This window comes from Physcomitrium patens, chromosome 12 (genome assembly GCF_059467195.1).
Source record: "Physcomitrium patens ecotype Gransden chromosome 12, ASM5946719v1, whole genome shotgun sequence".
Taxonomy (NCBI): domain Eukaryota; kingdom Viridiplantae; phylum Streptophyta; class Bryopsida; order Funariales; family Funariaceae; genus Physcomitrium; species Physcomitrium patens.
Window position 1 is genome coordinate 12131601 of NC_143421.1, and position 142884 is coordinate 12274484.

Below are 142884 nucleotides of genomic sequence, written 5' to 3' on the forward strand. Positions count from 1 at the left end.
ATTTGATACGTACCGCATCAATTTGCATGTCTTCCACCTCTGAATGCGAATTCACATCGCTTGCCGACATAGTTGGAGCATGGCGAATTGTATGTTGTCTTGAGCGTTGGTCTTGGCGACGTTGGAATAGGCGATTATCGCACTTCACAGCTTGGCTAATGGCTTCATTGAGCGTTCGTGGATCAGAAAGAGTTAATAGCAAATCCTTCACATCATCTCTTAAACCCCAATAGAATTGACTCATCAACGCTTCTTCATCCCAATTGATGTCGCATACTAATTGCCTGAAATCCGAAGCATAGACTGATGTAGAACGCATCCCTTGTCGTAGCGACCGGATCTTTGTTGTAGCCCATCCAACCTTATCGTGTTCACCAAATGCTTCCGCAAATGCTTCCAAAAGGTTTTCGAAGTTGTTTAATATGGATGATCGTTTCTTAAACAAAGGAGCAAACCATGATAGAGCTTGTCCCGTAAGTAAGGTTCCAACAAGCCCAACACGTGACTCCTCCGTTGGATATCGTTCGGGCTGTAAAACTGTTATCAACCTGATTTGATTGACGAATCCTCGAAACTTGGAACGTGTTCCATCAAACTTATCTGGAAGGCTAACTCGAGGCTCCTTATGTTGTAGAACTAGTGGTTCTTGTCGAACCTGAGATAAAGTTGTTTCTCCAAGTGCCGAAATTTGAGGCTGGTGTAGTTTAGATTGTGCTATTCCAGATACTCCATCATTATGAAGCCTTGCCACCACTCCTTCAATCTTTGCAGTTCTTTGTGATAACGTAGCGAGGGCATTCATAATAGCATCTAACTTAGACTCCAAACTTTTTGTCATACTAATGTCTTGACCTCCGGCCATTCTAAAAGAAGGACAAAAATGACCCTATAAGAGGTAATATTGGTTTATAGGAGGGTAATCCACAACCTATAAAATGCCTTAAGAATTTCAAGAAGAGGGATAATCCACTCTCTCCAAGAAGAATAAGACTCCAATATTGTAACAAAAGAAGTATCAGTTTAGAGGAGGGTAATCCGCAACCTCTAAAAAATGCTAGTATACCTTCAAGTAGAGGGGTAATCCACACTCTACTAAGAAAGAACTAGCTCTGATATCTCAAGTTAGTGTAGTCTCGACAAACTGTCACGGACACAAAATACAGACTTGAAATCTAACAAGAAGTTCAAGAAGAAGTGGCAGAACTAGATTAAACAGATGAGTACAAGAACAACACCAAAAAGGTGAGCTAGAACTCCAAGAGATGTGTTGTCTAGACTGAAGAACTCTTCAGCCTCGATCCCTATATATACTCCTACTTAGGAAGCTTCTAGAAGGTTCCAGAGGCTTCCTTTCTAGAAGGTTCTAGAAACTTCTCGAGCTACTTCTATTAACTAGGAAGCTTCTAGAAAGTTCTAGAGGATTCCTTTCTAGAAGCTTCTAGAAACTTCTCTCTAAAAGGTTCCAGAGGCTTCTCTTCTAGAAGGTTCCAGAGGCTTGTTTTCTAGAAGGTTCTAGAAACTTCTCTCTAGAAAGTTCTAAAGAATATGTCCCTAACAATTGATTACATCTATTGAAGTCTATGAAGACCTATCATATATTTCATATATCTCTTCTTGAGCCATATAAGATAGTGAATATCTTGAAAAGAAGACAAATGCCACCTCCTTCTATAAAAGTGGATAATGATGAAGAGTTTGAGATGGAAGAAATCTTAGATTCAAGGCAGCGCCGAAATAGGTTGGAATATTTTGTTCATTGGCGGAAATATGATATTAGTGAATGTACATAAAAGTCAGCAAAGAGTTTTACAAATGCAACAAAGGAAGTTGAGGCCTTTCATCGACGACATCCATCAAAACCAAGATAAAGAATTGCAAGATCTTTAAAAGATGATGACTACTCCTCGTAAAAATTGTCCCTAGAAAGAGAGGTAATGTCATGGACATATACATTTATTCCAATAGTTACTTATATGATTAGGTAGAAGTAGGTAAATATAATTTAATTTCATAAAGTCTTTTAGAAAAGCTTCTTATAAGCTTTATAGACGTGGTTTTGACTTTAGATGTGTTTGTAGGTTAGAAACTTGGCCAACAAGTTAATCATGTATTGGTAGCTTATAGAACAACTTAACTCTATATAGAGCTTGTGAAAAAAATTAACTATGTGGCGCATACATAGATAAATTACCTTACAAGTTAAGACATGTGGCTAATAAAGTCAATACATATTGGAGGTCCTATAGAATATTGTCACATAGCTCTTAGTTAGAGAGTATATATAGAGGCAAGAGTGAAGCGTTCTTCACTCTTATCAATGCCTTTCTAGTCCTTAGTCTTGGTCCAAGACTTTTGAATCTTCTTGTTTTTATAATAGCCATTTTAATTCAATATTATATCATTTTTAAGTGACTTTTTAGTTCCTTTTAATGATAGAAGAGTATATTAAGGATTTATTTCCTTAACATTCATGTCCTTGACAATAAATCAATAAATTTATCATTAATAATTAGTTTCAAATTCATTAAAATTATTTTATTAATCAATAAAATAAATATTTTAAATCAAAAATTATAATTTTTTTAAAAATAAGTTTATAAATAAATAAAAATAAAAAATAAAATATTTTTTTATTGATATATAACAAAGAAGCTCATAATTAAATGTTTTAATAAGTCACTAAGAATATTTTAAGTTATATATGATGACTTTTAATTTGTTTAAGAATATTATTAAAAACTAAATTTTAAATTTTAAAAAATATATATTTAGATATAATCAAATATATAATTATAGATAAAACATAAAAATAAATAAAAATAATATAAAATAAAAATATTACCATGAATATACATATTTATCTAAATTTAGATGAGCTGAGTAGAAATAAATTAAAATAAATAATTTTATAATATATTACAGAGAAGGTTTTTAGAAGCATTATAGATGCACTTTTGAATTTATTTATAATTGATAGGTTGAAAACTTAGTCTACAAATTGGACATGTGTTATAAATATTGGCCACTCATAATAGAAGTTTTTCATGTGGCACATATGTGAAACTTGTCTTGCAAGATAGACACATATTGGAGATTCTGTAAAATATTGCAATATATCTTTTAGTTAGATAGAAATAAGAATAAAGCCTTTTTCATTGTTATCAAATCTTTTCTTATTTGAATTCTTGTTTCAAGAGTCTTTAGTCTTCTTGTTTTTAACAATAGTCATTCTATTTTTAATATTATACCATATTTGACTGACTATCTATTCTTTTCTAATAACTCAAGAATATATTGACTTTTTGGTTGTTTGTAATTTATGTTCTTGATTGAAACAGATTATACTAATTAATTTTACAACATCAATGATAAACTAAATAGTATACTTTATTATAGCAAAAAAAATTAAATATTATTATTTATTTTTAACTTAAAATTTTAACATTTAATTCCTTAGATATTTAGAGATATATATAAATACCAACAAAAATGATCAATCTTCTTTAGTCTTCTTTAATCTTCAAAAGTTTTAAAAAAACTTGACAAGCATTTATAAGAAATATAAAAATTAAAAGGCAATAACTACAAGATATGAAGTTATTTTATTTAAAAAATTACTTCTTAAATAAATATCAAACATACCATCACACAATATATGATGTCTAAAGTATAATAATAAAATAATAAAGTAACTTAATTATTTATATAATATTAAATTTATCATATTCTTTTCATAAATAACTCAAAATTATATGAAAAAAACATAAGACATTAGAAAATAAATAATAAATATAAATACAAAATAATAATAAAAAAAATTAATAACTACTAATATATTATAGATATAACTTGAAGGCATATTCAATTAATTAGAAGTAAAAATCATAAACAAATTAAAAATAAATTTTATTGATATCTTCATAAATTTAATCAGATATATAGTTTTAAATATTTAATTTATGAATAATTACTAATATATATATATATATATATATATATATATATATATATATATATATTAGCATAAAAAAATTAGATCTTAAAATATTTTTGAGAATAATATTTTATATGTATTAGATTATATTACATTATAAAATATTATAACTTATAGATTAGAATTTTTAAATAATTTAAATAAGTTATAAAAGATAATAGTTATATTCTTATATTTAAAAAATATTTACTTAAAATTTAATAAATCATATATTTAATCGTTTTTATTTATTTATTAAACAAGTAAATCTTATTTACAAAAAATTTGTATAAGATAAATTATAATAATTAAATTATTTTTTAATTCAAAATAAAATACTATAAAAGTTATAAATATAATAAAATAAAAACCTCAATATAGTCTTAATCCACTCAAAAAATTAGATATTCACTCAAAGATAGTATAATATTGAAACAAGAATGACAATTGTCAAAGATAAGGAGACTAAAGGCTCTTGAAATAAGACTTAAATGAATAAAGACATTGACAAGAGTAAATAAGGCTTCACTCTTCCTTCCATATATACTATCTAATTAGAAACTACACATCAACATTCTATAGGACCTTCAATACATGTCTAATTTACAAGATTAGTTTCTTACATGTGCACCACATGGCCAACTTGTACTATAAATTATCAACATATACAATATGTGGCCAAATATTTTATCAAATTTTTAACCTATGAATTAAATATTAATAAACATAAAATGAAATCCACATCTATAAAGCTTCTTAAAAACATTGTACAAGATTTGATCAAATCTACTCACTTTAATCTATCCTTCAAATATAAGTAAATATGTATGTTTGTGACATTATTCCTATTTTTAAAGAGAAGTTGTATAAGGAGCAATAATCACATGTTGAAGAAGTTCAAGGTACAAAAAATTATATTTGGCACATATTTTGATCTTTATTCTCTTTGAAGATATTTAATAGATCATGTCATCATTCAATAGTATTTTATACCAGAGTATGAAGAGACCTCTAATATTTAATCATTATTAAGGCCTTCATAATTTCATCAAAATAAAACATTTGAAATATTATTAGAGGTGGCTTCTACATTCAATAATATTATCAAATGTTTAGAATCTCTTCAAAGATAGTAATACCAAATATTTTATATTTCACTATATATTTTTAAAAAATATATCATTCTTGAGGGTCATCTCTATTAAGTCATTTTGAAGGTTGCAACAATCTTAGTACCTTGTTTGATAACTTAAAAAACTATAATTTCTAAGTTAAATTTGTTATTTTTTAATTTTTTATCTTTTTAGTGCCATAAATATAAAAAGAACCACAAATAAAAATAAAATGTAGAATTCTATGTTTAATAAATTTTATTATTTTTTATAATAAAAAATTATTTAAATATTTAGCTTAATTTTGATAAATACCATCAATAAAAAAATTAAAATATATATATATATATATATATATATATTTCTTTTCTTATTTAAAAGATTCTTAGCTAGCTTGTATATGCCTTCATCTATATCATATCTATGCTAATATGTAAGATATTTCAACATATTTTGGCATTGGCTTTAGTATAAGACAACTTTGATTTTAAATTCTTGATTATTATTAACTTCCATATAAAAACGTAATATTTGTCTTTTTTTCAATATATCTAATATCTTATATGGCTCAAGAAGAGACATGTGAAACATATGATGGAACTTCATAAATTTTGGTAGGTATAATTGATAAGCAACTAGATTGATTTGTTTACAAACAAGAAATAACTTAAATCTATTGTAATATAATTCATCACAAGAGCAATTAGTCTTAATATTAGAACAAAGTAGTCATATTTTGTTGTCCACATGGAATTAAGATTTTTCCTTATAATAGGCATCTACATTTATTTTTTTTCATTCTTGAGTTTTTTTAATAATACCTTCATTATTGAATGTAGCTTTGGTAAATATTTTGTCAAATCTTCTATTCAAGATTATCATCTTTTGAAAAGTTAAAAGAATCAAGTCATGAATACTAACCATAATTTGTATTAAAAAGATATTTGTTGAAAAGAAGAATGTATCATATTATTATAAGTAAACTTTATTAATAATAATAATAATAATAATAAAATGTCCAATCATCTTGATAGTAGTTGATGACACATCTCAAATATGGCTCTAAAACTTGATATATTCATTGTGTTTGTCTACCAATTTGAGGATGGAAACCTAAAGATAGTTTTAAAATCACTTTGATTATCTTAAAAAGGATTCTTCAAACATTTGATACAAATTGAGTCACACTATCTAATATAATAATTGTTGATAATTCATGATAGCAATAAATATTATTAAGAAAAAATTTGGTTATTTTTTTACTTACAATAGACTTTGTATTTAGTATAAAATGTGCCATCTTAATTAAACAATCTACTATCATAAATATATTATCACAAAAACTTAAAATTAAAAGATTTGTAAAATATCCATAAAAATAGAAGACTAAAATTAATGTTAATGACAAAGATTTTTTTACCTTAAACAAACATTACATCATTGTAGAAAGTTTTTAACTGCCTTCTATATTAGAGGTTATCAAAAATCTCTAGAAGTTAATTCTAAGATCTTATTCTATTCAAAATATCTTACAATTGGAAAATTATGAGAAGCTTAAAAAATACATAGTTATGCTTCATTTTTTGGAATATATAAGTATTCTTTAAAATAGAATAGATCGTTCTTGAACTCAAAATTAGATATATCACAAGATTTAGATAAATTATTCTTCATATCATGAATAAGAGAATCTATAGGAATTTTTAATTAATTTTTTTTAAAAAAAAATCAATAGTTAATTTTTATATCAGTGCCTAAAGATGAAATTTCTTTGACTTTAAAAGGATTTTTTGTTATTGATGATAGGCTACATTTTCTTCTTTTGGTACAAAATAAGAATATCTAGAAAATATGTCCGACAAACTTTGTTGTTTTTCTAATTGATAAGTAATCTTTAATTAAAATCTTGAAAAAAATATGCTCCAACAAGCTTGACAATAATTTAAAGCATGTATTACATAAAATGCTTAAGTTTCTTTTTATCCATATAAATAATTATTAGACTAAAAGCATCTCTTATATAATGGTGTTATTCTTAAAAATAATCCAAAATTACAACAAAAAAAAATTATTGTAGATCTCATAGTTGATCTTGGTTGCTAGAAATTCTCTTAAACAAAAATCTATTGAAAGAATTTTGTTATTTCCTTCCATTTGTAACAAAACTACCCTTAAGAAAAAATATGATGTATTTATTTCTGTAAAAAATACCTTCAAGAAGTTAATGCAATATAAGATTGGTGCAAAAATAAAAGTTGTCTTTAAAACTTCAAAAAATACTTCTATTTCTTTACTCTATTCAAGTTTGTCTTTACAAGTCAAATATATATTTATATGGAATTGCAACTTGAAAAATATTTATGATAAAAATCTAATAATAATTGGTATTATTTTTAAAAAAATTGAAAAATCTTATTGTTCTTTTAATCTTTCAATTTATAATAGTTTGAACTTTCTCAGGATCAATCTCAAGTCTATCATTTGAAATAATATATCATAAGAAGTTAACTTAAATTGTATGAAATACACACTTCTCTATCTTGCAATATAAACTTCCATCTTTAAAGTTTTGTAATACATGAAAAATATGAAATTTATACTCTTTTGTGTTCTTAGAATAGTTTAAAATTTCATCTAGTTATGAAACAATAAAATTATCTATAAAATTATTAAAAAAAAAAAAAAAAAAAAAAAAAAACATCATTCTTTAAATGTCAAAAAGAAATTGGTATATTTGTGAGTGTAAAAGGCATGACAATATATTGAAAATTCCTATATTTAGTTGATGAACAAGTCTAGATAGAGGATACTTTTTAAGATAAAATATGATTTTAAATCTATAAAATAAATACATCTATATTATAAAAATTCTATTATATTAATTAAATTATTATTTAAATAATTAAATATATACTTATACATACTAAACATGGTACAAAATAAGTATCAATATGATTTCTTTATGAATTTTTATCTTATGTTACAAATAGAATCAAATATATAAAAAAAAAAAAAAGACAAAGATTATTTAAAATTGAGATAAAATATAAAAACTATTTAATAAAGTTTTAAATATATTAATATAGTATAGTATAGAATTTTAAAAAATTGAATTGTAATTGGCTCTTAAAAAACATTAGAGCAAGAAAAATTTAGTCTATATTGAATCAAAGTTTGTTTAAATTTTTTATTGATTTTTTTAATTATCATTTGTACTCATTATTTATTTATTTATTTTTGGCATCATAATACAATTATATTTATTGATTTATGAAAAGAAAATTAACAACTTATTTTTAAAAAATGCTAATTTTTTATAATAATCAATTTTTATAAATAATATAATATGAATGAAGAAGACCTTAAAATGCTCTATAGTATCACAATTGGATTTTAATTTTATCCAAATAAATATGCATAATGATCTCTAGCACATCCATCCATTTCCTTATTCATCCATACTCCATGATTTCCTTGTTCTTATGTTCCTTAGATCATATGTTATTACTTTCCCTAGTTCTCATGTTCCTTCTCTTATTTCTATGTTCTCTAATTCTCATGTTCCTTCTCTTATTTCTATGTTCTCTAATTCTCATGTTCCTTTGTTCATCGATTCCCATGTTCCTTGCATTCCCCACATTCTCTTCTTTACAACCAATCTAAAGACTTCTTTGTTTCTTTGTGTTGTATCCAAGTTGTCTAATATTATGAATATATATATATATATATATATAATTTAAAGAAAGAGAGAGGTACAGAATTACAATTAAATTAAGATTACAGGGTCAGAGATTGAGCGACACAAACATGAGAATCCAACACTAGCTTGTTGTCATGTGTGTAGGGCAATTATTCTGGCATAATCCAGAAAAAAAAAATAAATAAATAAATGAGAAACAGTTATGGACAGAGTTTCAATCTGTGCTTTGTGGGAAATCCTTCACCATGTACAACAACGTTCGTTCAAGGAATGCTCAAAATGCACTGCAGTCCTCAAACTGTGCATTTGTCTACACATGTGGTCGGTCTGTCACATTAAACTTTTACCGGAACGCAGATTCCTCCGTCGCCCACCTTTCGTGCTACAACTCCTACATTGACTTATTCCGAAATAGATAAGAGCCGTTGCCACATTTTGTTGTGGATAGCCGTGGCCTGACCACAACCCACCCACCGACACAACGCCCCCATCGCTACATCCATTATGGGTTTAATCTTATTTTAGTATCCCTATCGTGTGTTTAGCACAGAATACCGCTCAATTCTAATGGTCCCACAGGTGACAATCATAATTCAAGAAGAGACTCTGTATTGTTGCAGAATTGCGCATAGGCACATTTGTCACAGACTAGCTACCTGCCAACAGACAGAAGAGTCCCTTTCTGATTTCGTAATGCCCTTCCGAACAAGCGTTTGGTGCTTGGGGATTGGGATCTTGCAACTCAAGTTGGGTACATCGGTGTGAGTCTCCTTGTGAACGCATGTTACATGAAACAGCGTAACGCGTCGATGTGTAGGGGCGAGGATTTGGTTCTACACGCACCTCAGTGCCCGCCGAAGGACGAGGATCTTGGATATTATATTCCCCGCAAGCCGGTTCAAGCCTCGGCGACAAAGTCAGCTCATCTATGGCGAAAAGCAGGATCCTGAGTACCTCGCAGGTCACAAGCCAGGCTGCGTGGATATAAAAGTGCCGTAAAGTTATCCATAATGGCAACTACAGCGGTGTGGGTTTCTTTATCCAGCTGTCTTGGCCCTATTCTGGCTGACGCTGTTCTGCCATAGTCGTTCCGCATCCAAGCAAACCGGAGTGTGGTGGTGCGTAAAATGGTGGCGGTGGATTTTCCGTCCACACAATATGCTGGCCAAACCCAGCATGACACAGACTGCTACATACTGACAGTATTTCTCAATGTTGCATGTACAAAGTACTGTGATTAGTGTAGGAATTCTCAAATTTGACACTAAAACATTGGCTGATTTTTATGCAATATATTGAAGATTCGTTGATGATCAGTCCTCACCCTACATTCGCAACTACCACTTTTGAGAAATCAATGCACCACGTAATTCACTATGGACTATTCCGTGTTACTGTGTCATGTTTTTTTCTCACCAAGTTTTTTTGCAGTAAAATACGACACTGGGTTGTTTTCTAAATCACATGTATTATTAATTTTAATTTTATCTAGTGAAATTGTGTTTAAACCATTCAACTTGTGAGACAATCTAGTTATAATTCTAATATGCAGGCAGTCTTCTAACTAATATTTGTCATCACTTTTCCTGAAAACAAGTAATTTTATGCCACCAAACATCCTATTTCATTAACTTTGATCTGGATGCTCAATATGCTTATGGTTTAATTGAAGTGCCTTAAACTCCAATTATTACAGAAAACCCATGGATAACAACAGAATCAGAATATGACACACAAAACACAACCCTTAGTATCAACATTTTATAATGTGAGAGGAAGAAGTAGTGTGTATCTTATATTATCTCACACCCTAAAGAAACAAAGATACCAAATCGGTCTCTCATCAAGAGAAGGTGAAGCTCAAAGGCCCTCAGGGTGCACACCCAGCTGGTAACAGAAACTGGGCATGCTTTGTATTGCCTTATGTAGGCCACATGCCATGTACATGTGACTGTCCTCGATCCCCAACCAACCTAATAACCCTAATCAGGACCTATCCCATGTTGAAAGAGTCCCTATCAAAGCCCCTTGATGGAGAAATACCAGTAAAAACAAGCATGTGATATGGAATCCATGCATTCAAGGCCAACGTGGAAATGATATATATATATATATAGATATTTGTTTGTGTGTGGTTAGAGAGAAATAAAGAATCTTTCTAAAAATGTAGTTTGTTGTTAAAATGGGAGATATGCCCCTCATGGATGCGCATTCATACACGAGCTGGACAGATCTGATCGCACGGATGAACAGACGATGAATAAACATCGACGGAGTGTAAATGTTTACTTTTTTGGGGGCTAAATGAAAAGCATGAGCGCAGTTTCTAAAGCGGGGATCCAGGGCCCCGGGACAGACGACCCCTCCGAATCGAATCCGTCGCGTACGCGGACGGAGCCTTCCGCTAGGCCCGGCTCCGTCCATCAGAGGCCCCTCCAATGGGGGGATCACAATTTAATTTCCGTCCAAATCGAGGCCGTCGTTGTCCACGCCATCCACGCCTCATTCGTTCGTCGTCTCACTATCCAACGAACAGAACCTACTTTTCGTAGATGAAAATGACCCTCTGCCTACGCCGTCCAAGCCTCACTCATTCGTTCCCTCATCACCCGATGAACAGAATCGACTCAAAGTGGATGAATACTCGGGTTCCTGCCGACTTCTTGAGGAGTCGTTCTTTTCGCAGGTCGGAATCCGCCGTCGACGAATGATATTCTACGTTCATCCTTATGCCGCCTTCCTCCTCCTCTATAAGTTGTACCGTGGCTGTCAATGTGGATCTCACCTGATGTTTTCTTTCGCAGTGATTCCGATTGCTTGTTTTCTGTGTTGCAGCCACTGAGTGAGTAGAATTGAACGAAGGGTGGACTACAGTAATGGCGGAAACATCACTTCGTAGAGGATCGTGATGTTAACGAACTTGGAGAAAACCTGTAGAATAAGACTGCAGTAAGATTTTTTTTTGCACTTCAGGATTCGGTCACATTGTTAACTTTTTTCTGGAGAAGTAGTGTGTTCGGGTGGAGGAGTAGGGAAGGGGAGAGAGGACGAAGACATGGTTGTGTGATGCGCTGTTGAGGAATGCGTTGGATTCTGGGTAGAGAAAACCTTGTTTCTGGGTTGGTCGAGTGTAGTTTTTATTTTCTGAGGTTGTACTGCGCGCCACAGGTTTCGTGGGAGCTATCGTTGAGTTTGGAAGGGTGCGTGTGTGTGTGTGTGTGTGTGTGTGTGTTGATAGGAGTTGAGGGAAGTGTTTTGAAGCCGTCGAAATGACGGCTACAGCAGCGTTCGTCACGTCCTTGGTCATATCCTTTGTCATATTTGTGGTTCTTTTTCTTCTCTTTTTGATTTTGTCGCGTAGACCGGGGAATTTTCACGTTTATCACCCTTTGCGTGCCTTACGCGGGGAAGGGCCATTTGGTAACAAGTACGGACCGTTTCAATGGGCGATAGATGCGTTTCGAGTTACAGACGAACAGCTCGTTGCGGCAGCTGGTCTCGATGCCGTTGTTTACGTGAACCTCTTCACGACAGGTATGGCTTGACCATCTCGGACACGATTCCTGTTTTGGCCTTAGAGCTCAGACGCTTGAGGTAGTAGTGTTGACAATGTTCCTCAAATTATTCGAATTCTGTGAATCAATTCGACTTAGAGTGGCACTTATTTCCCACAGGTTGTCCCATTACGTCGGTAGTACTGATTTGTAGCGCTGATTTCCGCCATGAAATACACCTGAGGTGCCTCTTATGGCCCCGAATAATGCGTCAACGGCTCACATTTTTAATACTTTAATCTGTCCTGAACCATCCTGCAGCGCTGGAGATTACAGTGCTGTCGGCAGTTTTTTGTATTATTGTTCTGATTCCCATCTGCGCGACGGAGAATAACAACTTCGAAATGGCGAAAAACAAAAGTAACGATTTCAATTACTCGGGTTTTGACAATTTGAGCATGAGCAACATTCCGGTAAGGACTCAACCAAACTTTTCGAAGCTTGTGACTTTGATCCCATGTTCCTGAGATGTAGACATTTCATCGTCTGACAGAAACTAACGCAGAGGTCTTTGATGATGACCTCACAGAGCGGGAGTCCCAAGATATGGGCATTCCTTATTGGGGTTTATTGGGTCTCCATTGTCACTTATTACTCACTGTGGAGAGCTTACAAGAAAGTTTTCTCCCTGCGCAACATGATGCACTCCTCCGAAGTGTCTCGTCCACAGCAGTATACAGTCCTTGTGCGGGACATTCCTGTCTCCCAGGAACACGAGAAACGCACTGAGCAAGTGGAGTCTTTTTTTAGAAGGGTGCATCCTCATTCTTATGAGCGCTGCATGATCATGCACGACTTCAGCGAGGTGCCGCCTCAGAATCCATTTTTTGTACCTAATTGGTAGGAAAGGTTTTAGAAACTTGTGATCATGACTTGTTCAATTTGGTGGCTGCTGACTCTCTGCATTCCTCTTGTTGTGATCAGTGTAATGGATGAATCTTTAAGATGCTAACAAATGACGGTGCTGAGTAGGCTGAAAGTCTGTACAACGAGCGTGAGGTTGCTTCGCGTAAACTAGAGCACGCCGAAGCAGTGTTTGAGTTGTCTAAAGGCAAACCAGGGAGTGATGGCGTCCGACCTATGCACAAGACTGGTTTCATGGGTTTGCTCGGACCGAAGGTCGACTCCATTGAATTCTGGACCAAAAAAATCCACGAGCTTACTCCTCAGCTAGAGGAGGCGCGTAAAAAATGCAAAGCAGAAGCCAACGAAGACGCTGCTCTTGTTTTTTTCAATGAGAGACTTGCTGCCGCCCAGGCTGCACAGGTAGTGACGGTGTTTGAATTTAACGATAATCACGTGCTTGTCTGGGAATGCAGCTGATGATTCTATGGTATTCCCAATTTCTTACCACGCAAGCTGATGAAGCGAATGTTCTTATTGCAGTCGGTTCACGCAGCCTACGCTCTCGAATGGCAAGTGGAGCCAGCCGCAGAGCCCAGGGAGTGTATCTGGAGGAATATGCATTTATCTGCCTGGCAACGCTCGATTCGGAAGCCCGTTGTATACGTCGTGACATTCTTCGTAGTCATTTTTTACATGATTCCCATTGCAGCGATTTCAGCGATCACAACCCTTGAGAACTTGGAAACGGTCCTTCCGTTCATCAAATCCATCACCCGCATCAAAGCTTTGAATGCCATATTGCAAGTAAGTCTCTTCAGTGCGGATTAGTTGTGAAAGCACCTGAATTTTCCTTGGTTTCTTTTTGAAGCTCCGTGTGCCCGACTTCCGTTGAGATATGTTGTAATCCGCACTAAAACGATTACGTGTTTGCCTGTAGGCGTACCTGCCACAACTTGCTCTCATTGTCTTCCTGGCGCTGCTACCGAAACTGCTTTTGACGTTGTCCAAAGCAGAAGGAATTCCGTCTAAGAGTCACATTTCACGAGCTGCATCTGGAAAATACTTCTATTTCATGATCTTCAATGTATTCTTAGGAGTCACAATTTTTGGTGCCGTTTTCTCAAGTTTTAAAGGTTTCAAAGTTTTGATCGACCAGCAGCAACTCTCTGTGAGTAAGGTCGTCGAATTATTTGGTACCAAGCTGCCTCCAGTTTCGACCTACTTCATCACATACGTTGCCCTGAAGTGAGTTTCAATCACATCTCTGTGCTTTCGTGATCCCTTCTGAAAGCCATGATCGAAAAGTATTCAGTTATATTACGAAGAATTAAAACGGGAGTCCGCTGTAGGCTTCCCAGTTTTGAGACCCCCATCATACATTCTGTCAAAGATAAAAGTGGTCCTTCGTTGTGCAAATTTTAAACGTGTTTTTTCTAATATCTTGTGCAGGTTCTTTGTTGGTTATGGGTTGGAAATTTCACGTATCATTCCACTCATAATTTATCACATCAAACGTAAGTTTCTCTGCAAGACAGAGCGGGAGCTGGAAGACGCCTGGGCCCCGGGATCATTCTCTTATCACACCAGTGTTCCATCGGACCTGCTAGTTGTGACATTGACTCTTAGCTACTCGGTCATTGCTCCCATGATCCTCGTCTTCGCCTTTCTTTACTTCGCCATTGGATGGTTGGTGATGCGCAATTCGGTAAGAACCAATAGACATGCCCCTCAGCTAGATGTCCCTTCATTTTCAGCACATCGCATGTGATTAACCTCTGGAAATTTAGAGTTCAGATGACATGCGTGAACCTGTGAACTCAATAAGTGTGCCTGGTTGTGGTGTAGGCTCTGAATGTATATGTCCCCGAATGGGAAAGCAACGGAAGGATGTGGCCACACATTCACAACCGTATCCTTGTGGCTCTTCTTGTGTCCCAAATTACGGCTCTGGGATTTTTCGCAGTGAAAAAGTTCCCTTACACAGTATTCCTGATCTTTCTACCACTAGCAACATTTGCGTTCTACCTCTATTGCAAGAGAAACTTCTACAAATCGTTTGCAGTTGTTTCTCTGTACGTAGCAAGCCAACCAGTGAAAGAGACGCCGTCCATGGACACGATTGTTCAAGCTTACACACCCACTTGCTTGTTGGAGGGCGATCAGTTCGAAGATGCAGATTTCCAGGATGCTAGATCCAACATGACGTCGAGGACTAACTCCGGCATTGCAACCCCAGCTGAGCGAAATGTTTGAATTGTAGGCACAACGATTAGTTAGTCGTAGAGATAATAAGTGTGCACCTGTTCGATTGATTGTTGCGCACTGAAAGTCTTCCATCTTGTAATTCTATCCCTTTCTTTGTCATTTAATTGCCTGTCACTGGCCTTCTCATCTTTCCATCCAGTTACTAGCCAAAAATATGTACGATAGTAGACAACATGCTCAAAATTACCGTCAGTAGGTGAGAACTCCTTATGGACTGTACAATGAGAGTATATAAAATGTGTTTCAACTGATCACGTCTCTAATACCCTGTTATGAAAACTTTGAAATTATCTGAGGAAGGAAATACACTTGCACAATGATGAAAGAAAGAGTATTTCAGTGTATCCAAAGCAGCTAAGTACTTGTGTGAACAGATGATACATTCTTTCATAAATTTGCTTTGATTGCAACGCATATGGCACGATGCTATTCTAGGCCATAGAGGTTCTTGATAATAAAATATAAAAGCCAGTATTACACGTGGTGACCAAAAGGAGGATGAAACTCACGATCGAGTACCACGTAGCAGTTATCTTGTGTATCTTTGAAGGTTTCTATAGCTGGAATCCTACCTGTGTTCCGATTATTGTTGAGCCCCTGACATTGTGACAAGTAAGTAGAACTAAATGAAGGAAAGAAACATACTAATAGTATCATGTGAACTATTTATCACATGAAATTTTATCGGTAGAAATATTGGGTGAAAAATAGTGTGTTACTTCATTACTCTGAATCTATAAGTTGCTCCCTTTATCGTTTTCAGTTCTTCATTTATCACTTCAACCAGTTGTATCATATACTTTAAATGTGAAGGTAAAATGTCTAAGTTAAAATCAAACCCTGACTTTCTTGCGTAGATTGCTGCATTGATTGCACCCCAAATGGGACTTGAAAGGTGCTCAAGGTATCATTTGGTGCTTAGTCTCCCGCTCACTAAGATTTGACACTCCCACCATTCTACTCTCACACATGCAGAATTGGTTATGCGGTAGGTGAGTTGCTATTACAAACTGATTATAATCTAACAAAACTAGATGTGCAACTTGGAATTCTAGAATATAACACTTGCCTTGCATACCAAACTTTCCTACCTTCCCCTGTCGAGACACGAAAAGCCAATTCGTGGAACACAGAAGAGTGGAAACCGAAACTACCGTCAACGCAGCAGCTCCATAACCATTCCATGAAATACCATGGCCACACACAAAATGCTAATCAAAGCGATGTGAAACGTGGAGAAAAAAAAAAAAAAACAAAAAACAAAAAACAAACAACAGCGCTGGCGTGTGCGTAAGAGATAATAAGCCCAACTTCCGAGAGACAACACACTAACCTTCAAAGAGACGGATGGAGGTAAGCCGCAAATTTTCATGCGCTCAGACAATTGCAAGCTACTCGCCTCCTCCGCCAGCCGATTGCCTGAAGTCGATGAGCACAGGGAGGATGGTTTTGTTCCAAAGGTATGATACCCTGGGTTGATCGCATCGAGTTCGACGACTTTGTCATGCATGACGTTGAAATTGTTGGAAGATTGGAAACGACATGGAGCAATCGTGAAAGGATCGTGGGAGAGATTTGACTTCAAAATTAACAAATGGACAAGTTAGATTTACAAGGGCATATCTATGTTGGCTCCTTGTTGAAGGTAAACATTTATCCATGCTGGTGAGTTTTCAGTGTCTATTGATTCTTTTCAAGATAGTAGCTCCACGAAACTCTTTCCACCTGATTAGAGATCATAACAGTCTATTCACCAGGAGAAGAATAGAAAGAAAATCAGCCTTGCGACACAAGTCATTGAAGGCCTGCAAAAAAAAGTTTCCACCAATGTCGAAATAATCACACAAAAAGGTGTCGGAGAATATATCGTGGGAATTGGTATAATGTATGAGCAGAATCTTTATGCTCAAAGCTAAACATCTGATTTCCTCCATAGGTGAAAAGAGAAACAAGAAACATTTACACACTCAGTCATCTACAAATTTCTCTTTGTGAGTATCCACATCTGTAACCACTTGACGACTAAATGCCGCAACAATTGAACTTTTTCAACACCGTGATTCACTTAGAGTATCAAACTGCATATTAATGGGCTAAACTTGTATCAATAACTACTTCAGGCAGCATATTCACGGCAAGTATCTGAATGGCACATGGCTACCATGATTCGATGTGCAAGCTTCTTCATGATTCTACCATGGCTCATTGAGAGAACAATGATTTGGTAATCTGCATCGCTTGCGATCCATTAGATAGAGTGTTATTATAGTGACATTGTCATGGACAAATCAACGAGCTGCAAATGTGTCACTGAACAGAAATGAAGATCCCTCATTATGTGAAGAAAAAAGAAGAAAAATAACAGACTCCTGAGAAATCTCGTAAGCAGATATATGCAAATGGTTTCCTAAAGCATAACAAAGAATGACCAAATCTACAAGCTTGAGACACTCTAAATTTCCAACAAATTAGAACCCTGCAATTAAGAAATTTGTTTAGTTGTGCATACGACCTTTTACGAGATTTTCCTTGCTTGCACCACAATTCTGTGAATGATTGAACATAATTTTTCATCGTGGGCAGTCGGCTGACTTTGTTTACTCTACAAGAAGAATATCATAACCGTGTTTAGTGTCCTGTGACAGTACCGGATGGAACCATTCTGATTCAATCTCAGAATCAGGCTTCCGTATTGCTAGAGGATGTACAATCCTTCTACTGTTGCATAGAATAATGATTCCTCTGCATTTTCGATAACCGAGTCGCAAACAGAATGTGAATCTGCCGGCTATTTGGTGTAAAGTTAAGATTTGCACCAAGTATCGCTGTACTTCTGTTTTGGATGTTAAGCTTCATCCAAGAATACGTTACGAGCAATTTTCGCTGTGTCAAGTCTTGGTCCCCTTGCGGAAGCAGCGTCACTTGACATATGGCAAACCAACTTGCTAAGTTCATGTGACACTTGGAAGAAATCTGCACCCAGGACGTGGAACAGAATCGCTCGATGTGAGATGAAAAAGCCTTCCACTACTCCAAGGTTATGCAAATCTATCAAATCATCTAAATGCGAACTGCATGGCTCATTGCAATCTGAAGGCAGCTCTGCCGCGAAGAATATCTTGCTACCTGTTCTCAGTACGCAGAGAAGCTTGGGAACAAGCGGAAGGGGGAATGGAATTCTTGCACTCCATCTGAAGTACAAAATCAGGTTAGAGTTTTTTCTCTACTCATTCACTAGGTCTGCAGAGTCGCTAAGAATGTCTTTAACTTTGAACAGCTTCCGCTCAATTTCTCCGAGGTCAAGGCAAACTGCAACAGTATTTTAGAGCTCAGAAGACGGAATTGGGATTGTTGCTGGAACCACAGCTAGGAATGATCACAAGCCTTGCACCGCTAGCTACGAGAGATGCATCCACTCGACAATACACACCAGCTATGGCCAGCACCGTGACCGCCCCAATCGTTCTAACCCTAGTCCTTGACCCCAAATCCCAGCACTTCTTCGACACATTGCGGGAGGAACACTTTCCCAAGGAACGTAGCTTCCTCAAGGCGCATCTCACCTTGTTCCATCACTTACCAAGCCATAACTACGACAACATCCGCTCGCAGATTGAAGAAACGGCAACAGCGGAAGCGCCTCTGCCGATTGCGGTCACAGGGGTGCGAAATCTCGGGCGCGGGGTGGCGTTCACGCTCGAGAGCCAGCGGCTGCGAGCGTTGCACAAGCGGCTGCAGAGGCAGTGGCACCCGGAGCTGACGCCGCAGGACCAGCAGCGGCTCTACCCCCACATCACGGTTCAGAACAAGGTTGACGCTGCCGCAGCGGCGGCATTGCACCGCGAGTTAGCCGCGCAGTTCCAGCCGTTCGAGGCTACGGGCACTGCGCTGCAGCTGTGGGCGTACCGCGGCGGGCCATGGGAGCCGCTCCACGTCTTCCCGTTTCTGAAGCAACCGGCGTCGCAGGCGAGTTCCTCTTGAACAAAGAAGGGTCTTCATAATGAGAAGAGGGACTTCAGATCAAGTCCCCTTTCAACTTCATCCGTGGATGAGCTGCTAGGGTTTATTGAATTCCTTGTGCCTTGCAGCCAAAGATGCATCATTTTTCCTTTTCTTTTTCTTTTCTTTTCTTTTCTTTTGCTTCTCTTTTATCTATTTATTATTTCCACTGTATTATAGAGTACTCGAAAACATTTGTGAGTGCGTTATTGAGCAAATGGAATTAGTTTTTGTAAAATTTGGTAGATTCTATTGCTTCTTTGGCGACACATGTTCTAGAGACCCTGCTTGCAAATTTCACGTGAACTTTAGTAATCACTTTCATGCTTTTAAAAACATTACATCTTTGAAGCATGAATGCAGGAATTTTTATTCCAAATAAATCTCATGTTTTTTACAAATCCAATTAATATTTTAAAAAGTAAGTGTATATGGGGTAATGTTTCTAATCCATTTTTATTCAAGGCTTTTTAAAAATATCACTAACTATATATATATATATATATATGAAAGGTATTTTTTTTATTTTGTGACAATTTTAAGTTTCAAATTGAGTTTCATAGTTTAATATACTGTTAATTTATTATTATAATTTATACAAGATGGATTTGATATGATTTTATTGTGATTGAATAGTTTATTTCACTACACATGTGAAAGTAACAATTTTTACACTAATAACTTTATGATTAAAACTTTTTGTGAAAAATGATACTTGGACATTGGGATGTAAAATAATTTTTTCTAAAAAAAAAATCTAAAAATATAGTTTGGTAGTTTTTGAGAATTTTAAAAAATATTTTGAAGTACTTTATGGTAATTTTAGCCATTACATTAATATTTTCTAAGTTTTTTGCTTATTTAATACATGGATTTTTGGTCCTTTTTTTTTGTTTATACTTACCAACATGATATGTGTATTAGTCTATGAAAAAATCACATAGAATCTTCAGCTTAAAGAGTAAAATGAAATATTTAAACATAAAATAAAAAGCACAATTCAATGTATGGTTGGTCTTGATTAATTGGGAACAAATTGAATAGAATTATAGTTCCTTGTCATAAAGCAACAAAGGTGTCTACTCCCTTATATTTTAAAAAAATAATAAATAATAAATCCCTCTAAGAACTAAAAAGTCTAATTGATAGTCATTGTTAGAGGCTTGTTTTCCATGGCACCAATGAAAATAGACTCATCAATGTACATGGTTTGATTTTTCTTTTGACAAAATCTTAGACAGAATGAAGGCAAGAAGAGATGTAATTTCTCTAATCATAGTAAAATAAGTCAACCTCCTTTTATGATTTCAAAGAATTGAATAAGTATTTAAATCTAATGGAATTCTAAATCTAGGTTGTAAGAGATTGCTACTAAGACATACCAAAGACTTTTTGTTAGAACAATATTTTAAATGACATATTGGGAGTTTTTTAAGCAGACATCATATAATGCTCTTAGATTGTATTATAAATAGAAGAAATATTACTCTATTCACCTACATATATCTATAAATTTTCCTTGTTAAATGAAAAGATCCAATAAATATAGTTAGTCCTTGCTATAATCAGCGTGTGTTATAGTCAACCTCTTCAAAGTTAATTTTGGATTATAGTCAATATATTTTTTTTTGTCACAGTCTACACTATCTACACTACCTACACTATATTATCTAATTAATATTATATAATCAATCATATTATATAATTAATAGTTTCTTCGGTCCCAAAAAATTAATTATAATGAAAGATAATTATATTTGTAATAAATTCAAGGGATGTGTATACAAACAACAAAATAGTAAAATTTAATATCTTTTATTAGAAGAAACTTTATAATGTAAAAACAAATAAACTGTGATTTGCAAAAATGACACATAGGCATTGAATCCATACCATGGAAGAAGCTTCATGTAGTGATATAGCTTGAAGTAGGTTAGGGAGGTGATTGTATAAATCATGCAGATATATTTATTGGTCTTGAATGCCAAGTTTACTATTAGACTTATACCAAATTATGTGGTCAATATTTATATTTAGACCTTAAAGCTACCATAATAAAAAATAATAAGATGAAGGTATTAATATATATTTAGAAAGAAGTTCATCAATTATATAATGATGCTCATGCTATTGTGATAGAAAGAATTAGTAGAAGCATAAGAAGGAATTACAATGATGCATAAAACAATTTACTTTATTATTGTGCCAACTTAATAAACAATGACTATGAGGTCTTTAAGACAGAGAAGAAACACTAGAGCAGTTTTACATATCAAAAGTACTCTCTATTAAGACATTTTGTATTTTACATGTCAAAAGTACTCTCTATTAAGACATTTTGTATTGATAATTATAAACATTGCATTCCATATTAACTAGCATAAATATTGAAAAAAGAATGTCAAGAAAATCATATTTCTAGTATCTCCAAATTTACTTTCATCAATATTTTGTATATATCTTCATTATTGATCAAACATTTGTTGAATTTATAGATTACACTATTAAAAATAAGTTTCTGTAAATTAATTTGGTGCTTAAATTATCATGATAGAATTAAGACCAATTACAACAGTTTTGATATTTAAATTAATTTATTAAAAAAGATGACATGTAAAATTGTTGCTATAAAAGTAATTAATTCTATAATATGTTATAGTAGAGAATGTCCTCACATACAAACTACCTTAGTTGTTGTTGACTATTTTCTTGGAATAAATACATCTATCTATTATAATCATTATATCATACTTCTCTCCATTTATTGTAAAGAATCTACTTAACAAGATAGAAAATTTCATGGCATCAAAGACATTATAATATATATACATATATTTATTTATTTATTTAAATAATTAATCACAAATGTTGCAACCATAGTAGCTATTACAAAGAGAGGGATTTGCAAAGGTAATGAAAGATGTGAAGTAACAGTGGATTGGATACAAGACAATCTTCATTTGCAACAAACATCATTTTCATAAAATATCTTTAAAAAATTAATGTCATTAATATTGATTAATGAACTTAAATAAATGTGAATCATAAAACCTAAACTTAGTTCGAACTTGTTTTTCATGTGGTGAAAGAAAATACCACTAAAAAACACTTCAATAAGATTTGATAACTAACACATAAAAATTGGTTTTATTGAATAATTTTGAAATGTACCAATTCGATTATAGCCAAACATCTTCTTTTCAATATTTTTAAAAGGTCAATTAGAGTGAAAACTTCTTCTTGTAGATAACCTTGATGTTGGTTACATTCTAAATTGTATTTATTCTATTAGCTCCAACATCAACAAAAATCATAATAAATACATGTCCTACCATTTAGAATGGTATAGAATTCATTATTCAATGCCAACTTGTGAAGAACACCTTGAATACTTGAATAGGTAGTAAGGTTGTTATAAAATCATTCAGAAAGAGATTCACAACTTATAGTGAGGTGAATGTGATGGATGGATATTGTTTTCTTTATAAGAAGAATTGGTTTAAGAATGACAATTTGATAAAGAAAAAATTGCCAAGAATCCACATCTAGTATGTATACACAAGTATTTGTAGATTGTCAATGGTGGACATTTCTAGTGCAATCTTCTAAACAAGAAAAGTCTTTCCTTGGACATATTCTATTAGTGTTAGAAATCAATATCTGCAATAATGATCAAAATACAAGTAAGATTACTATCATCAAACCTAACTCTATTTCCTAAAAAAATGGCTAAGTTGCCTCAATTCAACAGCATCCACTTGAAAGAAGTTATTTTATTTCTAATATAAAATTTACACCTTAAGTTCATTGTAACCAACAAAGTCTACAAAAACAGAGCATGTTGTGGCAATGGATAAAATTCTTTGAACAATAGAAAAGACAAAAGAGATAACCTCTAATGGCTATGGAGTAACTAAAATACAAGTTAAAAAATTACCTCAGAACCGTTCAAGACACAAAACATCTATATTTCTTCCCCAATTTAAAAACAATTTGATTTAGACTGGAGGGTCGTCACATTCCAAAATCTATTGAGAGACGCAATGCAGAGTAAGCTCTTCAACCTCTACGTCTCAGAGAATGTGGACCACTGAAACAAGACGCAAAACTCTAATCAGCTGCGCAGCACCGGGACAAAATTGTCCTCAATACTTGATATCCACATGATGCTTAAAATTTGACCAAACGACTTGTAGCTTTGTAATTGCAACTAATTCTATCAGCATTGCAGGCAGGCGGGCGACGTGCACAACCACATCAAAAAGTATCCGTAAATGATTTTTTCTCACAATTGTGGACTTGCAACAACATCAAACAAGCACAATTCAACACAAACGTAATCTAAATACTCATGCTCAATCGGAAAATATGTTCTCCGATCCGAAGAACAGCAATGTCGATAAGAGGGACGTTTATGAAATTAGTAACAAAAACAATGGAAAAAAGAATACAAGCTGAGATTCCTCGCATTAGACTTGTACTCACTGCCGTGATAATTGAATAAAAAAGGAATGTTAACATGCCTCTAGCGGCAAATTATCCAAACAACGAAAGGTCAAAGTCTTTGAACAATTAAGATAGACACTAAGTGTCTCAAATTGTCAAGATCAGCTTTTCACCACCTTACCTATTCTTTGACCTGGCCCATCTAAAGTTATCTCACTCAGCCTAGCAACTAGAAGCCCAGCGGCAGATCTTATGGCGTCGTCACGACCGACCCTACAGGGTTTTAGACAAATGAATTTCCACAGGTAACGAGTATGTCCGGCAGAGACATGACGGCGTCTTCAACATTATCGAATTCTTCAGGGTGACCCTTTACAGTTTCTGTTCTATTTTGGCGTTTTCGTCCCTTCATCATTGGAAACTTGACCACAGCATTCAAAACCTATCTATCAAAAGTGGTTCTTTCCTGAAATGCTCTGGCACTGTTTATTTATATAACATTTCTTCTAACTGAATCATTGACAAGCAGCGCTGCCAAGATTGATGGATCAGTTGAATTGTTCATTGTTCCCCTAATTTACTTTTTTGATTATATCGTCCAGTTCGCGTCTTTGTACTCCGAACATTTTGATAATGAAAATGACGCAATGAGAGTTTTTTTCCTAATACGCCACAGAATGCTGTAGTTTCCGGTACACAACGATTAGCTTTTACACGAGAATATTTTATATACGGTGATGCTTTGCTGCTTCCGTCTGCATCCACGTTCCTCAGACGCCGCTTCATTCTAAATGTATTGTGCAAGAGCTTCAGCAACCTGCATAGCAGACTACACAGAACTTTGTTGGCAGAAGAGTTCATCTGCTTTAGAGCAATGAAGGCCTATACCGAGAAATTAAACAGAATTTGAAGAAACTGTTGTCGAATGTGTCCAGTGACTCGCTATGATTGAAAACCGCTATTTGAATAGCTCTCAACATTCAATCATGCATGAAATCTTGTTAACTCGCGTCCGAAAAAACAACACGAATGTAAAAGGCAGCCATTATGATATAATCTCTCGGCACGACTCTTCCAATTTGCCATCGAGGCATGCTTGATCAGGTCATGCATTTGTCATCAGCAAAACAACTAAGATCCTGGGAACATGAAGCACGCCATCATAGATACTGAACTTCGCGTGTCGTTTCGTCGGACCTATCAAAGGCTTTGCTCTGAGTAATACGGAGAACTTGCCACAAGCACGAATACATTTAAAGCTCGAATTAAATGCAATGAGACGAAAAATTTCTGAGCAGGGGAGAATCTGCAGCAGAAAGTATGTCCAGCGAGCTCAGAGACCGTTAGAGAAGGGGAATGAGGACGGACTAACTTGCAAAGCTAATCTATCCTTCTGACGCATCCAATCATGCGGTCAGTGCTGCCAGTGCTGCCAACAAGGACGAGTCCCCCCCCCAATCGTAAATTCATCCTTCAACGAATGATGGAGGATGAAAAGTGCATGATAACGAACTCACATCAAAATTTCATGTTCACGAGGGTTAAATCCACAAAATAATGAATGAATGAATGAATGAAAAGAATATTACGTACAGAAATGTGTTTTTGGCTTTGTGGTGTTTATCTCACTGTGGTGTAAATAAGGTGATATTAAAAGTTGCAGAGAATGTAGTCTTGTTTTGTTAAACCGTGTAAATTACTTTGAGCATCAAGATTAGGTTTTGCTTACACAAACATGCAACAAAGAAAATTGTTTGTGTGCGTGTGAATCTATAATATAATGGAATTGTGTCCATTGAGAAAAAGTCTTCTCGTTGATCAAAAACATATGTCATTATTTTACAACGTGAAAATGGAGGTTGCTCTTTCACAATGTAAAAATATATGTTGCTTTTTTCACATAAGTTGCCCTTTCTCATTTTATGTTGTTTTATTTTATGTCACCCTTTTGTCTTAATTTCAAAAAATATTTCACCATGTTGGCCTTTCACAATGATATGTTATATTATTTTGTATTAAAATATTTTTTGTGTCCAATGGCATGGTTTGTGCAAGTAGATATATATATATATATATATATATATATATATGTAAATGTATATATTAGCAAAAATCCATGTTGTTGGGCATTGCAATCTGTGGCACATCCATCCATTTTCTCATTCTTCCATGTTCCTTTGTTCCAATGTTTGGCCAATAAGAAGCCTTCTTTGTACCATGTGTTATACCTATGTTGTTTTATTAGATAGATATATGTGTGTATTTAAATATATGGTAATTTTTTTCATACAAAAAACACATAGTAGAAGTACATAAGAGCAATGAGAATTTTGTCAGTCCTTTGTTCAAATACCACATACCCAAGCACATAACTAAGCATGCATTTTTTGTTATTCACAAACACATGGGAGATATGTGTAAAAAAATAATTATATATATATATAGTTGAAATATTTATACTAAATTAGGAATTTAAAAATATATAAAAAAACAACAACATATTGAAGAACCACAATTAGTAGTGAAATTTATAAATATTAATATTTTCAAATATAGCTTTTTTAAGCAATACCCAAACTATTGTAACCCTAAAGAATAACCACGTGTTGAAAAATATTTTAAAAAATTGCATACTTGTATATATATAATCAAATAATAGTACATATGTCACTTGGTTCACACTTCTCTGGAATATATGATTCTCATTATTCTTTTTACTTGAATGTCTATGTAACCCTTGAAATTTAACATCCTTTACTTAATTTATGAATTCAAATAACTTTATATTTCACCATAACACCAACAAAGGATATTACAAGAAGAAAATAGACCAGAGAAATAATTCTTAGAGAATGCACTTAGTCTAACTTGTTTTTTAACAGATTAGATCCATATTTACATCTTTCAATTATTCTCCGAATTATTTTAAAATCAGTAATTAAAAAGTAACCAATGTACATTTAACCAAATATCTTGATTAATAAAATTATTTCAAGTGTTCAAATATACTCTATTTTTTTTATTTGACAACAAGCTAAATATATTTCGAGATTCCTTTCAAGCAACAAATAATTCCAAATCTACAAATAGATTCAAGATTATGACCAAGATTATCCCCAAGACCATAATTACTTCCTAGTCCCAAGACAAAAACTATAATCAACTCTAGATCAAAATCAACCTCAAGAGACTTTTTATTTTTATTTTTTGTGTTTTTATGTTCTTGCTTTGTGCATGAGCTTTGTATAAATGAAGGATCATCGCATCTTAAACACAAGATCATATAGTAGAGAATTGACTCGTTGTAATTTCACCATAAATTAATAAATATTTCTCAAACAATCTACATGATTCATTTTTTTTTTCTTCTTTTTCTTTTTCTTTTACATAAAATACACACAAATTCACCAAATAACTACACAAAAAGTGAACAATGATGTGAAGAATTAACTTCCACCAGGAATGCCAAACGAGGGGGGGGGGTGAGGGGCGAAGGGCCCAACACACGGAATAAGCAGCTACGAAAGGAAATGCACGGTGAAGGGGTAAAACCGTGAGGGGGGGTGGTAAGCAATGGCGAAACCAAGCAACACAAAACCAAATCCAAAGTCGATGATGTGACGCATTGCAGACCAGTGCCGATGGTGTGACGCATCTGCACTTATGCGATGGCAGCGAGTAATGACGCGCAGGCAGGGGTTGCAGAATCGGAAAGGATCGGGAAGGGGGCGGAGGAAAAGGAAAGGAAAGCAAAGGCCAAAACGGGAAAGGGACGGGACGGGGATGGGGAAGAGGAAGAAGAAGAAGAAGAGAAAGGGTAGAGGACTTGCACAGGATTGGCGGCCATAGCCGGGATCTCGTCTCTTAATCTGAGTGCGTGGCGGTCTTGCGAAAATCCGGGGTTCAATCGACGACTTTTCGTCACGGCGTGACCTGGTAGTTGTAGATCGGCGGTGCCACTTTGGATCCGTGCGGGTGGACGCCGGTCATTGCTTGGACGCCCGCTCGTCTTTTCCCCTGTTTTTTTTCCGCCCAACTGTTGATCCTTCAGCTCCGTGTCATGATCGTCGGGGATTTTTGTTTTTTTTGTTTCTCCCCCTTTTTTCAGATCAGTTGTGGGTATACTGGGATGTAGGAGAAGATTATCAATCTCTTTGCTGAGTGGATTATTTCCGTTTTTCTGATGGGACTTCGGTAACTTTCCTATTAGATTTCGGCATTTGAGGGTGGGTACTGGGCTGTGACAAAGAGGAGGGTGGATTTCTTGGCAGATCTCGGGATCCTGCGTCCTTTGCGGTGTCAATTTTCCTGTTCGGTTTTTCTTCTTTCGAGCCGGTGGATCTTTTTTGTTGGGTTATAGGTGGGAAGGACATGCTGAGAGGGGCGTATAGGCCCTTTGTTTGATAGGGAGTTTTGGTGAGGAGATCGTGTTTTTTATTTTTATTTTGCATTTTCCCTTTTTTTTTCCAGTGAATTATTGCTGATGCGGTTCGGACAAGGAGGGGTCGCTCTGTTAGGCCGAAGCTTTCTTGAGTCTAATGGGTATGATTCAAGTTCGCCATTCTTCGTCTCGTAAGCTTTGTCAATTGTGCGTATTTTCCACGTAGCTTTCATCCCATGGTGTCCACTGTCAGTAATTGCGGCGATTTCACCTGCATCAGCTGAGGGATCGTAAAGGAAGTGGTGGATGCAGAGTTTGTTTGATCGAAATTTTTGAGAAAAGGATGCAGAGGCGTGCTATTACGGTACAGTTTTGTGAGCACTTTTACGCGGGAAGATTAGCACACATGAATGATAAGCTTGAGTTTTAAGCGAATCCATTACACGAGGTGCGCAACTGAGTGCCATGAAGCCTGTCACTTTGTGCGTTCAATTCAGTGCAGTGCTGGTGGTGCTCTTCCTTTCTTTCTATTTGGGGCGGCCTATCTACCTCGAATCTTTTGCAAATACGCAAGATGCTACTTCCCAGCCTACTTCAGGGTTGATTTCAGGTGCAATTCAGCGTCTTATTCGTGTGGCTGGTCGTTCATTGTCTCATGATATGTGATAATAGGTTTATACTCCTAAATATGAACTTTAATCGCACGATTTGGGGATTAGAAGGAAGTATGATTCCTCTGCCGTGTTTAATACCAGTACATTCATGTGTATGACTCAATTGCACATTCTATAATTTGGTAGTTCAATCTCAAAAGGTAGGGTTCGCAATGGCATTGTCATTGGCAAGATCCCTGGTCTTGTGTAATTGTGATCCTTTCCAGGAAGTTGCAGCTATTTTGCATCAGGTAAACAGAGCAGTCAAACGATACTAGAATAGCTGAAATATGTGTGACGTTGTTGACTAGTCATTTTAACTGCATCAGTAGAGAATAATTTTGGTTAAGATTTGAATTAATACCTTCGATTTCACTTCGATTTCAGATGTTGAACCAGCGTCTGGTATTTATTTTTGTCCTCTTGCAGGCTTCCGTGAGTGGCGAAATGGAGGTGGATCGACATCTGGGGAACAGAATGAAACGCGATCCCAGAAACCTGGACGTCGGTCAAAGCCTGGCAGAAATGATGAAACCAATTTTGGATTACATCCAGCGTTGAGACAGCCCATATGGGAGGTTCCTCCTGCTGGAAGTCAGTTGCCGCCACGAGATGCGTTTGCCTTGACGAAAGAGATGATTGAATTCCGGGCTAAAAAGAATGTAATAGCGGTGACGTTCGCGAATTTTGCTTTTATGGATTTCGTCCTTAATTGGGTTCGGCATTTAACCGACGTCGAGGTTACAAATATCCTCGTTGGTACGTCCTCCACTTTGTAGCATTTAAGTATCCATTTTGATGTAGTTCACCCCTTCATTTATAGCAAACTTTATATATGTTTCGAATTTAGAATGTCACACTATTGCATTCTTCTGATAGAGAGCGGTTTTATTTGTGTACAGGCGCGATGGACACAAAAATCCTTGAAGCTCTTTTCTGGAAAGGGGTTCCAGTCTTCGACATGCGCAGTGGCATGGAGACGGTTGATGTTGGGTGGGGTACTCCCAAGTTCCACAAAATGGGCAGGGAGAAAGTTATACTTATCAATGCTTTTCTTGCTGAAGGATATGAAATTCTGATGTGCGATACGGATGTTGTTTTCCTTCAGGTATGCATTTAAATGTCATTGTTTGCTTTAAAATTTTAATTGCTTTTCAAATGTTGTAGGTGTTTCCATCTTCGATGCAGTTGTTTGAAGTAAGGTGTTCATTGGATTTCATGCAAGCTCTCATTGAGTGAACAGAGATAGGATACGTTACAATCGAGGTGATTCCGAATAGGAAGAACATGCTGTTAATAAATAAATTGAAATATCTGATTAACTTGCGCTACTAGCATACTACTAAGGGAAGTTAACATATTGTAATTCATAATGAGTGCTGATCATAGGGTCAATCACTCTATTCTTGTTTAATATTCTTGTTTAATATGAGTTGATGGATCCAACACAGGATCCTTTCCCGTACTTCGAGCGCTTTCCTGATGCGGACATTTTGACCTCCAGTGACGAGGTTGTAAATTCTGTGGACGACGACAGACTTGAATTCTATGGACAATGTAAACTCATGACTTTGGTATTTAGTGGTGTTTGATTGATTTATTTTCAATATTAGAAGTAATATCAAAAACTAATTTCTGGAAGGATAACCTCCGATATTTAAAATCCAACGGACCTATCCTTTTCGGAATCAGTGCTTGTAGTGCAACGAGGTGTTAGTGCATTCCGTTGAGAGCTGTTTTGTATTCATCCTTTCATTGACAAATCACCGTTTTCTGTGTGGCTGGTCAGCATGGGGGGCTTACAACATCGGAATATTTTTCTGGCGTCCAACAACTATAGCAAAAGAGCTCGCAAAGGAGTGGTTACAACTCCTGCTCTCAGATGATAAAATATGGGATCAAAATGGATTCAACGATCTTGCGCGGAACGTAACAGGTCCCTCCGTTGGACACGATAGTCTTTTCTGGGCGTATCGGGGAAATCTAAAGATGGGCATTTTACCAGTCAGTCTATTTTGCAGTGGTCATACGTACTTTATACAGGTATTTTTGCTGCTGTGAAACTTACTCCTCACCTTGTATTGTCTGCTTTTTATTTGGTGAAATTCTTGACTGTAGACAACTATTTTAGATAGTTTCATTGACATGTAGTCGACGCGTTGAGTCTTCATAAAATAATGCTCTGGACACATAAGTGAGCAATTTTCTTCTCCATTTTCACTTTAATCGTACCGGTGGACTGTTCATTTTCTGGTTATTTGTTGCCTTTTACTCTTGATCGAATTTCCTCAAACCTAACATGTGGTCAAACACCCTTCATTTTGCAACATGCATCTTACCTGTTTTGTTTAAAATATATACAAGGTTTTCTGATTCCAATTTGGGACGATGTTTGGACATCTGGGAAATAGGAACTGTACAAGAAGCTAGACTTGGTGCCATATGCAGTACACACGACGTTCCAGTTTGGAGGCACTGAGGGGAAGCGGCATCGACTCCGCGAAGCAAAGTTGTTTCACGACCCCCCTGAGTATTTTGATACACCTGGTACGAACTATTTCATTGTAGAGATAACTTTATGATGCAACTACGGTTTTTCTTAGAATCATTTATGGGGGCATCTTATGTAAGTTTTTTAACGGCAGGATGCACCTCTACCAAAATATGGAGCTTCAAAGTGCAGCTTATCACAAACAGGTGTTAGTCAAGGTGACTGTTTGAAGCTTATGCTTCTAGTACTTCACGTGATATTACTTGGGACTTGATAGTTTAGGTACACATGTTACTAGTAGACATGGGTGATTAATCATAATGACTTCACTCTGTTCAGGTGGTTACATTTGGTTTAAAATCTCCATACCACAGTCTCTTCTATCCGGTGGCTTGCATACTGTTGAGAGCCACTTTGCTTTAGTAAATCATCAGGTATCGTACAGAGCTTCCATTTTTTTTTTTCGCACAGGACTATATAAGGTATTGGCGACGCTTTCATAGAATCTGGTTTGATGCGATTTAGCTATCAAAACGCACGGCATTGATATCGTCTGTATGTTGCAGTTAATCCAAATTCGGACGGCATTGGCAGTTGCATCAGTCTTAAATCGCACACTTGTGAGTTGAATTCCTTTTAGTTCTCATTCAGTTGAATTGCTCGAGATGGTACTTCAATTCACTCGTGTTGAGGTGCTCTGAATTTTTCAGCATTCTGCTTTAGTTCAGTGAAATAGTTGCAATCTTCTGACACTCTGATGCGAGTAGTATTCCGAACGACATGCAGATTATGCCCCCTATATGGGCCCGATTTGATCGAATCTGGTATGGACATCCTGGTATTCTTACAGGAACAAAAACTAGCCAACCGCTCAAAGTCCCTCTCGACCATGTATTTGAGGTCAGATGTTTTCAATTCTGCAACTTTCAAGAAGCTATGAGTTGGAAGTTAAGGCACTACATATTGTGACAGAGACTGACGACCTCAGTTTACTGATTTTAGGAGGTAGTTCAGAGCTTATTGTTTAAATTTTTGTTGTCTACTACTTAATTAGTTGACTTGTTTGTCTCGAAATTTTCTCCTTTTCTACATGAATGCTGAATTCTGAGAAAGGGATTTTACACCAATGACGCACCAACATATCATTTTAGTGGGGTTCGCTATTGATGTTATTTTTTCAGGTTAATCGTATGGTGGCTGACCTCAGTGAGATTGAATTTGGACCTCAAATTGGCATCAGGGAATACTCGTTTTTAGAGAATCCTCTATTGGAAAATAAGGTATGCATAGTGTTCTATAAGTGTTATCAGTGTAGGAACTTCAAGTTCCGGTCACGAGGAAGCCGATACTATGTTCGTTCCAGTGGAACTCCATTCTTTGTAAATTTTATTGATTGAGCTACTGAACGTAATGATAAGCGAGTATTTTAAAATTTGAATGCAAAGTTGACACGAAACTCACCATTCTACAGTTTTGCCAAATGATCATTTGGCATGTAGTACGTATGTGAAGTATTGCACTTATATTTCAAAACCTTTCCTCAAGTGGATCTAACTCGTCACTGGTTGCAGGTGAAAAAGTCAGTATTGAAGGTCAAGCTATGCGACCGAAAGTTAGCCGGCTGCTCCCACAAAAATAAGGTGTCCTCTGGAGTTTTGAAGCTCCCTAAAAATAGCACTGACGAGGAGGTCAGCTTTAAACCTTGTTATTGTGACATTTCGAATGTGATCATTCTTGTTTGACTTGAAGTAGATCTCAGTCTGGTGTTTCTCTTGAATTTAAATAATTCCAATCGGAAGTCCAATTCACTTCTGATGCTGCTTGTTAATTTCTTGAACCACTGGCTGAAACTTATGAGTGAATGCAGCTGTCTGCCAAGTTGGACATTTTCAACAAGTTTAAAATACTAGAGTTTACATCTGCTATTGACGTCTTCGGAGGATTTAGAAACATTGTAAGTAAACTTATTGACATCTATCCATAAATTTCACTGTATGAAGTTGCAATTTTGTACGTTAGTGATTTTCTGGGAAACATATCTAGGTCTCGTGTCTATTCGTCGATTGAGTTATCAGTGAATTCGGAATTTGGAGAGACAGTACAGCTTCGTTTCCTAGAATTGCTTAACACATAGGTATCTGTATATACAGGATCGAGGCATGAAATTTACTCGTAGGATCAAGAGCTACACAGGGATATGGTGTTGTGTGATGGACAAAACGCCTGGGCACATCTGGTATGACATTTACTGGGATGAGAAACCTAACTGGAAGCCCTTGCCCCCTGCTACACCAGCTGACGATCACCAACCCGAATAACTTTGGACGAATCAGTTCATAGCTCCTTACACCCTCTAACAGCTATGTAGAATTAGGTCAAATAACTAGAACATCTTTCATATGTTAACACAAAGTTAGCCGCGGCATCTACGGAACGCATTTCCATGCGATGCGCTTCATTGACAGACTTACTGTTGGCAATTGGGCACTGGATGTGTTTTTATGGCTGCTGCTGAGGTGTAGGAAGGGTTGATATGGCCTCAAGCACCAGAAGAGAAGACGTCTTGAATTTTGATGCAGTGGCATGATAACAGAAGACACCTGGAAATGTCGACATGTTTTCATCTAGATACACATCTAGCTTCAGAGCTGGATATGCGGATGCATCATCTTGTAGGTGGTAGGAATAGCCACGAATCCTGGTTATGGAATACCCAATTTTTAAAATTCCAACGTAGTGCAGAGACTGTAGACTAGACTGAGAGGTGTACATTACATCACAGTATCCACCACTAGGTTGGTGCAATTTTGCTAGTTTTAAGAGGATATTGACACCGTCAAAGATGGATTATCTCAGTTAGCAACCATTCATGTGCACACGCATGGAGCCGAATACATTCGACAGCTTTAATTGGGTGTGTGAGCGATGAACTGGCACTCATGCTTTGATCATGTTAATATGATAACTCTGAAAAGAAAGAAAAAGAGGCACCTTCTATTACAAGGGAAATAAATATTAATATTGACTCCTGAAATTCTCCAACGACTGAACCTTTGGACTATAATGTGGCCTAATATCTAAATAACAATACTTCCTTACCGTACAGAAAGCAGAAAATGAATCGTGTATAAAACTTTGTAGATTTAGGGCTATGCTTGTGGAATTGTATGCTGTGATGTCAGAACCATTCATTTAATAAATCAAGAAGGAAGGATTTCACTTCAGTAACAGCATCACAATGAAAAACCTTCAATAAAATGGCAAAGACGTTAAAAATATCCTTACGTTAGTCATAGTTTAAATTTAATTGTAATAAGTAGAATATTTCCAAGAATATTAATTGAAGTTCATTAGAGATATTTATGAAATGGGAGAATAAGCAAGGTTTGTAAGAAGCCTATAGGAATTCAAAAGATATGTTTATTACCTTGAATACATTTTAAAAACTAGATGTTTTTGATTTTTGATTTTTTTTTTAATACATTTTTTAATACGTAATATTTTATTCTTTTCATTTATTTTTTAATTTCTTCCTTTCTATCTTTTTTTGATGTAAATCATGTATTTACAACCTATACTAATATAAACGTGTAAAGAATGCTTCAATTCTCATGTTTTATTTTTATAATAATAATTCATGTATTTTGTTTGTTTGTTTTTGTTTTTTTGATTTTTATTATTCTTATTGTTTTAAATCAATGTTATTGTTTTATTTAATTATTTTTATTCTTTATGTATTAATATAATTCCACATAAATTAAAAAATAAAATTTAAACTAAATGTTTTTAATTTCTATACTTTATATTAAGATGTTTAATTTCTTCTTACTTAAAGATGAATATTTAATTGCAGAAGATTGTAAAGCTTTTTTTTTACAATAATAATATCTCTTATTTACTTATAATTATATCAAATATATATTTTATGTCAAACGTTTTTCAAAAAATTATTTTATTCTATATTACATATTGTTCAAATTTGATTTTAACCTATTAAACAAAGATTTTTAATTTTAATTTTAATTTTTTTTTATTTGCTTGTCAAAATAGTCTTGTTCAAGTTTGCTAGTTATCCTTTTCATACATAAAATATTATCAATTAACTTTCTCTAAGTTTTTTTATATTATTTTAAATTATTTATATAAACTTTTTGATTAATCTTTATTCACAAATTAACTATTATACCAAATATAATTACATTCAATAAATATCCAACTAGATATCAACCTAAAATATTAACAATCAAGTAATTGTTCCTTTGAATCATCTATTAAAAACCCACGTTTTGACATTAACTTCACAAAAAGTGTGCTTTTTAACGCACTATTTCTAAAAATAACCATTTTAATTATTAAACTATTAATTTGCTCTTACTTAATATGACGAAAATTTTAATCTTCAATTTGTACATTGCTACTATATTAAAGACTAGCAGAAACCCATGTCCTTGGGCACAAAAAAGTTGTAAATTTCTTTGGGAGCTGTCTCTTCCAAAAACCTTGAAAAGCACTTTCCCCTCTTCATTACCAATGAAGACTTCTTTGTCTCTTTGTCTTAAACCTAATCTGTTTTCATATAATAGATATCTACAGTGGAGTGGAGCTCATAAATTGAAGGTGGATTCTATTTTAACGTTTTTAGTGAGGCGATGTCGCTGAGAGTATTGCAATGACAAAATCTGCAGCAACACTATTTACAATAGGGTGTGAAACATACAACTTATGCTACCATGCTAACCAAAACTGTGGGAAATGGGCTTCATAATTAATACTAACGCCATTATTCTCCGTGAGAATTTCAGAAGTCATTGAGGGTGCCATTAAGGAATGAAACTCTCACAACCAAGATTGTCATACATCTCAACTAATACTGATATGTTCGAGATAAGTATCACGGAGGAACTTACATCGTGACTTGAAACAGACCATTTTCCAGATGACGAAGCCGAGATACCGAAATTCAGTCATCTGCCAGCATATGGACATGCTCCAATTAGAGAGTCAATATGAGCCAACTGCTCTTTGAAAAAGTCATACATGAGTGCTGTGGTGCTGGCAACTGCCCGAACCACTAAACCTTCATTTGCAGGCCCAATGCTACTACATGAAACGAATAATAAAGGATCTGAGGTGCTTGGGGACTCCGCGGAGAGACTGGAATCTCGTAAACGGGCCGTTAGATCACAGGATTTTCTTCTTGTGAATGCCTTTTGTGTGAGTTCTTGCACCTTCTTTTGAACTTTGACACGGAATGCCGCCAGTTTTGGTCCATAAATCACCATGTTGGCTACTACATGAAACCCTCGCATGCGCTCTGCAACGGAGGTCCCTACACCTTGCTCCAGACACAGGCAATCGAGAAAAAGAGGTGTGGATTTGCTACAATCAGCCTTCACATCCTCTAAATAGATGTGATTAATGCTTTTGTACAATTCGAATTCCCAGCTTTCGCCATTGTCAACTCGGCCACTTGTCATCCAATCTATGAGGACTAAATTAGCATCTGCTGCAAGATAGAACTCCTGTACCTATGAAACATCCGTGTATGTGGGTTAAGTTTTTCCTCGTTACTATGTAATAAACCTGCTGATTGACTAGATTACAAGGCACAGTAAAATAGCGCAACGAAAACACGGAACGAAATGGAATAATAGGTTTCATAGTAGCGATGCAGAATATGAGTGAACTGAAATGCCAAATAGCTGACATAAAATTTTAAGTTCTACCCATCTACTTCGAAGGTTATCAATGGGAGACGAATCCATCATCTCGACTTCTGTGTCAATGCAACATCGGACAATATTATAATCGCTTCATACTGCAAGTAAGGGGGTGGTTAAGCTCAAGATTATACCAGAACAGCTGTGGTGACGTTTTACCTGCGTATACTTGGAGTTCTTGAAACATGTGATCGGATCTGGCAATACAGCAAAAAATCCCTCTCGGCCAACGTAAGCTTGAAGGATCTGCTCACAGAATTTTCCCTCGACAGACTTGTAAATTTTTGTCGACGATTGCGTGGTAATGACGGCAGTGCAAGAAGGTCCAACCTCCACCCTCTGAGAGATCGAATCGTTCGACACAATGCCCCCGCCATAAGAGATGGCATAAATCCACACTGCATCAATACCACTCGGGACAATCTTATTCGGTAACAGAAATTTGAGGGGATACTTTGCAAATGTCCGTGTTACCGCGGATTTCCCTGCAACATTGTCCACCTTGATGACACCAGTAAGAGCCCTGTCTTTGAAGCTGGGACCTAACAGCTTCTCCCACCCGGATCGCCTGCCCGAATCCATGAATGCCATAGCTTTCACTCACATCAACGATCAAACAGAGGAAGCTCATGTCAAGACGCCATACGTCTCCTCAGAAGACCATCAAATAACGAACTCCTGCTTTATAATCCAATTAAAATTTATAACTAGAATCAATAAAAACATATACACACACACACACACATTCATGCATATGTTCCTGAAAAATAAAACAAACTCAAATTAAAAGAGAATCAACAAGCAGCAAGAGATCCTTGCACCGTTCAACGCGGAAACTACGCAAATCTCAACCTAACCCTTCAGGATGGAAAAGGGTCACACATATAGCTCAGAATGCACGAAAAATTAAACTCCAGGACAACAATCAACACCCAAGAGCAAAAATCTGCGGAGCTAAAGCTGATGCACTCACTAGTCGCATCTACTATGACCCAAAAAAACGGTTGACAAGGCAAAGAGAATGAGCGCAACAACAACAACAACAACAAGGGATCTCCTGCTCTCCTGCAAACAAGCAAGCAAGCAACGATGAATCTCACCGCCAAACTCAACTGGCCACAGTCCTGCGAAGAAGGCGAGAGAAATACCCGCCACGTCGGATGACAACTCAGCAGAATGAGTCCACGTGGAAACGCCCTGCTGGACTGTCTTCTAATTCACGTGGAACCAACCCTGTTTACACTGACTTGGGTTCCGAATTCCCATGCCTCGGGTGCTTAGCTTGCTTGCCTGCTTCTCATTGCAGACAATTCTTGTGTGGAATTTGAACTTCCTTTCACTGAGTTTTTCTGAATCGTTATAGCTTTCTATGTAAAGCGTTTTTATTTATTTATTTATTGTATTTGTGTGCTGATTTGGAGTTTTTTTCTTTTTCTTTTTCATTTTTCAAATATTGATGTGGATGATGTGGATGGTGACAAGTAATATATATATATATATATATATATATATTGTTTCTTTCTACAGATGTTTTTCTTATGGTTATTGTATCATTATTTTATTCAAATACATCAATTGAATATACATATATGTATATATAATAATAATAATAATAATAGAACCCGTGCTGTTGTCACAAAATTAACTTGAAGACTATGCAAATATAGATGTATGATCCAGTTATTTTTGATTATTTAAAAATTATAAATTGAAACTTTCTTCATGATAATGCTCTTTATAATAGCTTTTATTAAAAACAATTGAAGAGTTTTGCATTCATAAGTTTTGAATAAAGTTTGCTTAAAAATTGTTTTAAAGTAGTTTGATCTCACTTTTTTGGAAATATTTCATTATTATTACATACATGAATGTCTCAAAATTGTACATGGTAGTTTTGTTGACAAATTCACTTGTGCACAGTGTGCTACTTAGCAATTGTATTGTTGTTTGAAACCACAAATATGAAGGGAATGAACTCAGAGTTGTGTTAGATAAAAATAAAATAAAATAAAATAAAATTACATCACAATAACTATGTCAAGTGATATAACATTTGAACCTTTTTCTTACCTTTTTAGTTGTGATTTTTTCAGCAAATGTTTTGATGGTGGCACAGAATACATTTCAATAAAAACTTTCTATATCTGGGTAATTTTAATTCGTGTAGCATAGTATACTACGCTAATAGCAATATAGAGTTGGCTTGATGTAACAGTTTATTTATTTATTTATTTATTTATTACTGTTGCATTATTTTTAGAAAACATGGAGGCTTTTTTTTGTAATAAAATGAAAAAATAATCGATTTTTAGCTACAAAGTTTGTGTGTAAAAGTGATCTTCAAGCCACATTAAAAGTACCATTCTAAACCAAATAGTTATTGCATATATGTTTTGGATGAATTCCTTTATTGTGAGGATTTCTTAAATACCTTAGACTTTATTATATGTAAAATTATATAAAATATAATTATTTATCAAAGATAAAATTTAGAAATTTTCAAATAACAATGCTAATGTGGCATAGTATCCACATTTTTGTAAATATTTAGTAAGTAATATATAATATGTTTCAAAAAGGATTAACTTATAAATTTAAAATAGAATTAGGACTTCATCTTTGCAAGTAAAATAAGAAAAAAAATATTAATATATATATATTATTAATATATAAATATAAGAAATATATATATATATATATATATATTTAAAAAAATTGTGAAAATATCAACCTTCTTGTGAATCATCACATATAATCCCAAGTTTTTCATGAAAATCCAGTTAAGCATAATAGAATGCATGAGCCATAATGTGCCTAGTTCTTCTAATACCATCATCATTTCTTAATACCCAAACATACTTCACTTCTTTCGTCATCAGATGAATAAAATGAACTCCCACAGTTGAGTGGCCTTGTGCAAGTGGACAAAAACAATTCAATGAACTTGCAAACGAAAGCTCTTGTTCAACTCTTCCGGTTTTGAACAACCAGTGAAGAAAAAGGAAAAAAAGAAAAGAAAAGTGGGTGGTGACCACACAATGTTGCTCTTCAACAAATATTCAATAATGTTTTCTAACACCCTTTTCATATTACCATAAATTTTGAGTATGAGTAAGAATGCTAAATTTTGAGCGAAAAGCAAAGTGACCTTTTTTTTATAAAAAGTATACGTATATTTATTTATTTTTTAAACCCCACCCTAGACCACTTACTGCCATGACCGTGTTGGATATAAGTCATGAACTGCTTCTGAAATACTTCCTGTGCTGAATATCATGTCATCAATTTTGTGAAGATTACTAAAAATTTGCTTCATTAATTACAGCTGAACCTGCATACAGACTAGACCTCAAGTCTAAATTGATTCCACCAGTACACAGATAATGCATTTCAAGCCGTAATTGAATTGACTCAAAGGAAGGCTAGACGATGTAAATGATGCATCTAATGCGTTGAATTTAGCGGAGCAAAGATTTCATCAACAAATCGTTGTAAGTTTGATGCGGACGAACCACCAGGTGCTACAGCCTTCGCAGATAGAGTTTTCCACTGGTGAGCTTGAACTCGCACCATGTTGCCCTTCTCGCTCACAAAAAGCTCCTTCACTACTTTAGCAATCTCCTCTGCTTCCACAATACCATTCGGGCCCATCGTAAACTCAAGTGCAACCTTTGCCTCATCCACAACAAATCTGCTGAAGCAAAACAAACACCAACAATATGAAGTTACAAAGCTAATTAAGTCCTGCACATAAGTAAGATTCGGGGAACTGAATTGATAAAACACGTAGGATAACTACATCTGTTCACAATGGGCAATGTTTTACCTTTTATTCATTCGCTGTTCTCCATGAAGAGGCCATGCCAGTAAAGGCACACCCCTGCACAAACTTTCCAGAATAGAATTCCACCCACAATGAGTAAGGAATCCTCCCACTGCTGGATGTGACAGTACACCAAGCTGATGTATCCAGCCAGGCACAATAACTCCTTGACCCTTGATTCTCTCCTCGTAGTCTTCAGGTAGGTACTGTAATGGCTTCAGCGTGGAATCAATCGGTTTAGAACCATCGACTGCCGCCGGAGGCCTGCATACATACAAAAACGTCTGCCCACTTTCGAGAAGCCCATTCGCCAAGGCTGTGACCTGGTTAGCGCGCAAACTTGAAAAACTACCGAATGATATCACGAGTACAGAATGCTCAGGTTGTAAGTCAAGCCACTTTAGATACTCGGCTGTATCTTCCTGGTTGGATTCTGAGACCTTCGAATTGTCTTCGAAGTACACTGCTGGAAGGAGAGGACCAATCGTCAAAACACTGCGCTTTCCCTGCACAGCATCAATCAGCATGTGTATCAGAGAGGGTTTTCACTTCAATCAATGAACAATCTGATCAGATTATCTCTGAGATCGACTGGATTACCAAACGTGAAGTTTCACCATATATTCGCTCACGGATGCATTCGAGCGTTCTGTGTTCCAGATCCTCGAAAGTATTGACGAGGACACCACGGGCGTCGGGTAGACGATCGCAATGTCGAAGGAAGAAAGCGTATGCCTCAGGAATGGACTTGTGATCCAGCATCATGGAAGGCATCTCTGCTGCCTTCAGTGACGCTACTCCAGGGATGTCAGAAAAAGGTTCGAACCCAACTGGCAAACGCCCCAGCTTTAGTAATGTGGGCACATAGGACATTAGCGCCAACAAGGAGGAGGGAGATGTGAAGAGCAAGTACTTAGGGATTTTGAATTTATCAGCAACATCCTGCACGGTGCAAGAACGGTGGCAGGTATCAGAAGACGAGTGGAAAGCAAGCATAAGTTCACATGTTCACGGATCTGTGACAGACAATTGTGACACGAGGTCTGTTACTATGTCTGCAAATTCAACTGCACAGATCCGACGTTACAATCCTAATGCTCACCTGCGTCCAACCGAAAAACACATCACATATAAGAGCGGCAGGTCTCGGAAGGCCGGGAGTATAGACAAGTTTCTCTAAAAGATCCTCGAGATCTTGGGTGATCCGCTCCGAGGCAGCCATCATGGGTAGCGGTTTTGCAATATCGTCTCCCGGTAGAACAGGACCGCCGATTTTCACTACCTTCATTTGTTCAAGACCCCCAATGCTTTGGAAATCCTGTGGCTGAACGTGTTCGTAGGAATTGACAAACGTGATGGTGACTCCAAGGGCAGTCAGTTTAGCTGCAAAATGGAGAAACGGTGTGCTGTGCCCTTTCGATGGGAATGGCATAACCACCACGTGTGGCTGGGAAGCCATTTCCACTGAGGGCTCCGCCCCAATAGTCATCTGATGATGCTTGAACAATCTGTATCAAAAATGTGCAGAAGTTCAGTAAAGAAGAACGAAGTAGAAATCGATCAGTCGGGGCTATGACCACAAAAACGCGCATTAAGGGTCATGTATGCTATGAAGTGAACTGTTGAACACACGAAGTACAAGTATCCGAACAGTCCACACTTCATCAACCGCAGGACCCACTACCCAATCTGAGACACGCTCCACAAATGCTCGAGAGCCCTCAGCAAGCATGGCTCCGAAGAGAACACAGTATAGAGAAGAGGAGTCGGAGCTCACAGTGCAAAGACGATGGAGACTAGAACGACTCGAGGAGGTGGAGTAGGTTGCAGCGATAAGCACACAATGTACCACAACCCGAGAAAGTAAACAACTATCCCTGACCAGCAATAAGAGTACACTGATCCAAATCACGGATAGCTCCAAATTTCAGACACTCCATCGCATCAACTCACTGTTAGATTGTCATTCACCTGCCAATTCAAATGAGCACGTCAATCATGTTCCTCGAATTCCTTTATATGCAATGAACTTCAGCCTGTTAACATTCCTCCACTGTATGACTGTACCATCAACACAAGTTCATGACACCAAAACTGACGTCCACATCAAATCAAACATCTACCGTAACTCTCAAGAAAAGAAAATTGAAAGCTCGACGGAAACAAAGACGATTCTTACATGTACGCCATCTACATGGATTGCAAGAGCGACTGCGCAAATACTCCGATGCACTAGTTACGAACAGAAATAAAAAATAAAAAAAAAATGAGCTGCACAATATTTGAATTCAAGAAAAGCATCGCAGGCATGGCCGTGTCCAACCCCACCGCGCACCGGTTGAGCCATGCTGTGTCAAAATGATTATACCGCGAGAAGGGTTGTACTCAATCTTATGGATCACAACTGATGCTGCATCACAACTCAATGGTCATGTGAAACGAGTTGACGGTCCGCCAACCGAATCCTCGCCCATGATTATTTCAGTGCCGAGCAGAAATCAGTGATCTGGTGCATTGGGCATGCGAAACACTGGGTGAGATGCGCATGCGAAGAGACTACGAAGAGACTTTTATGCAGCTCCCGGGTGTTGCATTGATTACAAACTTTGACATCTTGTTATCTGAATTAGTTTACAAGGCATTTCATGATACAACGCGGTAACCTGTTCAGCCCTTGCGTTCAACGCACCGCAGTAAACCCCGTATTAAGTGATTGCTAAGCGGGTAAACAGACAATAACCGCGAAAGGTGGTATTAGCGACCTCGTCGGGGATATGATCCGAGCTATCAATCCGAGCGAAGATGGCTCTCTTGAGCGCAACGGCGATGTGCTTTCAGCTCTGCTTGAGCTCCTTCGTCGTCCTCTTGAAAGCTACTTTCAATTACTTGCACTAAATCTTCAATTTGCGGCGGTGATTTGTCCAACTCATTCAGCATCGCCTTGGGAATTGCGCATGGGTCTTACTATTTTGTAACGATTCCCATTTTCCAGACCTCAACATTGTCGAATCGCGATTGTAAGCTTCTGTCTTCCGGTGGATTTTGGGAAGGTTTAGGGGTTTCCGATTTGCTGGAGCTTGTTGGAACCGGGGAGTGATTGAGAAAGTGTGTTGTTGATCACTCCCCAGTTCCAACAAAGTCTAGGAAATTAAGAAAGTGAACAAACAGACAAGTGTACGATTGATTAAACAGTTGGAGTTGCAATGAAGGCATTTATTTGATCAGCTTCAAGGATTATTGGTGGGGTCTATGCACCTCTAATACAGATGAGCCTAGATGTCATCGCACTCCAATCTTTTCACGTCATCACTGCTGGCCTGGTGGTTTCTGTTGTCTGCCATCAGGAATAGAAATAAGCACAATTGGTTTAGATGACCGCACAAACGGCACGTCACAGATAAAGTATCCCTTCCTCTCCAGCTGAATGATTTCTCCACGCTGTAAGTTCCGCATGTTAGAGTCTCCAACTGCAGCAGATTCAATGCGGGTTACAGGATTGAGAACAGACACGAAGTCGTCATTCTCCTCGAGCTTTTTCTTGACGATGAGGTGGTCTAAGTCAACGAGAGTCAGGGGAACCAGCTCTGAAGTCTCAGGAAGCCACGTCAATTTTAGTTTCGTGGTCTTCACTGATCCCTCAACATGCAATTCTCCCTGAAGACGAGTAACAAGACCATATTGGTCGCGTTCAACTATCCTGATGAAACAATTACCCCAGTCCATAAGAGTAACTTCCTCTCCCTTAGACACAGCATTGGCATCTGCATGATCAAGCCATATTTTCTTTGTGAAAACGGTGGCCTTCTTCCCGGCAGGCTCATACTTCTTGTGACGCAGGATTACCCGAGTGAAAGGAGTCTCCGGACCATTGCTTAGATCAAGCAGAACTTTACCCTCGGAAAGAACAGCTGTGTGCCTAGGACAAACAGGGTCGATAATCTTCTTGTTGATAGTCCACAGCTTGTCCCACTCCATTAGGTTCAGATTCTTTGATGCACCCTATAATGCACAAAGTGAACACACTTGCTTGAGAACCACTACTGTTAGAATCAAATTCGAGTACCAACGAAGGAGTGTTAATGACACGAGATGTAATAAGTTTTCGCAAAATCAGCACCTGAGATAAGATAAATTGCTTAAGAGCCTCGATTGTGAGACCCCTACGGATAATGCCTTGAACTGTCGGAAAACGAGGATCGTACCAACCTTCCACCCGTCCATTGTCCACGAACCACTGTAACTTGCGCTTGCTAAGAAGAGTATATACGAAATTAAGACGGCTGAAATCCCATACATGAACCTTCCTTAGTTGCATGTCTTCCAGGACTCTGTAATACTGGTCATTCCGATCATGGTACTCACTTGACCGAAGGGCATGAGTAACACCTTCAATGCTGTCCACGAAAGGACATGCGAAGTCATATGTGGGGTAGACCTTGTACTTAGAACCCACACGGTGATGAGGAGTCGGATTACAGCGGTAGTAAACAGGGTCTCGCAGAGATGCATTAGGGTTACTCATGTCCATCTTAGCACGAACACAACACTGAACACCTCTTGTTGAGCCAGCAATCATTTCCTTCCAAAGCTTCAGGTTCTCCTCAACAGTTTGGTTTCGACACTTCGACTCAATCATAGCTTTCCTCTCTAGCTGCATTTGCTCCCGCTCTGTGTCATCCACATATGCTTTCCCCTCTTTGATCAACTTTTCACACATCTCCATAAGCTGTGGAAAGTAATCAGAGGTGTACGTTATCACATCGCCCTTCACGCCTAACGTGTCCAGATCTTGCAAGATACTCTCTACAAACTCATCCTTCTCTTTCGCCGGATTTGTGTCATCAAACCGAATAATAAGCCGTCCTTTGTACTTTTGAGCGAAAAATTGGTTCAAAAGAGCTGCCTTAGCGTGCCCGATGTGAAGGTAACCACTTGGCTCGGGCGGAAACCGCGTGCATACTTTGCCCATCTCTGCACCAGGCAAATCCACTTCGAATGAGCCATCCACCTTCTCCTTTGCCTCAGCAGAAACCGCTGCAGCAGAACTGGACTTTGAAACCTCTGGAGCGGGCTTTCCAGCGCCACGCGAAGGCAGGACATTCGCAATCGCAGGATACTGCACAAGAATGCAATTGTACCATCGTACAAGATTCGGGAATTTGGCAGTCTTTCTGAAACTTTCCCATCTCGGCCCTGCCTTCGCTAGGTAAGCAACAATGGTAATATCTGCTACAGTGAGATCATTGCCAACGAAGTAGGTGCGGAAGGCGAGGTAGCTGTTCGCATACGCACAAGCTCCCTCGAACTCAGACCCCACACCAAAGCTGGATGCATAGCTAAGCCACTCATCTACCTGCAAAACAACGAGGGTAAGGGTTTAGAGTTTGGTGCTTGACAAACTTCAGTGAAGCTATAAACATAAACTTTCAAGAATCCAACAAAAAATACATCAACAGGCGACCTCCAGCCCTTCAGATTTCCAAGACCGACAATACGGTGCTCCAAGCAAGGCACTGCAGGATCTGTCATACCGAGCTTGAGTGGGACTGAGAACTGCGTCGGCGATGTGCAGTATACCATCGTATCCATGAAGACCCTTCGCCGCTCTCTAAACCGAACTCGGTGGGCCTTACATTTGAACTGTAGCCAGAAACCTAACTCAACTACGGTACAATACACCACCTGAATCAACAACCTTGCTAACTTACCTCAGAGGGGTTGCCAACAAGCGCCTGGCTTTCGCTACTCTTGAAAGTATCGATGATCAAGCTCAGCAACTGCTTCACCTCAGCCATCGCTCCTATGTCTCGCTGCACTCACACGCCTTCAAAAAGTTCTGGAGCTTCACATGTAGCCAGGTGATCTTGTGAACCCTAGGACTTGGGAAGCAAGGCAGAAGGAGAATCATCATCCATCCATCAACTTTCAATCTATTATATTTATATTTCCAATGAAGTTTGGGTGATAGTATAAGCGTCAAATATGTGCTGCGGATCGGATATATGCTTGTACATATTCAACTAAACTTGTCGGATCGGATTTATGCTTGTACAAGTTGTTGGAAACACTCTAAACTCCGAACAAGCACTAATCCGATCCGACAAGTTTAGTTGAATGTAATGTGGGTTCAAAAAGAGCATATGTTCCTTCATGCTCCAAAAAGTCTTGAACCTCCCCTCCTCATCTACAAAGAACGGAGGAAGATGAATCCAGGACGGAGTGCTAACGACATCTCTTAGCTTTACATTAGACCATGTGTAACACTCCAAGGCCTCTTCATTCCCCTTGACCTTCATGTATCCAGGAAATACAATCGAAATTTAGTCGGAATTTGTGAATTGGGAGACTGCCGCGACTGAGCGGTTGTCGCAACACACAGCTTAGATATGGGCGCCATACCTGCCATGGCCATGGGAAAGCTTCTTAATCCACGTCTCACTTCCTCCTCCCATTCTCCCTTCTCTTTGTCTCCCTCAAGTTGTTTTCCACAATGCTTTCCAATCAGCTCTTCTTCCGGCACTTTTCAATTGAAAGGTGGCGCCCGGCTGATGCGCTTTGCTTCCAATGTGGTGACCGTAATGGGTGGATATGTCGTGGAGAATCCTTGCAAGTTGTGTGCGTTTCAGCACGTTGGCAGTGGAAGGTGACTAGTATTTCTCTTATTTTCGCTTCAAGCTGTCTTATAAGGAACAATCCTAGTTTTTGTGGCGTGATTTTCTTTCGATAAAAATATCTGAAGTATGGGGGTCCTCAATTAGTGAATCATGAATTTGAGTGTTAATCCAAGTTTCTGGTTATTCCCAGCTCCGTGTCAGTGCGTTAGTCTGTGCGAATATTGCTTATTTGTCTAGAATCGAAGAGTCGATGAAACTGGGTCCATCAGAATATCTCATCACGTGGTCAGCGAATGCTGAAATTGTGATTTTACTGCCTAGCATTTACTCCTCCTAGTGCCTTGCAGTGTAGAGAGGAACGATGCTGCTTCGACAGGACCTTTGGTGAAGCCTGAGGATAAAGTACGTTCGGCTTATTAATCAGAAATTGCTGTCTTATTCTGCTACGCCATCGTATCGCTGTTTCGGATAGCATTGAAGCAATTTGAACATTCTTGCTGTAATTTATGCGTTCTGAATCCCTTCTTGTTTCGAAATACTATCTTGGTTGCTCCAGGGACACGGGAGCTCAAAATCTAGATCCATACGTGGATCGTGGGATTGAGATCAGTTGATACAATGGCACTCAATGCTTCGCACGGCGAATGAGAGCTTATTATTTTCGAAAATGAACAACACAGTTAAAGGATATATAAGAAAGTGGCAAACCAAAGCAAAAAAGCGGTAATACTTATTATCGCTTTTTTTTTTTTTTTTTTTTTGCTTTGCTTATCGTTGGACCCACTAAAGTATAAAACGCATGGTCCTCTACGCTCTCTCTTTTGTTAGAAGTAACATTTTACCTCGGTCGTATTGTCGGTCCTTTTTGACAGTTTTCTTTTTGACTGACCCGACTTCTAACCTAATATTTGTTATCGACACCTTGTGGACACGATGTTGATGTGGGCAAAGTTACCATGTGATTGACGTCTGTTTTCTCAGGGCTCAGGTCTGGCAAATAGTAGCCTGCATGCCGTAAATAACACTGTTCTTCTGAACTCGTCCATGTTCTCTTGTATAGGTTGAAGCCATGGTAGCTCACAAATTTACCGAGGGTCTTTAGAAGACGCAAAACATCACCAATTGAGGTAATATACAGCATTTAATTGGCTCTTTCCAACACAATTACAACGTGCAATTGCAGTAGCAAATCTATGCTCAGAGATCTGGGTCGTGAACAAATTTACTCATGTCGAGTTGTTAGGTCTAGAAAATAGATGTAAATATTCATTTCCTTTTCGGCATACAGGTGATGTATATAAACCCCCATATTCCTTAAGGTTTTGGCGCTTATTCATCAATACTCATTGTTAAGAATGAGTAGTAGTGTACATGAGTTTTACACTTACACGGAAAAATTTGCTTAAACGGACAATACACATGCCAGAACTGCATTAAATATCGATTTCCAATATAGGAGGTGCTGCAGATTATCATCCCCAACAACCATTAGTGAACTTGTAGCATTGATGAAGATGTATAAATTGTACAGGTCTTTTCGTCTACTATTTACTCACGAACTGCTTCGTGACAGATTTTTTAGAGTCTGGGAACTGATTACACCGGCGGAATATTTCCCTAATGTGAGTTAGTGGTACAGTTACCTGCATGATAAGAGCAGACCTCCAAAAACTAACGTATATAGATACGAAGAATGACGCTAGTTTTTCTTTTCGCAGTTATGAACACCATTTCTTACTCTGACGAGGATGATGGATGTTCATGCAAGTGAATGATGTGACGAAGTGGGGGCGATCTTCAGTCGGAGATTGCATAAGGATTTGTATGTGCTGTGGTGGGGAAAATTTTACCATCTTCAGAAGCACTTAGCCACTTCGCAACGGCCCCCTTTGCCAATACGCCCCTCGCAAGCCTCTAGATCCAGCCAGCCATCGGGGTATTCGTCAGCATATGTTTCCGTAGTCTCGTTCACTTCAGCACGCTTCATGAATCGCATGTACCGACAATGTAACCCTGCTGCGTGCTCATCTTTAAGCAGCGTTTCATAGATGAGTTTATCCACAACCTTGGGGTCCGTTAGATTTACACTGAGCATGAGCTTGGCAGCTTCTACAATTTGCTGCACTCGGCGGCGTGCTAATCGCACTCGGAAAACTGAGAGGCTCCACGTTGATTGTCCACTGCCCATGAATGAGATTGCTCGCACGCATAACTCTTGTTCCACAAGTGCAATCTGCGCACCGTTGAGGTCCTGCAGCCAACCATGCCCATTTCGACATTCTGTTCATCAAAACCACGGAGATTCAATTTATATTCGAGGTCAAAGATGATGAGATCACGTACCGTGTTTTCTCCCCCGAGGACTTTTGCAGGTTTGAAATATGTGCCGTCCGCAAAATTGGGTAGTCCAGGCAACTTCCAGAGGCCGACAACCACTAGCCCACGCTTGCGCAAGGATTCAACGATCTCCTTCACAAGCGCAACTCCTTGCGGTCCACGCATCCAGCCATCCGTAGCAAAGTAGATGGTGTTGACGCTGTGGTTTAAAGCACGGTCTTGAATTGCATCTAATATGTCATTTCTGTCCAGGGTAACTCCTCGAAAATGTCCATCCCTATTGCATTGAATTTGTGATGCCTCATGCCACTCATTGGCTTCGGAGCGGAGGCCTGTGTCGATTACGGATCCGTCTTGACAGCGCACGAAGCAAAGTCCAATATTATGCGGCCCACACTCCGATTCTTCAAATCTCCAATGGACTGCAAAGGTGCAGGGCATTCAAGTCAGGCTCCGAACTCCAAAAGCCCGAGATTACTTTGAAATCAGTATCTTACCACTTCATAAATGCACCTGGTTTCTAAAAAGTCTGTGATGAAAGCGTGGAGATTGATACCTGCCAGATACCGAGTGTGCTCTCCAAGAGCATACTCCTGAAGTTTATCAGCAAGTTGGTTGATGCGAGGAGCGGGTCGTAGAAAAGCAGAGACAGCTAAAAACGCGCCTCTCCATCTCAGACCCGGAAACAAGCCCAACATTCCGACACAACGCTCGTTGCGGTTGCCGAGGGTAGCGAAAATGTCTTCAGGTCTTGTCCATCTGACGTAGTTCCAATCAAGGTTCCACGACTCCTACATTACGTCAATGAAATAGTGGGTTATGTCATGTCACGAAAGATCGGCCTTCTGCTCATCCTCTGAAGGCTAATATCCCAAATGCCTTCGATTTGTGGAACGATGGCAATGACAGACTTCAACGACGATGTCACGCACATGAAAATATCCGATGAGAGCGTGGAGTAATGTCAAAGAGACGCACATTATTTCTTGGGTACTTCTTCCATCCCTCTATCTGCGGTTCTCGAGAAGCTTTCAGCATCCACTTCGCATCAAGAGTGTAATTGCACTCTTTCAAGCAACGGTCCATTGTTGCGACTCGTGTGAATCTAGTGAGCGATGACACTTCATACCGGTCCTCCCAACCTAGTCCCTTAACTACTCGCCCTGGAAATAGCAATCACACGGTGGGGCAAAGCGAATGTTTCATCAAAGGATCGAATGCTCTTCCAGCAGAAGCATACAGGATAAAAAGCTAACATTAGAGAGGTGAACCGACAGCACATTCAACGTTCCTTCAGATGATTGAAAATATGCTGCAAAACGCAAATGAAATCCCTACGTTTTCTATTAATTACCTGTGTGGCGTGATGGTCCCTGGAAGAAAGGGCTTAGACACAATGTCCGGTTGAGTGAATGAGATATTACAGCAGCCGAAACGTATTCCATGAACTGGTTCCCTGCTCCCACTTGAAAACTCAAAATTGGCATCATAAATTTCTCCGAGCTAGCTTCCACCTTACAATCGCCAATCATTCACGAGTTAATCAGTAACTCTACCAAATTGCTAAATATGTTAAATGTGCTTAGCAAACATTCGAGGCTACGAATCCGGTCATTTTCCCCCTATTTACTTGGCTATTCCGAGTGATTTACAACGAAGTGCATGTAAGCCTTACAGAGACTGATGGTTGTGGTGCTATCGACACAGTGCTGAAACTATTTGAGTCGGTTGGAACCTCTGCGCTTGACGAGATCACAGAGTAATTGCCACTCTCGACGGCCGGCGCTGGGATGGCCAAGTCCTGAGCAGTAGGTGGTGCTGCATGCGGTTCAGCAAAGATCGGATAATTCTCTGCAAATGGGGGCGGAGCAAGTTCGACGATGGTGGTGTTTTCCAGGTTTATGACGAATGAGGAGACTCCCATGAGCAAGGTGCCGAAGTTGCCTTCCCAGGTACTCTCGGACAGCATTTCAAAGCTTACAACGGAGAGGACTAGCATAAGACTGACGAACAAAAGCGTCGCCTGAATAGAGCCTGGAAGACGATCCGAAAAACGCCATGTGAATTTGTCCATTTTTTTATGATTTGGTGAGCCCAGTCTTTTCAGATCACGCTCCACTCAGCGAATCAGCACATACCTTAACATTTCAGCACTGGTTCCCACCATATTTGTTAGAATCTGTTAATGCGTAAGCAAGCCTGTTCTTTCCATGAAAATGCTTTAGTACAATACCCATCTCTTGGCGACCTTCGCGACCATAACCGATGAGTGTAGACCCGCAATGGTGCATTTCTTAGAAGAGAGAAGGGAATCAGCCAATGGGTTGTAAAAAAATCTAAGAACTGGTGAATAGAACTCCATCCGTGGAGGAGATAATGTTTGCTCAACTGTGTTTTTTTCTTTGTGAGAATAGTTCACCTTGCAGTAATCAACACGTGCAACTCTAGCTCCAAAATCTGCATGCACATCTTGTTGCAATCTCAAGTGAATTCTACTGGAAAGTGGAGTCGGGAAAGATTTAATTCAAACTGCCACACAACTCCTCCCCATGTATCGCTCACGCAGTCACGATCTCCTCAGAAAAGATTCAGTGAACTACTTCGAAAGTATCTGAAAACTACAAGTTCAAGGCTCTGTTGTTGGACTCAAAGAGTTAGTCGGTGATTAAGGATGAAATCTGAACCAACTACGCGAAGAAAGCTCCAGGAGACAACTCCGGAGTAACGCTTCGTAGGAACGGCGACTAGATCTTAAAATGCCCATCTACAGATTGTACCAACTTTGTGTCGACGTTGCAGTAACCAAAACGTGCAAAATCACCTGCACCAACCCTCATTCCCATCTCGCCCTCCAAAACTTTGAGCGACAAGTTAACAAAACACTCCAAAGAACTACTGAGTCTGAGAAGCTCCTCATCCAAGCAAACTTGGTACAAATATGGTGGGAACAGGAACAGCTAGCTGCAATACAACTTCAGGTCTTCCACTGGGTATTCCTTAACACTTTCATTGCTTAAAAATCCCTTTCTTTGTGCGTAAACATCCACTGCAAAGAAAGCTGCAGGCACGACTGAAGTTGAGTTGAAACTTCTCCGTCGAAGACACAAATCCTTCAATTATCACATGTCACATCTCCGTTGCTTTTTGAGAGTTTCCCGCTGCACTATCGCCCTTTCCTTGGAACTCATACTATTCATCTCATCACGTGAGTGTAAACTAGGATCCAAGCCTCTTGAACTAAGCAGTTTCATCTACAGCGGGTAGTAGGTAGAATCCCCAAATGTATGATTCCTGCGAGAAGATTCAACCGCATTTCGGCCGTCCTTTCCCCGACAACTAGCGCTTCATATTTTTAGACCCCCGAAACCATTTCTTTACAAAGCACGAAGGCAATGCGTGACAACAGGCAGTTGATTCTCACCCTCGACAATTACATAAAAAATATTTCAAGTCCGGGAGGGAGTTACATTTCAGTGGTGAACATGTAGCAACTACCACGTGCTTTGAGCTTTCTTGTGAGTAATTCAGCAACTGAGGAGTGAATTTCTGCTACCATTTTAGCTTTGAATTTGTACTGTGCGGCGCTGCACCAACTGTACAATTGTCAACTCCGGCAAGAATAGAAAAAGCAAGAAAAAACTGTTCCTTTCCTAACAAGAGAGAGACCCACAGCTTTTGCTAAACTTGACCCCCCGGTTCGCGAATCCACCACTTGTGATTGTACGAAGATAGTTCACGACAGACTGTGTGCCCCGCACAGATCTGCCTATTCTTGCACTCACATGTTTACAAAGGCTTTTTGTATAATAAGCCAATTTTTAGCTTTCCTTAAACGGTGGACAGCAATCCATGACCAGTCGTTCGCTCGCGTTTGACTCGATCATGCTGTTGTCGATCGCCGACGAAAATCGCTCACTCCCAAGTTCTGCGTCCACGCTCTCGTTAACTGCGAAAGGACATACACAAATTAAGCCAGACAAAATCAGAACTTTGTACGTTTTCTGTCGTGATCAATGACGATTGCACACCATTTTTACTGAAACCGCTTCGAAAAGAGAGGGATTTGAGCTCCTGTGCTTCGGCACTAGGACGAATCGAGCTCGTTGCATAATCTCCTCTCGAAGATTTCGGTTGCTGTCAGGCCTTTACGAGGGCTGACCTCAGGAGAGAAGGAAAAAAATAAACTAAAATAAATAAAAAAAATGGCAGCTTGGTGTGAAAGTTCATGAGAATCGTGTTGATTTTAAGGTTTGATGATTTTTTTGGGATTTGTGATGCAATGAAAAAGAAAGAAAACTTTGTATATATATATATATTTTGTGATGAGCATTTGTTGCCACGATCGACTTTTCAACATGATCAATAATGAAGAAACCGAGCACCAATCCATCAAATTTTATCAAATCAACCAAGTATTCAAACTTTGGAAATCTTTATTGGATTCTTTTAAATCAGAAAAAATAAACATATGAAAAAAATTGTTTTTCTCATTATTTTTATTGGCATTCTACATATTGACTATTAAATGTTTTTATTTCATTTAAATTACTTCTGATTGTTGAAGATCTTATCACTTCATTGTATCCATTTTGTTTACATAATTACTCATTGTTGTAAATGCACTAAGATTTAGCTTTGTCAAGTTTGAACTTTTTGTAAAAATTATCCAATGATAGCCACAGCTAATCTTAACCTTCTATGTTTCTTTGGTATTGTCAATGTCTTGAAAATCAACAAAATTTAATTTTAAACTAAACTCTTATTGTTGTTAAATATTGTTAGATTGTGTACTACAAGCTCTCTTTTACCACCTAATTACAAAGTATATACTCCTAACATTAATTTATATGATTTTTATAATTTCTTTTTTTTGTTAAAAAAGATATTTTATCATCAATTTGTAATATTTCTAATTTAATCTTTGAGGTGGTTTTTAGAAATAAATAATTTTATCAATTACAAGCTACCTAAGGATTTTTGTACTTAATCAATAAATTATTTTATTTTAAAAAATTGATTATACTTTTATTATAAGATAGAAGATAAGTACTTCTATTGTTTTTTTCAAAATTTAAAGTTATTTTTAAAATACTATAAGAATAAATGATTATATTATTAATATAAAATTTATCCAATCTCTTGGACTTAGATTTTGTGAGTGCATAATTAACCACTAAGCTTGGTTAATTAAATATCATCAATTAAAAGTTAATATAGTTGAATTTCTTACTTATATGAATTTGAAATACCGATTTTATGATTTTATGCAATAAAAATATCTAAAAACATATTTTAAATTATTTAAATAAAAATACTATATACATCCATAGTTTTAAAAATATATATTTTAAGAGCACCAAATTCACTTGAAATGGAGTTGAAAAAAGGAAAAAAAGGAAAAAAAGGGAAAAAAAAATAAAAAAATAAAAAAAAATCATGAAGTAAAATGAACTTTCAAAAATTATAGCTTATCTTAAAAAAAAAATTCCTCTTTCTTTTTCTTTTAGGCAAAAAATCCTCTTGTCTCTTATTTGAGCTACTTTAAAATTCAAGTATGTAAATTGAGATAGTAAAAATAGCCTTAAGGATCTACTTTTACAATACTACCTACATCCAAAGTGCACAAAATCTATACATTCATAATAATAGTTAATTATTATTGTATATAATTATAATTTTTTATTATTGGTATTTATTTTCTAATTATATTAGTTATTTAAAAACTTTGACTATAATATTGTGTTTTAAAACATCTAATTGTGTTTTAAGGCTTTCAATATCCACAAATTCTATTCCAATGTTTTAGAATAGGTTGCAAAAGTAAACAATATATATATATATGAGAGAATAAAATATATTTTAGGTGGTAAATTAAAATTAGGTGATAAGAGAGAGCTTTTAGTTCACAATCTAAATTTATTTAAATACTTCAAAAATACAAAATGTAAACTAGATCATTCAATATTATTAATTTAATTATTAAAAAAAGTATTCAAATAAATTTAAAATAAAATTTGTGATATCTATTTTAATTTTGTATCTCTTTTGGAGTATTATTTTTTTATTATAAAAAAGTAACAAAGAAACACTAAAAATAATATTAAAAAAAAACAAAAACAAAAAATTCCAGCAATGAAATTTTTAATTCTATCAGTTTATATTTTTATTTCTAGTTTAATAATATTACAGCTAGTAATTTTTTTCAATAATACTAATTATTCTAAAAATAATTTTAGTCCTATACAAGTTATATATATATATATTTATAAGATTCTTAAGCATGTTTTTAAACTTAATTATATTAGTAAGATGCTAGTTGTATTAGCAATTGAAATAAATTAACCAAATATTATAAATACTAAATTTATTTTTCAATATATGTATATATATAGATATAGATGTTTATATATATATATATATATATATATATATATATAAATATAAATATATATATAATAAACCAAAATATTATAATTTTAAATATTTGATATTCCGTTATTAAAATTTGTGGTATTTATATTTTAAAAATAATAATTTTTTTTTATCATTCTTTTGAAAAATTGAAGTTTTTGAAGAAACCCAATAATCCTCTAAACTTGAGTAAATTTTTATTAAGTCATGTCTTACTTCTTTTATCTGGATAAAAATTGTCTTAAATAATATTTAATAAATTTTATAATTTTTATTTTAATTAATTTTAAAAATAAAAACCTGAATATTAAAAATGAATTAAAATTTCCAGTACTTTCTTTGTAAGAATAATTAAATAAATTCTTCATTCAACTTTTTTAATAATTTTTTTAATGCTTATTATTTGTTTTATTTTTTTAATTTTTTTTTACATTTTTTGGAATTTCTATTATCCAACCTACAAAAGTTTTGAGATACAGATTGTCTTTGTTTGTAACATTGTGCATATAGATGACAGTTTTTGCAATGAGTATTTTATAATTTTAGTGTAATAAACTTTATCAACTTCTTTTGACATGACAATAAAAATAGGTGTAGTGCCAACTTATTTTTTTACATTATATTATTATATATATTAAAACATATATATATATATATATATATATATACTATTAACATTGATATTCTAATTTATTATTTATTTTTTACAATTAATTTAAATTCATTCTTTTATATATTTGTAATTACTCCAAATAATAAGTATTGTCTTAACTACCTTAAGTATTATATTTGAATATGAAATATAAATACATATATTAATATTTTTTATTTATATAATTTTTAATAATAAATTTATTATGTTTTTAATTTTTAATTTTTAATATTTAATAGTAGTATTTTAAAAGATACACAAGCAAGTACTTCCATTTTGTTGTATACATTTTAACCTAACTATAGTATATATGGCTTGTTTATACAAAATTTTATAGTAGCATTAGATACAATGATATAATCTTTGTTATAATTTTTCTTATATAATTTTGATATAGAATCTTTTTTCAAAACATTATTAATGATAGATTGTAATACAAATGCATGTAAAATTATTGTTGCATAAAGTTATATTCTTTGATGTTATATGATTAATTTACTTGAAAATTATATTTTCGCTTATAATAAAAGACATACATATATACCTACATACATACATACATTCATACATAAAATCTTAAATAATTTGTTATTATTGTTGGTCTTTTTACTTTTTACTTTTTGACCTTCTTTAAGTCTAATTCATAAATTGAACTAGAACTAACTTTCCAACTCATTTATCTTCTTTTAAAATGATTACTCTTTCTAACTTTTTCATTGGTTGAAATTGCATTTTAATCATTCTTAAGTGGATAATTAAGTTCATTTTTGCATACACTTTATTTATTCATTAAGGCTTTCATATTCAAAAAAAATGGCCCTTCAAATTATATATATACACACACACACACACACACACACACACATACATATATATATATATATATATATATATATTTCAGTTCTATTCTTTAGGAACTAAGCAGCAAAATAAAGACCCGTTGCACTCAAAGCCAAAGGGGGATGGACTATGAATGACATTTATCACAATCCTTACAGACATTCATCAAATCATACTTTCATCCACGCAGCTGGACAACGTTTAATCGCGAGCCCACTCCTCAGAACCGGGAAACAGAGTGTGTCCCGCGGTGTGGACAGGACCGAAGCTCGTGAGAAGGCCTGTCTGTCTGTCTGTCCAAGCTGGCAGTTAGGTAGGTAGGTAGGTGCTGAGGTAGGTAGGTGTCCTCTGGTCCCCTGCGGCAGTTGTGAACGGGAAAAAGTGGATGACGTGGAGGGTTTGACGTGGACTGTGATGGTCCATGTCAGCATTTAGGATGTGAGGCTGCACCCAATTTGGTTCCCCTGGCCACGTCACGGATGGACACTCACACACACACAAAAGCAAATAAAAAAGAGAGAATATAAAGAGTGCAATGAAATCCAAAAAGAGACAATAATACAAAAAAGATGATGTTTCTTGCATTTATTTTCATCCATTTTTTGAAATTCATGTTTTTATGTGTTTGTATGAATGTATGAATGTGTGTGTTCTTTATTGGTTAGCAAAGCATTTTTCCAACTAAGATTGATGTTCTTTTCTTCTTATTCTTGTTATAGAAATTCCAATATAATTCATTCTTTATTGATGTATGGGTTTGTATGTGTGTGTATATATATATATATATATATATATATATATTTTACTTGATCTTTTCTTTACTAATATAAGTTGATTTATAACTTGATTTCTATGACATTACCATTGACCATGAATTAAAAACAACTCTATGGTCTTAAAACACTATATACAATTTGAAGTCGGAGATTTCACTTTTTCTTTTCTCCTTATTGTAACAAAAGCTAGGTGCACATAAAATAAAAGTTTAAAATCTCCACAATTGATTTTGCGGTCTTTTGTTGTTTTAGTAGACATGAAAGATATGAAGTATACAATCAAATGCGTTAAGAATCAATATTATACAACAAAGACAACACTTATATGTTGAAAAGTCTTACTTTGAGGTTTATGACTACATTTGTAGTGATTTTTAGTCAATTAGTAGTTTTAAAGATGTGATTTGAAATTGGTATTTTTTTTACTTGACATCTAAATATGAAATATTCAATTTTTTATTTGTTAAAAAAAAGTACAATCTTATTCATTCATAAGTAATTAAACTAAGTACCACCAAATATTGATAAATTTACTTCAAATTTAGATTGAATTATTTCAAATTTTAAAATTGTACATATCAAATAAAAAGACAAGTAGCATTGTATTATAATAAGCATAATGCCCTTGCTTATAGCTATTTTTTTTTCAATTTTATTTTTATTTTTATTGAGAATATTTTTTGTTTTTTTATTTATTTACTTTTTGACATTCTCTTAGAGTAAACAATACCAAGGCATGAAGGATTCACGTATTTATTGTTCTGTGGGTTTGCTTCATATACACATGTCAGCACAAATGCCATTAATGAATGCAAAATGATAAAGAAGTAGGTAAATAACTATTGCACCAATTACAACTTATCATTTAATTTAGATAGGTTTAATGTAATCAAACGAAGTACATTATAATTATGCTTGCACTATATATTAAAAATATTTATTTGATGAAACAACATAATATTTATTTAGTTACTAGTTTTTTAACAACTATGATATAACAATTTTTTAATCTAAATTTTACTGTGTAAAATCAATTAAACTTATGAAACAAATAAATCAGCAAAGAACCTAGTTTTTGAAATGAATTTGTTATAGAATGCATTTGTCACCTTAGTATTAATAAATATTATACGAAATAAACCACAAAAGTGTTGAAGATCAATAAGTTCTTAGTTAGTTACCACCACATGAATATTAATCAAAGTAAGTTGCTAATAGTCAAAAGGCAGCAAATGATTAAAAGAAGTTATTGTGGTCGCAGCTAGGATTTTAAGGTGGCGGCTAGGTTAAGATGAATCTAGCTCTATTTGGAAGGATGAAGGTAACTTTGGATGAAGTCCATGTACTTGGGATGTAAACTCCACCTTTAAATAAAAGATGTTGGAAGTAAAAGACATCTTTCTCCAGACTTCTCTTAGAGTACAATCTTTGCTGATGCTAAGTGTTTGTAGCTTTTAGACTTCTTTTCTTCAATAGGTTATAGGCCCACTCACATTTGCTTGAGTATTTTGAAGTTCTTTGAAGTGATTGTTGATATGTAGATTAGATCAAGTTGTTATTGCTGATGTTAAGGTTTAGAAGTACCTAACTTTAAATTCAAATCTAGATCTAGATCTTGGTTTGCTCTTACTTGTGATTAAGAGCATTTTGGTGTTAGTATTTGGTTTTTCACCTTAAGGCAAAGTTATAGAACACTTACATTGTGTTATTGCTGAGATAGATCTTTGGTGGTCTAACTTTATAGTTTCATGTTCTAAAGATAATGATTGTACTTAAAAGGCCTCTTATGGTGTATAGAGGTGATTTGTGAGCATAAGAGTGATTATAGAGTGGCAAATCAGATTTGAGACACTTAAATAGGTCATCAGACTTGTGAGAAGTCTTAGAAGTGAAGTTGAGAGTGTTTTTGAGAGTAAGAACACTAGTTTGTTCACAAAGAAAGATTTTGTTATTCTAAGGCAACAAAACCTTCTTGCTGATTTTGAGAGCATTAAGACTTCTTCTTATAATCTTTTTTGATACAACTCTTTCTTAGACATAACTTCAAGTGAAGGTGAAGAATTGAAAGTTTTTGAAAAGTTTAGAGGAGAGAATTTCTACCATTGAAAGGTAAAAATAGAGCTTTTGTTGGCATCTTTGGATCTTTGGAATATTGTAGATGAAAGTGAAAAGGTTGCAAGCATGGATGCTGATATGAAGGACAAGAAGGAGTTCAAATGTCGTAAAAAGAAGGCTTTTGGATTGATTGCAATCAATGTGGATGAAGCCACATTCTCCCATATTATCTCTTGCAAAGGACCAGCGGAAGCATGGAAGACTCTTTGCAATATCTTTGAGAGCAAGTACTTATCCAACATCATCTATACAAAGAAGAAGTTCTTCACTTCCACGATGGAAGAAGGTGAAGACCTCATGGCTCATGTCAATAAGATAAAGACTCATGCAAACCAACTAGCAATTATTGACAAGCCTTTAGAAGAAAGTGATATTGTCATAATCTTGTTGACAAACCTTTCCGAATCCTACAACTACCTTAATGTGATATTAGAGTCCATTAAGCTAAAAGAACTTACAATGGACTATGTGATGGCAAAACTTATCTATGAAGTAACCAAGAAGAAAGAAAAGGAGTCCCAAAGTGAAGATTCAACACTCTATTCACATCAAGGCAAAGGCAACTATCTAAATCAATGAGGTAATGTCAAATCTTGCTTTATTTGTGGCAAAGTATGTCATTTTGCTCGAAATTGCTACAAAGGCAAAAAGATGGAGAAGGAGAATGTAAATAGTGTGCAAGATGAGTTTGGAGGATAAGATTATGCATTCATGGCAACAAATAAGACCTCTATCGCTGTCATGTCAAGATGGATTGTGGATTTTGGTTGTTCCAAATATATGATACCTTATAAGTGTTCATTTGATATTTATGAGGCTATGTCACGGCCATAATCATGTAAGCTAATAATTACATATAGAAATAGGTAGAAGTAAGTAAAAGTAGGTGAAAGTAAGTTAATTCTATAATATTTAATATGAAAGCTTCCTAGAAACTTCTTAGACGCCGCTTTGACTTCATAGGTGTCTTTAATTGACTTTTTGGATTAGAAACGTGGTCAACAAGTTGGCCATGTGCCACACATGCTGTTAGCTTGAAGATCAAGCTAACTATGTGGCCCACACGTAGAAAAACTTGCCTTGTAAGTCAAGGCATGTGCCCTACAAAGTCAACACCTATTGGAGGTCCTATAGAACGTCGCCACGTAGCTCTTAGTTAGATAGTATATATAGAGACAAGAGTGAAGGCTTCTTCACTCTTGTCAACTTCTTTCTTGCTTCTAGTCTGTTTCGAGGGTGTCTAGTTTTCTTGTCTTTTGGCAATAGCCATTCCAGTTTCTCTTTCAATATATATACTTGTTTATATATATTTTGTTACCTCTCTTTGAGTGAATGCTCACTTGTTTGAATTATTTTTTCATCGAGTTCTTGTCCTTGACAGATTGACAAGAGTGCACTTATAATATCAGAGCTTTGTTTTTCTTGAGTAAGAGTGGATTACCCCTTTCTCTTGACAAGACATAAGCATATTAGAAGTTTGCGGATTATCCACTTCTAAACTGATATTGTTCTTAGTATCTTCTTTGTTATCAAGTCTTTTCTTTTTCTTTTGTCTTGAGCAATATCAGACAAATTTTTCTTCTTAGTATTATTATGGCAGAGCTTGTTGAAATGAAGAGTGCAATGGCACAAATGCAAGAACAATCGAGGGAGTTAATGCTTGCGATGCATCAACTCAATTCACCAACACAGGAAAGAACAAGAATAGCAGAAAGTGGAGATATAGAGATGATCAGAGCTGCTTCAACATCTGCACCAAATCACATTCCTTCTCCAATTGTACAACATCCTGTAAGCACTAGAGAACTAAGAATTGCTTTACCCGAGAAATTTGATGGTACAAGATCAAAGTTTCGAGGGTTCATCAATCAAGTACAATTGGTAATTGAACTTCAACCGCAAAGCTATCCAACTCCAGGATCACAAGTCAGGTTTATTGGCACTCTACTTTCTGGTTCTGCATTATCGTGGTTTTCGTCTTTTCTTGAACAACGAAATCCAATATTGGATAATTTGGAAGCTTTTTTGGCGGAGTTTTGATCTATGTATGGTGAACACGATGCAACTTGTATCGCAACAAACAAGATCTAAATTCTGCGACAAGGAAATCGCTCAGTAACAATGTATGCTTCACAATTTCGATAACTTTCAATTGACATCAAGTGGGATGATGCTGCACTCATCAGTCAATTTTTTTATGGATTGCAATACGAAGTAAAGAAATTGATGCTCAACTTACCTGATCCTCAAACTTTGAATCAAGCAATCGATTTTGCAGTAAAATGTGACAATCGACTTTTTGAATTTCGATTCGAGAGTCGTACATAGGAACCTCAACGTTATTACTCAATGGCAACATCAGCATCTTCGCCAAACGTACATTCGGAAGTAGAAGACATGCAAATTGACGCGGTACATTTTAAACCCCTAATTGAGCAAGAAAAGATTCGTCGTCGTCAAGAAGGATTATGTTTATACTGCGGAGAACCTAAGCACACTGCTCAATATTGTCCAAAGAAACAACGTAACTATAAAATGAGGGGTACGGCGGTCAAAGAAGACAACATGTCGAAAAACGGATTCGTCCAGCTACAATAGGGACCGTGCAGCTGGAACCTTGTACAATTCCTAATGAAGGTCCTATCCTCTCCTTAGAACCCTCTTCTTATTTTATAATAGAATTATATTTAGGACCTAAGAATTACAAAGCCTTTGCTTTATTAGATTCGGGAGCCTCAGCATGTTTTTTAGATGAACAATTTGTTAAAAGTCATAAAATACTTTTTCTACAGAAAACTAAACCCGTACATGTAGAAGTCATTGATGGTCGTCTTTTGTCTTCTGGAGATGTCACTCATGAAACTCGCCCTATAAAAGTAACAACAAAACGGTCATGTTAGCTACATAGCTTTTAACATAATTAAATCCCCGTCCAATCCAGTTATTTTAGGTTTATCCTGGCTAGAAAAATATAACCCTCGAATAGATTGGAATTCTCGTAAACTTGACTTTTCTCAAAGCATTATTAATAATTCTACCAAGCAAGTAAAAAGTTATAAATCTAGTATAGTAAAACCCGTACTTATAGGTGCAAAAGCATTTATATACACAACAAAAGAAGGATCAACTTTTGCTATTTATGCTGCACCTATTTCTGAAAGCGTAAAGACTTCAAGTGGCATTCCAAGTCAATATCAGGATTATCAAGACGTTTTTGAGAAAAAGAATGCAGATATTCTTCCTGAGCATCGCCCATATGATTGTTCAATCGATCTCAAGGAAGGAACTCAGCCACCATTTGGACCAATTTATAGTTTATCGCAAGATGAGTTGGCTGAACTCAAGACATATATTGACGAGAATTTAGCAAAGAATTTCATACGCCATTCAAAATCTCCAGCATGAGCTCCAATTCTATTCGTAAAGAAAAAAGATGGATCTTTGCGAATGTGTGTTGACTATCGAGGACTCAACAAGATCACAATCAAGAACAAGTATCCATTACCTTTGATATCAGGACTCCTTGACCAGTTGAATCAAGCTAAGATTTATACAAAAATAGATCTAAGAGGAGCATATAATCTAGTACGAATCAAGGAAGGAGATGAATGGAAGACTGCATTTCGAACCAGGTACAGACATTTTGAATATAATGTCATGCCTTTTGGACTTACGAATGCACCAGTTGCTTTTCAACATCTCATGAATGATGTATTTCGTGAATTCTTAGACAATTCTGTCGTCTGCTACCTAGACGATATCCTGATCTATTCTAACAACGTCAAAGAGCATGAAATACATGTTCGTCAAGTATTACAAAAACTTATAGATGCAGGATTGTACGCCAAGATGGAAAAGTGTGTATTTCACACTACTCAAGTTGACTTTTTAGGATACATCATTTCAAATGATGGTCTCATGATGGATTCTAAGAAAGTCCAGACAATCATGGATTGGAAGATTCCAAGGACAGTAAGAGATGTCCAATGTTTCTTGAGATTTTCCAATTATTACCAGATCTTCAACAAAGACTTTTTACGAGTTGCAGCTCCACTTACACGCTTGACCAATAAAGACAAATTCTAATGGAATCAAGAAGCGGAAGCAGCATTTGAAGCCTTGAAGACATCGTTTGTATCTGCACCAGTCTTATATCGTGTTGACTTTTCCAAGGCATTTTTTATCGAAACAGACGCATCGGATTTTGCCTTGGGTGTAGTTTTGTCACAAATGGGAATAGATGACAAACTTCATCCGATAGCTTTTCATTCAAGAAAATTCTCAACAACCGAGATCAATTATGAGATCCACCATAAAGAACTGCTTGCAATCGTGGATTCCTTTCAAGAATGGCGTCATTATCTAGAAGGCGCTTCTAGTCCAGTCACTGTGTATACAGATCACAAGAACCTTAAGTATTTCATGTCAGCACGCGTGTTGAATCGTCGTCAAGCTCGTTGGAATATGTCTTTGTCAAGATTCGAGTTCATTATCACTTATCGGCCAGGAAAATAACAAGATTTGGCCGATGCATTGTCTAGACGTTCTTATTTTGCACCAAAAGAAGGAGATGCAGCTTTTGAGTAACAAAGAACGGTCCTCTTGAAACCGGAGCAATTTCATCTCCGAGCAATGAAATCAACATTGACTGTTGATTCAACTTTTCTCAAGCAAATCCAGTCCAGTATGTCCTTAGACCCTCTTGTTCATGATATTGAGAATAATTCTTCCAAGTCTCATGATTCTTCTAAATTCGAGTTCAAGAATAATCTATTATATTTTGAAGGACGCCTATATGTTCCAGAAGGAGAAGCACGTTTACATGTTCTTCAAGCACGTCATGATTTTCCAGTAGCAGGACACTTTGGATATAATAAGACTTTGGAACTCATATCAAGAGATTTTTGGTGGCCACAAATGTGGAAGTCAATCAAAGACTTTGTACAATCATGTAATATTTGTTCAAGATCAAAAACTCCTCGTCATCGACATTACGGACTTCTTCAGCCATTACCTATACCAGAACAACCATGGTCTTCTGTTTCTATGGATTTCATCACAGATATTCCAAGCTCAAGATCTTATGATTTTTTATTTGTGATAGTAGATCGTTTCACCAAGATGGCACATTTTGTGCCATGTACAAAATCTATCACAGGTGAAGAAACAGCTAAGCTTTTCATTGATAATATCTATCGCTATCATGGATTAGCTAAAGATATCATATCGGATAGGGGAACTCAATTTGTGTCAAGATTTTGGAGGATCCTTTTCAAGATTTTAAAAGTGGACATAAAACTATCTTCGGCTTTCCATCCTCAAACTGATGGACAAACAGAGCGCGTAAATCAAGTCTTGGAGCAGTATTTAAGGTGTACCATCAACTACCAACAAGATGATTGGACAACCCTTCTGCCATTGACAGAGTTTGCTTATAATAATACGGTACATTCCTCCACGCAACAAACACCTTTCTTTGTCAATTATGGCTATCATCCACGACTTGATGCTTTTGATTTTTCAAAAGTTGATAATCCTGTACCAGAAGACATAGCAAATCGGTTGTTAGAGTTACATGCAATAATGAAGGCGGAATTGAAGGAAGTTCAAAAACGACAAAAGATAAACGCAGATGTATATCATAAAGAGCAACCACAATTCAACGTGGGTGATAAAGTATGGCTACTTCGTCGTAATATCAAGACCACTCGTCTTTGCCACAAGTTGGACTATCGAAGGCTGGGACCATTTTCTATTTCTGCACAAATCAATCCAGTTGTATATCGTTTACATCTATCGAAGACAATGAAAATCCATCCAGTATTCCACGTATCTCTTCTTGAACCATACAAGACAGTGGACATACCAAGAAGACGACAAGCTCCACCTCCTCCTATAGAAGTGGACAATAATGAAGAGTTTGAAGTAGAAGAAGTTTTAGATTCAATGCGACGTTGAAATAAAATAGAATATCTTGTCCATTGGCGCGGATATGATATTAGTGAACGCACATGGGAGCCAATGAAGAATCTTGCAAATGCAGCAAAGGCGGTGGAGGCTTTTCATTGACGACATCCATCAAAATCAAGATAAAAACCTTCTTTATAAAAGAAACAACATCTAGGCAAGATAACATTCTACTTTCAATTCTTGTTCGTAGCTTCGTTGTAGTAGTGGCGCTCAGGAGATGGAGAACCAACAACCAACGGATTTAACTCAAGAGCCTTCATTTGCTGACCTACCGAATGAGACATTACGATTGTCACAACCTTCAAGACGACGCAATCGAGATGAAGATCTTCAAGAACGACATGTTCTTCCTCGAATAGATGGTGAGATACAATGCGTTTGGTATCACGATTTGAGAATGGACTCTCGATGTTTGGTGATTTTGCTAGAGGTAGGAACAACTCCTGATGGTGTTCCAAATATTCTATTCGAAGGAAGTTACGAAGGCCTCAACAATGATCAAATAACTAGGTGGTCTTCCCACCCTGGTATGGGATACTACCGATGGTTGAGAGGCCCTATCAATCATCTTCGAAGAGAACAGAGATCAGAGTATGTGGTGAATACAATTTGTCGCATTATAGATTTCCTCAACATATGATGACCGCTCCTCGTGGAACTCGTCTCTAGAAGGGGGGGTAATGTCACGGCCATAAACATGTAAGCTAGTAATTACATATAGAAATAGGTAGAAGTAAGTAAAAGTAGGTGAAAGTAAATTAATTCTATAATATTTAATATGGAAGCTTTCTAGAAACTTCTTAGATGCTACTTTGACTTCATAGGTGTCTTTAATTGACTTTTTGGATTAGAAACGTGGTCAACAAGTTGGCCATGTGCCACACATGCTGTTAGCTTGAAGATCAAGCTAACTATGTGGCCCACACATAGAAAAACTTGCCTTGTAAGTCAAGGCATGTGCCCTACAAAGTCAACACCTATTGGAGGTCCTATAGAACGTCGCCACGTAGCTCTTAGTTAGATAGTATATATAGAGACAAGAGTGAAGGCTTCTTCACTCTTGTCAACTCCTTTCTTGCTTCTAGTCTGTTTCGAGGGTGTCTAGTTTTCTTGTCTTTTGGCAATAGCCATTCCAGTTTCTCTTTCAATATATATACTTGTTTATATATATTTTGTTACCTCTCTTTGAGTGAATGCTCACTTGTTTGAATTGTTTTTTCATCGAGTTCTTGTCCTTGACAGGCTATTGCAGCATCAAACGTGGTGTTGGCAGATAGTGGCATATGTGAAGCCATTGGAATTGGCTCTATTATAGTAGATGTAGTTATGAATGTACAAACCAATAGGACCAGATTCAAAAACGTCCTTCATGTACCCAAGTTGAAGTAAAACCTACTTTCAGTGAGTAAACTTGTAATGGAAGGTTTTAAAGTTCAATTTGATATGAATGGATGTTTTGTAAGAACATTGACTAGAAACAAGATCTTCAAAGGCTTGAAAGAGGGAAATTTGTACTACTTCATTTGTAAAAAGGTGAATGGAGTGGATGTAGCCTCATTTGTTGAGTTTACATCAAACCAAGACAAGTTGAATATATGGCATTGTCACCTTAGCCATTTGAATGTGAAGTACATGAGAGACCTCAAATCTATGGTAAGTGGCTTAGATCTTGGCAATATAAGCGAAAATGTAAAACAACTTATATGTGAAGGATGCATACAAGGGAAACAACAAAAGACCTTATTTTCAAGGAGTGTAGCAATACATGCTACCAAGTTGCTGGAGATTGTCCATTTGGATGTATGTAGACCTATGAAGAACACAAGTATTGGAGGATTAAGGTATTTTTTTACTTTCATTGATGATTATTCAAGAAAGAACATTCTTAAAGCCAAGAGTGAATGCTTTTGGAGGTTTAAAGAGTTTAAAGGACTTGTTGAGAAACAAAGTGAATGCAAGATCAAGGTGCTACGTACAGACAACAAAGGTGTGTACATATCTAAGCAATTTGATGTTTATTTGAAGAATGAAGGAATTTCTACACAAACCACAACTCTATATACTCCACAACAAAATGGAGTTACTCAAAGGACAAATTGCAAGGAGCATGCTTCATGTGCAAAACCTTGACTATGAGTTTTGGGTGGAAGCTCTGGTGAATGTAGTGTACACAAGAAATAGGTGTCCAACAAATGCTCTTGCATCAATGACACTACAAGAAGCTTGGAGTAGGAGACAACCTTGCATTTCTAATATGAGAACCTTTGGTTGCATTGCATATGCAAAAACACCAGATTGTATGAGGTCCAAACTTGATGCAAAAGGTACAAAGTGTGTGTTTCTTGGTTATTGTGAGGGTACTAAGGCATATAGACTAATTTGCTTGGAAACTAAGAAGATCATTAAAAGTCGTGATTTTGAGTTTTTGGAGCATAAGAGTGCTTCTGGGCACTTGGAGATGTGTCTAAGTGGCAGTAATAGTGTGTTTGTGGAGACATTTTTGAATGCAGTAAAGAAACAAGGAGATAAAGACAATGAAGATAATGAAGGTGAAAAGCCAAAGAAGGTTGAAAAGATGAAGGCTCCTACAATTGCTAGGACCATCAATGAAAGAAATGAAGATGTTGAAAATTGGGATGATGATAATGATAAAGAATACTAACCATTTAATAAGAACAACAAGGTTTAAGAGAGAAGAAGGTTGGAAAAGAACATAGAGTACAACAAGGTGAATGTTCTTCTATAAGTGAAAGGAGCTATCCTTTGAGAGAAAGAAGGCAAAGTGATAAATAGTGGAAGGATCACATCTTCCCTCAAGTAAGTGAAGAATATGCAAATATTACTCTTTCTGCTGATCCATTGTCTTTGTTTGATGCTATGAAGTATGAAGATGCAATCAAATGGGAGAAGGCTATGGAAAAAGAATACCAATCTCTTATGGACAATAGTACATGGGAATTGACACATCTTCCAGAAAATCGATCTAATGTTGATTGCAAATGGGTGTTTAGGACTAAAAGAAATACAATTGATGTGGTGGTGAGGCACAAGGCAAGATTAGTTGCCAAAGGATATTCACAAGTTGCTAAAAATTAATTTCAATGAGACTTATGTACTCATTGCCAAATTCACCACCATTAAGACCATTGTAGCAATTGAGGCAGCAATGGATTTGGAAATACACCAAATGAATGTGAAGACGGCCATTTTGAATGGAAAATTACAAGAAGACATCTACATGGACCAACCTCAAGGATTTGTATAATAAGGCAAAGAACATCTTGTGTGCAAATTGAAGAAATTCTTGTATGGATTGAAAAAATTAGCAAGAGCATGGTACTAACAAATTGACACTTTCTTTGTTAATGAAGGGTTTGTGAGGAGTGAGGTTGATCATTCATTATATGTGATGCAATCTAGAGAGTTCTTGCTGATTGTAATCTTTTATGTTGATGATTTGATCATCTTAGCTAATAATATGGAAAAGATGGATTAGATGAAGGCCAAATTAGAGAAGGAATATGAGATGAGTGATTTGGAAGAGTTGCACTACTGCTTGGAAGTCGAATTTATAAGAGATCATTGTAACAAGACCATTATAATAAATCAAACCAACTACATTGAAGAAGTATTGAAATGATTTAACATGGAGGAGTATAAGCCCATTGAAACATCCTTGGTGGTAAATTTGAAGTTGATGAAGCTCATGGATGAGGAATTTGTAGAACTTGAAGGTGAGATGCAAAGTGTTCCATACAAGGCAGTAGTAGGCTCACTCATGTATGCAATGGTGGCCACAAGAGTAGATCTTGCATATGCAGTAAGTATTGTAAGCCAACACATGTCTAAGTCTAGACCATTGCATTGGACAATGATAAAGAGTATATTAAGGCACTTAAAAGGTACAAAGGACTTCAAATTGTGCCTTGGTCATAAGAACATTGATTTGCAAGATTATTGTGATGCAGATTGGACTGGAGATACAAATGATAGAGATCTACAATGGGATATGTATTCTTCATTGGAGTAGGAGCCATTTCATAGAAATGTAAGAAACAACCTACCATTGCAAGATCAACGATGGAAGGAGAGTACATGGTAGAAAGTCATTGTGCAATAGAGGCATGTTGGATAAGGCAACTCTTAGAAAACATTGGTCTAGTGCAATTAGAAGCAACTTTAATTATGTGTGAAAATCAAGGATATCTTGCAATTGCCAAGAATCCAAAACACCACTCAAGGATCAAGCACATTGATGTTCAACATCATTTCATATGAGAGAAGATTGAATATGGAATAATAGGTATGAAATATTATGTTATAAAAGATATGCTTGCTGATGTGCTTACAAAGGCATTAGTGAAGGATAGATATCATGACTTGATTAAGAGATTAGAATTAAAAACCTTTTGTAAATTAGCAAAGTGGGAGTATTGAAGATTAGCAAGTTCTTACTAAGTTACCACCACATGAAGATTAATCATGGTAAGTTGCTAATAGTCAAAAGACAGCAAAGGATTAAAAGAAGTTACTATAGTGGCGACTACGATTTTAAGGTGGCGGCTAGATTAAGATGAATCTAGCTCTAGTTAGAAGGATGAAGGTGACTCTAAATGAAGTCCGTGTACTTGGGATGTAAACTCCACCTATAAGTAAAGGGTGTTTGAAGTAAAGGACATCTTTCTCAACACTTCTCTTAGAGTGCAATCCTTGCTGATGCTAAGTGTTTGTAGCTTTTAGACTTCTTTTCTTCAATAAAAAGAATGATGGATTGCTCTAAGAGAATATAAAAACCAAACACATAAAAATAATAATAATAATAATTTACAACCCTAAAATGGGCAATGAAAATTTCTTATTTAATACAATTATCTAAGTCAAGTTGGAAATTAATGGAAAACACAAGCCTAACAAGAAGTGAATCCCTTCTCAAAAATCTCACATGGATAGATTTTCCTATGTACAAGAATATTGTATTCTTATAAAAAAAATTTAAAAGATAGTTTGTGGACAAAAAATGTAAATTTTTTTAACTAATGATAGAAAAATAAAACTAAAATAAAAACAGAAATCTAGTAGTATCACAAACATTGTAAAGGTACAAATGTTTTGAATACTCATTTTTTTTTAATGTATTTATTATTATAATATATATTTTTTGTTTATTTTGATTTGATTGTGTTGGTGTCTTATAAAAGCATCTGAGATTTTATTCTAAAAATAACTAAATAAGATTTGATATAATGAAGTGTTTATATTATTTTAGTTTTTATGTATAAATTCAAAAAAAAAAGAGTGGTTTTCATTTTTCTTTGTGAAAGCTGAATTTCTTAAACAGGAAAATAAAAATAAAAATAAAATAAACATGCAAAAAAAACTAGAAGAAGTTAAGTGGATAAAATGAAGATGTGGATGCTTGCATGACAATGACAGTATGAAAGTTTCTAATCACGTTCTTTAACCTTAGTTTTTAAAAAACTAAAATTGAACTTGGTTTACTTTTCATAAAAAGTTGTTATTTTTATAGTTTAAAAATTTTGAATTTTTTAATGCATAACAACTATATAGTTATTTTCTTAATAGATAATTCAAATTCTTCAACATGTTGGAATTGGGGTTATTCATAATTTATTAGATAATTATTTGATATTTAAAATTTATGTTATTTAGAAAATTTCAACTTATAAAAAATTTTGTACTCGGATTATTTATATCAGTTTAAATTAAAATAGATGTTATTGAAGAATATTTTAAAAAAATATAATATGAAAATAGACCTAAAAAGATAAATTTATTATTTAAAGATAAACTTATAGTATTAAAATATGTCAACTACTAACAACTTTGTGGTATAAAAAAATAAAAAGCTTGTAAATTATGCTGAAAATCATTTAACAACCTTGATAAATATTCTAAACTTCAAAGTAAATTTATTGGCTATTATATTTGTTTTGAAAAGCATGATTAAAGTAAGTAGTTTTATTTATTTATATATATATATATATATATATATATCTTAACTGAATATACATCATGTTCGAAAGAAAAACATGTTTCTTTGTATTTCATAAAATATATGACACGGTTGTGAACAAAATTCAAGTAAAAAACACAAAATCTTAAACTCAACTGCCACAAGTGAACACTCATAACTTTCAAATCGTGCCTTTAAACCACCATCTGATATCAATTTTCACAATGGTTGACTTCCAGCTACTGATCAAAACATTGGAAGCAAATGCGAAAACACGGTATAAAGTTGAATTGAAAGGAAACACACTCAGGCCTTCGAAAGAATCCATTGAACTAGAACCCACCCCGGGCTTCCCTGACAGAGCATCAGTCCAGACCTAGACTATGTTTTTCTTCATCTCATCACCCTCTTCATACATGTTTTTAAGAAGTAAAAACAATGAGTATGATGGAGAACTTAAAACATGAAAGAATAGAATCGTTCTAGACACAAAACAGGAAACAGGTTCAAAAGTAGCCATCAAGGATGCCACATGTATCTATACAGAGTTCGACCATCACGTACCCTGCATATAAACAGCTTCCTTGACGCAGTTACATAATTACGAAAACAAAGCAGACTACCCACAACGATGTAATTACATTGTATCTTCATCAAACCCATCTGACCTGCCCCTTGGATCTGCGTCCTTGTCTAGATATCGATTTTTACTCTGCTCATCAACAGCAGTAACGGACGACGATCGAAAAAAGCCCACTCTTGGTTTTTATCTACACACATTTCAATGGACCAGGAGAGTCTTGATAATTAGCAAGTACTTTATCTAACACAGCCATGCTAAGCGTCGAGGTTTAGTGATCCAGTAGCATAGATTGAGTGCGTTGTTGTAACAAACACATCATGCGATGGTAAGTGGGAAATATCGTAACCCAAGAAGTAATATATCCGCTCATTTTATGTCAGAAACACAACTCATTACCTGATCTTCCTTCTTTGTATGTTCAAGCCGGTTGCCAAAATCAGCGTTTTTCAGTGTGAGGATGACTCTTGTTGATTTCAGGAGAACCTTCCAACCCGATGGTACAATCTTCTTAGCCAATCTAGGATTAATAAAACTGGTAGTTCATGTCATTCACACCTTGAATCTTCAAATTGAACGATTGTTCTTAGATATCAACCTCAACTTTCTCATGTGTCAAACCCTTTAAAGAGATGTGTATCTGCAAGCCGTTTCCCAGATCAAATTAAAACCCCAACCTTAGCACGAAAATTTTCAAAAGCTCCTATGCTATGAGATATGCAACATGAGATAGAAAATGAGAACGCGCTTTCACATCAGCAAGGAAGCACCATCGTAGAAACAAAACCACCTATTTAGAAAAAGGCAGCTTCTCCAAAAACTAGGAAAAAGTGACCTTATTACAACTCAAAAGAAGAATTTCCTACTCTCGACACCACTATTACGAAGGATCGAGTCGACGCGGCCATGTATCCACGAATTGCTACAAGATGGATAAAACCCGAGGATCATTTTCACAAAAAAGTAACCTGAAACTCTTGTGTAGAAGATGAGAAGACTTGAGGTGATATTTCAACAGATATTTGTTGAAATATCACTCCAACAACAGATCGTGGTCACTGTTCCAAACATCACTCCAACACCAGATCGTGTCTATACCTTCACTTTGTCGGCCTCCTCATCCCAGTTGAAGGTGGACAAATTCATATAATGAACTTAACGAGGAGATGATTTGCTTTCCACCGGTGCTATCTCATTCAGTTGCCTCTCCACGGTACCCAGTAATTGTTTATCTTCTACTTCCACAGATGATTGCTGCATCCGATCACCAATCACATCCAAGATTACAGACACAACTTATAAGTCTAGAAAGTGATCTTTTTCCATTAACCCTAAGCCTCACATCAAGATGGATTGTTTAAAAATAGCATTACACCCATCTGAAGAGCGACCTACAATCTACGCTTCTCAACGAGTAATACAAAAAATGAAAATCAATATAGGATTCAATATCATAGCATTGACTCACAAAAAATGTTATGACATGGAAACCAACCTGGTGCCAATGCCGTTTAAGTGAACGTAAATAGAAGGAAACACGTTTTCTCCTTGCGTTAAACTTCTTATCTGCACATTTGTGAAAGATCTTTTTTTTCACGTTGCACGATTCTCCTTACATCAACCTGCTTACATGCGACACAATTGTCCTTTTTCTGTAAGCACTTCCACACACGACCGTCAAACAACATTATGCATTATGTTTTTTATGGCGCACATTATATATTATTATGTGGCACTGTGTCATGATTTGGACATACTATCCTTTCACTGTACCAAAGAAAACAAAGATTTAAAGGCTTATGTGAGTACTTTTCATAGTTTTTATGTTTGGAAGTAGTCAAGATTGTCCCTAATTGGAAAAATAACTATATACATTGTTTATATTGAGAAGTCAACCACCAATTTGTTTTGATGTTAGTACATTTTGTATATTGGTATATTATAACTTGGTTAAAATGTTAACAAAAAAAGAATGAAAAAAAGTAAAAAATATGAAGAATAAGAAAATCATTCTTGTACTTGATGAACTAGAGACACTTGATATCATATCATTTGATTAACAATATATAAAAAAACATATTTAGGAGTATAATTTTAATTTATTCTAAATTTTGTGATTGTTTTTTAGAAGTCAAAAAAATCTATTTCGACTAAAACATATATTGTTTAAACTGTAAGATAGACTTAATTGAAGATTAAAAATAAAAGGTAATGTGTTTGAATATGTTAAAATTACCACTATACATTTGTATAAATATCTTGCCATCATCCGAATTAAGTAGCTAAGTTTAAGGCTCCTTCATATCTTTATAAAATTTTAAGAATTTAAATTAAACTTTTAAAATATAGATGTGAAATTGGATGTGTTTCTATTACTTTTGACAAATAATAAATGTAATAAAATCATGGCCTTCAAGAAACAAGTTTATTTTTAAAAAAAATCTAAAATATATATTAAATAAAATAGAAGTTAGTATTTAAATGTCTACAAATATTTATTTAGAATCTTAAAGAGAGAGAGGTAGGAAATCTGATTTAAACATTTAAAGATCTAAAGGTATTAATATAGAAAGTTTGAGGCTAATTTAGGTAGTTTGAAATACTTGGATGCTCCTCTTTCCTTCTCATTTGCTTCAAATATTACTTTCTAATGCTTATAGGATTAATAAGAATTAAAAATTTTATTATAATAAGATTGGTGGTTTATCAATCTATTAATAATAATATTTTTTAATTTAACTTTCTTTTGTGATACTAATTTGATTGAAGATAAATAACTAAATAAAAATAAATAAATTTAGGGAGCTATTAATGCCACATCCCCCCCTTGCCATCTTATGATTAGTTTTGTCCATCTCCCGCCTCCATCTCCACTTCCCAATTCATTGTCCCTTGTTTCCAAAACTTTTATTTCATTGTCCCTTGTTCCTAAAACTTTTATTATATCAATAAATAATATCATATTATTTTAAATATTTCATAACATTTCTATCTTTAAATAAAGAAGTTAAAACTTTAATTAGAAATTACTTAGACAAAAACAAGAATATTTTTAGAAGAGCTAACAATATATATATATATATATATATATATATATTACATTTTTGAGTTGATAGAAACCATTCTTTTTTTTCTTTTCTTTATTTTTATTTTAGCTCTTTTAGGTATTAATGCAAGAATTGCAACAATCAACTTATTTTGGAATAATAATCTAGGTCAATAATTTTCTTTTTCTTTTTTATACTATTACTATCAAGTTAAGTGATGCACAATGTGAGTTTTGAAACTGTTGCAATTAATTTCGAACCAAATTTTTAATTATTGAGGATAGGATTATGAAGTTCATTTTAGAGAAGAAATGTTAAGGCTATTAATCAAGTATGAGAATTCAGCTAAAAACCAGTTCATACAAAGGGAGAACCATATTCTGATCGCAATACAAACACAATTCCGAGAAGGTGCCTGTTCTGCAATGCATCAAGGGATAACTTGGTGATATGTGTCGCATGAAGATGGTAAATCTTAGTCTACACAAAACAATTTCGGTATATCAACTTTATTGCTGTTGTGACTCAAATGTTGACTGGTCAGTTCAACATCCTTCAAATTAAATCTGTAGTACAATGTAGTGAATTTCAGCTGCTCTTGGAACATTCGACAGTGTCAATCCTAAACGACTAGCAAGTGATCAAGGTGCCCTTTGCCAGTAAGGGCTTTCGCCCAGCCGGCATAATAAAACGACTCCTTAAACTCTGAAAACAAGCATGCTTTGTACCTGGGACGCTCCTTCGGACCGAGCAACTCTGGAATGGGACCAACGACAGTGTCGTTCGTTGGGGCATGGAACGTAGCAAGTGAAATGCGAGGCTTTGAACTTACAAACACACGGTGCTCGACACTTCTATATCTCCCATTGCTCAAAAGCTGCAGCATGAAAGTGCAAAAAGGATTTCAATGCCGAATGGCTTTAACAGGGTGCATTCACTTTGTTTGTAATGGAGCATATTCCAACACTGTCGATGAATGAAGTCAACGTTGAACTAAAGAAAATCGAAGAAACTCTGAATCTACCCAACTATTGATTAATGCGTATTTGAACGCACACTGTATTCGGTCCAAACTTTTAGATATTGTTTTCCAGATTAATGATTTCCCATGTGACTTTGATCAGATGATTTAAAATGAGCGGCAATTTACCTCAATTTGATCTGCAACGTTTACAACGAACCATCCCTCCACGGGCTTCACAGTGATCCATTGTCCATCCTTCCTCACTTGCAATCCTGGATTGCCATCTTGCAACACAAGAGTGAGCACATTGTTGTCCGAATGCTTCCTCAGTCCCATGGTGACGTCCGGCTGTGGACAGGAAGGGTAGTAATTCACTTGATACACTTGCTGGTATTTTCCGGAGAAGTAGTCATTGAGGTGAGAGGTTTCCAACTCGAGGCTATCAGAGATGAGCTCCAAGATTCGTCTCATCAGCTTGTCTGTTTCCTCTGCATAGGCTTCCACTGTTTCTCTGCAAGCATGCGCATCCTCAAATTGGTCACAAGGTCTTTAAAATCCTCTTCTGGAACAAATCTCATGGTGTTCAACACCTAGCTCACCTGAAACTTGGAGGATGCGTGGGCCACAGCTCGTATCGACGCCCAGAAACAGGCAACGTGTACAGACGCAATTTATCACTCCAATTGGAACTTCTGCCCTCTTTGTGGCTCATTCTATCACTGTAGCCCTCATCTGGAAGAGAATCTCCTACAGTTTTCGCCCGAATCTTGCTCTTTTCCTCGTAAGAAAGATCGAAGAACTGGCGGAGCTCCTGCTGCATCTTCTTCATCAACGACAAAGGCACGCCGTGGTCCTTCACTTGAAAGAATCCCCACTCTTTACAAGCACTTCGGATCTGCTGCACTACAAGACCGCGGCGCTCTCCCTCTATCCCAGCCATGTCGATGACAGGCAGCTCAAGACTACAGGAGCCATCCTCCAACTTCACCCGATCCTCCTCAGAAACCAAGAAGTCGTCAGGAACTGTGTTGAGATGGCCATTCTCGACCAGCTCTTGCAAGGTCACTCGTGCATTAGACATGGCAGAGTTTAAAGCAAGATCATACGCTCACAGCTCCTCGCACTTGACTGATAGACTGAGAAATTCTGCAAGTAGGAAAACACCGGATGACAAGGCAGGGAAGTCCTTCCAGAGACTCGAACATGGAACTGGGTGCCTGGGGAATCAGTCGGTCATCACAGCTGCGATTGCTACAGAAGAATGGAAACCCAGCAAAGTCGCGTGTTTTTTTTGCTTTCTACCTCCCTCATTTCCTACGAGCAGAGTGCCATGGAAACAAAGAAGAATCTAGAGTGCAATTCAACGCAATGCGAGGCACAGAACGCTAGATGCCAAACCCTCCCGCATCAATAAGTGGGCCCAATTATTGATGTTGTTCCAATGAATTCCTAAGTATGGCTAATGTAGATGGAGATAAATACGATGTTGAGATGTACTATTCCATATTCATTTATCCACTTGACCTTTCTTTCTGCCTGCCCTATGGTGGTGCTGGAGCTCTGCTACCCGAGGGTTGGTTGCCCTGGGGCTGCTTCCATGACAAATCACTATATAATTACATTCACAATTTTATTTATTTATTTATTTTTTATTTGCTGATGAGGACCATGATGGTTGAATTTTTAGAAATCTAAGTATTGAGTTAGTGTTACAAGGAGGATTTAATACTTGAAACATACAACTATTGGTATATTAGAAGATCTAAATTTATCAATTGTATTGAAAATAGAGATTTGTTAATCCTACATCCCCAATTGATATTGTTACACCCCCATATGATCTCTTTGTAGATAACTAACTAATAATATCGTCATATTACATGTGTTCTTGCTTGAAAATACATCAGGCACCTAATTGTAGAAAGTAAGTAGAAATACAACAACAATTCTACCAAGTCTAATAGAATCTCAAATAAACTTTAAGTAAACCTTAATAATCCTAATCAAACTTTGACCAATCCAACATAAATTTAACAAAAGTTATAAAAGAAACACAAAGAAGTCCTAAACTAATCTCAAAGAAAAATAACAAGAAATCTTAAAGAAATATAAAAATAAATCTTTAAAGAAATAAAAAATAATCTTAAAGAAATATTAGAAATAGAAAATTTTAAAGAAATAATAAAGAATCCTAAATAAATACTAAAAATAGAAGCTATAAATAAATCCTAATTAAATCTTTATTTAACCTCAACTAAAATCCTAATGAATCTCAATCAATCCTAAGTCAAATCCTAATTAAAATCCTAATTGAATCTTAATCAAATCCTAGATTAAATCCTGGGTCAAGTCTTAATTGAAACCCTAATTAAACTTCAAGAAAATCTTAGGTTAAATCCTAATGAAGCCCTAATGAATTCTAAATCCTAAACAAATTCTAAAGAAGTCCTAATCAAAATCAAAATCTTAAACAAATTCTTAACAAATCCTATAGCAGATTGAAACCTCAACAATTAATGATCAAACTATTGATATTAATTCAAAATTTGCACACTTCTTAATATCTTAGTTAGAAATAGGCACAAGAAAGATGAAATTGATCGCACTTATCAATTGAGAGAAATGTAAGATAATCCAATTGGGTATTGGATGGCCTCCTATTCCAAATTAAATTCTAAACTTCCAGTACCAATATCTCCTTCTTGAATCATTGAATTGCTCTCAAATTTCACCCAAATATTGGAAATTAAATCTAAATATCAATTTTTGATAATTTGAGGTAATTTTTTTATTTAATCTATTTTTAACTCTCTCTTAAACATGCCTATATCAATTTCTTATCTCATTTACTTTGATATGGCTCATTTATACCTCTACAATGAAAATAAAAGTTCTTTATATAAAAGACAATATTAAGACTAAATCTTTCACTTCTTTTCTATCATTTATTCTTATTTTTCTATTACAACTTTCTACTAGGTTCTTCTATAGTAACATCCATATTTTTATTTTTCACTATATAGTTGTGTTACCACATGACAATATATTTCTTTTTTTCACAATTTTTTTCTTTACTTGGTTTTAAGAAAGGATAGTAGTTGAAAGGAAGATAATGAATATTTTATGGAAAAAGAGGACGTGAGATGTTTTTTTAAAAAAATATATATGTCTCAAATTTTATTATTATTATTATTATTAATAAAATAAAAAAATAATAAAGCACCTTATTCTTTATATAATACAAATACTACAATATTAGAGTACAATATTCTTGTGAGACCTCTTTGATCTTCATCAATTAATACAAATATTAAAAAAATAATAAATAAAAATAAATAAATAAACTTTAAATTAATAAAATTATATATCATATATTTTAAGAAAATTATTAATGCTACATCCTCAATTGATATTGCTACACCCCATGTAACCTCTACACAACTCAAATTGACCAAAAAGTAGACTTATATGCTTAAAGTGAGTTTAGTAGCCTAATATATTAATCTCAGTATTAATCAAAAAGTAGAATAAAAAAATAAAATAGGTATTTTGTATTTCGAGGTATCAAATTTAAAATTTGAGTCCTATATCTTAAATTATAATTAATAATTTATAATAAAGTATAATTTTTTATTAGACTTTTGAATTATTTTGAGATGCTTTTACAATATTATCTTTTTTTTGTCATTTACAATGAAATATAAGGTATGGTATCATATACAAATTCTCCATGTTGTAGAGAATATAGAATCCATTGATCTTTTCATATGACTATATTTGATTTAAGGCACTTTTTAACTTAAATTCTCATTTAGATCATCTTTATAAATATCTCTTATAACTTGGCTAATTCTTTCTTCTATCTAAGCCAAATAAGAATTAATATGTTATCCTAGCAATAATCCTTGGCTTAAAGTATTGTGCTACCTTAATCAAGTCTTCATTCATAAGACTTAAATTATAGCTTAAGCCATTGACATCTTAATTTTACAATTTTGTCTTGTGAACTACTTTAAAATCATAGTCTTATTATAATAAAACCTACGTAATTAGCTTTCCAATAAATTTATTAGATTCTTTCAACTATTTTAGTGGTTGATGATTTGTCACAAGTAAAAAAATATTGGTTATATTTATATAAGAAAAAATAAGCTATTATCTATATTATAGCTAAATATTTATCCTTATAAGATAAGTACTTGGATTTTGGATAAAATTTGCTCTATAAAGCATATATAAAGACATATTCCTTTCTATCATTATCTTTTTGAGTCAATCCTATACTAATTTCTAACATACTTCAATTTATGTAGAGTTAGAAATGTAAGCATCTTATTGTCTCAAGACTAGTGTTGAACTTAGTACTATCTTGAAGGTCTTAATTGATTCTTCTTAAGAAAGGTCCTACATCTATTCTTAATTAAGTTGTATAAATAGATTCAATAATTTAGTTAAAAGACCAAAACTACAAAATAATCTTTGATAATACTTTATTAATTTCATGAATGCTTTTAACCATTACATACTACTAAATATATAGATCCTTTTCAATGCTTCTACTTTTGCCTCTTAAATTTTCAATCTTCTAAATGTAATCATATGTCTTAGATAATGTAATTAATTATAATAGATTTTTTTTTTTTTTTTTTCTTGAAATAAGTAAAGACTTTATAAGTACAATCTTTCAAGGACTTTTTGTAAGTGCTTCAAATACTCCTATAGTATATTATTAGAAATTATTATATCATAAATATATCATAAAGTAAATAAAAACTTCTTCAAGACTTCATTCACAATGCATTAGAATTTTACTTGAACATTTTTTCAACCAAAAGGTAAAAACTTATGATAAAAAAACATATCTCTTCTATCATTATTTGTTCTCTAAAATATTATCCTTGTCTTCAAATCTCAATGGTAATTAGTGATACTCCAATCTCAAGTTTAAAATACTAAAGACTTTTTCTTTTCAAATTGCATCAAATAACTGGATAGGTATTCGCATTGGATATCAATCAAACTTAAGCTTTTATTATTATAATAGTAATCTCCACATATTTGTTTCTTTATCCAATTCTATTTCTCCAAAAATATAATATAAGAGACTATCCTAATAACAACTTACTTTACAAAAATATAGATAAATGAATAAGTTTTTATCTTGAATTACACTTTTAAAGGTTCTTTGGTAAGCCCAATAGGTTGTTCTATGCATCTCAATAATGTTATAATTTTAAAATAGACTTGGATTGAGGTCCTTAATACTAAAATCTAAAATTTGTGCAAATAACTTTTTCAACATAATTAGTTGTATTTCCACACCAAACAACACTTTTTGTAAAAATATACAAAAAATATTTCATTGAGCCACCAAAAAACATACAATAAGTATTGTACAATTGATATATTCTAGACTTTACCTTTAGTCACTCTTATATGGATCTTTTAATAATATTAGACAATCTCTAAATTAATCATAGAATGGTTCTTGTTAAATCATGCTATAGTAAGATCATCTCAAAACTCCCAAAAATGACATGTGTTTGTTTCCATGATGATCAATTGATTCAAATTGTATATTGTCCAACTTGAATGAGGCTCAATCATCCCATGTATTGGATATTATTTTTTTTCTCTCCAATGCCTTTTATCTCCTTGGTATAGTATCCTATAATATTTAGATACACAAATCCAACTCTAAAGACTTATAATTTGGATTATTACTTTCTCCAAACAATACCTAATGAGCTTCAGTTTTGATATTAATGATCCACTTTAATAGCTATCTTTAATCAATGCAATTGACTTGTATATGTTTCATTCAAAGAGGCAAGCTTAAATCACCTTTCATTTGCTTTACTTAGGTTGTAGGTTATGGCAGTTGGTAGACACTTTTCTAGTTATTAACTTCTTTCACTTTTGTCCAATTCGTGCTTCAACCTTTTTTTTGGACTTTATAGTAAAATATTAGTTGAATTATAAAATACATTTACAATTTCAAAGAAAATAAATTAGCATTCCTTCTCTTCAAAGCAAGTTATTTGAGATATTCAAATTTGGCCCTAATACTACAATAATAGTATTACTCCAAGTTTTGACTTTTGTGTTGTGGTTGGAATCAATCTAAAGGATTAATCTGAAGGCTTTTAGCAGCTCTTTAAGATATCATTAGTAATGTGATTGATTTGGGATACTTTTTTGGCTCTACTCCTTACAGCCATCAAGACTTCATACCTCCCATATTTCTTTGGAAGTATTCTTTTGGAAGTAAGGTGTTAGCTTTATGTTGTAAGTAAACACCCCATGATCATGAGTTTTTACAATATCAAGGCCACCCTAAAGTTCTTTTTGATAATTATTCTTATTGTCATTGATACTTAATACCTCTTGTATCCCTCATCTTCGTAATTCTTGCTGCACACTCCTCCACTACCCTTCCCCCCTGCACACACTCTATCCAATCTTCTTTTTATGCGAGTGCAGTCCTGCCTGCGTGCGTCGTAGCAGCATCGCACTCCTCCGTTCCTCTCCTTCCTTCCTTCCTCTCTCTCTCCTCCCTCCCACTCTCCTCACCCCTCCTCGGGACCCCTCCCTCCCTCTACACTTCTCACTCACTCCTGCACAGCCCGCGCTTCCATCCTCCTCGCGCTCTTCCTGTTGTTGTTGTTGTATATACATACTATTTCCTCATTCATTCTTCCAACCCCTCCAAGGAGGAGGAGCACTCTCTGACGTGGAGGTATAATTTGAGCTGGAAGTTGGGCAAATTGATGCCGTGGCGACGTTTGGCGAATTCCTCTGTCGATGCACGTGCTGATTTTGCAGTGCTTCAGTCGTAGAGCGTGTCCGATTGATTAGTTTTGTTTGTTCTGTCTCTGTTATTGGTTCGTCACCATCGCTCTATTCCATGTTTTCTCGACTTGTGGCGCGGTGGTATATGCACATGTAGGAGATCAGGAGTACATTAGTTGAGTCTGATTCATGGGCCGATCGCGTCGCCTCGTAGTACAGAAGTGGATGATTACAGTATTGTCGATTGGCAATTCAGTTTGTGAATGTTGCAGGTGTTAAGGAGATGATCGTGGGTGGTGTAGTTAGGGTTTGAGTCGCGTTTTGGGAGTGGCAAGGATATTATCATGAACGTGATTCTTTGGAACGATGCTTCAGGTGACACTCTGAAATGTGAATTAAAGAGGCTTTGCTGAGAAGAGATTACAAGGTGTTGGTGCTTTGGCGATGCTGCGGCCTTAGTCGAGATCTGGGATTCTGAAGCTGCATTTCTGCTGTGGAGAGGTTGGACACTTGTTCAGAAGGTGCGTTTAAACCACATCTACAGTTTCGCTCTACTCTTTCCTTGGAGAGTAATTGTAATTCCAGCAAAGTGGCTAGACTGATAGTTATTGTCCGAGCTTTACCGAAGGATCACAGCGGCAAACCATAGTTTCAAAATTGACGAACAGATGCCTGTCGTGAACCTCTGCAGTCGCTTCTAGTTCTCAGCTCGTGGAATCATACCCTCTCCTCCAGCTTCGACGTCTGTCACCTTTTCTTGGTGATGGTGCAATTTGCGATGCATATGAATCTCGTTGAACAGTGAAGCATTTAGCCTAGTAGGTTGTTTGGTGTGTAGATTTTGAACAGATTCCATGCTTTGAGACTATAGATGCCAAGTGTGCTGATTAATATAGCGGGTGAAGACGGAGACCGGAAGCAGGGCTGAATTAGGTTTGTTGCAGACAACAGCCTGTGCGTTGTGAGGCTGATAAGAAACCCTAATAAGTGTGGGTTCTATTCCAACGAAAAAAGCTGGAAAATTCATCACAGCAAACTGCTTCATGATCAATCGGAAGCCTCAAAACGTCTGCAAACATTAAATCATGAAAGCAGGAGGGGTTGAGTGACCAAGTACAACAGGATGAAAGGATCATGGAGCCGATGAAAACATATATTTGTGAATCCCAAACGAGTGCACTGATATTGTTTGAGATTCCTCGGTCTCGGAAAATGTGAACGTCGGAATCTCATCGTCACAGTTATGGCTCTAGAATCATGGCTAAGGTTGGCTTGAGCGCCTAATAACTGTTTGTGGTTTGATGGTGCTGAAATGGATGCTCGTGTTGCAGGGCCGCAATGGAGTCGTGGGCGAACGTGATTATGAAGAAAGCTTTTAAGCATGGGTTCGCTATTCTTAACCTTATCGATATGGATCAGGAGTCGTTCCTTCAAGTCGTGTCCCTGAAAGAACTTGGAAGAGTAGCATCGCTGCTGTTTGTCTGACTAGGTTTGAGTTGTCGCACATGTAGGAGATTGGGGTCCTGTGGACGAGTGTTTCTGCTGTGATGTAGGTACCAGGGGTGCCAGTGTGAAGCTAGCGTATCGTGGTTTGACGGTGATAATATTTTGTGGCTCATCGGGCCGGTGTAATTTTCGGATTTTTGGGTCAGGATGTTTTTACTACGATGTTTAGGGTGTGAATGCCTCCGCGATGGTTTTGGGCGAACTGTCGGGGCTCATCACTTATCGGTGATGGTGTTGCTGGACTGCTTGATGACATAGTTTTGTGTTGTTTCTCGTGGAAAGCAGATCACAAAATACGATCGACCAGTTGAAGACCATAGGAAGGGAGCTGTCGATGGGCACTCAAGGAAATTGGCTTTCCTCCAAGGAGTATTTGGATCTTGTGAAGGCTATAGGAGAAGCCAAGTCGAAGGCGGAGGAGGAGAGAATTGTGATGGCAGAGATCGAACACCTGAAGAAGCGGATAATGGAGCCGGACGTGCCTCGCAAGAAAATGAAGGAGTACATCATTCGGCTTGTGTACGTAGAAATGTTGGGGCACGATGCATCGTTTGGGTACATCTATGCTGTGAAGATGACCCACGACGACAATCTGTTGTGCAAAAGGAGTGGTTATCTTGCGACGACGTTGTTTCTCAACGAGGATCACGATCTGATAATCCTGATCGTGAACACTATCCAGAAGGATCTGAAGTCGGATAACTATCTTGTAGTTTGTGCTGCTCTTACGGCTGTGTGCAAGCTGATCAATGAGGAGACCATCCCTGCGGTGTTGCCTCAAGTGGTTGACCTATTAGGGCATCCCAAGGAGCAAGTGAGGAAGAAAGCTGTGATGGCTTTGCACAGGTTTCAGCAACGCTCTCCAAGTTCGATGTCCCATCTGCTGACAAAGTTTCGACAGGTGGGTTGCGTGGGACGAGTGCGTTCCAAGAATTTTCGTTTTTCGACCACTGTGAAGTTGCGCCTGGGAAGGGCGGCAGCTTGGACGTCTTCGTCGTGTGTGCGCTTATTCTTGCAGATGCCTTCGAGTGGTGTTTTTGAATGCCTCACGGCAGCCTGAGCAGGTGTATTATTATCCTGACGAGAAGTATGATGGTGGTGATGCAGATTCTGTGTGACAAGGACCCAAGCGTGATGAGCGCAGCACTATGCGCTCTGTTTGACTTGGTCTCGGCTGACGTGAAAGGATTCAAGAACCTGACGGCTAGCTTTGTGAGCATCCTCAAGCAAGTTGCAGAGCATCGACTTCCAAAGGCGTATGACTACCATCGTACTCCAGCTCCTTTTATACAGGTGCTTAATGTGCACATGAGCAGCTGTGTGAAGCCAGAAGCTGTTCTGCGTTGACCTTTGTGGAGTGCAACGAGTTGTGTGTTGTTCTGTCGTGCGCCCAATCTGCGTTTCCAGTAATTGCTGTTGGCAGCCAGATGTTACATACAGGGCAAGGAGGACATGTGTTGACATTTGATGCTAACTGGTTCTGAGAGAACGGTGTTATTTGGTTGTCTTTGCTGGTCGGTTTTGAAGTAACCGTGTGGAAGTATTGTAGTGTTGCAACTCCAACCATTGCAAGGCCGCTGGGTGTTACTTAGTTCCAGTAGGCGACTGTTAGAGTTGGTTGCAGACTTACCGGAGCTGTTATCACTGTTGGGTGCAGATCAAGCTGTTGAAAATCTTGGCTTTGCTGGGGGCAGGGGACAAGCATGCAAGCGAGAATATGTACAGTGTGTTGGTGGACGTTATTAAGAAGAACGAACCTGGTAAAGGTGACCCTGGGTCGAACATAACCAATGCCATCCTGTATGAATGCATCTGCACAATCACAGCAATCATGGCAAACAGTAAGCTCCTTGGGCTGGCTGCTGAAATCACGTCCCGCTTTCTGAAGGTGAGCTTCACGTAGCCGACCCGTTTCAGTGATATCGTGTGCACGTCTGGATTGTTTGGTACATCATTGTTTGGTTAGGGGGTTTGATGGTGTGAAATTGGAGCCTGGACGGGGTTTTTGCTGGCAGCAAAGCGTAAGCACGCTGAATAGTCCAAGAAAGGCGACGAGAATGAATCCAGTGGCAGTGTGCATAGAGAGGAGTAGGCTGGAGAGGTTGTTTAAAGAGGGTGGCTTGTGAGACGAAGCTGAAAGGAAGTTGGAGGGCATGCTACTTTGTAGTGCATCAGTATGGACGTGGACTAGTTGGAGAAATGAGCGGTGTTGCTGCGCATGTCCCCACCTTATGTTTTGAAGTGAGGAGATGATTGATGGTCATCTCGAATTTTCAGTACAGAGATGTGAGATGACGCATGTACCTGAGAATGTGGTTCTAAAACGATTTGTGTTGGTTAGAGCGACAGTCACAACTACAAGTATATGGGCATAGACGCGTTGGGGCGTGTGATTGAAATCAATCCGGATTTTGCGGAGGAACACCAGTTGTCTGTTATCGATTGTCTCGAGGTATGCCCAGCTGCCCACACTGTTTCGTTTGTGTAATGGCGTTTAAAGTTGTTTATCATTTTATGATGGTACGGATTGAGTTCAGGATGCTAGAAATGTTCGTTTCGAAAACATTGTGAGGATCATTATGATCTTCTTCATGGGTAGTGGTGAGACTATGGTGTGAATAGTGGGATGAAAGGAAATTTTGGGTTTTGTAGTGTCAGCAGAGGAGTACCTCTACGGCGTTTGGAAGAGGTTTCTCTCAAGAGTAGCTATTGAACTGGATGCTTTGTATGTGTATGCACTAGTGTGGCTATATTGTTGATGCTGTGCTCCGCTGTATATTTTTTTTATATGGTGGAGTTGTGTGTGTGAGTGTTGCTTATTTGCAGGATCAAGATGACACCTTGAAGCGGAAGACGCTGGATCTGTTGTACAAAATGACGAAGTCAAGTAACGTGGAAGTAATAGTCGACCGCATGATAAGCTACATGCGGACTTTGAGTGATGCACACAATAAGACTGAGATTGCCACTCGCATCATTGAACTGACGGAGCGATTTGCACCCAGCAATCAATGGTTCATACAGGTAACACCTCTGAGTGTGTGCGGTGGCTGTAATTCTGGACGTTTACCTCAAATGGCAGGGGTTCAGTTGCTCGTGAGCATTTGATTGGAAGTGGCACCCAGTCGCCAGAAGTATATAGTGTAGGTGGAGTTTGCAGTGACGATGTGCTAACTTAGAGGGGGATGCTTCGCGTACTGCAACAGACGATGAACCAGGTTTTTGAGCTGGCAGGGGATTTGGTACCTGTGAAAGTTGCGCACGATCTGATGCGTCTACTTTCGAAAGGCGCTGGTGAGGATGACGAAGAAGCTGATTCTCTTCTGAGATCGTCTGCAGTAAAATTCTCTACCTCTTGTGTGATAGTTTTTGGTGTACGAGCGTGTTCTCTTTGTATGCGTAATCCACGTCATCTTTCCTGGAAACCTGGAGTGTGGGTGTTATGTTGAGTCTTTGGTGACTGATGCGACGGGTTGTATCGGTTATGCAGGTGGAGTCGTATTTGCAACTGCTAGCAGAGCCCAAGCTACCATCAATTCTCCTGCAGGTAGAGTGAGCTGCTTGACACTGGGTTTTTTTGCATGTGGATGCCGTGGGTCCCGGAGTGAATGCGAAGCTCGAGTTTGGTCTTTCCGGTTCCCTGGTTTTTCTTCGAAGGGTATGCCAGGTCAGCCTCGCTGGGTGATCACCATGTCAACGGAAAGGTTTGTGGTGTGTTGTTGGGGGCTGATTCCGGATCACATTGTGCACGTGCAGGTTGCGTGCTGGGTATTGGGAGAGTACGGAACTGCTGATGGTACTCATAATGCCGACGACATCATTGGCAAGCTGTGCGATGTTGCCGAAGCTCATCCCGGTGATAACGTTGTGAAGGTAAGTCCAAGGTTAGTGTACCTGGTGAATGCATCGTAGTAGCGAGTAGCGTGTTGGAGGTGTGTTTGTTGCCTGGCAGCGCATGTGTTGTGAGCGATTAGAAATATGCACATTTGTTTGCACCTTCCTACAGTAAAAGAGTACGTGGCTGCTCTAAATCGATAGGGGCCGTTGGCTTGGACACGGTCAGGGATATGCAATCACAGCAATCACGAAGATATGCTCATTCGAGATTGGAGCAGGCAGAGAAGTTCAGCTCATACCCGAGGTGATCTCCGTTGTCTCTCGTCGTCTTTTAGCAATATGCTACCTAGGATCAGTCCAGCTGCGGATGTCAAGTCGGCACCTGGGTTGTAGACTGGTGCTGTCCTTTGGTGGATTGGATTATATTGTGGGTCGTTTGTGGACGTCATTAGTTGTGCCAAGCGGGTGAGGCACGGTTTGAGCGGCGGGGACGTTTTACGAGTCGAGTATGGAGCATAACATTGAAGAAAAGGATGTGGGGAGTAGATGTACTATTGCGATAGATCTGTGTTCGCATGGAGAATTTGATGTGTTTGAAGTGACGGTGTGAGATTGGGAGCAGTCAAAAGTGGGTGTAAACTGATAGAGGTAGTTTTAGAAAATTCCAGAGCAGCAAGCTTGTCTAACAGAACGTGGACCTGGCGGGTGTTACAGTGTCGGTCATTTGTGGATGATCTGCTGGCCTCCCACTCCACGGACCTACAACAGCGGGCGTATGAGCTGCAGGTATTCTTGGGACTTGGTGCGGACCTCGTGCGGAAGGTGCTGCCTGTGAACGGAAGTGGTGAAGAGATTGAGGTATGTGTATACGTTGGCCGTGAAGGGCTGCGTTTCCTTTCTCGTGTGTGAGGATGAGGTGGTTGTGAGAGGGGTAGGTTGGTTGAGCGAGTTTGGTTTTGGACCCAACTGCAACAGAGATTTCTGGTGAGGTCGCCGGGTGTGAAGTTGGTAAGATGACAGGACACGATCACGGTCGGTGCTTGGGATGTTACGTCTTCGTCGATGCAGTGTGTTTAGCGCAAAATATAGAAAGTGACTCCTGTATGCCTTGTTTCTTGAGTCGTGGAGAGTTTGTTTGTGGATTGAAATGTTTGGGTTCGTTTGGATGAAGAAAGAGTGTTTTGGTGTTTCAAGATATTCTGTTGTCGGATGTCGTGTGTCGAGTTTCTTGGGTGGAGACCGAGTTGTATGTTTTGGCAGTCCCGTCGAGGTAGAGTCGCTGGACTTTGTGAAGCTTTGTTTACAACAAGGTAGATGATTTGAGAATACGTGGTGCGGGTGTCGTTTCAGCAGACGCATGTTGAATATGAAATGACTTGCGGGTGAACGTGCAGTTTGACAGGGAGTTGCCATTTCTACAAGAATTTGTGGATTCTGCTCTGGCCAATGGGGCCCGTCCGTACCTGGATGAGAACGAGCGGCTTGGCGTGGACAGTGGCATGAGCTCATTCGTGAGTAGCAGCCGCAGCCATCATGAGCCGTCCCACGGTCTACGGTTCGAAGCGTATGAAACGCCGACGCTAGCCGTTTCCTCCGGTTCTGCAGCTGTTCCCTCTTCTCTTCTTCCAGACTTCGAGGAGTCAGTGACTGAACCTACTCGAAGCGTGAGAAACCAGACCGATAGTTCACAGGTGGACTTACTGGGGCCCGAAGTTGCAAGACTTCGGTTAGATGGAGTGCAGAGGAAATGGGGTCGTACGTCAGGTTCTTCTCAACCTTCTCCTGCGCCCACACCAGTCTCTGAGCAACAAAGGCGTGGTAGTGGTGTCTCAGAAGGCGCGAGCTCCAACAACGAAAGCAGTCCAGCAGGTACGTTGTATGGAAACAAGATGAGTTACATTCTGGATGATGGACCATTTATACGGGGCAAGTATGCTGCTCGTGTATGCTGTTACGGGATGATGTGGGGGAACCATTCGCACTAGGGAGTGGCTGATGGAGCCTTCGGGAGCAGATTGTTGTTTCCACGTGCTAATGCTGGTTTGTGATTGCGAGGGTACATGAAATAGCATGGCGAATTGCAGTAGGGTGTATCTGGTTGTCGTAGTTGGTTGGTGGCTGATTTGTGGAGTGGTGGGACGGTGATGCAGCAGAGCCCAGACATGATACATACAGCAGCAGCTTCGAGGGAAAGAAGGTACAGCGGGTAATACCAGCGGAGAAGCAGAGACTTGCGGCATCCTTGTTTGGTGGTTCATCAGTCCAGAAAGGCAGTAGTGGAGGAGTGAATGGAGGAGTGAAGGCGTCGAATGCAGCAGGTAATGTTCGACCCAGTGAGAAGGGCGTACCTTCGAGACCTGTGGCAGGGAGCGGAAAGGAGAAGAATTGGAGCGCAGCTGAGCCAAAGCAAGCCTCGAGCTCGCTAATGGACCTGGTGGACATGAGTGGAGATGACTTACTCCCAGTTCATGATTCTAAAGCATCGTATGATCCGTTCAAGGGGTTGGAAGGTTTACTCGGCGTGCCTTCCACAGCAGCGTCTTCCACACCAGCAGGATTGGGAAAGAGTACGATGGATTTTATGTCTTTGTATGACAGCGCTCCTGTTGTGTCCCAGAGTGCTAGCTCGTTAGCAGGTGATTCTGATGTGCTACCTTTAGGCCATAGACGCAGTGGTGGGATGGATGGCGCGAATGGGGTTGAAGGAGGACTGATGGACTTGAATATGTTGCCAAGCGTGAGTCCACTGGCGGGATTGGGTGAGCTTGCGCAGTCAAGTTCAAGTTCATCGCCATCGACTGGTGTGTCGGACAAGAAAGGGCCTTCTCGTCAACATTCTTTGCAAAAGGATGCTGCCTCCCGGCAAGTTGGCGTCACTCCGACGGGCGCGAATCCTGCTCTGTTTCAGGACCTGTTTGGGTGATGCGAGGGCTGTTGTTGTTATAACGCAAAGGAGGGGGATAGAGGAAGAGGTTGGAGTAGTTGCGTAAATGAATGTATGAATTGCTCCATGTAGAGCCGTGCCCGATGTGGCTGGAGCAAAAGAAATGAGATTTATTATCGCCATGAGACCACATGGAGTTGTGTTGCGGTTTGGTTGTGCATGGTGGTGTTGGAAGCATTGCAAGTGACATGTTTGCTGCTGGTACCGGAACTTGGTGGACTGAGACATAGTGGGTACAGCAGAGATGTTGGTTGTTTGTTGGAGCAGGATGCGGCGATCACGAAGCTTGGTCACGTGTGGTGAGTCGCAAGAGTGTTGTTTTGATAAAGAGGTGAGGTGACTTTGCAGTACACACCTGTGCACATCAGCGGAACCGTAGGGATGGGGTGTTTTGCAGGGGATAGGAAGAAATGGAGGTAGGACCAGAGGAGATCGTTTTGGTTTGCTGAATGTACCGGTTTGGCGGTGGTGTGCGTTGGTTGTTAGGTGGAGTTATACTTCGTGTACCAGGAGTGTCCAAGTTCGGGTTTGGGTTATAGGGAAGACATCGACTGATGAATGAGGAAAACAGGCATTCAGCTTGGCTTCATTGTCAGTTTTCTTTGGTCATTGGTGTACATTCATTGTGTGTGCTCTGTCAATGAATATGGTTGCTAGTATCATTGACAGAGGACACACAAAAGGAGTAATTTGATTGCTTTGTACAATGATAAGTGATAAAAACGGGATCTTATGTTTTGTGTTGACTTGATCATGTTGCAAAAAGATAATTTAGTATAAATTTTCCATAATTAAATGCATCTTTGGCAAATGCATGGTATTTTATTTTTTCCACTTTGCATTTATATTTCAAGTTTGTATAAGGTTGTGGTGGATCTTACCATAGAATTATGTTATGGCTATTTTTCTTCTTCTTTATCTGTGAATAGATTTTGGGCAGTTTTAACAAAGTTTTTATATGCTTGCCTACACTTGTCCCCAAATTTTGTCCCTAACTTAGGGCTAAAAAGAGCAGAGGCCAATAGAACTAAGACAAAGAAAGCTAAGACAAAGACTAAAGGAGAGGGTTAGGGAGAAGCAATCATGTATTGAGAGTAGGGTTCAAAACACCAATAGAGCATATCTAGTAGATAACCAAAATCAAACTCAAGACTTGCCCAACACTACCAGATTTTGCACCCAATGCTCCAGTCTTTCTGAAAGCTGACCTTGGACTCTAATCTCACATTGTTTATATTGACTTGGATTTTGTGTACCCCAGGACTTGCTTGTTGTCCTTGGGCAAAGTCAAGACAAGTAGTGTGGATAGACAAAATCTTGCAATAAAAGTCCTATTCTAGGAGATGTTTTGTGGAATTGGTTTGTACAATGTGTAATGTAACATACATGTAATTATTTTGTAAAAAACTGTTACTTAGTTTTAATATTTTATCATTGTATGTATAAATCAAAAAATTATAAACATTTCTAAATTTAGAAGTTAAAAATATGTCTTTTTAGATTATTATTTTGTAATTCATATTGTATCTACAAATTGGGGGTATATTTTGTATCAACATATTATTATAATAAACATACAAAAAGTATGGTAATATTAGGCAAAAATGAATGGATACTAAATTTTTTAATAGAAAATTGTGTAGATTTATGTTTTTTTTTATAAAAATTAAAAGCAATAAAATTTACAAATTGAATTTTATAGACTATGATTAAAAAATAAATAAGAAGTTGTGATTATGTGTTTGATTTAAAATAGAATAAACTTTACTAACGGCTATTTTTTTGAAGCATAATATTTTTTTAGAAAAAGCAATCCAAATGATGGCAACATATATATATATATATATATATATATATATATATTAAAGAAAGAGTATTAAATTAATAAATTAAACAAATCCATAATTTATTTTTTTGAATAAGAAAACAAGATAGAAATAACATCCAAGACCAAAATCATGTTTGAGGATTTATTTTTTATTTTTTAAAATGACAAATGGAATTAGTACGTGCCGAAACTTCAACAATCAAAATTGATGAATGGTAGTTTTCTTACCAAATAAGTTCATACGGATAGATGTGAAGTTTCGGCATTGCTTTTTTATCCAAATAATGGATTAGTTTCCGGGGCTCGTATCCTTCCAATTCCGTTGCGCAAGTATCATTAATTAATTAATTCTGCCTTTCTTCTTCGTTTCCTTGAAGTGACCAGTTCCTCCGATGGAAGGTCCCGTTTGTCTCTCTCGGAGTCGTGAAATTACTTAATTAATAAGATCGAACTGAGTTTATTTGGTTGAGAAATGTTACTGCATTAGGGTTTCGATTGAACGCTCTTTCGATTCCTCGGATTCGACAGTTCGAGTAAAGTGGGTGCTATTGCAGTTACGTTGTTACGAGCATTAGCAATTCAAGGTTGTGGAAGACCCCTCAAATTTCAACCTCTGAATTTCGATTCGGAACCAGTGGATATGCTAGTTGCGCGATGGTTTCGCTTACGGGTTCTGGCCCTCCTGCTGTTGTTGCTACTCGGATTGTGTAATTAATTTTGATAGTAAGACCCAATTAGACTTGCGATTCTCGGGGAATTAATTTCCAACGGAGGTGCCATGGAGGCGACTAGGCTCTCCTCATTGTGCAACAGATCACACCTTTGTATCACTTCGAAACTTGGCGAATTCAAGCCCACTCTAGCTCCCTCACAATGTCACTCCAAAGTTGGAGTTAGGGTTTTACGTTCTCAGGAATCGTGGACGTCGATTCAAAGGCGCGGAGCCCTACAGCAATGGCGTGCTTCTGCAGCCCAGGATTTGCAAAGTAGGTGGTGCTGCGAATTTCACGACCAGTATGATGTGCTGGTGCCGTACGTTGATGCTTGGAATTGGCAGAAGCTGCGAGTGGAAGAGAAAATAGCAATGCTGGGTCGTCACGAGGATGCTGGCGACACTCTTATCATCTTGCAGCATCCGCCAGTGTACACGTTAGGCACGCGAAGCACCGAAGCGAATTTGAAGTTTGATGCCAATGATCCTCCTTTTGAGCTTCACCGGACGGAACGGGGAGGCGAGGTCAGTATTTTGCTTCTCAAGTCCTGGTGGTAGGACTGGCAGCATATGCACATTAAAAGTTAAAAATCGTTGCAGTCTTGTACTGTATCAAAGCACCGTTCATTTTCTCGTTTAGCACGAAGAATTGAATTTCCGGCGAGTAAATGAAGTGCACATTATTTTGCAGGCGTAAACGTCGTTATGTTATTACCTCCGTTTCACAAAGTCTTGACAGACTTAATTTGCCTTGTTGACAACTGTATCTTTCCTTTTACTCCGCACACCAATGCAGGTTACATACCATGGCCCAGGGCAGCTTGTCATGTACCCGATTCTCAACCTACGGCACCACAAAATGGACTTACATTGGTACCTTAGAACTCTCGAGGAAGTTGTAATCGGCGCACTTTACAAAGCTTGTGGAATTCGAGCGCATCGCATCGACGGACTTACTGGGGTCTGGGTGGACAATCAGAAGGTGGAGCAGCTGCCTCAGCCCTAATTCGCAGATATAGTGAACACATTTAGTTGTCAAGTCTTACAACTACTTCCTTTTAAACATTTGAAAGCCCTCAGATACATCTGTTTGGTAATGTTAAAGAAAGTTCCCAGTGATTTGGTTTTAGTTATTACGTTCATTTCTCATTTCTTCCTGTGCTACAGTCAGACGATAAGTGGTGAACTGATCGAGAAGTCTTCACCTTGTCCTTGCAGGTTGCAGCAATTGGTGTTCGAGTCTCCCGGTGGATCACTTACCATGGACTTGCACTGAATGTGACGACAGATCTTGTACCTTTTTCGAATATAATACCTTGTGGAATATCTGATTACTCTGTCACTAGTGTAGCAAAGATCTTAGAGAACTCTGACGATCTGTGCGACTTGAGTGGAGGAGACGCACATAGTGTATTGAGATTACTGCGTGATTGCTTGTTAGCGGAATTTGAAGAGAAGTTTAGTGTGCATCTAGTTCGTCCCTCTAATTTGTCGAATGCGTCTATATGCGTCTGATGAAGCTGATTTCGGAAGTGAGTGATTTTGAGATTCCTTAAGGTTTCAACTTTGTAATATAATTCCATGACGAGCGCCTGGACATTCCGTGTGGCGATGCCACAGCTCTGCACTCCAAATTGGAGGCTTGTCTTTCAGCCAAGCATTTTGCAGGTCTTCTACAAATTTGTAGACTTAACATTCTGTTTTCTTTTGTGCACAATGTAACGAAATTCATAACGCTTGTATTTTATGATTACTTTAAACATTCATTATTTTGGTAACCGTAATTTATTGCCTGGACTCTGATGCGTGCATTGTTCTGTAAGTCGTTCCAAATAAACAATTTGTCAGTTCAAGAATGGAAATCTGTTGTGATTCAGCAGACGGTCAGCAGTAATATAAAATAAACTTGAAAAACAATGTGTGAATTTTAGGTGTGAATAATGTAGAATTCTTCTCATCTGAAGGTTTTTGGTTCCATGGAAGTACAGAAACTATCAAAATGGAATGTACATCGAGATGTATCCAAACCTGAAGTTGTGTCATGAAAACTTTACATTAACATTCAGTTTCATGTCGTGCGATGACTAGAATGCTTTGTGAGAGCTCGCACGCATTCCAGCATGTTAGCACATATTGCAACGCATAAAAATGGAGGTTGGGTCTGTCGGTGTGCTGCCAAGTTGTTGCAAAACTCGTGATCTAGATCTCGATCTCCGTAAGATCGGTGCTTCAGAACAAAAACTGAGCTCGTGACTGATTTTGCGTGGTTACATCACCTAGCAGTCGACGTCGTGTATCAATCATGTGTGTGATAGCTCGAAGAACAAGTGCAAGCATTGAAGTGCTTACGGCCAGTATTGGGGCAAGCGACGGCAGCGGCGCCAGCAGCGGAGGGGTGCGGGACCTGTTCCCAAAAGTGCCGCGCCGCACATTTTGCGGCAGGCTGTTTGGGCCCCGAAATGAGCAAAAACAGAGTTCATCTGATATGCTATCAAGTCCAGGGGTATAATTGAAATTATGAGAAAACTCAGGGGTACATGTGTAATTATCAAGAATACACGGGTATTCATGATATTTCCACATATTTCAGGTGTACAAATAAAAATTTCTTAATGCTAAATTATGTGTATAATTTTGACCAATGAACTTATGCTCAAAATTTCGCATAATCAAATTTCATCAGTTGTATTATATCAATCATTCTCTTTTGTCATATTCTCATTGTTTTGCATTTCCTAATACCCCAGTTCTTTGAGTGTTTTAAAAACTTAAAAATCAAAAGCCATTGAATTGATATGAAAGAATCTTACAATAAACAAGTATGCACACACATGATCGAAAAATAGTAAAATATTTGTACAACGCCCATAAATTTTAAAAATATCACAAAAAAAATTAATACTAGCACCAAATATCTTCACACGACCATTGGTAAGAAAGAAAGAAAGAATAATAATAATAAAAAAAAACTGTGCTTTGGTAGCAATTTCCTTCAAATCAAATTTTTAGAGTTTGGATGAAGGAAACTTAAGCCATTATGTTGAATTTGGATTGCCCAAACCCAACCGTTGGGATTTGAGTGACCCAAATTGGATAATCGCACAAGTTTGTAGAGAAGTTTGGATAATTCTAAATACAGATCTACATCGACTTCAAACCACACTGGCCCATGTCCACAACTGTAAAAGAATTCAGTTACCTAAGTCAAAACCATGATGATTTAGTGCAGTACATATAAAGGCACAAATAGTGAGCCTTCGCTTCGTGATCACAAAGGCACGGAGCACAGGACTCTGAAACAAACAAAAGGGGCGTCTTTGACCTGAGCATTAGAGGTGAATATGGTCGTTGGAAATTAGTTTACTTTCCAATTAAGAATAGAAGGATGCAAGTAAGAATGCTGAAGAATTTGATGTTTCGTAGCCGCTATTCCAGAACAGTCATATGCAGACAACGCAGAGAAATACGAAAAACACGTCCATAGCACACAGCTCAACATTCTCAAATACTGTCATTAAAAACGCTTTCAAAATGCTACTCTATCCGTATTCAACAATGATTCTACCACTTCGTGTGGTGCCACTTCTCCACAGAGTCGGCACCGAGCCAATCAATCTCATCCAAGAACACGACCAAAACTGAAACCTAAGCTCCAGGGACAGGAGCTGCCTCAGCGACAGGCTCTGCTTCATCTCCAACTGGACGCTCGATCTTGGCACCGACTTCCTCACTGTAGTCTCCGTGGACCTGTCAAACGCAACGGTGCCAGTATTGTCAGAACCAGATCAGGATCGCACCAGTATCTTAACAATCATATCCATCAAACGATTACACCCGTCAAAGACGACACTGCGTCCACACCTAGATAACTCCCTTACATCCACTGTGCAGCACGGCTCAACAACAAGATTCGTCCACATGCACGACATCCACACTTAGACGTACCTCCATCAACTTCATAAGGTCGAACTTGGGAGCCTTCAGAATCTTCACTTTCCTGATGAAAGTGTTTTGAAGTGGGTAAATACCCTGCGTTGCTTTCTCAATCTCCTTTCCAATCACCTCAGGTATGAACTTCGCAACCAACTCTTTCAAATCACAAGACTGAGCTTCACGCACCATAATTTCTCTCATCTTGCGTCTAATCTGTAAAGACAAAGCGGTCAATCCATAGCAGATGAGATAAAATGGAGGATGGTGGCAAAAATAATAATTATCAAAAACGAAAAGAAAAGACGTAACTGCTAGCTCAAGCTCACCCTCTAGACACCCCCAAAACTGTCGAGAGTGACTACTAGTCAAATGCTAGTAAGTACAGCTTGTGCAATCTCTGATTCGACTGAAGTATCCAGATTACATAAGTTCCAATGCAGCGACGATAGCTGTATCACTTTCAGATTTCCCGGCGCAAAATTATAAAAAACAAATGCTATGTGCCGAATCCTTCACAGAAGTTAGGTGGACGTGTTGTGACATTGACAATTTAAGCGTCACCTAACACGCACCTGTCGAATCTGGCTCGATTGCGCGTAGCAAGTTTTCTTGATCTGGTTTGGCCTCTTCTTGGTGAATGCAATGCAGAACATGCGGATCTGGTAGTTGTCAGTGGTCTTCACATCAACGTGAGCTTCGATTAAACTCTGCCACTTGCGAACCAGAGACCGCAGCTTGTCGGTTGTGAGGTCCATTCCCTGAATTTAATCAAAGGTCGATCCGTTAAGTAACACGATGCCCTTACCTTTAGCCAACATCAACAACGTACCACTGCTCTCCCAATACCATGACTTCGTCAATTAAAAACCTCATTTAGTTTCCTAATAGACGCCATTAACTGATTGTATTCAGCAACATAAATGAGCCCAATGTATCAAAATCTTGTCGATTCATAGCGATGCATACCCAGAAGTTGGTAAGAACGTTCTTGCCCTGCACGTCCTCCGCCCTTAGCTTGATTTTGCGGAAAGCCTGGTCTTCATCATTCTGCAAGTCGGCTAACGAGACCTCGAACACGCGTCCCTTCAACCCATCGGAGGCAATCTGTCGCATCCAAACCCGCGTCAGTTCCGTGTACAACTTCACAAAAGAAAAAAGCGTATCCATCTCTCTCATAAATGTCCAACTTCAATCAAATCCCCACGGGACGGAGGCGAGAGATACACACAAACAGAGCGAGAGAGAGAAGCATAACCCCCCACCTTCGTTCCCGCGGTCCTGGTCACGAGAGTCTTTCCCAAGTTCTTTTGAGTGAAAGTATTGGGTGCCTTGATGTCATACCAATCCTTCTTGGAGAAGGGATCGACACTACAATGCAAAAAACCACCGCCACTCTAATCAGAACTCATGTGAGCCACAGCACATTCCACCAGGGCACATAAAAAGCTCCACACCTAAAGGCCACGGAACGAGAGCTCGCGGGAGACACAATGCAAGCATGAAGACACGAATACAGAGCGCAGAGAGTGTGGGAGAGTACATTTTCTTCTTGCCTCCCTTCTTCCCCTTGGAAATGCGCTTGTTCTTCCCCACGGCCATGGCTGCCAAAGAGGAATTCCAGCAACAGCAGCAGCAGAAGCTCCGAGGGAGCGGAGTAGGAGTGATTGAGAAAAGAAGAGCACTACTACTGCAGCAGCATCATCCGCCACACTCCCTCCCTCACCATAGCCCTTCCTTCACTGCTCTCTCTCTCTCTCTCTCTTCCTAACCCTAATTCTGATGGATGGCCCCCTCCCGGTTCACACTGTCTGGACCCAGCCTTGCGACTCTGGTCGTCCCAACCGTTGAAGCCCCTTGCCCCATCGGAAGGCCTTCGATGGACCGATCTCAAGTGTTGAGAGTGTGTGTGCTAAAATAATAGACTCAAAGCATGCTAACAACTTGCTTTTATTGAAATTGGAGAACGGTTTATATGTACTTTATTTAAAATCTACCAAAATGTTTCAAGCTACAATGCAAAAACTCATAAGAAATAAAAAATAAAAAACTTAATTAATTGTGACCTAAAATTAATTTTAAAAGTAACTTTAATATATACATATATACTTTGTATAAAATATATGTGTTTTTGTATTTATTTATTATATATGAAAAAATTAAAATTTTATTGTTGAAGTATTTAATGTCTTTCTATAAAAAATTGTCAATCAAAGCTTAATATAAAAATACAAAAAATAAATAAATAATAAGACTTTTAGTGTTTGAAAAAACATCAACATCTAAAAGATAATAAATTCATAAAAATTAATAATTAAAATTATTTTTTATTTTTTATTTTTTCACTTTGCCAATCAAATAGTTGAAAATCAAACATAAGATGAATATCACATACAAGATTCTAAAGTAGAACTATCTTACAATATACTATAATTGTGCATGAGTTAATATTTACTATATACAACTACAACTTTTGTCTTATGATTTTTAAGATTATTAGTGAACTAAATTTAAAATATCAATAACTTTACTTTATATATACTATTTTTTTTAAATCAAGATATTCTTATATATCCTACCATCTTACAAGTATACAATATATATTAGAATTAAGCATCTAAAAAAATCACATATTTTTATAAAAAAAATTTGACTCCTAAAAACTTTATTTTAGGAGATGAGTAAAAAAAAATAAACTTGTTATTTCCATTGTAGTATTTAAATCGTGCTCAATATTTTGTACATTATAAAATAAGATACTTAATATATATATATATATATATATATATATATATATATATATATATATATAGTTCTATACTTATAAGTGTTATTTAATATATTGTATCATTTTTTTTAATCTCTATTCTTAATTGAGACCTAAGATGTTTCATAAAAATCTTATAAATTATAATATTTATCTAATGTATACCGAAATATTTTTAGATCTTCATATCTAACATAATAATAAGATCAAAATATCTCTCATAAATATGCTAAAATTTTAAGATTTAAAAATTTCAACATTAATAAGAATATCTTGTGTACAATTCATTTTAAAACTTAGAAATAAAATATACTCTAAAATTATATGTTTTTTTTTTTTTTTTTTTCTTTTTTTTTTTTTTCCATTGACTAGTTAAAACAAATTCAGTTCTTTTTTAAACTAATTTGGAGTGATTAATTTTTATTGTATGCTTTAAGGATTTTGTTGTCAATCATTATATTTTATTTTTATTGTTGTTTTGGAATCTCTTTTTAATTCCTGGAATTTTTTTGACTGATTTAAATATAATAATCTAATTATTTAATAATTTATTTTTTTAATTAAAATTTAATAAATTATATAATTCTAATTTATATACATTTTAATTGTAATAAATTATTTATATAAGTTTTATACATGTTTCAATGGTAATTTAGAATATATATATATATATATATATATATATATATATACATATTATTTTTTTTATTATTATTTTTGGTATGATTTCATTTATGAAACACTTTTAATCTATTCAATGAATATATTAAAAATTTAATTCAAATAGTAGAAAATAAAAAATATATGATACTTTCTATTTCTATATACATATATATAATTCTAATTTTTACACTTGTACAATTACATATTTGTAACAAAGTAAAATACATGTGTTGAAATATAATCCACCTTTGAAGCCAACACTAAACTTATTTCTTCTTTTCTCTCATATTGATAAAAATAGCTAAATAATAAGATTTTAAAAGTTAAAAAAATCCTATAATAGAATAAATTATTGGTTTTATAATATTAAAAATAATTTTTTTATTTATAATTAAGGTAAAGTTACTATATATAATAACATATGTTTTTATTAATAAAGGTGTATTTTAAGTACTCATTTCAAAAACATTGATCTACAGATGTAACTATGATTTTAAATTAATCAACATGTCAAAATCACTCATATCTTCTTGTAAACACATTAACAAATTATATTTTTAAAATGACTATAATTTTGAATCTTTTGATAGACTACTCACAAATAAAGAAAAAAGAAAAAAATAGAAAAAATCACATCATATATTTTTTTTTTTTTTTTTTTTTAATTCTCCAGTATTTTATAACACTAAAAATCTGTAGTACTTAGGAAAAACATCATATGTATCCCTCAAATATACTAAAATATCAAGAATATTCATGTATTCTTCATAATAATAAATATATCCTTCAAATTTGTGATAGTAGCAAATATATCCTTCAAATTTGTGATAGTAGCAAATATATCATTTAGATTTGTAATAATAGCAAATGTACCTTTATTGATAATAAGATATTATCAATATCTCTTGTTTAGTTGTCATTTAGGGCCAAAACTAGGGATTGCACAAATTTTGCTACAATCCTTTCCAACTTTTTGAGAATTGGAAAAAACTTGCCACCTTTTCTTCTTTTGATTTGGACACCATGCCTTTCATTGTAAATTTTTAGCAGTGCTTAATTGCAACAATATTTTTTCTATTGGAGTGCTTGCATTTTTTGAATTGCATGCTATCACAACCATCCTCTTGTTTGTAAGCCTCTGCACCTCAAGGTAGAAATGTGACTTATGGAGCGATAAAAAATTGAAAGAGTGAAGATACACAAGGGTGATGAATTGTCTGAATCAAATTTTTATTTCAAAGTTCAAGATCATCTGTCTAAGTGTGGAAGTCAAGTGCATATCATATGCATTTTTAATTGTAATAATATGCATAAATTTTCCAAAATGCATACTCACTCATCTCAAGAAATAATTTGCTAAAATTTTCTTGCAAAATCTATATGGTTCATAGTTTAGACCCTAGATAATGATTAAATAAATAATATTGATAATATCTTATCATGAATGAAAAAATATTTGCTATCATTAGAAATATAAGGAATATATTTTCTATTATCAAGAATACATGGATATTCTTGATATTTTAGCATATTTGAGGAATATATATATATATATATATATATATATATAGATATATATCAATTTGTTTTATTATTTATTATATATTTATTATATATTTATTAATAAAAATTAAGACTATATAAATATATATTTTCAAATAAAATCAATTTTAAATTACTTTATAATGTAGTTATGTTGAAATATATTAGTTATATTCTATCATATCAAGTATTTTAAGTTTGTTCAATTGTGAAAGTTTTAAATACCTTAATTTTCATTATTTATTAAGCTAACACTTTAATAGCTCTAAAATATATAATACTAATAATAAAAATACATGTTCATTTATTTCTTTTTAAATTCATTAATGCTAAATCTTTGCAAATTTTTTTAATCTTCACCAACATATCTATTTATGGGTCCATATCTAAATAAAGCTTGCTATTAGCTTATATAATATTACTAGATTTGTAGAAGTTTATAGCTGCTTTATTAAAAGAATTAATTACATTGTTTTTTTAAATAGAACTATGCAAATTGAATGTTGATGTATTATAGAAACTTAATTGAGTACTCATTATAGGGTTAGATATAACTTTTGTTGATTAGCTTAGAAAAAAAAGAAGAGAGATCTTACAGCAGAATTAAATAACTATCATGCTCTACAATCCTTTTTAGTATAACTATGTGACATTTTGAATACAATTCTAATATAGCCACAATGTAATGTAGGTAGATTAGTAAATTATTCAATTGTGGCACAAGAAAACTAAAACATACTATTATTTAAGGCCATAATGTCATTACTATCAATGATGGTAGGAATTTGATGTGCAATAGTAATGACTATACATGAACTAAATTTTGAATGTAGACCTTCTTAAAGAAGTCTTTCAATGGCAATGTCCACTAAAGTTGTTGCCTTGTCAAGCACAAGGATGTAGATTTGCTTTAATAAAACTTGTGTAGACAAATAAGCAACCTTTATCCTACTCTCTAATTCTTGCCATTTTTACTTATTGAATCATTCAACAAATTTTTAGCTATGTAGGCAATTTCTTCAAAGTATGGTGAAAATTTTACATGGATGGTATTTGATTGGAACATGTTATTTAATTCTAATAAAATATTGATATTAAAATTATTATATAATATAATATATAATTTAATAATTAAAATTCTATACCAAGAGTTGTGACTCTTGAAAAGATTCTTATAGACATGTTATAATGTATAATATTTGATCACATTTAATATCACTTAAGATGTTTTCAATATAGTATCAAAGCTATAAAAATATTCAATTCTTAAAAATATGAGTGTAGATGAATGCTTTACTTAGCAAAGAATTTCTAATATTAAAAATTAGATTTTAATGATAATAATAAAATAATTTATTATAATATAAAAGATTGATGAAGAACTTGAAGTTCTTCAAACCACGAAATACAATTTTAAACTTGAAAATAATAACATACAAACTACAAGTAGAGATAAAATTAAAACATTCAAGATGAATTAATAAATAATTTAAAATCAACCTCAAATTAAGACTATTGAAGATGATAAAAAAATGTAGACATCAATCATGTTCCAAAATGTGCTGATTTTTATTTTAATTTATAGAGATATAGACTAACATTAATTCTCAAAGCCTAAAAGTTATGGCCCATTGAAGTGGTGAAGAATTCTTACTAGTAGCATTAATAGTAATAAAATTGTTATTAGAACCTTGGCTTTACTTGCCACAATAATAGAAAGTATAAGCCCATGGATAGACAAGGGTATCTTGTCATTCCTAATAATTAACAACTACTTAGAAAACAATATTGCTTCACATATACAATCTTGTATATCAATACATTTTATATGACAAGAATTAAAAAAATATATTTGAATTATAAGATACTATAATAAACATGTTTTTAAAAGAAAAATTATATATCTTAAAGATGAAAGAAGGTAATAGTATTATTAAACACATAGATACATTTAGATTATATTTGAAACAATTTTTGGCAATAAGATCAATAGTTCCAAATAATGAGGCAATTCTTGCTTTAATGGGAAGTTTGTCTCTAAGTTATTATTCCTTCATTAGCTCCTTAAGAAGGCAACCTAGAATCACATTAAAATCTTTAATACCAGATTTTATTTAAGAAGAAACTCTCATGAAAAACATGAGTTTAATATTTGATAATACATCAGCTTTATATATAGGCTAGAAATTACTAAATCACAACAAGAAATCTTATTATTATATTTTTTTTATTATTCATATTCATAAAAAGAGAAAATTTTCTATTTATAAGATTTTTTTTTCAAAAAAATAATTTCTCTTAATTAAAGATTTCCAAATAAGGATAGGAATTAAAAATTGTAATAAAAAGGAAACAAATGTTGTTATAAAATCAAACAAATTATGTCTGGCAATACTTATAGTCAATGAAAAATTAGATTCTATGAGGTATATGGACTTGAAAGCAATTCAACTTATGTGTCATGAGTTAGAAGGATTTGAAAATCATATTAAAAGTGAAGACAAATAAGCTATTTATTTAGAAGACAATTCTATATCATTCATAATAAAAAGATATGGTGATGTAAATATAAAATTTATATATAGAAATGAAAAGAACATACTAAATGTTTTATATGTACTAAGACTTGCAAAGAACTTATTCTTTGTAAAAGAATTTGATAAGGTAGGAGGAAAAATTTGCATTAAAGTTAACACATCTACACTTATAAGAAAATTTGATCAAATAATTGCAACAAACAAATTAAATCTTGATCTATATGAATTAAGTACAATAATTACATCAAACAACCAAAAAATTGCTATTCCAACTACTATACATTCAAACAAAGCTGATTTGTGGTACTTAAGACTAAGGCATATAAATCAATAAATCAATAAAAAAAATTAAAATAAATTAAAATAATAGAGAAGAAAATTAATCCCTTTAAAAAGAAAATAATTTAATATTGACCTTGCAAGAAAGTAAACAACATAAAAAAAAATTTCTACATAAGGTATACAAAGAACTATAAAATTATTAAGACTTATATATTATAACATTGTCATCCTATACAAGTTGGAATGCATTCTAGATGTATTTATTTTATTATATTTATTGATGATCTATCTAGATATTTTCATGTCTATTAAATGAAATATAAATTTGCAGCATTTGGAAAATTCACTTAATGCAAAAATTTGTTGAAAAACAAAAAAATTTTAAAAATTAAAAATATTAAGATCTAATTGTGGAGGTGAATATAAATTAGATGAATTTAAAGATTTATGCAACAAAGAAGAAATCAAACATGAATATACTACAGCCTATATATAATAAAAAATTATATTTTAAAAAGAAAAAATAGGATATTTATAGGAAAAGTTCTTTCAATTCTAAATTATTCAAAGTTATATATAAATTTTTGAAGTGAAGCACTCAAAGCATCAAATTATCTTTAAAATAGGAGTCCTATAAAATCTATATAAGATAAAAAAATTCCACTTGAATTAGGATACAAAAGACAATCAAATCTATCTTAAATTTTTTTGGATGCAAAGCCCTTCTTTTTATTTCTAAAGAGACTATAAAGAAATTAGATTCTCATTTTCAAAAAGCTATCTTTCTTAGCTATAGTAAAGAATCTAAAGCTTATCAATTCATGAATACTCAAAATCAACAAATCATCATTTTAAGAGATGTTATGTTCAATAAAATTCTATATGATGGAAAAACAATATCATTCTTATAAAAAGACAATGCAATGCTTTAAATTGAATTAAAATTATTTAAGCATCCTTCAACAGTTGTAGGATCTAATCAAAAAAATATACCTCATATATAAGGAACATCTTCACAACCAATATAACCACCATAAGATCCAAATGTACTTATTTATTATTAAATACATAATAATTTTTAAAATATAGGAGAAAAAACGTCTTTCTCATATTGATGTAATTGAAGCATTCTCTTAACTATTATTATATAATGATTAAGAAATCTTACCTCTTAAAGATAATGAAGTCAATTCTACATTGAAAGAATTAAGTCTTCTATGTAATACTTGATCTATAAGAACTATTAAATCAACCAAAATATTATTAAAGTCTATATAAAGAAAAAAAGAATATAAATAATAATGTCATAAAAATTACTAAGTTCATATAGTTTCTAGTAATATAGAAGCTCCAAAATTTATTCAAAAATTATTAAGAAATACCAATGCTAAAAAATAGTAAGAAGCAATTATTAATAAATTTATATTATTAGATAAAAAATAATATAAAAATAATTAGTAATGATCTAGAGGTAATTTAGAAGTAATTATTAATGAATTGCAAATTTTGGTCGTGGTTACAAATACAAGTTGCCTTTGTTACACCATATTTTGATATGAGTTAAAATCTAATGTCAAAGATTTATTATTCACAATGCCAAAAGTAAGTTTATTTGAAAAATTTATTGCTTAAGTCATTGCATGCAATAATTGACTTTTTAAATAATATTAAGAATAAAGATTTGATTAAAGAAAAATAAGTCAAGTCATAATAACAATTCTTAAGTTTTCAAAAAATTATTCATTGAAACCAAAACCAATGCAAATTGATACAATACATTTCAAATTTCTTTTTGAGTAAAAAAAACTTAACATTGTTAAGAAAGATTATAATTATATTATGGAGAATCTAAGTAAATTGCTTAATATTGTCCAAAGAAAAAACATAATTACAAAATAAAAAAAATAGTTGCCTAAGAAGATGATGTATTAGAAAATAAATTTTTCTAGCTACAATAAAGACCATGTAGCTTGAATCTTATACAAAACATAGTAAAGATTCTATTTGCTTCTCACATTCTTTACCTTGATTTATAATAGATATTTGTTTAGGACCAAAAACTTTCAAAGTCTTTTCTTTATTAGATTCAAAAGCTATAATTTCTTTTATAGATAAAGACTTTGCCAAAAAAGTAGAAATGCCTTTAGTCAAGAAAACTAAGCCTATGCATGTAAAATTCATAGATAGCCATTTTTTCTCTTTTAAAGATATTATATATATATATAAAAAAAACTATTCTTTTAAATATAGTAACTAATAGAAATAATAGCTTGGTAAAATTTAATATGATTAGATCTCTTTCTAATCCAATTATTTTAGGTTTATTGTGGCTAGAGAAATATAATCCTTGAATAGATTAGATTTTTTATTATATTATTTTTTTCAATAGAATACAATTAAAATACCAAGTATAATTATTAGATAAAAGATTAGGTGAAAAAAACTAAATATAAACTAAATAGGATTAATAAGTTAATTTAAAATAGTATAAAAAATCTAATATAAATTTCTAAGTAGGAAGTATCTTAAAAAGTATCAAATTGGTATCTTATTACATCTTAGAGCATATAAAAAGAATCTAAATCTTTCAAGATTTTAATATTATATGATTATTTATGGTCCAAATATAGTTTATAAATGATCAATATATAGTTTAGATATGATAGTAGATACAACACAAAATATGATATTATATATAGTTAAAATAGAATAATTATATGAATCAAAATACAATAGAAGTATGGCAAAATTATAATATATATCATAATAAGGATACAGTACCAAATATTATATTATTAAATAATATAGTAAATGTACTAGATAGAATTATTTGATGGTTTGGATATCATTCAAAAATTATTCTTGTTGAAAAAATAGGTGTACTCCTAGATTCTCACACCTTAAAAAGCATAAGATATCCCTTCTATGTTTCTACATAGAAACTATTGTTGTTCTTATCTCAAGTCTTTTTTTTGTTTTTATCAAAGTCAAAATCAAATAATTCAACTTTAAATCAGTCTTCAATATATTTGTCAATCTTGTCTTATCTTCTTCAACCTAGTCTTCAAAGCTCTTATTTCTATATATTAAGAAATATCTATATCTTCATGAACTTTATCTTGCAATTCTTACAACTTAATATTAGAGCAAAACTGTATGATGAAATGACACACAAGTATGTTAATTATAATTTATTTAATATGATTTTTTAAATTATAATACAAATTTAAACCTATTTATAGATTTTTATTATAATTTTCTTTTAATATTATTTAAATATATTAAAATTTATTTTTTTCTAAATAATATAATTATTAAAGGTGGTTTCAACCACCTTGTCTTTTAAACACATAAGTAGCTAACTTCTATGCATTTTTGTACTTTCTTATTTTTTTAATCTAATTTATACTTACTTCTATAATTTATTTTTTATACCAATTGTTTTTTTTTACTATTTTTTATTATTTTATAATATATTTTTTTAATAAAATAATAACTTTATTTTAGTAATTTTAATTTTATAGATTAATTTTACTTCATCCATTTATAATTAATTAGTTCCATTTAATAAATCATTAAGCTAATAATTTATATTTTGAACACCTTAGATTTTTTTAATTTTTTTCTATCTTCTTTCTTAAATAATAAATTTCTTGAAATTTGGCTTTTAATTTTTTTCTATAATGAATTTTTTTTCTATTCTAAAGCTTATTTTTTCTTCCAAAATTATATATTATTAGTTTTAATAAAAACTAAGTCATCTTCTTATATATGATTTTTATTGAGCCTATTATATATATTTTTTTGTTATCTTAAATTATCCTCTTGAATTTTATTGACTTATTTGGATATATTGTCTTATCTTTTAAATTATTATATAACATATTTTTATAATTTTTCTTGATATTTTGTAGTAAAATACTAAATTTATGCATTGTATGATTATTTATGGATTTCTTAATTTTTAATTTATTTTATAGATTAGAATTAAACACTAACTATTGATTAGCTTTCAATAAGAAGTAACTACCATTATCAATCCTCGCAGTCAGCAAAATCTAGGATGGTAGTGGAGTCACCTCTGATTCCACCAATGGAAATTGTTGAAATTCCAATAGATGGTGGTAGAGGTCGCCATCTTCCCTTCTATCCATAGATGAAATGGACAAATGGCCATTGAGACCACTATCTTTCTTTCTATCATAGTCAACATAGCCATTAAGGTTGCTATTTTGTCATTTGTCTATAGATGCATAAAGTAGAAGCTTGTTGTAGTGTACTCTCATCTTTTTTTATTGGTGCTTATGGGAATGCTAGAGGTATGTTATTTGAAGTTTTCATAATAGATGTACTTTAGAATCACCGCAATATGAAAGTTGGTACAATGCTAGTGCTTTGCATGAGATAGGAGGTTGTTGAATAGGTTAGAGTTTTAATGATTATGGTCTTTGATTGATTATTATTGAGAGTTTTTTTTTTTTTTTTTTTTTTTTTTTAATTTTTTTTAATTTTTTTTAATTTTTTTGGTATATCAAGTAGTAATAATTCTATTGAAAGCTTATGGATTTGTTTTTATATTTTATTAAATTATCTATTTTAGTAGTTCATTATGTGTTATTTTGATCTCACTTCAAATTTAATTAGCAAGTTGGTTGTTTTTCTAAACAAGTATTGATAACAAAACTTTGCAATAAATTTGAAAGTTGAGTGGATAATTGTAGAAAATATAATCAATAAGCCAATCTTGCATGTAAGTATTAAGTAAATAGTCTTGTTAAAGAAGATCAATAAAAAGATAGTAGCAATAGAATCTATCACCAAGTTAATCCTGTGCTTGTTTGGCCATGGTGTCATGTAGTAACACAATTATATGATAAAAAATAAAAACATGGATATTGTTATTGAGAATGCTCTGGGCACCTAGCTATGGAAGGAAGAATGGAAATTACAATAACAAAATCCTAATTCTAATAGAATACTAACAATGCTCTAATTAGACCATAATAATGGTAAGTAAGCTTAATCAAATTCAAAAAAACTTCAAAGAAATTTCAAACAAATAATAAGAATTCTTAAAGAAATATTAGAAGGATCACAAATATCACTCAAATACATCTCAATTCAATCTTAATTTAATTTTAATTAAAATCCTATTGAACTTCATTCAAACTTTAGGCCAAAACTAATTGAATCTTAAATCCTAATAAAATCCTAAACCCTAAATCAAACCCTAAACAAACCTTAAACCAAACCCCAACCAAATCCTAAATCCTAACCAAATCCTAATCCAAATCCTAAATCCTAAACCAAATCCTAATCCAAACTCTAAACCCTAAACTAAACCCTAACTAAACCCTAAATCCTAAATCAAATCTTAATCAAATCCTAAATCCTAAATAAAATCTTAACTAAATCCTAAACCAAATCCTAATCTAAATCCTAAACCCTAAACCCTAAACAAAATCCTAACCAAATCCTAAATCCGAAATCAAATCCTAATCCAAATCCTAAACCACAAACCAAACCCTAATCCAAATCCTAAATCAAACCCTAGTAATTCCTACAATAGATTTAAACCTCAATAAGTAATGAATGAACCGTTGATCTTAATTCAAATTTTACACACTTCTAAAAAAATAAGTTAAAAAAAAAGTACAAAAAAATTGAAAGGGATCGGAGTTACCAAATTGACGATAACCTCAAAAATGTACTCGGGTATTCGCCCGCCTCCTTCTCCAATCTTGATGCCAATCTTCTAGAGCAAATATCTCTCCTTTGCACCGTTCGATTGATCTTAAAATTCTCATACACATAGAAAAATAAGTCTAATATCCTCTTATATAAGTTTCACTCCAATCCAACTAGTAGATTGTAAGAAATCTTAAAAATCCCCATTAGACCTAAAATTCTACTTTTTAAGACCTTGATCGACTTAAACCTCAATATCTCTTAATCCAACTGTTAGATCGAGCTCAAATTTATAATACATATTAAACACAAAATAAATATAAATCTATAAAATTTCACCTGTAGATCTATTATAAAACTCTTGAAATCACCCAAAACATAAACCCTATTTTATTTCATGAAACCCAAGTCATCCGAAACAAACCTTGACTTTGCAAAGTTCTTATAAAGTCATATCAACTCCAAATCACCCAAAATCAATGTCTATAGAAATCCTATCCAATCTTCTATCAAACCCCATTCTTTGATTTGCCAAAGAGTCCCAAAGTCATCGTCAAGACTCAATTTTGTGCCTCAGGGTCTGATTTCGACCCTGGTTCATAACCGGCCCTCTCCGGGTATCAACATCTAGTTTTATTTTAAGTAGTTTTTACTAGAATTTACTCTTAATTTTCTCCTGAAGATGTCTATATCATTTATTTTTCCAATCTACCTTATTTTGCCTTATTTTTGGCCCTACAAAGTAAGTAGAAGCTATTTTTTTCTAAAAGGGCACTATTACTACTAAAAGTTTTACTACCTTCCTATCTTTTATCCATATTTTTCTACCTTTTCTTTTAACTTGGCTCTTCTATAATAAGATCCATATTATCATCTTTCACCATGTAGTCATGTTACAACACGACAACGGCAACTTTGGAAATTTTTGGTAGATCAAAGAGTAGTATTTGAGAGCAGATGTATAAAAATATTTTTAAACATTGATTTTATATCAATCAAGTCAATATTCAATTTTTGGGAGATTTTTAAAATTAGTAATGTTTTTAGTTAAATTATATTTTGAAAAATAAAATTATGTTTACATATTTGATGGTTTCTTAAGTTATGTGGTGTGTGTACAAGTAAATTTTGGAGAGTGTATTAGTATTTTAGTTATTAATATGTGTGCAAATTTTGGAATCAATAAAATAATTAGATGAAAGTGTATAAAGGTTTTTGTGGGTCAAGGTCTCAGAAATTGGAATTCATAGGTCAATGAGTATTTTTAATATCTTTAGCAATCTATTTATTGGATAGGAGTGATTTTTTTTTTATGAAAACTAGATTTGATTTTTCATAGTTAAAGTATATTTTGAAGGCAATTCAATGAATCAAGAAGGAAATATTGGTACTAGAAGTTTGACATTTAGATTCGAGTAGGAAGTTGGTCAATACTTAAGCAAAATTTAGGTTTGATCTTCTATTTGGTAAGTTTGATCTTTTTCAAATTTTATGTGCTTGTTGCCAATTTACTTGTTAATAGTTTTGTAAAATCTAAATCAAGATCAATGGTATAGTCAATAGATATTGAGGCTCTAAATTATCCCTAGATTAGATTAATTTTATTAGGATTTGGTTTAGGATTTAAGAATTGATTAGGATTTAGGTTTTGTTTAGGATTTAGTTAGGATTTGACTTAAGATTTAAGTAAGGACTACTATAATTTTAATTAAGATTAAATTAATATTTAATTAGAATTTATTTAAGATATATTTTAGATTTCACTTTAATACTTCTTTTGAATTTCTTTAGGATTTCTTCATACTTCTTTCATAATTTCTTTGAGTTTTTTTCGAATTTGACTGAAGCTTAATTAGTATTGTTAAGATTTAATTGGAGTCATTTAAGATTCTATTAGAGTTAGAATCTTTTTATTGCAATACTCTTTTTATCTTCCATAGCAAGGTGCTCAATGCATTCTCAAATAAGGCTTCATGCAATACGAAAACATGATTTTAGTCAATGAAAAATCCTTATTAAATGAATAGAAGAAGAATGAGTAGAAGGATGAAATTATTATTATTGTATGTTGAAAATCCATCAATATACTTTAATTGTAATGCATTTCTATTTGTATTGATAAGAGATAAATTATAATGAGCTACCTAGCTAGAATCATGTAATTTAATATGCTTTTTGTGTTGTATTGATTATTCCATATTGGTGTCAAGCATTGAGGTCTTATTTTGATTTATTAATTCATTTCTTACTTCTCTACAAGATTGTTGAAAGTTACAAAACTTTGATTTTGTAAATTAATTTTATGAAAGTTGAATAATTGTCCTACTAATTTTATAAAAATAATCCTAGATGAGGTCACTAGACATCTTTACAAGGTATCCTAATGCACTTAATTTAAATATATCAAAGTTATTTAGAAGGTAATTAATTTTATTTATAAAAAAGATGAATATAATACTAATATATTTATAAATTTGAATGGTATTTAGAATAGGAGATTTTTGCCTTGAATGGATTATTCAAGCTTGGAAGATATTACCTTTTAGGATATATATCATATTCCATAGTAGTTCAAGGCAGATATTGGAAGAAGGTTAAAGAAATTTTTTGGCATAAAGTGGAATTTTTTTCGACTAGAATAATGAAGGAGTTGTGAAAAGGGAGATCCATACAAATTTGTAGAAGCAAGGTTGTTAGAAATATATGGGTGGCAAGATTCATGACCAATTTGGATTTTTCTATGCCATTTATTGAATTTTTATCTTTTTGTCTTAATATTTTATGAAAAGCTAGATCTTATTTTTAACTTTTCCATAAATCTTTGCATGTAAGAAAAGAAGCCATGACAAGGGAGATTCAAGCTAATTTTTTGATATAAATTTTGAAGGTTGTGATTGTAAGAAGAGACTAACTTTTTCTTTCATTTGGCTTTCATTTTCTTTGAAATTTATTTATTGACTTTGATATTTTGAAGTTTGTAGCTTGAATTAAATTCAATTAGCTAGACTTTTCTAGATTGAATTAGTAATAAATAAATTAAAGATATTTTAGTCAAAAGAGATTTGAATTTGAGATTAAAGTTAAAAATTGGATGCATCATGATAGAAGAAAAAAATTAATGTAAAAATTTTATTCAAAATTTTGACCTACTTTTTTATATTTGAGTTCATTTAGAAAAATATTGTACTTTTTTATAACCGACTTGCAATCAAAGATCTTATATTTTCTTAAGGAGATTTTTTAATATAAATTTGGTACTTCCATTGATAGCATCTTTAGGGACAATTAAAAATATAAATGGAATACAATGGAATTATAAAGCTAAGGTATAAGTAAAGAGCATGAGGAAGAGTTCAAGAATTTAAAAGGAGATGTAGGAGATTTTTGACATTTGAAGATAATAGATAATTTTGGAAGGATTGGTATACGTGACATTGAGGGAGCAAGTGCCAATGATTTGTTTATGGCTTTTAGTATATTCATAGAGAGACAACAAAGGACACAAACAAGTAAGGAGGTAACCAAGGCATTATAAGACATGGTCAATAAACATAAGAGGTTTGATGGGAGGAACATTATTAAGTTTCTTCAAGTATATATAAAAGAGATGGAGGTACATTAAGTCCTTAAGTCTTACTATATTCCTAGTTTTGAATTGACATGCATTCTTGAAATTAAAAAGAGTATGAAAGATTTGTATAGAGATGATTTAAAGGCTTGGAGTGATTTTGATGAAAAATTGCGAGATGAATTTTATGGTGAAGATTTTGATAGTCACCAAATGGTCATTTTTAGAGTGGGTTGAGCAACAACCAAAGAGATCTATGGCATCCAAAAAATTACTTAGGAAGTTTGAAAAAAAATTCTCTCAATTTTTATCTTTAAAAAGACTTTTATTAAATACAAAGAAGACAAAATTCTTCTTGTAAGTAGGAGATGAAGTACTAGAAGATAAGCTCTTCATGCTCTTGGCTAATAAATCCATTGAGAGAGGTTTAAATAATGAATGTAGGAGAATGGAAGATGCAATGCTATTAGTAATTAAGCAATGGCGGATGAAAGTAAGAGGAGGGACTTTAAGGCTTGAAGTTCTACCACCTGTGATATCAATCATTCCATCAAGTCTGGTGATATCTACAATAATTTAATATATAAGACTTTTTTTAAAGATACCTTTGAAGAATTGATTAAAGACACGAAAAAAATGAGAATAGATATAAGTGAGTCTCAAGGACAAGAGCTCGATGAAAAAGCAATTCAGACAAGTGAGCCTTCACTCAAAGAAAGGTAACAAAATATAAATAAACAAGTATGTATATTGAAAGAGAAATTGGAATGGCTATTGTCAAAAGACAAGAAAATTAGAGACCCTTGAAACTAGATTGGAAGCAAGAAAGGAGTTGACAAGAGTGAAGAAGGCTTCACTCTTGTCTCTATATATACTATCTAACTAAGGGCTACGTGGCGACATTCTATAGGACCTCCAATATGTGTTGACTTTGTAGGACACATGCCTTGACTTATAAGACAAGTTTTTCTACGTGTGGGCCACATAGTTAGCTTGATCTTCAAGTTAACAACATGTGTGGCACATGGATAACTTGTTGACCACGTTTCTAATCCAAAAAGTCAATTAAAGACACCTATGAAGTCAAAGCAGCGTCTATGAAGCTTCTAAGAAGCTTCTATATTAAATACTATAGAATTAACTTACTTTTATCTACTTTTACTTACTTCCACTTATTTGTATATGTAATTACTAGCTTACATGAGTATGTCCGTGATATTACCCTCCCTTCTAGGAATGAGTTCCACGAGGAGCGGTCATCATATGTTGAGAAAATCTATGATGCGACGAATTGTATTTGACACATACTCTGATCTTTGTTCTCTTCAAAGATGATTGATAGGGCCTCTCAATCATCGGTAGTGTGCCATACCAGGGTGGGAAAACCACCCAGTTATTTGATCATTGTTGAGGCCTTCATAACTTCCTTCGAATAGAATATTTGGAACACTATCAGGAGTTGTTCCTACATCTAGCAAAATCACCAAACATCCGGAGTCCCTTTCTAAATCGTGATACCAAATGCGTTGTATCTCGCCATCTATTTGAGGAAGAACATCCTGTTCTTGAAGATTTTCATATTGATTGTGTCATCTTGAAGGTTGTGACAATCGTAATGTTTCATCCAGTAGGTCAGCAAATGAAGGCTCTTGAGTCGAATCCGCTGGTTGTTGGTTCTCTATCTCTTGAGCGTCACAACTACAAAGAAGCTACGAACAAGGATTGAAAATAGAATGTTATCTTGCCTAGATAATGTTTCTTTTATAAAGAAGGTTTTCATCTTGATTTTGATGGATGTCGTCGATGAAAAGCCTCTACCGCCTTTGCTGTATTTGTAAGATTCTTTATTGGCTCCCATGTGCGTTCACTAATATCATATCCGTGCCAATGTACAAGATATTCCAATTTATTTTGAGGCCGCCTTGAATCTAAGTCTTCTTCTACTTCAAACTCTTCATTATTGTCCACTTCTATAGGAGGAGGTGGAGCTTGTCATCTTCTTGGTATGTCCACTGTCTTGTATGGTTCAAGAAGAGATACGTGAAATACTGGATGGATTTTCATTGACTCCGGTAGATATAAACGATATGCAACTGGATTGATTTGTGCAAAAATAAAAAATGGTCCAAGTCTTTGATAGTCTAATTTGTCACAATGATGAGTGGTCTTCATATTGTGACGAAGTAGCCATATCTTATCACCCAAGAGGAATAGTGGTTGTTCCTTTTGATAGACATCCGCATTGACCTTTTATTGTTCTTGAGCCTCTTTTAACTGTGCCTTCATCGTTGCATGTAGCTCTGATAAATGAATCGCCAAATCTTTCGTAGCAGGATTATCAACTTTTGAAAAGTCAAAAGTATCAAGTCGTAGATGATAACCATAATTAACAAAGAAAGGTGTTTGTTTTGTAGAAGAATGTACCGTGTTATTATAAGCAAACTCTGCTAATAGCAAAAGGTTTGTCCAATCATCTTATTGGTAATTAATGGTACATCTTAAATATTGCTCCAAAACTTAATTAATACGCTCCGTTTGTCCATCAGTTTGAGGATGGAATGTCGAAGATAGTTTTATATCCACTTTTAGAATCTTGAAAAGATTCTACTAAAATCTTGATACAAATTGAATTCTTCTTTCTGATATAATATCCTTGGATAATCCATGATAGCGATAGATATTATCAAGAAAGAGCTTAGTTGTTTCTTCACCTGTGATAGATTTTGTACATGGTACAAAATGTGGCATCTTGGTAAAACGATCTACTATCACGAATATAGACTCATAAAAACCCGAGATTAGAAGATCCGTAATGAAGTCCATAGAAACAAAAGACCATGGTTGTTTTGGAATGGGTAATGGCTGAAGAGGTCCAAAAGATCGATGACAAGGAGTTTTTGATCTTGAGCAAACATCACATGATTGTACAAAATCTTTGACTGCTTTCTAAATTTGAGGCCACCAAAAATCCCTAGATATCAGCTCCAAAGTCTTATTATATCCAAAATATCTTACTGCTCGGAAGTCGTGATGAGCTTGAAGAATACGTAAATGTGCTTCTCTTTCTGGAACATATAGGCGTCCTTCGAAATAGAGTAGGTTGTTCTTGAATTTAAATTTAGAAAGATCATAAGATTTAGAAGAATTATTCTTGATATCATGAACAAGAGGGTCTGAAGACATACTTAACTAGACTTGCTTAAGAAAAGTTAAATCAACAGTCAATGTTGATTTTATTGCTCAAAGATGAAATTGCTCCGGCTTCAAGAGAACCATTTTTTGTTATTCAAAAGCTGCATCTCCTTCTTTTGGTGCAAGATAAGAACGTCTAGACAAGGCATCAGACAAACTTTCTTATTTTCTTGGCCGATAAGTGATGATGAACTCGAATCTTCATAAAGACATGCTCCAACGAGCTTGATGACAATTTAATACGTATGTTGACATAAAATACTCGAGGTTCATATGATCCATATACACAGTGACTGGATTGGAAGTGCCTTCTAGATAATGACGTCATTCTTAAAAAGAATCTACGATTGCAAGAAGTTCTTTGTCGTAGATCTTATAATTGATTTCTGCTGCTGAAAATTTTCTTGAATGAAAGGCTACTGGATGAAGTTTGTCATTTGTTCCCATTTGTGATAAAATCGCACCCAGAGCAAAATCTGATGCATCTATTTCCATAAATAATGTTTTGGAAAAATCAACACGATATAAGATTGGTGCAGAAATAAACGCTGTCTTCAAAGATTCAAAAGCAACTTCTGCTTCTTGATTCCATTGGAGTTTGTCTTTACAAGTCAAATGTGTAAGTGGAGCTGCAACTCGAGAGAAATCTTTGATGAAGATCTGATAGTAGTTGGCAAATCCAAAAAAATATTGGACATCTCTTACCGTTTTTGGGATCTTCCAATCTATAATAGTTTGAACTTTCTTAGGATCCATCATAAGTCCATCATTTGAAATGATGTAATTTAAGAAATCGACTTGAGTAGTGTGGAATACACACTTTTCTATCTTGGCATAGAGTCTTGCATCTCTTAATTTTTGTAATACACAACGAACATGAAGTTCATGTTCTTTTGGATTCTTAGAATATATCAAGATGTCGTCTACATAACAGATCACAAAATCATCCAAAAACTCTCAAAAAATATCATTCATTAGATGTTGAAAAGTTACTGGTGCATTTGTAAGTCCAAAAGGCATGATGTTGTATTCAAAATGTCCATACCTAGTTCGAAACGCAGTCTTCCATTCATCTCCTTCTTTGATGCGTACTAGATTGTATGCTCCTCATTGATCTTAGCTTGATTCAATTGATCAAGAAGTCCAGATATTAAAAGTAGTGGATACCTGTTCTTGATGGTAATCTTGTTGAATCCTCAATAATCAATTAACATCCGTAATGATCCATCTTTTTTCTTCACAAATAGAATTGTGTATGAAATTTCCACCAGTAGAAACAGGTGTGGTATAAATAATATATGGTGAATCTTTCATAGCAATATACAAGAAAGCTTTTGCACCTATAAATATGGGTTTAATTGAACTGAACTTATAACTCTCTAATTGATTAATTACACTGTTAGTTGTACTTTTAGAGAAAGTAAGAGTTTGGAAAATCCAATCTATTTGAGGGTTGTATTTTTCTAACCACGATAAATCTAAAATGACTGGATTAGAGAGAGATCTAATGATATTAAATACTACAAAGCTATTATGACTATTGATTATTACTTCTATAGGAAGGATTTTGTGAGTAATATCTCCAGAAGACAATAGATGACCATCTATGACTGCTACATGAATAGGTTTAGTTTTCTTTACTAAAGATATGCTATGTCTTTTAGTAAATTCTTCATCTAAGAAACATGCCAAGACTTCTGAATCTAACAAGGCAAAGGCTTTGTGATATTTAGGTTCTAAAATAACATTTAATGTAAAACAAAGAAAGGGCTCTGAGGAGAGAATAGAACCTTTACTAGATATTGTGCAAGGTTTCAGTCTCACGATCCCTAGTATAGCTGGACAAACTCATTTTCTGACATATTGTCTTCTTTCACAGCCATACTCCTCATTTTGTAATTGCGTTGTTTCTTTGGACAATATTGAGCAATGTCCTTTGGTTCTCCACAATATAAACATAATCCTTCTTAACGACGACGAGTCTTTTCTTGCTTAATAAGAGATTTGAAACGTACTGCATCAATTTGCATATCCTCTACTTTCAAATGTATATATTGAAGAGGTGTTGGTGTTGCCATTGAATTATAGTAATGTTGAGGTCCACTTGTATGGTTCTCAGATCGAAATTCAAAAAAGTAATTGTTGCACTTCACAGCAAAGTCAATTGCTTGACTCAATGTTTGAGGATCAGGTAAGTTGAGCATTAATTTTTTTATGTCATATTGTAATCTATAGAAAAATTGGCTAATAAGTACAACATCATCCCACTTGATATCAATTACAAGTTGTCAAAATTGTGAAGCGTATAACATTACTGATCGATTGCCTTGTCATAAAATATGGATCTTATTGGTTGCAATACGAATTGCATTATGTTCTCCATACATGGATCAAAACTCCACCAGAAAAGCCTCTAAATTATCCAATATTAGATCTCGTCGTTCAAGAAAAGATAAAAACCACGATAGTGCTGAACCTGAAAGAAGCGTACTAATGAATCTAACTTGCGATCTTGGAGTTCGATAGCTTTGAGATTGAAGTTCAATTACAAGTTGCACTTGATTGATAAATCCTCGAAACTTGGATCTGGTGCTATTAAAGTTCTCAGGTAGGGTAATTCTTGGTTCTCTAACACTGGAAGGATGTTCCACCATAGAAGAAAGGATATAATTTGGTGCAAATGTTGAAGTAGCTCTAACCATTTCTATATCTTCACTTCCTGCCAATCTTATTGCTCCTTGTAGTGGTAAATTGAATTGATGCATCGCAAGCATTAACTCTCTCAATTCCTCTTATATTTGTGCCATTGCACTCTTCATTTCAACAAGTTCTGTCATGATAATACTTAGAAAAGAGAAGATGTCTAATATCGCTCAAGACAAATAGAAGAGAGGACTTGAGAACAAAGAAAATACTAAGGACAATATCAGTTTAGAAGAGGGTAATCCGTAACTTCTAATATGCTTATATCTTATCAAAAAAAAAAAAGATAATCTATTCTTAATGAAGATTAGACAAAGCTCTGATATTATAAGTGTATTCTTGTTAATCTATTAAGGACAAGAATTCGATGAAAAAGCAATTCAGATAAGTGAGCCTTCACTCAAAGAAAGGTAACAAAATATAAATAAAAAAATATGTATATTGAAAGAAAAAATGGAATGGCTATTGTCAAAAGACAAGAAAACTAGAGACCCTTGAAACTAGACTGGAAGCAAGAAAAGAATTGACAAGAGTGAAGAAGACTTCACTCTTGTCTCTATATATACTATCTAACTAGGGGCTATGTGGCGACATTCTATAGGACCTCCAATATGTATTGACTTTGTAGGACACATGCTTTGACTTACAAGGCAAGTTTTTCTACGTAAGGGCCACATAGTTAGTTTGATCTTCAAGCTAATAACATGTGTGGCACATGGCTAACTTGTTGACCACGTTTCTAATCCAAAAAGTCAATTAAAGATACCTATGAAGTCAAAGCAGTGTCTATGAAGCTTCTAGAAAACTTCTATATTAAATACTATAGAATTAACTTACTTTTACCTACTTTTACTTACTTCCACCTATTTGTATATGTAATTATTAGCTTACTGTCACGGATACAAAATACAGACTTGAAATCTAACAAAAAGTTCAAGAAGAAGTGGCAGAACTAGATTAAACAGATGAGTACAAGAACAACACCAGAAAGGTGAGCTAGAACTCCAAGAGATGTGTTGTCGAGACTGAAGAACTCTTCAGCCTCGATCCCTATATATATTCCTACTTAGGAAGCTTCTCGAGCTACTTCTATTAACTAGGAAGCTTCTAGAAGGTTCCAGAGGCTTCTGTTCTAGAAGGTTCTAGAAACTTCTCGAGCTACTTCTATTAACTAGGAAGCTTCTAGAAAGTTCTATGGAATTCCTTTCCAGAAGCTTTTAGAAACTTCTCTTCTAGAAGGTTCCAGAGACTTCTTTTCTAGAAGCTTCTAGAAACTTCTCTCTAAAAGGTTCCAGAGGCTTCTCTTCTAGAAGGTTCCAGAGGCTTGTTTTCTAGAAGGTTCTAGAAACTTCTCTCTAGAAAGTTCTAAGGAATATGTTCCTAACATCACCCCCTCCTTTAGCTTCGAGGTATCTGAGAAGCAATGTTGTTGATCAGTACCAACGCAAGAAAATGAAGATCTATCGCATAACTTCTGCTATGAACTCCAACTGTTGTTCACGAGGCAAGTGGTTCATCGACCCTTGAAGCCAACGGTAGTAGCCCACGCCTACGACTTCTGACCAAGCATAAACTTCCGTGTCCTCATTGTGAAATTGTCCTACAAACACGCCTTTTGGTTGACCATCGTAAGCAGGCTTGATCTCAAATACGATCACCAGTGATCGGTTACTCGGTATCCTCCGTCGTCGTCGTGGTATATGTAGTTCTTCATCTCAGGGTCGCCTTCGTGAGCTACTCAGTTGCGATACTTTGACTGGCATAGTATCTATCTCTTGGCTATCCATATCAAAAGACCAAACTACGATCTATCTTGGAGAAAATAACTACATCAACTATGAATTTTGTTGGTGCTCTCCCCTTTTCTTATATTGTTGGGAGAACAAGCTTCAGAAAGAAGCTATCATCGAATTGATTTAGGTTTATCGGGATGTCGTTGATGAAACTCCTGTACTTTTTGTGGCGCATTCGCAAGATTTTCAGCTGGCTCCCACGTTCGCTCATTAATGTCATAGCCACACCAATGAACAAGATATTCTAACTTTCTCCACCTTCGTCGTGAATCCAATACCTTTTCAACCTCGTATTCTTCGTGGTTCTCAATTTTAATACTAGGTGGCGGACATTGCACTCTTCCAGGAAAAGATGACTCTCGATAAGGTTCCAACAAAGAAACATGAAAGACTGGATGTACTTTCATAGAAGCCGGTAACTCCAGCTGGTATGCCACTGGATTAATTTGCTTCTGGATGATAAATGGTCCCAATCTTCGATAGTCCAACTTATCACATGGTCGCTTGGTCTTGATATTTCGTCGAAGAAGCCAAGCTTTGTCTCCAACTTTGAAAGTAGGTGCTAGATTTCGAAATCTATCTGCAGACGTCTTAAAGGATTATTAAGCGGATTGTAATTGAAGCTTCAACATAGTTTGAAGCTCTGATAGTTGCTTCGCAAATCCTTCAGCTGCTGGATTGTTATTTGTTGACGGACTCAATAAATCAAGCTTCGGATGATACCCATAGTTGGAAAAGAATGGTGTTTGTTGAGTCGACGCAAGGAGGGTGTTGTTATATGCAAACTCGGCTAGCGGTAGATATGCAGTCCAATCGTCTTGCTGATAGTTGATGCTGCATCGTAAGTACTGCTCCAAGACTTGGTTCACCCGTTCCGTTTGGCTATCAGTTTGAGGATGAAAAGCTGAAGAAAGCTTGATATCCACCTTCAATATCCCAAAGAGAGATCTCCAAAACTTTGACATGAACTGGGTACCTCGATCTGATATGATATCATCTGGTAGTCTACGATATCGATACACATTATCGAGAAAGAGTCTTGTTGTGACTTCACTGGATGATGTCTTCTTACAAGGAACAAAGTGTGCCATCTTCGTAAGCCGATCTACCACGACAAAGATGCTGTCAAATGAGTTTGATGATGGCAAGTCCATGATGAAGTCCATAGAAATTGAAGACCATGGTCGACGTGGAATTGGCAATGGCTGTAGAAGTCCATAAGGGCGATGCCGAGGATTCTTAGATCTTGAACAGATGTCACAAGAGAGGACAAAATCTTTCACATCCTTCCACATTTGGGGCCACCAAAAATCTCGAGAAATAAGCTCCAAGGTCTTATTGAATCCAAAATGTCCCACAGCTGGAAAATCATGGCGAGATTGAAGAACTCGGAGTCGTGCTAGTCCTTTTGGAATGTACAATCGCTCTTCAAAGTATAAAAGATCTCCCTCCACCTTGAACTTGTCGTCATTGGTACGTTGCTTGATATCAATGGCTACTGAATCTTTAATGGTCATAGCACGTACCTGGTTTAGGAAGTCAGCATCAAATGATACAATAGTAGCACAAAGTTGAAATCTCTCTGGCTTCAATAACGTTGTACATTGTTGATCAAACGTTGCTTCTCCAGCCTTTGGTGCAAGATACGATCTCCTTGATAAAGCATCGGATAGTCCTTGCTGCCTTCCAGGTCGATAAGTGATAACAAAATCGAATCTAGATAGCGACATATTCCACCGAGCTTGACGCCGATTTAAAACTTGAGCCGTCATGAAATACTCCAAATTCTTATGATCCGTATATACGGTTACTGGATGTGCAGCTCCTTCAACAAAGTGACGCCATTCTTCGAAAGAATCCACTATAGCAAGAAGTTCCTTATCGTGGATCTCATAATTGATTTCAGCAGCAGAGAACTTCCGAGAATAGAATGCAACTGGATGGAGCTTCTTATCTTCACTCATTTGTGAAAGCACAGCTCCCAAAGCAAAATCTGAAGCATCAGTTTCTAAATAGAAGGCCTTTGTAAAGTCTAGATGTACCAAAATTGGAGGTGTAATAAATGCTGTCTTCAAATCTTGAAACGCCTTCTCCGCCAAAGGTCCCCATTCCAACTTATCTTTGCATGTTAATCGAATGAGAGGAGCAGCAACTTGAGAATAATTCTTGATGAAGATCCGATAGAAGTTAGCAAAACCAAGAAAGTATTGTACGTCTCTAACCGTCTTCGGAACCTCCCAAGTCATGATTGCTTCTACTTTCTTGGGGTCCATCTTCAAACCTTCTGTAGTCGCAATGAACCCCAAAAATTCCATCTCCGTCTGGTGAAATAAACACTTTTCTAATTTGGCATATAGTTCTCGCTTGCGTAGTTTCTCCAAGACCAAACGAACATGCTCCTCATGCTCTTCCTCGTTTTTAGAGAATATTAGAATATCGTCCAAGTAGATGACAACAAAAACGTCGAGGTGTTCTCGAAAGATGTCATTCATCATATGTTGGAAAACCGCTGGAGCATTGGTAAGACCAAAAGGCATGACATTATATTCGAAATGACCATACCTTGTACGGAATGCTGTCTTCCACTCATCTCCTTCCTTGATTCGTACGAGATTATAAGCTCCCCTTAGATCAATTTTTGTAAAGATCTTCGCACGTCCAAGTTGTTCTAAGAGACTAGAAATCAAGGATAATGGATAACGATTTTTCTTTGTTACCTTGTTGAGGCCTCGATAGTCCACACACATCCGTAATGATCCATCTTTCTTCTTCACAAATAAGATGGGTGCTCCAGCTGATGATTTTGAATGACGAATGAAGTTCTTGGCTAGATTCTCGTCGATGTACTTTCGTAACTCTGCCAACTCCGTTTGCGATAGATTGTAGATTGGGCCAAAAAGTGGTTGTACTCCTTCTTGCAAGTCTATGGCACAATCATATGGTTGGTGTTCCGGTAGTATGTCGGCGTTCTTCTTTTGAAACACGTCTTCAAAATCTTTATATTGCTCCGGTATACTTGCTGTTGAGATCTTCTCCTCGGTAGTTGGAGCCGCATAAATGACAAATGGAGTGCCTTCTTTAGATGATCTTATAAACGCTCTTGCTCCAATGAATAAGGATTTCTTTTTTCGAGGTTTTTTACTAGGTTTTTTCTTGGGTGGTTTTGTGGGAAAAGTCATCTTCCACAACCTCCAATCTATCAATGGATTATGTTTTTCAACCAAGAAAGACCAAGAATAATAGGATTTGATGGGGTTCTAATAATATTAAAAATAATATGACTACTATGGTCTTTAAACGTTACTTCTATAGGTTTTGATTCATGGGTGATGCTACCAGACAATAAAGGTCGCCCATCTATGACCTCAACATGAACAGGTTTTGATTTTTGTACTAAAGGGATCTTATGACGCTTTGCAAATTCTTCGTCTAAAAAACAAGCAGATGCTCCTGAGTCTAGTAGTGCTAAGGTTCTCAGTTTTTGAGGGCCGATAAACAGAGGGATTGTAAAACAAAGTGTAGGTTGGGCAGAAAGAAAGGAACCTGATTGTTGTTGGGATATTTCATTGTCCAGCCGCACGGTTCCTACTGTGGCTGGGCATCCTCGTTTTCCTGAACGAATACTCCCCTAGTCTTGACTATGCCTCGATTTTGCTTTTTGGGGCAGTTTTCGACTTTGTGGCTTTCTCCACCGCAATATAAGCATAAATTTTCCTCTATACGTCGCTTTTTTTCTTCTATAGTAAGAGATTTGATACGTACCGCATCAATTTGCATGTCTTCCACCTCTGAATGCAAATTCACACCGCTTGCCGACATAGTTGGAGCATGGCAAATTGTATGTTGTCTTGAGCGTTGGTCTTGGCGACGTTGGAATAGGCGATTATCGCACTTCACAGCTTGGCTAATGGCTTCATTGAGCGTTCGTGGATCAGAAAGAGTTAACAGCAAATCCTTCACATCATCTCTTAAACCCCAATAGAATTGACTCATCAACGCTTCTTCATTCCAATTGATGTCGCATACTAATTGCCTGAAATCCGAAGCATAGACTGATGTAGAATGCATCCCCTGTCGTAGCGACCGGATCTTTGTTGTAGCCCATCGAACCTTATCGTGTTCACCAAATGCTTCTGCAAATGCTTCCAAAAAGGTTTCGAAGTTGTTTAATATGGATGCTCATTTCTCAAACAAAGGAGCAAACCATGATAGAGCTTATCTCGTAAGTAAGGTTCCAACAAGCCCAACACGTGACTCCTCCGTTGAATATCATTCGGGCTGTAAAACTGTTATCAACCTGATTTGATTGACGAATCCTCGAAACTTGGAACGTGTTCCATCAAACTTATCTGGAAGGCTAACTCGAGGCTCCTTATGTTGTAGAACTAGTGGTTCTTGTCGAACCTGAGGTAAAGTTGTTTCTCCAAGTGCCGAAATTTGAGGCTGGTGTAGTTTAGATTGTGCTATCCCACATACTCCATCATTATAAAGCCTTGCCACCACTCCTTCAATCTCTGCAGTTCTTTGTGATAACGTAGCGAGGGCATTCATAATAGCATCTAACTTAGACTCCGAACTTTCTGTCATACTAATGTCTTGACCTCCAGCCATTCTAAAGGAAGGACAAAAATGACCCTATAAGAGGTAATATTGGTTTATATGAGGGTAATCCACAACCTATAAAACGCCTTAAGAATTTCAAGAAGAGGGGTAATCCACTCTCTCCAAGAAGAATAAGACTCCAATATTGTAATAGAAGAAGTATCAGTTTAGAGGAGGGTAATCCGCAACCTCTAAAAAATGCTAGTATACCTTCAAGTAGAGGGGTAATCCACACTCTACTAAGAAAGAACTAGCTCTGATATCTCAAGTTAGTGTAGTCTCGACAAACTGTCACGGACACAAAATACAGACTTGAAATCTAACAAGAAGTTCAAGAAGAAGTGGCAGAACTAGATTAAACAGATGAGTACAAGAACAATACCAGAAAGGTGAGCTAGAACTCCAAGAGATGTGTTGTCGAGACTGAAGAACTCTTCAGCCTCGATCCCTATATATATTCCTACTTAGGAAGCTTCTCGAGCTACTTCTATTAACTAGGAAGCTTCTAGAAGGTTCCAGAGGCTTCCTTTCTAGAAGGTTCTAGAAACTTCTCGAGCTACTTCTATTAACTAAGAAGCTTCTAGAAAGTTCTATGGGATTCCTTTCCAAAAGCTTCTAGAAACTTCTCTTCTAGAAGGTTCCAGAGACTTCTTTTCTAGAAGCTTCTAGAAACTTCTCTCTAAAAGGTTCCAGAGGCTTCTCTTCTAGAAGGTTCCAGAGGCTTATTTTCTAGAAGGTTCTAGAAACTTCTCTCTAGAAAGTTCTAAGGAATATGTCCCTAACACTTACATGAATATGTCTATGACAGTGAGTTAAAAAAGAGTCAAAGAGTTACTTCTTTACATGCATCAAAGGAATTAAAGGAATTTATTAAGAGATACATGTATTGTAATAGTTTCAAGCATAAAAAGAAAGATTGCTTTGATTATGATGAGGACTTGAAAAAAAGAGTTATCTTCTTCAAAAAAAAATAGAATGATGCTCATTACTATAAAAAAAGGTTTGAAGTTCAATTTTAAAATAAGAAGTATGAAAAAACTAATAGAGAACTATGTAGTGAGAGTAAAAGAATTATGTATCAGAAATGCCAAGTCTTATTTCATTGAAGTAGAAATTGAAAAAATAATGGCTACTTCAAGGCTACCAAGGGATGCTATAATTAGTGGAAAAAAAGCCATTAGAAAAGTAAGGCATTGAAATAATTCAATTGATACAATTAACATCAAAGTCTTTTTAAATAGCAATGAAGATTTGGAAGATCAAAATGCTATTATGGAAGAAAAAAGGACTAGGTCCTCTCACAAAGATATAGAAGAATGTTTTAGTAAGAAGAAGCTACTAAGAGGTAAGGAGTTTATTCAAAGAAAAGAATGACCTTTTTATTCAAAAGCTCAAGCGGTGCCTTCTTCTCAACTAAGGATTGGAGTTGGAGCAAAAGAGAAGTAAAGCTCAAACAAGCCTAAAGCTAAGGGCCCTTTTTATAAGCTTCAATTGAATATTGAAAGCTCTATTGATATAAAGGAAATTTTAGAAGAAAGGATTCTTGATGCAAAAATTGAATTCACCTTGAGGGGAGCACTTGGCATAATAAAAAAAGACTTCTATAAGATTATTATTGATGTCATCAAGATGAAGAGACAAACGATAGTAGAGGTAGTTATAATGAAAGCATTGGATTCTTATTTAATTGAAGAAAAGAATCAAAATATAGGATAAATCTTTTCTCAACTTTATGCACCTAGATTTGAAGTCATGCTACTTAAAAGAAAAAAAGATGTGACTACTCAAGACCACTATAGAGGCAAGGATCAAAGAAGAGCAAGAAGTGGCAAAGAGGTGGAGCATGAGGTAGATATAAAGGAGATAAATGTGTCTAATTGTACTTTTTATAAGAGATTTAAAAGTGAAAGGATGGGTGCTCAATTTGCACATCTTTTTTGGGTTGAAGCTACTATAGAGGCTCGAGTGAGGCTTAAAGACTTCAAGGAGCACACCTTGGCTCTTATTGATTATAGATGAGAGATCAATATCATATCAAGGAAGATTTATGAGATAAACAAGTAGCTCATTGATATTAAGTATAGATGGATGTTAAGGGCCGCCAATAATCAGCAAGGTCATTTATATGAAGCATGTCTAGGACTTAAAATAAGGATTAGAGATTTGGAGACACAACAAAACTTCTTTATACAAAAAAATTCTACTTATTTGATGATTTTAAGACAAACTTACATCATGGCTATAAGGATAGAGACTAAAGTTTTAGATAATAGCTCTTTCTATGTAAGAATTAGAGACAATAATAAAAAAATATTGGTAAAAATTTTCATACTGAAATCAAATCATGAAAAAAATAGAGACTAATTGAGAGAAGCTTCTTTAAGGATCAATGAAGAATTTTGAAATTTCTAAAGAATTTCCATATAACATAGGAATATAAGAAAACAAGTAAATCTTCTATGCATACACTCTCCAATATAGATAGATTTGAGTGTAAATTTTTGGATTTAACTACTTTAAAATTTTGAAATTTTAAAGGGTAGAAACTTGGATCATAAGTATAAAAGTTGGATAAAGAAATATGATTTTTTTTTTAAAAAGATTTTTAATAATTTTAAATAATGACTGCATTTCAAATGTTATTAAAGAAGAAGGATTTCAAGATGATTATGTGAAGGTTTTAGAGGAATTGGCTTTGTATATGGATGAAAGTAGAGCTAATGTTATTAAACAACTTCATTCAAGGTAATTATATGAGATGGTTTTGTAATTTTTAAAGAAACTTGGAGTAATTGATAGTCATGTGATAATAAAAAAGGCTATAGTATACACTAAGTATTAGACCATGGCTAAGAAGATGAGGCCTATCGCAATTCAATTGCCTCAAGATACCAAGGAACACGGCAAAAAACCTACTATAGAACTAAAATAGAAGGAGTCAAGAAGGATTGATCACAAGTTTATTAAAGAATCTTTAAATAAGTTAAAGATTAAAAGAGATGATTTTTTTTATTAAAGTAGAGAGAAAGAAGTTTCTAGAGATGCTCTCCAAATATAATAAGCCTTTATCTTTGCTTTTAAAAAAATTGGTTGTGTAGACTCTAATATAATGCAACCTATGGTTATTTTCACTGTTCCACATGTACCTTGGAACTTAAAGTCTATTTTGGTACCCAAAGCTTTGCATCCTAAGTTGGTGGATTTATTAAAAAGGTAAAGATGAACATTCTTAAATTATCCAGTGTACTTTATTCTAATTAATGGTTTATTATACTAAAGAAGTTTGAAGCACTTAGATTTATTCAAGACATATAATTGTCTAATAAAATAACTATTAAGAATATGATGTCTAGATTGATAGTAGATGAAGTAGCAAGAGCTTTTGTAGGACATGCCATTTAGTCTACTGAGGATTTATACTTAGGTTATAATCAATTTTAGTTAAAAAAGGAGAATAAGAACTTAACTATTATAAAGACTCTTTTAGAGCTACTATATATGTATATTCTATTACAAGGTGCAACTAATTTAGTAGCTCATATACAAAATGTTATAAACCAAATTTTTAAATCTTTATTATTTAAAATTTTTACATTGAGATTTAAAAAGTTAAAGCGGTTGGATATTTATACAGAAGTTATGGAAAGAAACTAAACTCAGATAAGATAGGCACCATAGTCACAATGAAGGTATATATAATTACCACAAAAATAAGAAAATTTTTGGATGATTGTATATTTTACCAAAAATGGATTCTCTATTATGCTTATATTATAGAGCTTTTATATTGGTTATTAAAAAAGAGAAGAGATTTGGATGGAATAAAGAATAAGATTTAACTATGGAAGGATTAAAAGTGGTTGTGAAATCACCACTAGTGTTAAAATAAGTAGACTATAATTGTAGAAGATTATTAATAGTGACAGTTGATACAAGTTCCATAGCTATTGGATGGACCATTGGATAATATAATATAGATGGTAATTGGTTTATAATTAACTTTGAAACAAAGATTTTTATGAAGAAGAAAAGTACTTATTTACAAGTAAAAAGAGAGATTTGAAATATACTTACTACCTTAAAGAGTGAAAGAAATTACTTAATAGATACTCATGTAGTATTAGAGATTGATTGCTTGCTTTTGCTTGAAATGGTTTTTAATTATACTACACCAAATATTATTATGTTTAGATAGATTATCTTTATTAAGTTTCTAAATCCTATTTTGGTGCATTACAAGGAAAAAAAAAAACTTGATGGAAGATATATTGTATAGAGCTAAATTCTCAAGAGAAAAAAAAATACTTGCACAAGACAAAGATGGAGACTTGGCCCAAGGCTTTGCATTTGATATAAGTAGAAAAAATCAAGGTGATGAGATTTTATACTTCAAAATTGATTTTTATAAAGAGAGGTTGAAAGACATTGGCGAATATTTGAGCATTATAAAAAAACGAGAGAGTTGATTGAACAAGATATTTAAGGATATTAGGCACCAATATTACAACTATCTTTTATATAATAAATTCTTATAGAAGAGGCCAAAGAGGAGAGATGGTATGCCATTGAGAGTGGTGGATGATTTAGAGACCAAACACAAGGTATAAAGTGAGTTTTATGATATATTCTGGGTCAAGCATAAAGAAGTTTGGCCTATCTATATTAAGATTAAGGAACACCATTGGTGGAAAGACTATTAGAAGAATATAAAGGATTTTGTGAGCACTTTTAAAGGGTGCCAATTGCAATCTAAGGTGAGGTATAGAGATGATTCATGCCCTATTTATCCACTTATCATTCATTTTTAATAGATGATTGATTTGATTGCCATACCAATGGAACTTTGGAGTTTTAAATATTTAATTTTGGTAAAGAAAATCTCTCGAATTATATGAAAAGAAAGACATTGAAATCAAAGTTCACAAATGTGACATGTTGGTTTATTTTGAAAGACATTATATATTGCTATAGAAGCATTGAGAAGATGACAATAGATCAATATAAGCAGTAGAAGTATATGATTTCTTTAGAAGTTATGAAATATAATTGAACTTGATTACTTTCTATAATTTTAAAGAAAATTCTAAGAGTAAAACAATGTACCTTCTATCATTCAAGTTTTGGTCAAGGCATGTAAAGGTCAATCAAGATTGTGTCTTAAGCTTTTGTTATTTATTTTATAGACAGATAAGACTACTCATAGCATGGTTACTCGATATATGCCAATAAAGTTGATGTTGGAGCAAAAGCCTTTAATGCCTACAAAAGAGTCTATTCATTCTTAATTGTTTTTTGTCTTAGGAAGATGGTATTGAAAATGAAAGATTATTAGAGCTTTGAATTTATTAATTAGAAAGATTATCTAAAAACCATCAAGTTGCAATGGAGAGGCTTAAGGCAACAAGATTGAACAATAAAGAGAGGTTTGATAAAATTTAAAGATTGAGGCCTAAGCCAATTAAAAAAAGTGATTGGATTTTGATTTATAATAGTAATTTAGTGCACTAGTAGTCTACTCTTTATAAGTTTGTATAACATTGATTTGGATCCTATGTGGTGGTTAATGTGCATGATAATATAACTTTTTTTTTTTAAGAGTTAGATGGAATATTATTCAAGATTAGGATTATAAGAAAGCAAATTAAAGTCTTCAAGTAGTAAGATATGAAGGATTTGTTGGCTTTTGAGACTCAATATTTTAATTGACAATTCAAAAGTAATATGGCTCTTAATGACTTTCATTTTGATGAAAGAGATATTGAATTCTAATTCTTTTGCACATACCAAAGTATGTGCAGGTTTGGAAGGGATGAATGTCTTGATGCACTTAATTTAAATACATCAAATCTAAATTATTTGAAAGATAATTAACTTTACTTATAAAAAAAAAGAATAAAATGCTAATATATTTATAAATTTTAATGGAATTTAAAGTAAGAGATTGGTGCCTTAAATAGATTGTTCAAGCTTTGAAGATATTATCTTTTAGGATACATACACAACTCTATAGTCATTTAAGGCAGATATTGGAAGAAGGTTACAGTAGGATTTTGGCATCAAGTAGGGTTTTTTTGGACTATAATGACAAGGGAGCTATGATGAGGGAGATCCATGCAAATTTATAAAAAGATGGTTATTGGGAATATTTGGACAATGAGATTAAAGACCATTTCTGATTTTTCTATGCCATGTATTGTATTTTGATCTTTTTGTTTTGAAATTTTGAAAGAAGCTAGATCTTCTTATTAATTTTTCAATAAGCCTTTGCACATAAAAAAAAAAGTGACAAGAAAGATCTAAGCTAATTTATAGACAAATATTTTGAGCATTGTTGCTATAATAAGTAATTAATTTTTTTCTTAGTGTGGCTCTCATTTTATTTAATTTTTTTTATTAAATTTGATATTTTGAATTTTTATAATTTAAATTAAGTTTAATAAACTAAATTTTGTTTAAATTAAATTAGTAATTAATAAATTATAAGTATTTTAGTAAAAAGAAGTTTAGATTTGAAATTAGAGTTAGATATTGGATGCATTTTAGGATAAGAAAAGAATTAACATAAGAATCATATTCAGCCTTTGGGTTGCTCTTTTATATTTGAGTTCATTTGGAACAATATTGTGCTTTCTTGCAACCTACTTACAATCAAGGACCCCATATTTTTTTGAAAAGACTTGCCTTCTTAACAATAGTCATTAATCAAGCTCTTTTGGACCTTATTGTATAAGGCTCGATTAGGCTCTTTGGTTGATAGCTAATTAGAATTACTGATTGATGCTTGACTAGGGTCTTTAATTGATACTTAATTAGGGTCTCAATTGATGCCTGGTGAAGATTGTCAATTGATAATTAATCAAGGTTTTTCATTGATCTTTAGTTGGAATCATTTAATAACGCTCAACCAAGATTATCATTCAATATTTAGTTAAGATTGTCAATCAATACTTAATTAAAATTATTGATAGATGTCAAGTTAAAATTATTGATTAATCTATGATTGGAATCATCTAGTAATATTTGATTGGAATAATTTAGTGATGTCTTGTTGCAATCATACTAATAGTTATTTGATTACATAGGTAATTTAAAAGAGAAACTTACTATACTAAAAAATATAAAAAAATATAAAGAAAAGGCTTATGAAGTAACAAATAAAATCCTATCAAAGATAGAGGAAAGATTATTTTTTATTTTTAAAGACTTACCACCAAGTTCTCTAGACAAAATACATTGTACAATTAAGGAGATAAAAATTCTAATTACTTACAATAGAAACAAGCTATCTAATGAAAAAGGCAATCTAAGTATCATTAGTTGAACTTGATTTGTTTTAAAACCATCATTTTCTTTTACACTATCTAAAATATTTATTATGTCATTTTCTATTTGTTCTAACATTTGAAATGTTAATAATTTATTAAAAAAAAATCTTCTTTTAAGCAATTTTTAAGTATTATCTATATGATATATATATTTTTTTTCCTTTCAATTTATGTTCTCAATGTAGAAATATCTTCTCTATTGCTTGAAAGACTAGATTGATCATCAATTCTTTTTTTTCTTTAAATTTTTTTCCATCATCTTCTTTTTTATAACTTGCAATCTTTTCTTCTATTAGCAATATTAATTTCTTTTGCTAAATTCTTTATTCTAGTTGTCATTTTTTCTTTTCTTTCATAGTTGTCAAATCTATAATCTTTTCTCCATTGTTCTTTAATGTTGATACTCTATTCATACTAGAACTTGTAGTGTCTTCTCTACTTTCATTCAATATAGTAAATTTTTCATTGTTGTTAATATGCTTAGGTCCGTTAGGTGTATTGCAATAATTACCTATCACACGTGATTTTTTTATTATGATTTCAAAAATTCTTTTCTTCCTCCATAGCATAATATGTCTTCATTTTATTATGACATGGTGTCTTTTTTTCATGTATTTTTGTATGCACTGTAGATATTATAGTGCCAAATATCTTTTTTCTATTGCTTGTCTTTTCTACTCAATATGATTAATAACATCTTTTCTTTTGTATACATATGTTTTAATGGGCACAATAGTTAAAACTTCTTTATATTTTGGTATTCTCATTGAAAAATGTTCTATTTTTTTTTCTTAACTTATTCCTTTATTACCTACATTTGAAGTCTTTTCTATAATAACAACATCAATTATAGGAATAGATAAACCTTTGTTGTACCTTTTTTTCTTTAGTTTCTTCTTTTTGAGTTTTTTTTTTTTTAACTCCTTGTTCATTCTAACTTTCTAAATTTGAGCAATTAATAAGCTAATATGAATACCAACTACTATCTCAACAATACTTTGATAAATTTTTTTGCTACTTTATCCAAATATATTGCAACTCTATCTTTAGATTATCTATTAAAATAGTAGGCCAATTTACTTATTCTTCATTCAATGTATTTTACATTTGTTCTATTAGAGCTGTAGATGCATCAATATTCTACTTTTAAAAATATAATGTAGCATATAAAAAATAAATAACACATCTTGCAATCTCAAATATATTTAAAGTAGTAGCTTTATAGCTGAATTTTTCAACAAAAAGATAAAGCACAATTTTGTATTTAACATGAATTAAACTATTATACAATCCTTGAAAATAAAATATAATTTTGTATAAAGTATTATGTTTGAGAAGTAAAAATTATAGTTTTTTCTTTCAATGAAACTTTCACTATAGGAGCCATAATCTTAATCTAGTAAGATTTTTTTTTAATATATTATTTTTATAATTATTGTTGTTAAACATGCAAAAATCTAAAAGTGATGAAAGAAAGATACGCTTACAATGTTGAACTTGTATATTGGACAAAGCCAAATTGTAATTTCTAACAACATCTATAATTTGATTTTTAGGGATAGAGATTGTCACAAGCTTATTATTTATTGTTATAACTTCTAAAACATATTTACTCTTATTAATCTCTAAGCTCTTTAGATTTCCTTTTGATATTGCTACATTTGAAGAATTGAATCCAAAAACAAGTTTTGTAAATTAAACAACAAAAGAGAGAACAATATTATTTGTCTTTGTTCAAAAAAGTGGTACTAAATTGAACTTGTAATCTTTTAGTATTTGTTATGACATTACAAAAAAAAAAAAAAAAAAAAAAAAAAAAAAAAAACACTATGGCCCTTTAGAGTTTCTTTTTCCAAATTAGAATTGAAATAAACTTTTGTTTCTATACCTATGTCTTAAATCAATGCTACCATGTTAATAGTCAAGTAATCTTGTGTCACAACTGAGGTTAGTGTTTGTACATTTAGATTGCAACAAAATTTCAACAAAAAACTTCACCCATCTTTCTGAATTCTAAATTAGCAATCTTAACAAAGTCAATGCAGCTTCTTACAAAGAGCATCTTTTTCCTTGCACTCGTTTATAACTTGTAAATTATAAAATTGTGTGACCCTACTTAAATTATAAAACCTTACATAATTTGTAAAATCTCCATCCATTGAGATTATATATGTATATAATCTATATGTATATAATCTCTCTCTCTCTCTCTCTCTCTCTCTATATATATATATATATATATACATACACACAAACTAACAATGTCCTTTGATAATTTTATAATTATCAATTGATCCAAACATAATAGTTTTATTTATTTAGATATTTTTATCAATCTTTAAAAAATAATAATAATAAGTTCAAACTTTGTTCGTTTATACAACGATTCAAAATTAAAAACAAATTGAATTCAATAACACATGAACATTTAAAAAAAACTTGCATGATTTTAAAACCAAAACCATTCTCCAAAATATAATAAATAACGAAAAAAATTGTAATTCAGATGTGTTGCATTTTTTTACATTAATCCAAACAACATTACTTATCACCCATTGGCATGCATCATTTACCAGAAACATTTACAAGCATCTTTGGTATGACAATTGCAAAAGAACTATCTAGCAAATTAAAACTGAGACGTTTTCTGTGCTGGAACCAGCAAAAATCCAAAGAGCCGTTTTTGTTGGTGTCTGAAAGTGACTTTTCTAGCATCACTCAGTGTTTTTGCCCACTGTTTTTGCCAACTCCATCTTCGGATTCACATGTAATAATAGCAACACAAGCAAACCAAAGCTTACAAACTGAAGAGCAAACAGGCCTTTGAGACGAGGTTGTGGGGAGCTTTGTAGACAAGATCAGACTGTCTCATGATCTGTTTTGATGAGATGCTCAGTCCAGGTTAGAGTTTGACGGTGGAGGTGCATTCTTCTCCTTCCTCTTCAGACATCAATCAATCAGCAGCAAAATTGTTGTCCACAAGCTAGTGTCCAGAGTGAAACGAATAGTTCAATCAGGTGGTGAAGTCAAACCTGGAGCCCCACCTGATTCTGACGTCGGAAAGAAAATAATCACTGGAGTAGAAGCGAAGTGAGCCAGTGACCAAATCATACACAAAAGGTGTCCAAGTGCGGACCTGATTGAACGCCTTTGTCTTTGCCTTTTGCTGTGCAGGCCTCTAATCCTGAGGTCTCCACGAGGCCCCACATTCGCTTTTCCATCCTTTCACCCACCCTCGATGAGCCCAAAATTGTTCGTGAAAAATCTCCGATAGGATCACAGATTTGGGGTTCGTGTGAGAGGGTGGTCGACAGGCTCGATTACTCGAGGATAGGGTACTCATGTACCGACCACATCATCTCGCAGCCAATTACGGATCCCAGTTTCGGACGGAGCCTGTTAGGGTTTTAACCTCGGTGTTTATTTTGAGGCTTCATGCGCTAGTGGCCTACATGGCAAGGTTCGTGATCAGGTCGCGCTTTAATTTCTTTTCGATTTAGAGTAAGATGACTTAGCCCTCCCCCCCTCAGAAATTATTTCAAGTTGTGGTCGATTTACGGTCGCTATGTGAGAACAGATGATGCTACAAGTTTTCGAAGTTTTATATTTTTACTATGTATGTCAAACTTACATGTTCAAAATAAAAAGACGAAGAAGAGGAGAGGTTTGGATTTAAGAATTTGAAAATTATCGAATTCGAATCCTGACGGGAACCCAAAATTATTAATATACAGGAAATTATGAAATCATTGACTGGTAATGTTGCACTATTTCACTATGACATGCTCGGTTGTGTGAAAGTAATGGATTTAGAGCAAAACATCTAGCTGCAATATCTGCAATAGTTGGAGACATCACAACTTCACAGCAGGGATGACGCCATTACACAGCGCAGACTGCCAGTGGGCATTCTCCAGTCGAATGGTGAGTGTAACACAGCCTGGAAATTCAAGTTCAGAGTGATGCAATGAATAGCACTAGGAAAAATAGTTTATACCAAGTCATCAAAAGTATGGCATTGCACGTTCAAGCTTGGCAGCATTTCATATTCACTGTGCATACCTCTTACCACGGTTAAATGCTAAAACATACTGCAATTTACAGGAAGAAATCTGCAAGCGGAGCAAAAGAAAGGCTGGTTTAGGTGCTTGTGTCCACGATGGTTCTACGTTTTCCCATCTAGCACTCTGAAACTCTAAACTTAGAGAAGACGAATTTGATACGAGAAGTGTGGCTCTTATGCTTCACATTCATAATATTTAGCTGTTTCTGTTAGCAGATGATGTTGTCTAAGTTGCATTGACCGTGGACAGAAAAGAAATTGTAATCACCATGTACCTGTCTAACCCCAAAAATCATCTGCAGACAAAGGACACTGTACGGGCACTAATTTTCGTAGAAGTAGCAAATTTAAATGGCTCAATGAAGGGTGCGAAGGCTTGTCCTCCACACATAATTGGCAAGTCGGTCTGCAAAACTGACATAGAATTGTTAGAAGGAAGAAGTATGTAGCATCTTCTGTTCTTCCACCAGTATTTGAAATGATTGAGGGAAATCAGAGTTGATTCAGGAATGACTGACGCTCGTGCAGTTAATATTGAAAACTTGCGATCAGCTCGTGACTCCGTTTTAGGGGATTATTAGGCAACCAATGCTAGAATGATTTCATAGCGTTGCCTACACAGCAGCTTCTCCCCTGTACTCGCAACGAGAAAAATTAGTCCTCAAATAGCAGAAAAATAGCAAAATTAATCCTCAACAGAAAAAGGTCATGGTTAACGCTGTATTGCAGACATGATATCTACTCTCCACTATGCTGCTTCTAATTCGAGTACCTCACATCCTTTGAATCACTTAACTTCATGCTCCGGGGTAAATTGAAATTGCTGCAAATAGCTGATGTAGAACTACCTCAAAACTACAATACCACAGAGCTACACAGCAAACTTAATCAACCCCTGTTATGTACATGTGCCTTCAATCGGCTCTGTTTGCCATCGTTGCAAGAATTCTGAACACTAGCGCACTTTCACACACCGCGATTTTCAATCAAATTGTCACTAGGACATGTGATTTCGCACTAGTTTATAAAGTCAACCTGCATACATGAACCCAGCATTTGAACTAATGTATCTTCGAGGAGAGGACAAATGGAAGGATACACAAAGCTAAAACCATAAATATTATAAGAAATCCAAACATGAGAAATACTATATCTGTCAATTCTGTACATAAACATCCCCCACTAGCTTAGCCTTCGCATATATGTATATATATATATAGACACATTTACATTTATGTGTATATGACGGCCGCAACAAAAAGTAGTTAACACTCCTCTGTCTAAACATTTGGGTGACGGACAAATGTAGAGGTTTTCATATACAAGTACTTTGACAAGACTAAGGGAGTTCATGAATAATGTGGAACGGTGTGTCAAGTGCGCATCGTATCCAATTACAGTCCTAATGGCGCTTCGGATTAGTCGGTGGCGGCGTAGGGGGTGCTTTAAGACGTCTTACGCCCCTAAATTCCCTGTCAACAATTTGACCCATCAACTCTCGATGTGCTTCCATGGCTGGTACTGCAGATGATTCATCTCAGGCTGGAACGGAACTCGGAGTACCACTCTGAGCATCAGGAACGTGGACTTCGCGGAGACCTGTGCCGCACTCAGCCTCACCAAGGAGCATCACAAGGAAGACAGCTATCAGAATCAGTCCCTGCAACTTGCGATCATAGCTCGATGCAGACGCCATTGCTGTTGATGACCACGATCGGATGCCTCCACGATCAACTCAACACGATCACAACCTTCACCTCCAGCACTATCCTCAGACCAGACAGTTGACAGGCCCAGATCACATTCCTGAGGAAAGAGATTCGTGATTCTGCAACTCTGGTGCAGCATTTATACCAGTTTGCAGGCTCCTCTCGTCCTAATTATCATTCATAAGTCCACGGACACTGTATAAAAACCAACTTTAGGACCAGGTTAACGAACATCTAGATTATCACGCTCTGCAACGCACACTTCATACTTTCGCAGAACTCGTTCAAACGAAAAACCAAAACCAGGTACTACCCCGAATCGATTTTTGCAGCTTTCCGATCTTGCGATTCCCCAGTTCCAAATCTCAGTGGAATAATCCAAAAATTCGCCATGACGAGGTGCCACATCCCGTTTGACAACCAGCGTGGAGAAAGTCTTCGCAGCCTGCCCAGCAGCCAATGCAGGATTGTTACCGAATCTAGCATCGAGTCAATCGATGGACTCCGAGGAGAGGACTGGGATTCTACAACCCTCACATCACAGGTATAAAGTCCGTGTGAGAGATCTGGTGCTTTAATCGACATGAGTAAGATCACTCCACGGTAAACCATTGCAAAATATACTTTTTGGTTTGTGTGATGTCGATAAGATGGGCGGTGAGTTGGTATTCAGTGAGCAGCTGATGAGACAGAAGCGGTGATCTGGTGTTGCTGTAGGATCTAAGCTTGTGAGCTTGGGGGTTTGACAATTCCGTCGAGACTGTCGTTTGGTTCCTTGTGCAGCTCAGCTCACTCAGTGTCTCCGGAATTGTAGCCCATTTCTCATTTGTTTATGAATTTACTTGCTTCAGAGGGAGCTTTCTCAGTGGCTACTTCCCCACAGAGACCAGGTCACCGCAGTGTCACTTGTTGTCTATTGCTACACAACAATCAGCGGAAAGAATTCAGAAACATTAGTTTTTTTTTTTTTTTTTTTTTTTTTTAGATTTTCTTAATTCTATTTTTGTTGTTGACATAAACTGTAAATGAGTTTTCAGATAACTAATGTTGCATTGAGGATTATTAAATTCTGTTCACGTGTTTAACGAAAACATGTTTTTGTTCTCCTTAACGTATCAGTTCAATAAACCACTGCTCAGGAGTTTATTTTTTTACCTTATTTTTATTTTTGCAGGTTTTAACATATAAATAATAAATATAATTAAGAGTATTAATGGAGCATATTGAAGTTGAATCTCATATATGTAGTAAAATAGTACACTGGATCATATCTAGACTGTAAAAACAAACCAATACATGCACACAAGATTTGCAATAAGGACACAAGTACTAGCAATACTGAAATTAAGTGTTCATCCTTACATTTTGAGATCTTCACACATGTGTCTTGTGCTGCAATTTTTTAAAAAATAAAACTCCAAAATATTAAAGTTAAACTTTAAGAAATATAATATTTAAAAAAAAATACTACAGAAAATATGAAGACTATAATTTTATTTGAGTCAAATGTTACCATGACTTCTATGTAGTTTTTATGTAGAACAAACATTTGTTTAAATTGCACATGTTTCTTTACCCACAAATATCTCTTAATAAAATAAAATAAAATAAAAAATTAATCAGGGGTGAATTTCAAACGCTTCACGTTTGAAATGTAC

At 35.1% G+C, this 142884-nt stretch overlaps 12 protein-coding genes and 3 long non-coding RNA genes across 27 annotated transcripts; 7 read left to right on the forward strand and 8 right to left on the reverse strand.

Moving 5' to 3' along the window:
* The first annotated feature begins 11582 nt into the window (after positions 1–11582).
* Positions 11583–15701, forward strand: LOC112289665 (CSC1-like protein ERD4). The gene is made up of 8 exons (XM_024535072.3): positions 11583–12319; positions 12601–12752; positions 12869–13144; positions 13312–13605; positions 13726–13989; positions 14123–14430; positions 14635–14890; positions 15031–15701. Exons 1-8 carry the CDS (start codon positions 12055–12057, stop codon positions 15436–15438), a joined length of 2223 nt encoding a protein of 740 aa, XP_024390840.1. The 5' UTR covers positions 11583–12054; the 3' UTR covers positions 15439–15701.
* Positions 15702–17907: 2206 nt separating this feature from the next.
* On the reverse strand, positions 17908–18716 carry LOC112289667 (uncharacterized). Its single transcript, XR_002971942.3, has 2 exons — positions 18577–18716; positions 17908–18423 (listed from the first exon to the last, which is right to left on the reverse strand). It is a non-coding gene; the product is annotated as an uncharacterized LOC112289667 (long non-coding RNA).
* On the forward strand, positions 18522–19850 carry LOC112289666 (uncharacterized). The gene is made up of 2 exons (XM_024535073.3): positions 18522–18658; positions 18817–19850. The coding sequence occupies exon 2, from the start codon at positions 18823–18825 to the stop codon at positions 19429–19431; it is 609 nt and encodes a 202-aa protein (XP_024390841.3). The 5' UTR covers positions 18522–18658; positions 18817–18822; the 3' UTR covers positions 19432–19850.
* Positions 19851–27897: 8047 nt separating this feature from the next.
* Positions 27898–34454, forward strand: LOC112289832 (arabinosyltransferase XEG113). The gene is made up of 14 exons (XM_024535470.3): positions 27898–28437; positions 28589–28886; positions 29359–29688; positions 29832–30037; positions 30381–30486; positions 30719–30972; positions 31341–31476; positions 31760–31854; positions 31987–32040; positions 32207–32320; positions 32602–32700; positions 32992–33108; positions 33288–33374; positions 33571–34454. Exons 2-14 carry the CDS (start codon positions 28742–28744, stop codon positions 33736–33738), a joined length of 1911 nt encoding a protein of 636 aa, XP_024391238.1. The 5' UTR covers positions 27898–28437; positions 28589–28741; the 3' UTR covers positions 33739–34454.
* A 1917-nt stretch (positions 34455–36371) lies between these two features.
* LOC112289609 (urease accessory protein D) lies at positions 36372–38252 on the reverse strand. The gene is made up of 2 exons (XM_024534951.3): positions 37300–38252; positions 36372–36948 (listed from the first exon to the last, which is right to left on the reverse strand). Exons 1-2 carry the CDS (start codon positions 37729–37731, stop codon positions 36385–36387), a joined length of 996 nt encoding a protein of 331 aa, XP_024390719.1. The 5' UTR covers positions 37732–38252; the 3' UTR covers positions 36372–36384.
* Positions 38253–40265: 2013 nt separating this feature from the next.
* LOC112289608 (UDP-glycosyltransferase 72B1) lies at positions 40266–44005 on the reverse strand. 3 transcript variants are annotated; one of them, XM_024534949.3, is made up of 5 exons: positions 42741–44005; positions 42066–42471; positions 41564–41905; positions 40967–41469; positions 40266–40831 (listed from the first exon to the last, which is right to left on the reverse strand). In XM_024534949.3, exons 2-5 carry the CDS (start codon positions 42450–42452, stop codon positions 40585–40587), a joined length of 1479 nt encoding a protein of 492 aa, XP_024390717.1. In that variant the 5' UTR covers positions 42453–42471; positions 42741–44005; the 3' UTR covers positions 40266–40584. The 3 variants fall into 3 exon arrangements, with proteins under 3 accessions (XP_024390717.1, XP_024390716.1, XP_073393807.1); XM_024534948.3 differs by having other exon boundaries at positions 40266–40834; XM_073537706.1 differs by having other exon boundaries at positions 40266–40834; positions 42648–42750.
* Positions 44006–44155: 150 nt separating this feature from the next.
* Positions 44156–46789, reverse strand: LOC112289605 (glutamate--tRNA ligase, cytoplasmic). Its single transcript, XM_024534945.3, has 3 exons — positions 46672–46789; positions 45081–46316; positions 44156–44962 (listed from the first exon to the last, which is right to left on the reverse strand). The coding sequence occupies exons 1-3, from the start codon at positions 46756–46758 to the stop codon at positions 44270–44272; spliced, it is 2016 nt and encodes a 671-aa protein (XP_024390713.1). The 5' UTR covers positions 46759–46789; the 3' UTR covers positions 44156–44269.
* A 250-nt stretch (positions 46790–47039) lies between these two features.
* Positions 47040–49620, forward strand: LOC112289610 (uncharacterized). 3 transcript variants are annotated; one of them, XM_073537707.2, is made up of 5 exons: positions 47056–47606; positions 47925–47979; positions 48134–48300; positions 48638–48704; positions 49296–49620. In XM_073537707.2, the coding sequence occupies exons 1-3, from the start codon at positions 47350–47352 to the stop codon at positions 48179–48181; spliced, it is 360 nt and encodes a 119-aa protein (XP_073393808.1). In that variant the 5' UTR covers positions 47056–47349; the 3' UTR covers positions 48182–48300; positions 48638–48704; positions 49296–49620. The 3 variants fall into 3 exon arrangements, with proteins under 3 accessions (XP_073393809.1, XP_073393808.1, XP_024390720.1); XM_073537708.2 differs by lacking the exon at positions 49296–49620 and having other exon boundaries at positions 47040–47606; positions 47915–47979; positions 48638–48919; XM_024534952.3 differs by lacking the exon at positions 49296–49620 and having other exon boundaries at positions 48638–48919.
* Positions 49007–54040, reverse strand: LOC112289607 (uncharacterized). 4 transcript variants are annotated; one of them, XM_073537704.2, is made up of 7 exons: positions 51590–54040; positions 51269–51428; positions 50893–51077; positions 50471–50705; positions 49921–50336; positions 49428–49828; positions 49007–49039 (listed from the first exon to the last, which is right to left on the reverse strand). In XM_073537704.2, exons 1-6 carry the CDS (start codon positions 51986–51988, stop codon positions 49433–49435), a joined length of 1791 nt encoding a protein of 596 aa, XP_073393805.1. In that variant the 5' UTR covers positions 51989–54040; the 3' UTR covers positions 49007–49039; positions 49428–49432. The 4 variants fall into 4 exon arrangements, with proteins under 4 accessions (XP_073393805.1, XP_024390715.1, XP_073393806.1 ...); XM_024534947.3 differs by having other exon boundaries at positions 49007–49828; positions 51590–52067; positions 52334–54039; XM_073537705.2 differs by having other exon boundaries at positions 49007–49828; positions 51650–54040.
* An 18876-nt stretch (positions 54041–72916) lies between these two features.
* Positions 72917–75683, reverse strand: LOC112289931 (uncharacterized). Of its 3 annotated transcripts, none has more exons than XR_002972007.3 (3): positions 74331–75683; positions 73632–73872; positions 72917–73422 (listed from the first exon to the last, which is right to left on the reverse strand). It is a non-coding gene; the product is annotated as an uncharacterized LOC112289931 (long non-coding RNA). The 3 variants fall into 3 exon arrangements; XR_016505816.1 differs by lacking the exon at positions 74331–75683 and adding an exon at positions 74099–74293; XR_016505815.1 differs by lacking the exon at positions 74331–75683 and having other exon boundaries at positions 73632–74320.
* A 1077-nt stretch (positions 75684–76760) lies between these two features.
* LOC112289337 (jasmonate-induced oxygenase 4) lies at positions 76761–78682 on the reverse strand. The gene is made up of 3 exons (XM_024534486.3): positions 77843–78682; positions 77430–77754; positions 76761–77156 (listed from the first exon to the last, which is right to left on the reverse strand). Exons 1-3 carry the CDS (start codon positions 78322–78324, stop codon positions 76902–76904), a joined length of 1062 nt encoding a protein of 353 aa, XP_024390254.1. The 5' UTR covers positions 78325–78682; the 3' UTR covers positions 76761–76901.
* A 5043-nt stretch (positions 78683–83725) lies between these two features.
* LOC112289640 (AP-4 complex subunit epsilon) lies at positions 83726–92452 on the forward strand. 4 transcript variants are annotated; one of them, XM_090254918.1, is made up of 15 exons: positions 83726–84127; positions 84411–84556; positions 85367–85420; positions 85827–86442; positions 86649–86834; positions 87199–87429; positions 87883–87993; positions 88368–88565; positions 88748–88879; positions 89032–89088; positions 89298–89414; positions 89605–89682; positions 90093–90236; positions 90773–91247; positions 91532–92452. In XM_090254918.1, exons 3-15 carry the CDS (start codon positions 85374–85376, stop codon positions 92299–92301), a joined length of 3162 nt encoding a protein of 1053 aa, XP_090111044.1. In that variant the 5' UTR covers positions 83726–84127; positions 84411–84556; positions 85367–85373; the 3' UTR covers positions 92302–92452. The 4 variants fall into 4 exon arrangements, with proteins under 4 accessions (XP_090111044.1, XP_024390782.1, XP_024390783.1 ...); XM_024535014.3 differs by having other exon boundaries at positions 83727–83982; positions 91529–92452; XM_024535015.3 differs by having other exon boundaries at positions 83739–83982.
* A 1920-nt stretch (positions 92453–94372) lies between these two features.
* LOC112289369 (octanoyltransferase LIP2p, chloroplastic) lies at positions 94373–96555 on the forward strand. The gene is made up of 3 exons (XM_024534526.3): positions 94373–95387; positions 95659–95844; positions 96081–96555. Exons 1-3 carry the CDS (start codon positions 94929–94931, stop codon positions 96375–96377), a joined length of 942 nt encoding a protein of 313 aa, XP_024390294.1. The 5' UTR covers positions 94373–94928; the 3' UTR covers positions 96378–96555.
* Positions 96556–98343: 1788 nt separating this feature from the next.
* On the reverse strand, positions 98344–100508 carry LOC112289262 (small ribosomal subunit protein eS1y). Its single transcript, XM_024534339.3, has 6 exons — positions 100336–100508; positions 100058–100163; positions 99762–99899; positions 99368–99553; positions 98808–99008; positions 98344–98609 (listed from the first exon to the last, which is right to left on the reverse strand). The coding sequence occupies exons 1-6, from the start codon at positions 100392–100394 to the stop codon at positions 98508–98510; spliced, it is 792 nt and encodes a 263-aa protein (XP_024390107.1). The 5' UTR covers positions 100395–100508; the 3' UTR covers positions 98344–98507.
* A 38310-nt stretch (positions 100509–138818) lies between these two features.
* On the forward strand, positions 138819–139827 carry LOC141046001 (uncharacterized). Its single transcript, XR_016505817.1, has 3 exons — positions 138819–138955; positions 139256–139378; positions 139559–139827. It is a non-coding gene; the product is annotated as an uncharacterized LOC141046001 (long non-coding RNA).
* The last annotated feature ends 3057 nt before the right edge of the window (positions 139828–142884 follow it).

Coding starts and splice junctions, on each gene's coding strand:
- LOC112289665 (XM_024535072.3), top strand. CDS start 12,055: ATGACGGCTACAGCAGCGTTCGTCACGTCCTTGGTCATATCCTTTGTC. Junction 13,990..14,122: donor CTTTGAATGCCATATTGCAA/GTAAGTCTCTTC, acceptor GTTTGCCTGTAG/GCGTACCTGCCACAACTTGC. Junction 14,431..14,634: donor ATCACATACGTTGCCCTGAA/GTGAGTTTCAAT, acceptor TATCTTGTGCAG/GTTCTTTGTTGGTTATGGGT.
- LOC112289666 (XM_024535073.3), top strand. CDS start 18,823: ATGATCACAAGCCTTGCACCGCTAGCTACGAGAGATGCATCCACTCGA.
- LOC112289832 (XM_024535470.3), top strand. CDS start 28,742: ATGAAGCCTGTCACTTTGTGCGTTCAATTCAGTGCAGTGCTGGTGGTG. Junction 29,689..29,831: donor GGTTACAAATATCCTCGTTG/GTACGTCCTCCA, acceptor ATTTGTGTACAG/GCGCGATGGACACAAAAATC. Junction 32,701..32,991: donor ATCCTCTATTGGAAAATAAG/GTATGCATAGTG, acceptor CACTGGTTGCAG/GTGAAAAAGTCAGTATTGAA.
- LOC112289609 (XM_024534951.3), bottom strand. CDS start 37,731: ATGGCATTCATGGATTCGGGCAGGCGATCCGGGTGGGAGAAGCTGTTA. Junction 36,949..37,299: donor AGAACTCCAAGTATACGCAG/GTAAAACGTCAC, acceptor GATGTTTCATAG/GTACAGGAGTTCTATCTTGC.
- LOC112289608 (XM_024534948.3), bottom strand. CDS start 42,452: ATGACTATTGGGGCGGAGCCCTCAGTGGAAATGGCTTCCCAGCCACAC. Junction 41,906..42,065: donor TGTTTTTCGGTTGGACGCAG/GTGAGCATTAGG, acceptor TGCACCGTGCAG/GATGTTGCTGATAAATTCAA. Junction 40,835..40,966: donor GAACAGCGAATGAATAAAAG/GTAAAACATTGC, acceptor GTTTTGCTTCAG/CAGATTTGTTGTGGATGAGG.
- LOC112289605 (XM_024534945.3), bottom strand. CDS start 46,758: ATGGCTGAGGTGAAGCAGTTGCTGAGCTTGATCATCGATACTTTCAAG. Junction 46,317..46,671: donor TTGTTGGCAACCCCTCTGAG/GTAAGTTAGCAA, acceptor GTTGTTTTGCAG/GTAGATGAGTGGCTTAGCTA. Junction 44,963..45,080: donor AGCAATTTATCTTATCTCAG/GTGCTGATTTTG, acceptor TGTGCATTATAG/GGTGCATCAAAGAATCTGAA.
- LOC112289610 (XM_073537707.2), top strand. CDS start 47,350: ATGGGCGCCATACCTGCCATGGCCATGGGAAAGCTTCTTAATCCACGT. Junction 47,607..47,924: donor CAGCACGTTGGCAGTGGAAG/GTGACTAGTATT, acceptor AGTGCCTTGCAG/TGTAGAGAGGAACGATGCTG. Junction 47,980..48,133: donor TGGTGAAGCCTGAGGATAAA/GTACGTTCGGCT, acceptor TGGTTGCTCCAG/GGACACGGGAGCTCAAAATC.
- LOC112289607 (XM_073537704.2), bottom strand. CDS start 51,988: ATGGACAAATTCACATGGCGTTTTTCGGATCGTCTTCCAGGCTCTATT. Junction 51,078..51,268: donor GGGACCATCACGCCACACAG/GTAATTAATAGA, acceptor TGCTATTTCCAG/GGCGAGTAGTTAAGGGACTA. Junction 50,337..50,470: donor GCACACTCGGTATCTGGCAG/GTATCAATCTCC, acceptor GCACCTTTGCAG/TCCATTGGAGATTTGAAGAA.
- LOC112289337 (XM_024534486.3), bottom strand. CDS start 78,324: ATGTCTAATGCACGAGTGACCTTGCAAGAGCTGGTCGAGAATGGCCAT. Junction 77,755..77,842: donor ACGCATCCTCCAAGTTTCAG/GTGAGCTAGGTG, acceptor GCATGCTTGCAG/AGAAACAGTGGAAGCCTATG. Junction 77,157..77,429: donor ACGTTGCAGATCAAATTGAG/GTAAATTGCCGC, acceptor TTCATGCTGCAG/CTTTTGAGCAATGGGAGATA.
- LOC112289640 (XM_024535014.3), top strand. CDS start 85,374: ATGGAGTCGTGGGCGAACGTGATTATGAAGAAAGCTTTTAAGCATGG. Junction 86,443..86,648: donor TGCTGACAAAGTTTCGACAG/GTGGGTTGCGTG, acceptor GTGGTGATGCAG/ATTCTGTGTGACAAGGACCC. Junction 86,835..87,198: donor CTCCAGCTCCTTTTATACAG/GTGCTTAATGTG, acceptor TGTTGGGTGCAG/ATCAAGCTGTTGAAAATCTT.
- LOC112289369 (XM_024534526.3), top strand. CDS start 94,929: ATGGAGGCGACTAGGCTCTCCTCATTGTGCAACAGATCACACCTTTGT. Junction 95,388..95,658: donor GGACGGAACGGGGAGGCGAG/GTCAGTATTTTG, acceptor ACACCAATGCAG/GTTACATACCATGGCCCAGG. Junction 95,845..96,080: donor TCTGGGTGGACAATCAGAAG/GTGGAGCAGCTG, acceptor TTGTCCTTGCAG/GTTGCAGCAATTGGTGTTCG.
- LOC112289262 (XM_024534339.3), bottom strand. CDS start 100,394: ATGGCCGTGGGGAAGAACAAGCGCATTTCCAAGGGGAAGAAGGGAGGC. Junction 99,009..99,367: donor AATCGAGCCAGATTCGACAG/GTGCGTGTTAGG, acceptor TTGTCTTTACAG/ATTAGACGCAAGATGAGAGA. Junction 98,610..98,807: donor ACCTTATGAAGTTGATGGAG/GTACGTCTAAGT, acceptor TGCGTTTGACAG/GTCCACGGAGACTACAGTGA.